Source organism: Aphelocoma coerulescens, chromosome 1A (genome assembly GCF_041296385.1).
Source record: "Aphelocoma coerulescens isolate FSJ_1873_10779 chromosome 1A, UR_Acoe_1.0, whole genome shotgun sequence".
In the NCBI taxonomy this organism is placed as follows: Eukaryota; Metazoa; Chordata; class Aves; order Passeriformes; family Corvidae; genus Aphelocoma; species Aphelocoma coerulescens.
The window spans coordinates 62,920,865-63,021,809 of NC_091014.1; the positions used below are offsets into that span (position 1 = coordinate 62,920,865).

General features: G+C 44.3%; 2 protein-coding genes across 8 annotated transcripts; both read right to left on the reverse strand.

Moving 5' to 3' along the window:
* Positions 1–337: 337 nt before the first annotated feature.
* Positions 338–75,166, reverse strand: CREB3L2 (cAMP responsive element binding protein 3 like 2). Of its 4 annotated transcripts, XR_011147988.1 has the most exons (13): positions 74,926–75,165; positions 36,160–36,376; positions 24,237–24,403; positions 22,574–22,661; positions 20,653–20,834; positions 19,853–19,999; positions 18,101–18,159; positions 16,909–16,977; positions 9,842–9,941; positions 8,798–8,924; positions 7,896–8,121; positions 6,902–7,104; positions 338–4,459 (listed from the first exon to the last, which is right to left on the reverse strand). XR_011147988.1 is itself a non-coding variant. In XM_069003144.1 (12 exons), exons 1-12 carry the CDS (start codon positions 75,031–75,033, stop codon positions 7,029–7,031), a joined length of 1,563 nt encoding a protein of 520 aa, XP_068859245.1. In that variant the 5' UTR covers positions 75,034–75,166; the 3' UTR covers positions 338–7,028. The 4 variants fall into 4 exon arrangements, 3 of the variants coding, with proteins under 3 accessions (XP_068859245.1, XP_068859244.1, XP_068859246.1); XM_069003144.1 differs by having other exon boundaries at positions 338–7,104; positions 20,653–20,831; positions 74,926–75,166; XM_069003143.1 differs by having other exon boundaries at positions 338–7,104.
* A 6,660-nt stretch (positions 75,167–81,826) lies between these two features.
* LOC138104204 (single-stranded DNA-binding protein, mitochondrial) lies at positions 81,827–100,098 on the reverse strand. Of its 4 annotated transcripts, XM_069003148.1 has the most exons (18): positions 100,035–100,092; positions 99,455–99,574; positions 99,203–99,332; positions 96,284–96,483; positions 95,696–95,744; positions 93,921–94,093; positions 93,166–93,287; positions 91,731–91,877; positions 90,867–90,968; positions 90,457–90,542; positions 89,369–89,539; positions 89,141–89,283; positions 86,612–86,648; positions 85,650–85,710; positions 84,590–84,730; positions 83,865–83,952; positions 83,254–83,342; positions 81,827–81,992 (listed from the first exon to the last, which is right to left on the reverse strand). In XM_069003148.1, exons 2-18 carry the CDS (start codon positions 99,529–99,531, stop codon positions 81,946–81,948), a joined length of 1,863 nt encoding a protein of 620 aa, XP_068859249.1. In that variant the 5' UTR covers positions 99,532–99,574; positions 100,035–100,092; the 3' UTR covers positions 81,827–81,945. The 4 variants fall into 4 exon arrangements, with proteins under 4 accessions (XP_068859249.1, XP_068859248.1, XP_068859251.1 ...); XM_069003147.1 differs by having other exon boundaries at positions 99,203–99,574; positions 100,035–100,098; XM_069003149.1 differs by lacking the exons at positions 81,827–81,992; positions 83,254–83,342; positions 83,865–83,952; ... (1 more) ...; positions 85,650–85,710; positions 86,612–86,648 and adding an exon at positions 86,926–88,220 and having other exon boundaries at positions 99,203–99,574; positions 100,035–100,098.
* Positions 100,099–100,945: the final 847 nt, after the last annotated feature.

Genomic DNA, 100,945 nt, shown 5'->3' on the forward strand with positions numbered 1-100,945 from the left:
CTGGAGCATCAGCCTTCCTGGATCCCACTTGTATGGAGAATTTACTGTTAATGGGGCTGTAGCACAGAGTTGCACTGACTATCATCATCACTATGAAATGCCCTCGGCCTGCACTTGATTTCCACCCATTACTGAGATATAATTCTCTGCTAATCTCAAAAAGGGAAGGGGCAGCCAGCTTTAGTAAAACCCCACATCATTTTTTACCTTCCTTTTCTATCACCAAATTACCAGGGTTCTGCCCTGTTGAAGATGGACACATTGCACACACTGGCACACTCGGGAAAGCCAAGGGCCCAGATTTTTTTCAATCATCAGGAAATCAAACAAGTCATACTTGCTTTTTTCTACAGAAAATATTTATTTGCAAGAAATGAAAAGCATAACATACTTCACTACATACATATTTAGGCTACAAAAGCAGGTAGTCTGTTCTCTCACAGAATCAGGCAGATGATTTAAAAAGGAAAAACAGCAATTTCTTTCCACCCAATGGACATGTTTGCAGTATAAAAATCAGGTGGGACTGCATCCAGATGACTACACTTGTACAAAAATAGACAGGCCACTGAACACAGACACAGAGTTAAACAGACATGGCAAGAGAATAGAGATATCTGCAGTCAGAAGAGGCCCCAGTGAAGTTTACCAAGGAGTTTGGAGGGGTTGCTTTTGCACTAGTATCATTGTCCCTGTCATCTTAGATAGTTTCAAATGTTTGCACAAACCTATACTGCATTCACATGAACAGAGGGAGAGGGAAAGATCAGCTTAAGTGCCCTAGGGGTGTCACAGCAGAGTGACTTAGTCACAAGGCGCTGTTCTGTATGGTCCAAGGCAATGGAATTGGCCCTGGATATGTATTTCTCTTCAAGGGAGTAACACCAGGTGATTTACCCTTGGAAGGCCTAGTGAATCTCAGGGAAACTGGGATGTACTTGCACCACCCTCTGAGAGGAAACTGCTTCCCCTGGCTGGCATTTCACTGTGCCCAAGGGGTGGTCAGGGCAGCAGTGCTCCCAGGGAAGACCCCAGAAGACCAGCTCAACAAATTGTGTTCCTTGAGCTATCAGCTCCCAGGGGCCACCTTTTAAGGCTAACTTACACCACTAGAGAAAAAAAAAAAAATTCAAAGCCATAATTCTACAGACCAAAAATGATACCAGAATATAAAATAATTATTTTTTGTACCAAGCTAGAACTGTTCTATAGAAAGGCCAGACAGTCTATGCACACAAAATGACACAGTGCAACAACATTCAGTCAACAATTAATCACAGGACAGTCTTCAGACAGCAATTCACACAACAGTTTTACGAGTGCTCGGTGATGTGGAATGTGAACAGGTTTCAGAGAGAAGTGCCTGGACTTTCTGCTGCACCAAGCCCAAAGTGCCCTGTGTGTTCAGGTAGATGCCTTTATTTAGCAACATGTATTACATTAAGAAAGCTCTGTGTTTTTGATACCTTTTGATTATTCACCATGCACACGTGCACAGATTCACACACACTCACACTCGTTCTTGCTAACTGTACAAATGAAGAAAGCAAGATGCCATTATATCAGCACCACTGGATTAAAATCTGTCATGGTAAAGTCAGATATGAGCAGAGTCCTGTTAAAAAAATTTATTACCTGCCTCTGCTTCCCCCTCTCTCTCTTCCACTCCCTTTACTATGGACTGCTAAGGTTCAAAAAGGTTTTTCCTGCTGTTTGGAGGGGAAAGTGGGATATAACATAAAGGTCAGGTAGGCAAGAACAGGACTACATAGTATTAAAAAGCAAGGGAAATAGGAATAAAGCTAAACCTAGCAGGTAACTAATGAAAGAGGCTATCACTGCTGATTTATGGAATCAAGAACTAGAAGGTTTCCCTGTGATGTGAGGAGTCCCTTCACCTGCCTTTCTTTCCCCCTTTCTGTAAGACAGGTCTACAAATCCAGCTTTCCCATGTTCTGTTCTCACCTCTTTAGTTGCAGCTCTTGGAGGAAGAATCTGGAGATTGGCTGTAGGGCAGACAAGAGACTACTGCTAATAAAGAATATTCAAACTCCATTCAGCATCAGACCCAAACAGCATCACGAATGAGTTTCCCGCATGATGCACTTTTTCCTACACAGGAATATGAGTCATATATATATATGTATATGTGTATATATATACACACCTTGGTAAAGCAGAAAAAGGCCTGACATAAAAATGAGAAAACCAAATTGCAACTTCCCTCTCAATCCTGGAGTTTCCAATGGATGCTGATCACCTAAGCAATGCAGTACTAATCCGGATCAACCTTCAACAAATTCTCTGAATGCCCAATGTCACTTTATTGGCCATGAGAAAGCTACAAGATGGATTGAATCCTTACATCTTCTTTGAAAAGACCTTACTTAACACATACATCAGTTGATTCCCCTTTGCAACCCCCAAAGCTGTTCAACTTTATCACTAGATAGTGCAAAGCAGCAACACATCATAGCACTACACTATTATTTAGGCTGGGACAACTTTTGTAGCTACAAAGTACTGACCTATCATTTCACCTTCAGAATACAAAATGTTCCCTTTTTAATTAGTGACTCGAAAAAGAAATATTTTAGTCACCAAGAGTATAAAAATACTCCATATTCCTCTGTTCTTAGCTGCGTGGGTTTTGAACAATGGCCTCTTGGCATTAGCTAGAATCTAGAGCCCAAATACTCAGTGGAAATCCCTCCCAACGTAGCAATTAGCATCATTCACTTACTTGACCTACATTCTAAAAGCGTCTAGACAGAATTCACCACTGATAGTCTGGGGGGATGGGAGTGGAGAAGTGGGTTGGTTTCTTTAGCAGGGAAAAAAGTTTTTAGATTAATTTTTGGTCTATGTTAGAAAAATCAAGAACACATTGAGATATACTGTTACACAGAGAGACGTGGAGGAAGAGGTCCCCTGTCAGTATAAATCAGACCTGCAGCCTCCAAGAGCGGTGTGTGAGAACTATGCTGGTTGTATCAGCTGGGATCTGGCCTAAGAACCTCAGCCTAATCCATTAGTCTGTGCTGCTGAAAAATATTGAATGGTACAAACGAAATGAAAGAAGTGCAGCAAAGAACTATAAACAGCCTGGGGGGAAAAGCTCCAACATTATCCACACACTGGTAACAAGGTTAGAAACATCACATGCCCTGTGCTTCACACTTTTAAATATACATATATATAAAATAATGCCCTACATTCCTTCATAGCTTATCTCCCTAGAAGCAAAGACCCAACAGATCTAGATGCTTTAAAGCTATAGGCCAAAAGGTAAGTTTACTAGTGTGTATAAAATTGTGCTGATGAGCAACATAACCTTACAGCTGAGGAATCTTAAGTTTATCACTGAAGTCCTCTACTGGAAATGGAAGTTATGTAGCACATAAAGCCTTTGCTTATCCTGTCCATACACACCCGATTCTACAGCACCAAGCCACTGATCACCAGAAAAAGCACACTAGCAGAAGGCTAAGGCTTCAAGTAATAGAGCTGAACTAACCAAAAGCACTTACTGGCATCCTCCCTGAATATGCCTTACTACTCCTGCCCTATGCCCTTAACTCAGAGCACAGAAGCTGCCTCTCCACGTGGTCTGCAGTGCATCAACACTCCCACTGAGGTCACCCCTGGATGCTGAGGCTGGCAGCACAATGGCACCTGTGCTGCCTCCTTCATCCCCTGCTAGGTACAAAACACGGGCACAAACTCCCTCTGGAGATTGCGGGGTCCTTGCCACACAACAGCCTGTGAGTAGGTGATGACAGAGGATTCCTTGGCCCCTAGCAGAGAAACCTGTTCTATTAAGGCCCCTGAAGAAAAATGATCACAAACATACCAAAGTGAAGCCAAGCTTTTCCTTATTATAAAGTAACATGTAATACAATAAATCCCCAAGCAATGAGTGTGCTAGGTCAAGAGATTCCCTAAAGGAGTACCTAAAAATAACTTACAGGATTACACAAATTAAGATTATAGCAATAGATTATCAAACACTTACAAGAAATCAGTATGGCCATACTGGCTTGGATGAACTAGTACAGAGGCCTGACCCACACCATGGGTAGTTTAAAATTCTCAGGATGAAAATATGATTATCTTCCAACCAGATTTGAACCAACATGCCCAAATTAAACAAAAAAAAGGCGAAGTTTTAATGGTGGCGAGTGCAGTAGGTTTCAGAGAGGAGGAGCCATTCTGGTTGTGCAAAATCATCTATGTTTTAAGAACTGAGAAATAATTCCACTTTGGTTTTCACACAGTGAAGTTAGCCAGCTGTGTCTGAAATGGGAGGTGATCCATTTAGCTGTCAATGGGCAGGAGCTCAGGCTGCACAGTGCAAACTGCAAGACTGGTAAGTGGTGGTGTGTTTCACACCCTGGGCCCCCTTTTGCAAAACATTTAACCACCTGGTTGCCCTCAGAGGCAGCAAAGCAAGGGTGTTCTGGAAAAAAAAAAAAAAGACCATTTAAGGAATTTTCTAAACTGTGACCTTGCCCACTTATGCTGACGAGTTGGGGTCAACCCCAGCTTTCTCCTGTCACTTTGCTGACCTCAAGTGGCTGAGCAATGCAGCCATCCCTTGTGGCACTCACCAGTGATCACTGTGAAGCCTTAAACCATTTTAAAAAAACCCGAACACAAAAGTTGTTAATGGATACTGGAATGACTCAGAGAACCCAGCAGGATCACTGTGAAGAGAAACAGACTTTATGGTGGAGACTGACCCATGCCAAGAAGGGAACTCTTGCAAAATAGACTACAACAGCATTTCTCCTCTCATTGTCACCTCAGGTAAAATAATAAGGCACTTGCATAGACAAATAGGGCATTACCTAGAAAAGCATATCTGTACACCAGAACTCAGTACTAGCTCATGGAGTCAGGCACTTGTTTCACTGTCACAGATGTGAAACACCTTCTTAAAATGGCACAGAGGGGACTGATCCACAGTCCCCTCCGATTCACCAAATTCCTTCCATTGATTTCGCTGAATTTTGAGTCAAGCCTGAGGGTGGCAAATAGGATGCCAAAGGAAGAAAGTCTAAGGAGAATGAAGAACAAGAAAGGAGCTGGTGTGACAGCTGCTGTAATAAAATACAAATACAATATTTTACAAAATAGAATAGTTGCAGGAAATATCTACTGTACATAGTAAAAAATTATTTGTAAGGCTAGGTTAGTTTTTCCCTTATTTATCAACAGGAAAAAAGTAAAAGAAAAAAAGAGCTTCAAATCACTTTTTTTTTTTAATTGACTTTTTCTGGTAAACTGTAAAGTAGCTATGCTAGCCTGCTGAATTCGGATTTTCACATTAAATCCATCCCCAATGGAGCACGAGTGCCCTTCTGTAGGAACCAGATAAAACCCTGCTCACATTCTGGACTGAGTTCAACCATGCCCCTGCAAGGACAAATTGCAAGAAGCACAGCTCAGGCAAAGGCATGACCAGGGTACTGAGAGAGAGAGAGGATGCTTGAAGGCAGTAACGATGTGGGACAAGGAGAAAACAAAGCATGGAGAAGAGTACTGGACCGGGATCAGACCTGACTGCTGCTCTTGGCTTTCCCAGTGAGCCTGGGCCAGTCACTTCACCTCCCCATGTGCTCATGTCTTTCCTCTTTCAACAGGTCTCCTGCCTACAAAATCAGCTCCTCAGACTAGAGGTTGCCTTGCCATACAGTTAATACAATATCCACCACCTCTAGGCATGAACTGGGCCTATCTGTACCCAAAGCAGTTGGTCTCAGATCACATCTCTGGAAAAGGAGGTAAGAGGAAAATAAGACACATAGCTTTATTTTAGGACAATTCAAGCTTAAGGGGAGGAAATGGGTGTTCAGTGATCTTTGAGTGTCCGATTTCAGAGTCTGCCCAGTTCACTTGCAGTGTTAGGAAAGCTCAGTTGTCTCCATTGCAACTGCCTGAACAGAATTTTTCAAAGCTAATAAATACTATTTACAACAGTAACAGGAAGATGGCAAGGAAAGGAAAACAAAATACAAGACAATAGGTATTGGGTCTAAACAAGAAATTTCATCAACCACCTAGAAGCCAATAAATTAAATCCATATGGTCCTCTCAGGAGGCACTTCTTGTTTAAGCCTTACATTGATTAAGTTTGGGGAAGGAACTGATTTAAGCTAAACAGATTAGCCTTAAGCAGACTAAAGGGCATCCATCTAAAATATTGCATAAATGTAACAAAACCTGCTTTCTAAACAGATTTAGTTGAACTAGTGTAATTCTCCCACACAGAGTGTGATAAGACAGTGACTGATCTTTGCTTAATTTCTCAAGGGTGGAAGCAGGGAAGCCTACCAGGACTGCTTTCAATGCACAGAGAAACCTACCCCGCTAAGTGATGAAGAGGCTGGAAGGGAGAAGAGAAAGAGCCAGGGGAGGACAATTCAGCAGCATCATGGACTAGCCCTCTCCTGCCTGTGCTCTGAACGCAGCAGCGTCAGGGTCCTTTCTTGTCCCTTCAGAAGCAGGCTGCACACGTGCCTCTCTATTCCCCCAAAAGGCTCAAGTGCTGTAGACCAGTAGGCACAGAGCTGTGGTGAGACTCTAAGCACCATCATACTGCATCTCCTCTCTCTCCCAATTACCTTCTCCCAAGAAACCTATCACCCACATGCTCCCATTGGTTTTGCACAATTCACCCTTCTCCAGAATGTCTTTGTGCTCAGATCAGGCTGTGTGCATGTACAGACACACACACCCACCAGTCACTGGCACACTGCTGGCATCATCTGTTATCGTAATTCAATCCTGCCCTTGCAGTATTAGACAGGAAAGGGATAAAAGCAGAGACAGGGACTGTGTGCGACGTGAGGAAGGGAGTTACAAAGACAAGAGATCCCATCTGTAGTCACAGCCTCACCAGTCAATGCAGAAGTTGAACTCCCTCTCTTTTGTACTTTGGTTCACTGAGGATGACAAGTCAGGGGAACTTTGGTTGAAAATATGTGGGAAAGAGGGAAGTCAAGAAAAAAGGCCTTTTTTTATTTTTAAGAGGTGGCATTGACTCTTCTATCTATTTCAATTATCTTCAGTGTTTCATTTCCTTCTAGTTCGGAGTTGACTCTAGGGAACAAAAAAACAAAGGTTAATGCTAATAGTAATTTTTAAAAGTACATATCCTGCTTGAATTGGCTAATGCTAAAGAGCCATTCAGTATTTGTCAGTCAGTTGAGTCTGGTAACATACTGAATTAGTCATCTCTCTGATTCTAGGCAAGCAAAGGTGCAGCAGAAAGAAGCATACGTATTTCAACCAGTGAATCGCTCTCTTTTCAGAGGCCTACAAAACTTACATTTATGCTAAAAAAAAAAATAAAACAACAACAACAAAAACAAACACCCTTACATTTATGCTGAAAGTGAGGGAACTCAGTGTAGGAACTTAAGTACTCAGGTAATTTTATATGTCTGTCTCTTGAGACTGAGTTCTGCAAACTTTCTGCAGTAATGTTTTAGTAAGATCACTGCTGTGAGAAACTCCAGCTCTTCACGCCCATACCTCATAGAAAGCCCAGTGAGTCACAATCTCACACTTCCATACAACTAGCAAAAACTTATTCCTTTGGGAAGCACACAAGTAAGTGCTTTAAAGAAGTGGGTAGGCCCAACTAACAGGCTTACAGGGGTTAGGTTTCTGGCAGAAGTACTGAGTTTGGTAGCTGTATTACTACAATTCTGCTGTAACTACTTCTCCAGAGCAACAGTGACTTTGTAGGCTCTCCTGATAAAAACCAAACTCTTACTTCATGCTTCATGGTGCCCAGCAGAGTTGAGCTGCTAGTCTAACCTCCGGCGTTCAGGCATGAACAACAGTGACAGAACACCCATGTCCCAAGCAGCCCATCCTGCACTCACCTGTGCTGCTGCAGGCCCAGCAGCACTGATTTCTCTAGCCTGGTCTCGTTGGCTATTGTGAATTGCATTATATCATCCTGCTGTGTCCCTGACACAGCTTCCAGGGACAGTGCTGTGAACTTGGAGGTGTCTGTTTGCCTGTCATTGCGATCTGCAAAGGAGATCGGGCTTGATGGCTCCTCCAGCTGGTGAGGCTCTTCATAAATTAGTAGACTCCTTGACCTCACTGCATACAAAGACAGAAGGCAAAATGAGATGAGCAACAGACAGCTCAGAGAACAGCCCTGGTCATTTCAGGAAATGGAAACTGTTAGAGCAGAGCCAAAGCTGCAAAGGCCTTTCCTTTTCACAGTGATTAACTGGCAATTTGATAGCTGAAGAAAGAAACCACAGGAATGCTCCAGGTAGGGATCAAAAAGCTCTAAATTATTCACAAAACAAGAACAAAATTAAATAATAACTTTGATAATATATTGGTTCACTATGTTATGTAATACTGTTTCCCATTCAGTCCTTGGACTCTTTGGTAACAGTGGCAAAGAAAACATCAACTGAAATAATTTGTGCATTTTAACAGTATGAACATTTGCTACTGAGTAGAAACCCTGCCACTTTTCACAGACCACTATCTTTAGTTCCACAAACAGAGGCAAAAATTCTTTAAACAGAAGTACCAAGGATGCTAGTGGGGAAAAGGTTTTGCTCATTTTTATGAAGACTGCTGCCATCAGCATAGTTTGCCAAGCTATCCTTCTTAGAAAAACGTGGGTTTATATAAAAAAATGGCCATTTAAGGAGCAGAAAAGCAATAGGTGCTTGAGAAGGGGGTTAGGAATGGGGGTGGAAAACAAGTGCTTAAGTACAACCAAGTAAAGAGCAAGACTGGAACAGCTGTCACTTACCAATGGAATCTGTGTAGGACTCTGGTGAGGAATGCTGCCTGGGCAACACCATCTTTGTAGCAGAAGGATATGGCCCATAGCTCTGAGAGAAGCTGCCAAAAACTACTGCAAAGCACAGCACCACCATCTGGCAAAGGGAGGATGCAGGAGAAGTAAGTGCACTTGACCCACATGCGCACATGAGAACTGATACTTTATCAAAACAAATCATTTGAGGCCATTCTCATCACTACACAACTAGAAAAGGCACCTATACAATAACAATTCAGTGTTTTAAAGGGCACATCTCAATGCTGGTTTCATTTTCATTTCAATGTCTGCACCATTCTGACCAGCTGCCTTATTAACTCACAAAGTTGAAAAGCAGATAAAGCTGCCATGTGTGTTTTACAGATACTGCTGAGGATTTTCAAGGTCACTTCTGCTGCTGGCCCCAGTCTTGCTTCCAAGTGACAGTGAGGCTAGACTGGGAGAACAGCTTAGGCCTTGTAAATGATTTCCATCAATTTGCAGCACTTTAGGTATAAAGGCAACTTGATAGACGAGTGTAAGGAAGGAAAAGGAAATGTTTCATTCTACTAATTTTCTTATCTTTACTACTACTGAAATAGGACAGAGGTAGATTTACAGCCTCAGTCATATTTTGATTTGGTTGAGCAAGTTTATTTTTATTGGTATCAAAAGAACCGAGCCTCAAAGATCACCCTTCATTTTCATTTTACAACCCTAGACACCATTTGCCACATATAATACTGCAGGAAATTATAAAGTAGGTTACTTGGAGGAGCATTGCTCCTTCTTTCATCACTGCAGCACCCAACCAAAAGCACAGGCCCAGTCTCCTTCAGAACTCAGTACCTTCCCGCAATCATTAATCTTCATCAGCCACAAGTCTCACCTCCCTCAAAATTGTCAAATCACGAAAAAGTAATTCCCCAGGCTGCAAATTTGCCATTGAGAGGCTTTGCAGAACAAGAGATGTGCCTTTGAGGAGTGGAAAGAGATTCTCATTCCCTTACAGTTCCCAGCTTTAGGGACACTCACCATAAGACAGGTCCCTGTTTGTGTGCTAGCTGCCTTACACGAGCGGGACACTTTGCCAGCAACCATGGCTTGGAGTCTCTGCAACTGCTGCAGAAGTGTTCTGGAAAGCAAAGACAACAGACAAGCATCACACACACTGACCTGCTTGTTGGTTAAATAGCTTTTTGTTTCAAATTCCACACATGGAAATAATACAGCATTTAGGATAAGGTAGAAATGGTTAAAGTCTTCTCCTTGAAATCACTAGCAAGGAATGTTTTTAATTTTATGAAGTTTTTACATGTATTAGCACTGGAACTTTCAAAAAGATCTTTTGCTTTTCCCTCAGCTGATGTCCCTGAACAATTGTTTCTTTAGTACTTTCAGTAAGTTCTTATAAATAAAAATTGTATTTTCAGTGTTTCTGTAAGAAATGGCACATTAACAACTGAAACTGCTCTACATGCAAGAGACCAGTTGCATGTATAACCTGACTCTGTGTCATGAATTCAGCAGGAATTTTGCCATTATTTTTAAAGATGCAAAATTGACTTTATAACTGCTCTTGTTGGTTATCAAGGTATAGGGCTACCTCCTTTTTCCAAAAACCTGCTGTTCAGTGGTTTAGAGCACATGCTGAATGACTTCTAAAGAGAAGGTCTTAAAACCAGACATAGGCACAGACCTCATTTCTCACATTCACTTATTAAATAAAACACTTTATTGCTATTTGTTAAACTGCAGAGTTGACAAAAATTGCAGATGCTGCAAGTGGATATTCTGATTGTGTCTTTCAGATGTCCCAACCATAATGACAAATGCCATGTGGATGGAGTCAACAGTCCCAGACCAGCAGAGCCTTTCTGGTTTTTTTTCTTTTTCTGCTGTAGCATCAATTACTACAGTCAGAATACAAGTAATTTAAATGGGAAATGATCTCAAAGTATGATTGATACAGGGTTTTCACAGAAGTTTTTTTAACAATCAAGGAGCGACCCAAATGCCTGTCCTTAACACAAATATAGTATAACTTTGTATCAAGATGTTAAATTTGCTGTTTGTTTCCAAGTTTACTTTTCACTTCTCCTCTAAGTTTCACAACCTACTGTGGAGGATACCCCACAGAAACTCCAGACGACAGTTTTGGAGGCTGTTACGTCAAAAGCTAAAGCAAGAGGCAAGGTCAGGATGTCAGAGAAAATAGAAGGAGTATTTTAAGACCAAACTGGCTAAAAGCTTATTGTAGGACAGACCCAGAGGTGCCTTCACAGCTCAATATACACTGGTCTGCCTATTTTCATAGATTTTTTTAATCACCAATGCTCATCGCTAATTAGGGTTTAATGAATTCAAGGACTTCAGGAATACATTCTGAAATGAGCACAAGGCATTCTCACAGCACAGATTTATCTGGGCCAGCAGATCCTTCTCAACTTATTAAGAAAGGATGTCTTGCATGCTCTTGAGAGCATGGCTTATTCTGCGGCTCAGTATTTAAAAAAGGAGAGCGATATGCCCAATTCAATCCTTTATTCAGTATTACAGAGACCACAAGCAAATTAAGAGATACAAACAGTGTCTATCACATAAATGAGACCGTCCTAATTCCCTGCTCCCTTTGGCATCTCTCCCCAGTTCCTCCTCACATCCAGTGCATGGCACAGGGTTCACCAGACCTGTGCACATCATTTCCTGGCACACAACACGTTGCACACAGTATTCCCACCCCGTGCCACCAGCTGTGTTAGACAGCAATGCCCTTTTAACCCTGAACTTTCAGTGCTATTTGGAAGACTAAATCTTTCCCCCTTTTCAGGCCTGACTCACTGGGCTCGACACAGAACAGCTCTGCAGAGTGAGGAGGAAGGAGCTCTCCTCCTCCTCAGCTCGGGGGCTGGCAGCAGCAGCAGCAGCCTTGAAATGCTGATCATTCTTGCCACTTTTTGTGGAGGCGTCAGTGAGAAAACAGCTAATGGCTGGTGAGGAAATCAACAGAGAAGAGGCAATTCTCCTCATTTTGCTCATCTCTGCCTTTTTATGCTCGATTTAAAAAACCTGTTGGGCAGAGTGGGCCCAGAGAGCTGATTACAAAACAGTCTCTTTGGAAAGTATAATTAGGCAGGTATTCTGAGGTCTCCAATACACATCCTCCACCTTATTTACCAACTATCTTCACATAAAATGTCTTTCTTCCCCAAGTCATTTATCTGTTTGAGCAGAGCTACTGTTTTCTTCTCAACAGACAAGGACTCAGTGTTTGGAGCTGACAGGATACAGGTGCATTTGCAAACTGTGAGCAAGAACCAAGGGAAGAGCAAGAAACAAGTTCGATCAGAGATGACACCAGTTTATCCTGCCACATCCAAAATGGGACACTCCTTGGTGCTTTTATTCTGTATTTGAATCTGGAATGGTGGAAGACTGGATTCTGAGGTCAAAAGATTCCCATGCAAAAGCTTGTGACTGGACAGCTGCATGGATGATCTGGACCAGAAGAGGCAAAATCTCTGCCCAGCAGAACAAGGACTTTCCTAAAATGGGATGCTCCCTCTAAATAGCAGTAGAAAGGCCACAAATGCTTTTAGTGAAATACACTGCCTATGGCTAAGTCCTAACAGGAGAAAATGCTATCCCAAGACAGCATGCTAAGGGGGTTTGCACCCACAGGGATTATTTTCACTGTGTCTGACACATTTCCCAGGGATATTCAATTAGAGGGTCACCTCCGTAGGAGGTGTGACCGTGCTTTCACGCTTTTCCCTGCCAATGGAAGCACCCCATAGGAAAGCTGTAAAGCGACTGAAGACTCCTGCACTTCCTTCCACTTACTGCCAGCAAACTTGGTCTGCCTGTGATGTCTTTTGGTGCATATTCACATATATTCATCTTCAGAAGAGGCCTCTTCACTATCAAAGTATGGACCAAGTCAAGGCTTCCCCTCTGCTCCCAGTGATACTTTGATTAAGGAGAGAAGTTTCACTACAGAACCACCTGGGAGACTTCCTCGAGTCAATATTTCTGTTTAAAACCCGGCATCGATTCAAACAAACAAAAAACCAAACAAACAAGACACCTTCTAGGGGACACCAAACACTTTGTCTTAATCAAAAGTTTTTAGAGAATTGTTCCCATTCTGTGAGGAACAAAACCTAATTCTGATGAGGAGAGAGAAAAATCATTCTGTCTTTTAACTCTACACAGATTCCTTCTCTGCCTGTCCCATTTGTAGGAAAGAGGACAAATTCCGAAGTAAGGTTTTAGGTAAAAGACCACTCAAATCCATATTTTTCGTCATTTGAATTACAAAGAAAATCTCCATCAATTTTTCATAAAAGATGTTTCAGCAGGAAAGTCAATGTCCTGCTGCTCTGGTTATTCCAGGGCTGCCAAGCTTTGTCAAATATTGTAAGGGTGGCCTGAAATTAAGTGCAAGATACCTCACTGCAGCTTAAACCTGGATCCTTTACTCCTTGAAAATGTTTTGGTAAAATGACTTTACCAGTCTCAAATAAAAAAACAGCCAAGCAAATCAGTGAAGTCTGGCAGCTTTGGTGCTGATAAACCCTTGGTGGGTCAAATTGATGTGCAACTTGATCTTTAGACAACTGGGAGTTGGAGAAACGGAAGAATATACCATTTTTATTTACAAAGTGCTGCCTTTAAGGTGCTTGTTAGTGCAGATATACACAGCTGGCTACTTGTTACTCCGTGGGAGCAACTCTGGCAGCCACTTGCATGCATTGTCCATGTGTGACACTCTCAACCACACATGCACTGGATCCTATGTCTATCATTTCTCCAGGAAAAGGGATCATCAATATACTTACAAATACAGACTCAACAAAAGTGAGAAGCAAAAGCACTTTTCAACCAATCATACCCAGCACCAGATGTTTCAAAATTGTCTTTAAGCCCAAACAGACCCAGCTCCCAGCTAAACAATGCTGGTGTCAGAGAATGTTTGCAACCCTCTGGATCACTGGAAATTTCTGCCTTTGGTCTCCGTGCCAAAATGTGAGTGGATCAAGCCTTGCTGGTGACTGGGACAACTCAGTTCAATACCCAGTGCCAGCTTCTTCTCACACCCTCTGCTTCCTAAGAGAGCAGTGTCCCACATGTTTAGATGCTACTCAAACCAATGGCTCACTTGTGGCTGTAAGGCAGAACAGATATGCATGTCATAACATGCTTCCTAAGTTTTGAGAAAACTGCCTAGGAAGGAACTTAGACAGGTTTCTTCTAAGGGACTGAGTCACACAAATTAGGAGAGGTAACATATGCTAGTGTTCTAATACTAAAGCTAACAAAAATGCTGCACTCACCCACTCAAAGTAATGAGAATTAAAAACTCTGGCATCTTGATCCCCAGTCTCCTGCCTTGTCTTTTAAGATGTGTGAATGCCAAAGGAAATGTTCCTGGATGCAATTTTTTTAACCACACTTGCACCTTTGACATTACATCTTTTCAGACCCAGATTTTCAGGCTAAGGCTGGCTTTCAAGGAATATTCTTCTAACTTTTTTTATGTTATTGAGAGTAATGAAGGAACACTTTTATCAGAAAAAAATTCTAGCATTTCCATGGTTTGGAGCCAGATTTTGAAATGCAAGCAGGGTTTCCCTTAAGTCTTAGGTATCTATCAATGCAAATGTTTATATAGAATAGCATGCTCTTAAAATCTAATTGCACATACTGAAAGGAAACTCCTGCTCAATAGTTGTATGTTTTGGAAATTGCCCTTCAGTTCCTCTCAATCCAGCTAGATTGAGAATAAACATGATATTGACTGACAGCAATACATGTTCATGAACTTTCAGGTAAGCAGCTATAGCCCAATTTTTCAACAAGGTAAAAATCCAACTTTGTCTTCATCTACACTTGAATGCATCGTTTTAACATGTAATCATAGCTCTTATTTTCCTGTTATCTTTCTTCCACTCTTACAATCATTCACAATGGAAGAACAGCTCTGATGTTTGTAGATCTACTTTTAGATAATATATTCAATAATGTCTTCATTTTTTACTGCAATGAACTCAAAGTTACAACTAAAGTTAACTAGGGCTCTACTTTGGGCATAATAAGTAAGATACATGTCTGCATAACTGTGCTAGGTACTTTGAGAAATAAAGTCCTAAATAAATTTGGGCACTGACACACCAAACTGACACTAAATAATTTTGACCACCACTGCTCCAAACTTTGATTCCTGACTGTATGTAGGAGATGGAAGTTCCAGCTACAGGATGCTGTGAAGACAAGTTCTGAAAACATGAACAGTTTCTAGACGTCATGCCAAGGTTCTGTGAAAATACCAGTGAGGAAATAAGACATTTTGAATTCACTGTAGGATGTGGATAATGTACATTAAACCAGGGCCTGGAACCATTCTCTGAATGAGACAGTAAATAGGAAAAGTGGCTTTTTGGAGTTAAGGTGAAAGCCTCATAATATGGTATGTTACAAAACTGAGGTTTGATGAAAGCAGGCACTTTAACCAATTTCCTCAGTACTTCACATGTAAGCCTTAGCACATTTTAGACTCAGTTGATATGTAAATAGCCAAAACAGCACTGCCATGAATTACAAGAATTTTTGTGCAGAAGGATGAACATCTGCTTCTCTGCAAGAGATCACAGATCAATATCAATGCTACTGCAGTGGGAAGGAAACAATGCAACTCATCCCGCATGGCCAAAGTATGAAGGATTTGGAGATAATATCACTTACTTAAAAGTTTTTAGAGCATTTAGCATGAAAGAATTAAGATAATCAAATAATAGATAAGATGCTAAAGGTCCTTTCTGAAAGGATGGACAATACCAACATAGGTGTTCTCATGAGTGCATCCTCAACAGCTCAGAGGTGAAAACAGCTGGCCAAATTTATCTTAACTGGGGAGAAAAACTCCAGGGTTGACAACATATTGTCCCCAAGTGGATAATCTACAGCTGCACCTTTTCTTAAGAGAAGTTGGCTTCAGTACCTTCTGGGACAGATTCTGGGTGAGACATCCCTACTACACACCTACAGAATAATTCCTGGTTCTTTTATGTCAAACCCTGGAGGACGATATAAGAGGCACAGAAATGGCTTGGCTCTCTTCAAGAAAGCAGCAGATGTCTTTATGCATGAGCAGTGTGTGGGAGACACTCTCAAGCAAGTCACAGTGCTACAGGGTCTGGCTTCATGAAATTAGAGATTGGATCCAGAGATCAGAAACAACACATGCCACTCAATTAGCAATACACGAGCTGCCAGATCAGCTCCAGGACCATTTTCCATGATCGTGGGTCTTATCTTCAAAACCCAGCTTCCTCCCACACTTCAGTGTCACCATCATGTTCCATGGTAATATTCCATCATCACTACAAATGCCTCTAGCTGGAAAGTGCTAAGAGTGGGCTCATCTAGTACCTACTCACTGGAACTTGCCACACTGAGCAAAAGCCAGGACTGACACTGCACTCTCAGCTAACACCCAATTAAAAAGCTTACCTATTCAACATCTTCTGCCATGTGTCCTTTGAAAAAGCCACCACTGAGTCACCCATTTCCTCAGAAATGAAGCAGCAAGAAGGTGATTTTCCTTCCAGATGAAGGAAATTCTGGGGTGTGAGATGGTTAGAAGGGTGCACAATAATTGCAATGACATCTAGTAGTGCAGAAGGAACTGATAATGACTTGAGTTTTAGCACTGTAATTTCTGGAAGTATCATATCCCAGGTTAAAGCTTCCTGGAAAAATTTCACTAAATAAAGACAACTGGGAGAGCTGGACTGTAGTTTTTTGTTTGTTTTGTATTTCTAATTACTTTCCCTTGGGTAGTGGAAGAACTCAGAGAAGAGTGCTAAAAGGTTTCTCAAGCACACCACAGGCTAGGGAGAGAGTTTAAGACATGACATCAAAACCTCCATGTTTTTTACATCCCACTGCAGTCACAGTAACTGGCGTTCCACATCTTTCTCTGACATGAAGCCCATCAGACACAGCCATTGTTCATATTTCAGTTGATCTCTTAACCTCCATATTTTCACTTTTCACTGTAATATCCTGCTACATTTTGTTTGGTGATCTCCATACCTTACCTGTTAGTGTTCTCCAGGACTTCAACCTTCTTACGCAGCTCACTGTTTTCATTTGAGCAGGTCTCAACTCTGGAGACAGCACAATGAAATATAAAAACATCGGTTATTTATTCAAGTGATTGTAAAACAAGGCAAACTTGCTTTCACTGAGAGCTCTATGATCTTGCCTAAATTCAAAGAAGCATTACACCAGTGAAGTTCAGTCATAATGTTCAATCACACTTCATAGTGTGAAACACATAGCAAAAGTTGCATTAGTTGCCTGGCAAATGCCATGCTTCTGAAATCAGATCCTCAAATTTCAAGTTTATGAGGGCTAATAAGCCAGGAGACCAAAGGCAGTGCTCAAGACTGTCCCAAGATACTACCCATTTCCACACTGTCCCTGGAAATCCCCAAACTAAAGAAAACTGTCATAACACAGCATGTAAGAGGTCCAAGTAAAATATGTGACTCCTAAGAAGACAAACAGGACCATCCTGAATAGCTTCAAGAAGAAAAAAGGGAAAAGGAAAGAGCCTTGATATCTGGTATGCATGAGGTGGAATTTCACAAGAGTAACTCTGAGGAAGCAAGACAGAGCTATAAAGAGACAAGAAAAAAATGGAAATTACATCAAGGATATCACCAAAGATGGTACAAGGGTTTTAACAGAACCATCTGGTGAATTGCATAAGAGTAATACTAGAATATTCATCTCCTGGAAGAAAGATTAATTTGGAATATAAATCACTAACTGGGGGTTTGCCTCCTGCTTGCTAAGGGAGTCGATGGGTCACACGCTATTTTCCTGAGTCCTGCTTATTTTCCCAGGCAGTCCTGACTCACCCACTTCCTATTTCTGTTTCCATCTGCACTAGAAGACAGAATATATTCACTCTGGATCCACCTTTCCCTGGACTGCCTGTCCACTAGACCAACACAGTTCCCTGAGGCAAAGGCCAATACAGCTGGTCTTGCCTAACTTAAGGTGTGAAGGGCTTGCTGGCACGTTAGTGACCTGCTGCAGGCAGGCACCATCCTGACCCCCCGACAAGCAGCTGCCAGGAGCAGGGCCTTTTCTCAGTCACTGCCACGAGATGGCAGCTGGCACTCTGTGCATGGAACCGTCCCAGCAGCCACAGCTGGATCTCTTCCCAGTCCCACAACTAGTGCTATTGGCCTGCTTGAAACAGGAAGGAGGCTGGCTTACTTTTTTTCCAGACTGTCCATGTATTCTTTCTTTTTTCTTCTACTTTCCTGGGCAGAGATCTAAGGAAAAAGGAGGAAAAACACCAAATATTTGCATAGAAAACAAAAGCATCAGAGATGAATTAATAAACTGGTAAGAAGCCCCAGTGTTATTAGATTCAAGCTTCTGTCTTGTTCTCATTTCTATTCCTGGCAAGCAAAGCACTGACTTGATCTATTTCCACATTCTGAAGCAAGACTCCTCCTCTCAGTCACATGAAAAAAGATCATCCCCTGCTAACCTTAAAAAGTAAATCAGATTCATCTGGAAAGAATATCCTAGGACAAATACTAAAAGATGATCCCAGGACAATGTCTGGCATCCGGGAGAGGAAAAGCCCATAAATGTGTTAGAAAGCAACTCTGCAGACAAGGACATGGGGTCCTGATGAACAAGCAAACATCTGTCAGCAATGCCCCTGTTGGAAAAGCAACCAATCAAATCTGGATCTGCATCAATGAGATTGTAGGTAGCAGGTCCAGAGAAGTGGTTCTTCCCCCTCTGTTCAGTGACTGCAAAAGCACAGCTGAGTACAGCAGTACAGTCCATGGCTCAGAAATAAATCCTCTGGATGTACAGAAGCAAGCCCAGAGGCAAACTACTGCTATAATAAGCATGGCAGAGCACATGACATTTCAGGAAAGGCAGAAAAAGCTGGGCTTGTTCAGATTGAAGAAGAGAAGGCCAAGGAGGGAATCCTATGGCTGTCTTCAACTATGTCGTGCAGCAAAGATGATGCCAGAGCTCTCAGAGGTGCACAGCAAAACAACAAGAGACATCAAACAGAAGTTGCAGCAAAGGAAATTCCAATTACACACTAGGGATTCTATTTATTTGTTTTTACCACAAGCATGGCCTAATATGGGAACATGGTGCCCAGAGACACAGTGGACTCATCACCCCTTGGGGCAGTAAAATGTGACTGGACAAGACCCTGAGCAACCTACTCTAAGCTGATCCTGGTTTCCAAGCCAGGGCTTTGACCAAAGGACCTCGGGATTTCTCCTCAGTATAAATGACTCTGATTCTATGTAAGTGGTACATGAAATGCACAACATCACTTCAAGAATTTTTGAAAAAACACATTAGAAGACCAAATTCCAATTTAGTATGGACAAATTTACACCTCTATCTGCAAAACCAGCAGCAGAATAGAGTAACCACAAAAGATGTGCTAAAATCCTCTAGAAAAGTAAGCTGGCCAGGTCTGAAAAAAATTGCATTCTTCCCTATCACTAGAATCTTCCCCATGTTGGAGAAAAAAAAAAAAGGCTTATAGGGCCATTTGGCAGCTTTGGTATCAACTTTAAAAGTCATTGAATTCAGTGATCAAAAGACTAGTGCACTGAAATACACAGTCATATTTTAAAACAGGAAACAGAAAAGAACACCTTCCTCACCATGCAAAGAATACAGAGGTCTTTGCCTACCATAAGGGGAGAATTGTACTGATTTTTAAATGGAGCCAAGCCACAGCAACTTGATACTCTGCCTGCTAAATACTCTATTGTTAATGGGCTCAGGTAAATACCTACACTGAGGCACGCTCACAGTGACAGACAATTTGATGGATGTGTTTAGGAACAAAGAAAAGCACTTTACTAAAAGACAACTTACAGCATTCAACAGTACCACAGACCATGACTACAGAATTCTGCAGCATTTTTTAAAACAAAGGACAAGTAGGAACTACCCAGCAAAACTAACATTTACCTTGTTTTTTATTTTCCTGCGGATTTTCTTTAGAACTTTCTCCTCTGCTTTTGTCAGGGGCAGTTTGGTAGGGATTGGGTAGCCCTCTGCTATCAGAGTCCTCTTCTCTTCTTCTGTCAGGATGAGAGGGCCAGTCCCCTGTAATTTCTTCAAGGGTCATAGAAATGAAAAAATATAAAACAGTAAGTGCACACAGTCCTAGAAGAAAAGGTTGTCAGGGAAGAGAGGCAGGTCTCCCCCTTCAGAGAGGACTAGGCCTACTAGAACAGCCCCCTGCAATTGTGAATGTGTGGAAGACATTTTAGGTAACTTCCATTCAGAGTTTGAACCTTTGGGACAGGATTCCCCCAAAACAGTGGTTCTTGGCCCAGCTCTGTACACACTGAGGCCAACAGTAAAACTGTCTTTGGCTCAAACAGGGAAAGAGATACATGAAACACCACTGAAAATCCCTCCCTAAAGATCACCACTTGCTAATGACATGGCAAGAGGACAGATGCAGATCTACCAGAGACAGGTCAACCCAGCAGGGCTGGGCCCTAAGGCAAAACACAGTCCCTGATGGGATAAAGCTAATAACACCAGTGAACCCTGTCTCAACTTAGAGGAGAGGCCCATGCTGTTCTCTGTGGGAACAAAACAGACCAGTGAGCAAGAATTACTGGATCTGCAGTTTTGACCAGACAGGAATTCATCTAAACAACAACAGAAAGTTAGCAAATCTCTGCCAAAACCAGTAACTAAAAAAGTTTAAAAAAAAGACACACAGATAAATGATGGAGAAAGCCAGCTCAACTTACATGTGGTGCAGTCAGGAGAGGGGAATTGGAGAGCACTGAAGCTGTGCGTGATGCAACCTTAGCCGTGGCCTGGAGCTGGATTGGGCTGGAAGGAGGGAGTGATCGAGCTGGGCTCTGCCCTCCTTCGGAGTCACTGCCATGGCTGCTGGGAGGGGTGGGAGGCAAATGCAGGGGATCCACTGCTAAATGGCAAGAGAGACAGAAGGTAACACAAGGGTTTAAGGCATCAATTTAAATTGCCACTACAGCCACCACCACCACAGTTTCCAAGACTAGGAATGTCTGCTTAAAAAATGCATCACGCAAAAGTGGCGACTTGGAAAAGGTTCGGAGCATGTCGGTCTCCAAACAAGGAATGAAATGCAGCAGCTATCTTTAGGTTTGACAGACAAAACAGGGCTCTGTGCATATGCTCCAGTCACTTCTACCTACACTTCAGCTCCTTCTTCAAATGTTTTGAGGTTTATGTATAATGTGAAGTACAAGTTCCCTGTTCCTGGGAAGCCACATGAACAGAGGGGCTCTGAGCCAGCATACTTTTCTCTCCAAAAACAATAGTATTTTCTAACTTTACTGTGGATTAAACAATTTGCCAGTATTTTCAAGGGAAGGGATCACATCCAAGGTGTTACATGATCAGGAAGGAGAGAAAGGCCTCCTAAGGACATAGTTTGGCACAACTGAGAAGTGACTGACAACCTAGTGACAGCAAAGGTTTCAATGCACTGATGGAGCAGGAGCAGCACAGGCAGCCACCACATGAACCTCTCTCACACTGTCTATCCAGGGCCATAAGATAAATTCAATTGCAGCCAAAAAAACCTGCTCTAGAATTGGCAGGCAAAGTGCTGCTTATGACCAAATGGGTCTGGACCAAGAGAAACGGGGCATGTCTCACCTACTCTTACTGCATGGACAATTTAGCAGATGCTCAAAACAGCCATAACTCAGTAATTTTTTTCTCTGAGCTAAGTTTACAGCAATTAAATTTTGAAGTAGGAAGATATAGGGCTAATCTGCCACATTCCTCTTCTGTTATGCTTTGCAAATTTGAGTTGAAAAGATCAAATGGGTAGTAAGGGAGGATGGGATAAAAATAGTAATAAAAAAAGCTATGAAACTCTTTTTGTTTCACATCTTAGCTCTTGCAGAAGAAGAAACATATTTGAAAAACATAAAGGCCCTTAATCCCACAAAGTGAGCAAACAAATCTACACCCTGGCTTGAGATACAGCCTCCCTTTATCCACCTGCTACATCATTTGCTTCTTCTCCTAGAGCTGCACTACCTACCTACAGAAATGAATTCACTAACAGAATATCAAGTGTTTCTAACGGAAATGCAGTTATCTGCTCAGATTTCATGCCAAATATTTGGCTCTTCCAAAGTTTTCTTGGCTTTAATTGTGTTTAGCTTTCAGAGGATGGATTGTTGCTCCTCCTACCACATTACAGTGTAGTACAAAGAGATGATGGTTGTTCTTAAAACTAATATGCTACAAACAGATTCACCTAACTTTTATTTTCATATAAGCTCACATACCGCTTTTTCATCAGAGGTTAACAGTAAAGTTTCCTATGTCTTATTTAAGTCTCCTCAAATTGACTTCTTTTCTACCCTACATAATCCTGTACTTGAAGGATTCAAGCTCCCTTCAGTACAATTATTAATATCCTACAGAGAAAAAGGGATCATTTTCTTCAAATTGAAAAAGGGGGGGGGGGGGAAACAAAGAAGCCCACATAAAAGCTCGGAGAGACTCTGGCTCTTCAATAGCCTGAGTTGAATCCCTAGAAAACAACAGCTTCAGCACCAATACTAACACAGTGAACAAGAAATCCAAATATTTAATCAAGGTGAAGTACATTTATTGTGCTTTCTGGTCATGTCTGCCTACATTTTTGTTCGGTATTTAACACACCTTCCTTAGAAGAGAGGTTCAGGAACTGATCCACTTCATGGGGCTCCAATTTAATCTCTGGAAGAACTTTCTGGGTCAGTGGTTTCATCTAGAAAAGAGAAATTAACAGCATGAAAACCTAGAGTACACATCTTAAAAATCTTAATAGAAGGACACAAGGATTACTTCTCCATAAATGGAGAGGTTTCCTCTCCTCCTGCTCTGCCACAGGCAAAGCTTTAACTGCTTCACAGTTTGCTAAACCAGGCTACAGAGAATACTGCCCTGACTACTCCCACTATGGCTTTTCTTACTACTATATTTAGCTAAAATAAAAGATTACACCTCAGAGATGACATTTCAGACTGAAAGCTAACATGTAACCCACTCAAATTACTTCTCTTAGCAACAGAGCTGCTGCTAGGATTTGCCAGACTGCATGGTCTGTTTGAGCAAGGACAGAAACACCCCTGGGAGCTGGGGAGAGCCTGTTAAAGGCCATTGTCATCTGGCAGCAAGAGCAAGGTGCCAGTCACTGAGCCTCAGATTTTGGGACCTGAGTTCCTTTCACACTGTTGAGGAGCAGGAAAAGCAGCAGTCACTGCTGACTAAAGTTTGGAAGACACCTGGCTTGCCCCATTGGCAGGGCTGCCAAGCTGTTGCCCAGAGCCTGTCTGTGTGCTACAGTCCCAGGCCTGAGGAAGCCAGTCTGGCACACCAGCAGGTTAATTGCAGCCAAAATCTCTCTCAGTAACCTGTGTAGCTAATCCATGCAATAGCAATGAGCCACCTGCAAGTCCCAATACCCTGCAAATCACGGCATCCAAGCTACAGCAGGACTACGTTCTGGGAACAGCACATTCAAACTAACAGAGAATTATGGGAAACTTGTGCTTAGCTTTTTTCAGTTTCTCATAAAATCATTTCTGTTGCACATGTTTCTGATCCACATCCAAGTGGAAATATTTCTTTTCAGCATATATCAACTCCCTCCAGCCTGGGCTGACATTGCATCCTGGGGGCTGACAACAGCCATGCTTCTTCCTCCACTGGCTGGGAACCTGGTGAGCCACCAGCTGCTGCAGTTCATTCTCCTGAGCCAAACTAAGCTCTTTAGAATGCCCACTTGCTGCTCCAGCTGTGGTCAGAAAGGCATCACAAAGCTTATGAGGCTGGTTGGTCTGGAAGAAGCAGCAGCTTGAAATGTCAAAGCTTCACAGATCTGCAAAAGTAACTTTGCAGGCACCCAGGGAAACTCTCCAGTCAATCCAAACAAGGAGTCTTATTCTGCTTAGGGGAAGGCACAGCAGCACTAAAGCAAGTTCTTATGAAAGACACCTAGCTTGTCACAGGCTTGATAAAGCAAATGGATTAGTCAGTTCAGGTGCAACTGGTTCATTAGAAACCATTCAAATATTTCTAAAAACCCAAGAGCCCCAGGCTCTGGGGCTAGCATAGAAGTTGTATATCCAGCCATTAAGAGCTGAAGATGCAGAAAAGTGTTTTGAAACACAGGCTCTTACAGCAATAGTGTGACACCAGCAAACATCAAAAACCATTAAAGCAGACTGCAGTGTGCACCCTGAACTGCCAAGCTTTGGCACCAAGAAGGCTACACTGGTATGCAGCCTTAGGAGAACTTGCAGCTAACTGTGCAGAGAGGAGAACAGAAAGTCTGCAGTACCAGGGCATCTGTCTGTAGTACAGGCTGTTCCCCCTCCAGCGACGTGGCCGTGATGGTGAGACTGACTGAGGGAGCAAGGCCTGATGTCTCACACAGCCCTGGCTCAGTCTTTATTGAAGCTGGAGTAAACTCTGTAGCCAGACACCATTCCTCATTTTCCAGGTCACCTGCCAGGGAAGGAAATTGGACACCGCATGTTTAGATCAGAGACAGAAAGGCTACAAATGAAAATAATGTCATTCCTCCTCCAGAGAAGGGAAACAAACACAGAAGACATTTTAGTCTATCAACAGAACTCTGCCCTTACTATTCAGCTCTCAGTCAATGCAGACAACCATGCCATTTCAGGGCTGTAACCTAATCCTAGCCCCAGGATACACAGAGGAGCAGCGAGGAAAGACACAGAGCGCTAATCACTGTACATTGCTGAAAGCTGCTAATGCGTAGCAGAACAAGACTAAACAAACCACTGGGTAAAGCAGCCAGGGAGGCATGTCCTAAACAAGCTAATGCCTGCTGACTCAGTTTTATTCCTCCTTCTAGAGATAGCCTTTAGCCAGACTTCTGCTGCTTCTACTGCTTGCAGTCAGCAAATAGCTCAAATGGTGAGATTATACTTTTAAGAACAAAGTATTTATCACACCCTTAACTTCATTTTTTTCCTCAAGGATTCATTTAGTAAGTGCAACAGAGAATATTCTTTGATGATTTCACAGGAGCACCAGTGCCATGGTGATCATGCTAATTTCCTCCACAGAGCCTCTGGGAAGTCACAGCACAGGATGCATATTTTAACTAACAGCAATGAAACGTGCATCACGTGTTGGCAGAATTATCCCCTAACTCCACTTACTGAAAGCTCACTAGTCAGGAGAAAGCTATGCAACCGTTTTCTAGATAAAGCTGAAAGGTTTGCCCAGCACTATCAAGAACTGGAAGAAGGTTGGCATGGTAAGTTTAGCTCCCCATTTCCATTCCATTTCCATTCACTGTTTGACTTGCTGAAAAAGGACTTATTTTCCCAGGTTTGAAGTACAATAGAGGACCAAGAACTTGGAAAGACTCAAACTTTGAAAGAATTCCACAAGGCTATTAACAACCTCTTTTAAAAATACAAAATAATCGAATGCATTTTTGGCAGTTGCAATTCTGCCTTAGAAAACTTCCTATTCCAACTGCTAGACTCTGCTCACGTAGATTCCCTCCTCTTGCAGGAGAATATCCTACACCAGGTGCACTGCATCCCAACAGCACGTGGCATGGTCCTCTGCCGCCACTGAGCAGTAGCTGTGAGAGGCATATCCATTAAACTGAGCAGCTGGAATCTGAAGGCAAATATACATAAAAGCAAAAAGAGTGCTGATCTTTCTTTCAAAGCTTTCTTATGCCTTCATACAGAGTCTTTACTGCATATACAAAATTCAAACAGAGCAAAGACAGATGCTGTAGGGCCAGTGAACAGCAACAGAGATTTGAATTAACTGTGTGCTGCACCAACATCCTGGGAGGCAGCCATGGGGCTGTGGCTGTGCCACCAGCATTCTGCAAGGCTGCACAAGACTCTTCATTCACAGCTGAGTGTATCAAGCTGCTGAGATGTCAAGAGAGTTTAGCTGCAAACAGGTAACAAAAATAAGAGTGGGCTTACAGCCTCTGTGCTGCTGTGTGTCCTTGCTGTTAGGACCACACACACAGGCACTGGGCAGAAGCTGGGTGCCTGGAAAAAGGGAGAAGAATGTACATCTCCAGTGCTACTAATTACTTTGTGGTGCGACCTAACCTCCACCACTGGCAAGGAAGGAGGTAATTTGGGTGAAGACACACCAAGGAATTAAAAGTGAAAAATACGTATCCTGTAATCAGAAACTCAAGAGCAGCAAGCCCAGCTCTGCCAGATTTAACTGCAGAGCAAGGGCTAAACACCATATTTAAGCTTCTGGAGAGCTTACTCCCAAAGCTTCCTGGGAAATGCAAAAATAGAAATACTTAGGAAAAAAAAAAAAGAGGTAGGCTTGTCTACCTCCTCAGGAGAGAGGACACTGTTCTCCTTCAACCCTCCCTGAGCCTCTCTACTCACAAACACAAAAGCACAGCTCCCTCCCAGCTTGCTGTGTGTGCATCATTCAGGTAAAACCTTTAAAGTGCTATCTGCCTGGAAATCCAGAATCCCTTGGCAAATGCAACTTGCAAATGCGTGTTTGGATAACTTGTGTCAAAACTGGCCCCATAATCATGTTGTGCAGAGCCTCCATTTGCTGCCTCTTGCACCTCTGGACCAAACTACCCCTGGAGCAGCACTGTTGTGAAGGCTATGGATAAATGAGAGCTATTAGAGAAGCCAGTTATCAGCCCTAAATTTTCTCAAATTTGTATCATCATGCAAGTAGAAGAGAAATCCAGCCATGGGTGACCAGCAAAACAGGGCATGTCCTCTAAGGCTGCACTTTATGATGTTTATCACCTCTAATCCCCAGACTCATCACGAATACTCAGCTACTCTAAGACAGCAAGATATGCTGGCCTTCGGCTGGTCATTTCACTGCTCTGGAACCCATCATTTTACTCCTCTGGAGGCCGACTTTGCTGATTAACCTGACATCCCTGCCATCACCACTTAGATCTGCATAAACTGCTCAGGGTTATTCTAGGCTTTAAGCCAGTCTAACCAGTTTGTAGGGTTACAGATGGTTTCCAGCGACAGCAACACACTGAGTTTAACACAGATAATTCTGAAAAACTGCATCTGACACTTTTTTGACACTGCCTCTTACAATCCATGGTGACAGCTGTCATTCCAGATGAACAATCCTGTGAAAGGAAGGGATGGAGGACTGGTCAAATCTCACCTTGATACTCTCCTCCCTCTACTTTTTCCAAGTCACTAGTACACATTCACTACCAGGATCAGGGAGTGTTGCACTGCAAGTTACTTTCTTTTGACACATTCTAACTTCTGAAGTCACCAACAATCTCTCCTCTGCTCCAAGGGAGCTGCTGCAAGGCTATTTCCCACTCTCCTTTCTCCTCTTCCTGAGCACATCAAGTTGACATTATCTGAAAATCATTCTTAGTTTATTCTTTTAATAGTTCCTTAGCATCTTAATCTACTCTGCCAAGCACTGTACTAGCAGAGCAGAGTGGCAGCCCTTCTCCCAAAGCCCTTGAGAACGTAGCACAAAACCAGAAAAACTTACACAAAGAGGAAAAATGGAGCAGGCTAATAGATTAGCGGTCATACAGAGAGGTATGGCACACCCTCCAAGACGAGTATTTCTGATAGAGGGTTAGAGAATCATGAGAGAGGTTTCATGGAATAATGAGAACAAGCAAGAAGGTGCATGTGAAATAATTGAAATGAAAAGGACAACAGAGGCTGGCTCAAGAGACCCCCTGGAGGAAAAGGGAGATGTCTTCTCCAAACCAAGCAAGACATACTGTAGTTAGAAAAAATGACTGGTGTCAAGAAGTTAGAGGTGTTTCTATTTATATTTGACATGATCCAGGAGTTACACATGAACATTTGAGCCAGAGTCCAAACAAAGAGGCTGAGAAAATAGTCTTCGTGATGGTACAAATTCTAGACAAATATGAAAAGGGCAACACTGCATCCTCTAAGGTAAAACAAGATACACTGCAAGTCACTCAGACAGAGAGAGAAGAAAGCCTAAATAAGAGATTTAGTTATCCAAATGGCTAAGAAAATACACATCCTAAGTATAGTCACTTTGGCTGTTAAAGATCTCTTCTCAGGCTTCAGAACAGTTCACTGTTGAACAAGTGATCCTGGCTGTCAGCTCCCTCCCCAGCTGAAATTTCCCACAAACCCCAGAACTCTATCATGCAGTGACTGTTTAGATCAGAAGCATTCGCCTTTACCTACACTTTCATAAGTCCATGAATGCTAGGCCTTTTGGCACCTGGAACATGTAATTTAGGGAGTCTACACAGTACTTAGCAAAATCCCAGCTGACACTTCTACGTGCAATGCACTGGTGCTGGTAAATTGCACATGTGAACTGAACATTCATGTTGCAAAGCACCCAGGTATTAAGAAATACTACGAATGCTTAACTCATTGTCCTTTTGCACATCATACACACCTAAAAATAGGAATGTTTTAATAATGTGACCAAACAATTTCTCTACAGAACCCATGCTTTATCCAACAAGCAGAATGCATGATGCTTCACGAATTGAGGAGATATTCTATGCTTTGTTGTTTGCCCTGTTGCATGGACAGCCTCACCTCTCCTTTACCAAATACAATTCAAATTTTGCTCCCACAGGGTGTCATGGGTTTAATTCCCTCCTAGCGAAACGCTCCACAACCTGAATTCATTTCCACAGTGGAGCTGAAAATTCAAGTGAGATGGAGAGATTAAGGCCAAAAAGTAGCCAGCAATTTAAAATGGCCAACTGGAGACAACTGGAATTGGATTTTTCAGATGATTTAGCCCTGTTATTACACTTGCTCAAAATACAGTGTGCATCGAGCTTTCAGGTTGGGCTGTGAGCATCTACCACTGCTGCAAGTTAAAGATCAGTGTTTTAACTCAGGCATCCAAAAAACCCATTCATCACAGCCACCCAGGGTTTGTGACACATGTACCTAAGATCTCCTGTGTCCAAGACTAAAATTACATCTCTTCAGAAAGCTTTTGTGTGCTTATTCTGTCATCAAGCTTGTGCCTCTTCTCCTGCAGACTTGTTCAGTGTGCATCTTCCACTGCATACCTCATACACAAGGTCAAAAATGCTTACTTCAACAGTAGTTTTTCTAATATCAGAGTTCCCAGAAAGTTTTGCTTTCCTTTCTTTATTTCTATCCAACTAATTCTTCAATCTTGTCCAACACACCACCTCCTTTCCTGTGAAAATGTAAATCTTCTCCAACATTGACTAATTTCACCCTTTCTGCCAGATGTACAGAGAAACAGAACTTACCAAATAACTAAAATGGTGTCCCTTACTTCCCACATTCTTTTCAGAACTCTTCATTAAACAGAGACATTTATTGCTGGATAATTAAGTTGCATGTGCATTTACTGTGCATTTTTAAATAAATGAGAGATGCACTCTGCATCTCGCCCTCACTCCTCTCAAGTACAGAGAATGCAAGTACCCAGAAAAACAACATGGGTTTCACATTTTTTTCCCCTGCAGTAAAAAGTGAGATAGCACCACTATGTAAACAACCCACATGAAGGTGTATCACTGAACCTAATCTTTAAGGGGAACAAAAGCCCATACCACCATTGCAGATCTCCATCAGAGAAAACAGATGCATGCACTGAATGTCATTTCAAACCAGTGTGCAAATAAGATGTTTAGAATCATCAAGGCATATCCTTATCTGTATCACCAGAATGAAGAGGCAGCTTTTGTCTCCTCATTAAAGTTCACTGTTCAAGCAGATAAAATAACAGATAAAACAGATAAAATAACTTAAGAGAAAAACAAAACTGAAAAGTTAAGGAGATCACAGCAGATTATCAGTCAAAGTGCTCTGCACAGGTATCAGAAGAGCCATCTCTGAACAGAGTAATGCAGGAAATTCCCTAATGAGTCAAAGTGCTCACCAGCCAAGTGTATTTAAATAACCTCCCTCTTCAGCTGTGTTACAGATTTGAACAACAGGGCTTCAGCTAATTCTTTTTGGTGCATAACAGACATTACACTGTTACCATGAACCACAGGGCTTGGAGGCACAGCCCACCTGGCTTCTGTACAGCTGTGACATGTATGACCATCTGCAGCCTCAGGCTCAGCTCACCACATGGTAACTATACATTTTGATAATGTGCTTAAACTTGTACCAAGGACCCATGTTTGCAAAGCTGGCCTTTCGATAAACATTCAGTCCTTACCTGAATCTTCCCTCTGAGGGCATTTTCTCTCCACATGGAGCAGTAGGATTCAGGGGTGCTCACTAGCTCTCCACCACCACAGAAGTACAGCTGTCAACTGGGAGCCAGCTAACTGCAAGGGGAAAGCACCTCTAGGAAGAGGCTCACTAGTTGTTTGTGGGGACAATGATTACTTGATCTGTCAGAGAAGCACCTCACCGTGAACCCAAAAGGGCCTCTGCTGATGCACAGATTTTGGGCACGCTGCTGGACATGCCACTTGTCCAGGGAAGGAAGCTCAGTGCCCCAGCTTTGCAGTTTGAGCCTTTCCAGTCTCCCAAAGGCAAGTTGGAACCTTTCTGGAGAAATAACTGCTTCCTTCTCTTTCCTCTGGGTTCAGACGGTTCTCAGTGCCCAGCTCTGGCCTCACATAACACTCCCTGTCAGACATAAGCCCTGTTTATTATGCCTGAAATGCTGAACTCCAACGCCACTACCTCTGCCTCTCTTTGCTTTGGGAGGTGAGAGCCCACATTCATGGACAAACAGTTCCTCTTACAGATTTTCCAGATGGCATTTCCCCCTCCCAGTGCGCACACACACTCCCACCGCAAATAATGAAACCGAAGCCCTCAGAACTGCTGCAACAAAAGAGATACTGTTTGACTATCAAACATTGGGGTCCTTTTTAAAGTTCCAGGAGAGAAAATTAAATAAAGGGGCAAAGATGAGCAGCAGTGACACACAGTAATCCCAATGCATAGCAGAAATAGCTGTTTTCATAACTAATGACCATCATTCATATCAACACCCCCTCTTTGACCGGTGTGGAGTCCAAGAAAAACCCACAGGTCATTTGTATCACTATCAAAGTTACTAAGATAGAAACAAACACACATCCACATATACATGGGAGACAGGAACAGACTGAGATGGTAGCTGGATTTACAGCCTTAAAGTTGAATACCATTAATGTCCTATATAAGATTATGGTTTTTTTCTTTTAAGGTATGAGAAAGTTATCCACAGAAGCACTGTGGTCAAATAAAACAGTTCTTTCTCTCAGGTCTGAATTTTTCTCTTCACACCCCACACAGATGCTGTGAAGGCAGATCTGTATTATGGCTTCAACACACATGAAATGGACTTGATGCTCACAGTGCATAACTAAATGAGCACAAGCTGTCAATGCAACACTACAGAAAAAAATGGTCTCACAAACAGCAGCACTGGAAGTGGGAGGAGTATTCCCATAATATGCATCATGAGGGAAACTATTCCTGGGTAATCAGTTCCTTTAGTCACTTGACAAAGAGTTTGGAAAAGAAACTGCAAATGTCCCTATATTGAGAAAGGCATGGCAACAGCTGAAGGTCCAGAAGATTCCACCTAGGGGGAAACACCAAGGAAGTGCAGTTCATTTAGACTGTATCCCAGCAGAAATCAAGAGGGAACTTAATCATGGCCTACAAACACCTAGAGAAAGAGGTTTCAGAGAGCAGATGTCTCTTTAAAAGGAATAAAGGCTATAATGAGATCTCATCTATGTAGAACTGGAAGCAAAAGGAGGCCAGACTGCAAATAAAGCTGACAATTATTAACAGTAACCGTAAGTAAATGCCCACCTCTAAATCAAAACTAACATCTTTCAGACATGCTGCTGCTCAACTAGGAGTTACAGGGTTGATGGAGAGTGACCTATTGAGATTGTGGATCTTGGACATATAAAAGTTCAAAAGTCTTCTCATACTTTGGTATGAATTTAGTTTTTCTCATACAAAACAATGCTTTCAGGCATTTGGTGAGACTCTTGGGGTGTCCTGTGCAAGGCCAGGAACTGGACTTGATGATCCTGACGAGTCCCTTCCAACCTAGCATGTACTATGAGTTTAAAACTGTATATGGTGACAAGAATCAGCTGCTACCTTTCCACATAAAAATCACTCAAATACAGGCCATTCCCACTAAATGGCTTTCTCCTCATTTTCTAAATAAACACACAAAAGAAAAAACTGACATAGAAAAAAAGTTGCAGGAATGTGCTCTCAAAAATTATCAGTATGGCTTTGACAGCAACTTTTGAAAGCACAAGTGAATTTCTTTGTTCATTTCTGTTTTCTTTAAAGTCAGGGCAGAGGAGATTCCAGTTTTCATTGTTCACAGTGCATTGATTCACTATCTGGAGAAAAGACAAAAGCAAGACGTACCTCTCTATATATAGGCTATATAAAAAAATAAAACTAGGGTATGTAATATAACCTACTATAAATAATAAAACTCCTATGACTTACACATGGATACACATGTATATTATATGTGTGCATACATATGGTTACATACAAAATCTATGAAGACCAGCTTGAGCCTCAAGCCCAGAGATGCCTCTATGCAGAGACAGCACATGACACTGCTTGTGAACTCCATACCTAAGCAAGGGGTTTTGTGCCCCCAGCCCTGCCTGAGATGAGGGCTGGATTTATTGTTGAGGGGTTACTTGCACCGGAGAAGTGGGAGCCATGTTTTTTGGGGTTTTGTTTGGTTCATTTGGGTTTCTTATTTGTGTTTTTCTCTTTCAAACCATGTAGGGAGATGGACTTGAAGTTTAAAAGCTGAAAAAGAAAATTCAAGTTTTAAAAGCACATTACAGAAAAACATAACCTCAGCAGTAAAAAACCCAGTAACAATACAGGTTACAGTCTGGGGCCAGCCCCAGTTTTGGCACAGCCAGGAGTAAAATAGAAACACACCATTTCAGCAATCAGTCTGTCAAACCTTCAGCCAAGACAAGTCTCTTCAAATCCAAAAGTAACTTCAAAGCATTCCTGAGCAGGAAAGCACCAACAGGAGGGGCAGGTGGGGACCCAGACTAGTCTCAAAAGCAGAGCCCTCCAGGGACTGGGGAAGGAATGCACCCGGCCACCTGGGCACAATCTGAGGAGACACAGCATACAAGTGACTGGTCAGCTGTCCACTGTCTCTGCCCTGCCAGGCTCACAAAGTAAAAAACACCAGAAAAATCAAACATACACCCACCATGAAACACCCCCAGCACCTGAGCTGATCTCAGAGGACGAAGAGCCCCACAGAGATGCTGCAGGCTCTGCCTTCACATTCCTGCTTACACACCAGCCCCTCAGTATTACCTGTACTCAGCTGTCACCTATGCATCTCACATGTCCAAAACACGGGACAGCCACTATCCCAAAGTCTGTGCCTACAGCTAACAAGATCAATGGGAGGGGAGGGAAGGAGCCTACACTGACATCTCAAGTCACAAGGGGGATAACCATAGTGCCTGCTGAAACTTGGGTCTTGCCTTGCTCCTGGCTGTCTGACCCACAGCCCTCCCTTGCTAAAAGGCTGCAGAGACTGGAAAACTGAAGACGAACCTGCACCGACCGTAACAGAAAATTAGGCTTCTTTCCCCATTTCTTTACAACTGTCAGAAGTGAATCTGTGCCCCAAAAGGCTGCGATGCACAGCAAGAGATCTCCCTTATCCATCAGCCATATGCTCAGTCTGCCCTCCCACCTTCTTCATGTCCTTTCAAGAGCATTTTCCACTCCACAGCTACCCACTGTCCTTCTCCACAGCCACTCTACAGTTGTTTCAAAAACCCCAGGGCTCAAAACTAGAAAGCAGAAACCTGGTGGGCGAGAGCTGGCAGTGCAGCTGGTGTGGAGAGCTGGTACACAGAACACAGCCTCCTTTTTTGTGCTGCAGCCTGAAGCCTTCCCCAGGCCATATGCCTTATTCACCAGTTCATGCAAACAAAATTGATCAGCCAGCTGCAATCAGGCAGGTCAAGCCTATAAATCCCTCTCCCTCTAGTATCTTTAAAGTTTATGCAAAACTGAACCTATGAATAGATTCTCATCATGGAGAGAAACCAAATAACTAAATGCCAGATGTCTTGTACACATGTGCTTTAAAACTGACACCTTCAGAGACCCCACACTAGCAACAGGCTGCAAGTATTCAAGAAAGTTATTCTGTACAAAGTTGAGGAAATGGCCTCAATGCAGTGAAGTCAGAAGAGTAAGTGGAGAAAACCAGTTTGGACTTTGATTTTCGGGACACTTAAATGTGTTCTCACATTGAACTTAACGGGACTTCTCGGAAAAGTTAAACCCAGGCTTATGAGTTTTGTAGGTTTTACAGTTCTAGCTCCTTTTAGAAAAACTTTATATAAGATTTACAATTACAGGAGTAGGTCAATTCAGCAGTTGCAGAAATTACGGTAATGGCCAGGCAGTGGCCAGCAAGAAACAGCTCACAGGAGAAGTTACTCGTTCCCTGGCAGGAGTGGGCATGAAAATGGAGTCAGAGCAACCAATCGCTCCACCATAATGGCTGAGAGGAAACATTAAACAACATTTTCAATGAGGTTGTGGGAGACTTGGGAAAAAACAAAAGACAGAAATAGACACTGAATGGCTTAAACCTGTCTTGAAGATCGTGTGCTGAACAAAGCTGGCCTTTTTCTCAGCCTCCATACAACTCTTCAAAAACCACTACAGAATCATGAAGCCTTGCCATGGAAAAAAGCATGAAAACACCACAGCTGTAAGAGCTCACCAATCTGCCCAGTGGGGTGGGTATTTGGAGAATGTAAATTTTTTGGACATTCTATATGTGTCTCTCGGCCTCTGCCACTCCACAAAACCACTCTCAGTTCCTCAGCAGCAGAGAGATGGAGGTGGAGGTCCATGTGCTCCAGCACATGGAGCTCCACCTCCATATCCTATACTTTCTGGTCCCCAAAAGGACACTGGTGCTCCCAGTATCTGTCCTCTTACTCCACCAAGGGAACTGGCCTTCATCAGAGTTGTCAGGAGCACTGTGCACCTTCACTATCTAATAAGAGATGCTTTCAACTGCCAGTGCCAAACCCTGCAGTACTGCCATCCACAAAATCCTCTTTTCCTGCTCTCACAGATTCAAGGAATGAAAAATCATCAGGGTGATGCCTTTGAACATCTATCAGACAGCCACGTTCACTCTAATACTGCAATTTCCTTAAGTATTTCTCTGAGTTTCACTGTTTTGAAGTCAACAGGTGAGGAAAGGTTTTGGGCATGATTCTGGGGTTAAGATTAAATAAAATCCCAAATAAAAAGAACAACTCCTCCTCCTCCTCTCTTATGAAACACTCTGCAGAGTGAGCATAAGATGAAATGTTTTCCATTCATTTTCTATTTTTAAACCCACTTGTTAATGTTTCTTGGCTTTTTAAAACATCATTTGACTACAGCTCTATTACAGTGGTCTCAGCAGTATGAATTTCTTCAGGAATTTTCCCCAAAGGAAACTCCCCTCACTTTTAGCCTAGTTTGAAGCTTCTCCCTATTAACTTCCAGAAAAGCTTGGTTTCTCATGTTCCTTCTTTTTTTCCCTGCAACAATTAATATCTCCTGTATGTGTTAATTTAAAAATATTCACATACAACAGCTAGGAAATATAAAAATGGAAGACTTTTTGCAGGTGATGTTTCCCAATCATTTCCAAAACCCCTGTCCCACACTGAAAATCCTTCTCACAGGTTTTATTAGTTGTCCTCTTGTAAAATCTCTAACAGATTTCATTTTGTTCCAACAGAGCACTTGGCAACTACAGAACTGTCAGCCTTTGAAGACCTGTCTGGTGGATCTTCACAAACAGCTTAGCTTGTCAGTGCTTAGCCACAAGCACTAATCTCTCTCCCTTTTATTGTAATGCAGCTTAACACTCCACTGCTTTGTACTGTAAAGCTAATGGTGAAGACATAAACTAATTATTAGGAGTTAAAGTCTGACATTGCAATTATTCCTTATAGTTTCCAGATATTCATGGTCTTGCTCCTCCAACAACTGCTTCACACCAGAACAAGCAGCTTGGATCTCTTCCTCCCACCATTCTTGCCTTTCCCCTTTTTCCCCTCCAGATGTTTATAACTGCTGAATTACAGATAACTGTTAAAAATGCTATGGGTTTTCATCATTTTCTATGCATCACCATTTTCCACAGCTACAGTTCCACCAGGAACATTTCATTACTGCATCATCACAACAAATGGACATGGGCTCAGCGTGTTGTACCTTCATTAAAGTTGTCATCAGTCGAAATGTGGGTCAAGGGAGACTGAGGTCGAGAGTCCCCACAGAGGGAATAGCTGTGTTCTGCCTGAATGAGGGGCGCTGGGGACGCCGGAGACAGTTCCACTTCCATTATTTCATTCTTCTCAGACAAGAAGGGATCATTCAAGAGCTGGCCTAGGACATCAGGTGAAAATTCATCCAGGAACTCTGTGAAGTGCTGTGGAGACAAAAAGGCAGGGGAAAGTTTATCTCCTTGCCTGTCTGTCATGCCAACCATGGGAGAGAACAGATCAGAACAATTCTATATGTGCACTGGTCATCCGTGCCAGTCAGCAGCAGGATCTATCAGCCCTAACAACCTCCTTGTCCAATCACTACTTCAAGCTGAAGAGCTACAGCTAGAACAAAAGTCCTCTCAGAGGCATACATTACAACAGAAGAGCCTGTCATTAAACTGCAACAAAAATGGGAAATGGAAGCATGGTACTCATGTCCTGAAGCAGCCCCCTCCTGCCACACCAAAGGTACACACTACAGCGCGACACCAAAAATGGGAAAGCATATTTTTCCCAGACAGAGTGAAAGATCCTGCAGGAGCTATCACCTGAACATTTTGTGTGTGGAATAGAATATAGGGGGTTAATGTTCACTGTAGCACAGAACAAAAATGAAACACATTCCAGCACAAACTTTGACACCACACATGACTATTTTAGCTGTGCAGAACATTCTGTGTGCTCCAGGAAAACGAGTCCATGCGCATCCGCAGCCAAGCAATTAAGACGCTTGCTATGAAATGGGTTTCCTGACTGATTTATGTATCTATTTTAGAAGTAGCACTCTAACTAGAGCCCATGCCCAGCTTCTAGGCCCCAGAGCTAAAGCTCCTGACAGCCAGTACTAATAACCACTTTGTCTATTGCACTGAATTCATTACAACAGCAGCACATTAGATCTGTATGTAGCAGAGTAACTTCATGTTTGTTTATTATTCAAAATGAGCACAAACCAAACCTTGCAATCTATTTCCTCCAGACCCCAGTGCAGTTCCCATCAAGCCAAAAACTTTGTCTCATCTTGTTTCCAATGTCAGAAAACTGTATCTTTAACAGATGAAAAATCTGCACTGCAGCAAATCATTTCCGTACATCTCATTAACACAAAGAATTCTATTTTTGTATAAAAATACTTGCACAGTGAATTGTAATGAGATTTTCTGAACAATGAGGCATTGTCTACCATCTTATATAGGAATCTTTGTCGGCTGAGGCATGATGCTATAAAAGTCTAGGTTTGATTTGTTTTGTTTTTGCAAGCAGAATTGATCTTGGCTCTTCATCTTGCTCTCTCCTGCAGAAACAAACACTGAAATTCAAGATTCAGCTTCCTGTACGCTAAATTAAGAATTAAACAAGTCAATATTGTATAAACCCACAAGGGAAGCGGTGTGCTCACACCCTCATGCACTCACATTTCACAATTCCAGCAGCACCTGTGGCCTTGAAGCCTCATGCTGAAAACCCTGAGCACAGCCGGCTCTCACAAAGTTCCTTGGATGTTCAAGCACCTCTTCCAAATGCTAACTGTGCCTTTTTTCTAAATCAGTAAGTCTTGAGTCAATTCTGACTCTGAGGAAAAGAAAATATTGACTGAATACAAGGCCATAAACAGAGAACCACAGTTGCTGTGCTGGAATAACAAGCTAGCTCAAGAAAAGCCTTTACAAATGGCAACAAAGATTTGTAGTCTCATATTTACTTACTGTAAATGATAACGCTAATAAACAAACTCTTAGAGGACTCTGCAAGAGGGTCATGACCACCTTAGAAAGCCTCATTTATTTTAATTTTGATACCCAAGGACTCACTAGCACTTCACAACCAGGTGCTTCCCAGCAAGGATAGAAATATAAACTACAACACCCCACTATGCAAAGAAGAAAGAAAAAGGATGCACAAGAGTAGCTGAACAGCCTGGGGCATCAATAAAAACACTGAGTAAAACAAGGTAGGCAGCCATTCATGTGTAAACAAGGGACAGAAATACTTCCCAGCCATGAAAGAAGTCAAGGATGAACCTATAAAAAAGCAGTGCCTTTCTTAGGGACAATGTTTTTCCCTCCAGTCTACACATTTCTTTTCATTTGGAGTAATGGCAAGAGTCAATTATATTTGTTTACATATTTTCCTAAAGCTGGAGCATTTCTTTCTTTCCAATGCTTGCATGCATTACTCTGACTGATAAGTAGCAGATGCTGAAATATGGCTGCTACAATATTTGTACCATGGTTTCTACTTGGAGCTACTTTACTACCAGCATCATCCAATTTCAGGATGTCATCCTTGAAAATATCATACCTACAAATTGACTTAGTCTGACACTACTTAGATGTTATAACTAAACTGAAAGAAACATGGCCACAGGCTACTCAGCTGTTTTTGGCAAATTCACAAATAAAGACGTTTATCAGCCTTCTGTCTATCACTGTTTTGATATGGAATAAAAGCTTATCAAATGCTATTTTCCATTTGACTGAAGTTAAGTCCATCAGATTTTTTTTTTTCCTTTCTGAATGGGGAATTTTCCTAAAACCACTTCAGAAAAAGCAAAGAAGGAAACAAACATTCAACTTCAGAAAACCAGAGAGAAAGAGAACCTTGGGGTGGGGAAGGATGTTCAACATGTTTGTCAATATTTGTGCTTTCTCCTTTTCACATGCCGCTGCAAAGCAGCAAGCTGTGAGCAAGAAAAGAATATGCATTTATAACAGAATTGTCTGCTAGCAAATAAATGGTTGGTTTCTAAAGTGATTTTCTAGTTTCATTATAATTCTCAAGTTTAGTTTTAATGTTCTGTGATATAATGTTGAACACTGGTTAATAGAGAAACCTAGAACAACTGCCACAGGTCAGGCTCTGCAGCTACTGAACTCACCAAACAGACAATTTTAGGGACCTGGACTTCTCATTCTGTGATTATAAAAATCACAGACTCCTTGATTTACAGGAATCTTTCATATGTTATACACTTCTCTACTACAGTGAATGCTTAAAGCTAGATCACCTTTTGTCCTTAATAAAACAATTGTCTCATTGAAAGTGGCTCCATTTGCTTAGAGAACTAAAGAAGAAAAGGCATTTGAGCAGCAGCTAAAGCAGAAACCATCCGGGGGCAGTCAGGCCTCCAGCTCTGCAAAATCTCCACCTACACCTAAGCTGCTCCTTCTGTCTTTTCAAAGCACGTTCTCCCATTGCCAACGACCCCCCCCCACCTCATCCTCCCCTCTCTGCTTCCACATGTACCTCAGCGGTCACCAGCCACTTCCATAGCTGGAAAGCCCCAAAATAACCCTCAATTTTGACACAGCAGCAACTACCCCTGCAGCCAGGAACAGGAAAGGGCAATTTGGGAAGGAAACTGAGACTTCTACCCTTAGAACCTGTATATATATTTGCTTGCAAAAGAAAGAAATTCTTTGTCTATGGCTTTCAGCTGGGCATCTTTCACCCAGAGAGATCACCTTTACAAAAATTTTAAAAAGAGAGGAAAAAGCACTTGCACTGAGAATCTGCCTTTTTTTCTTCTTTTCCCTTTTTGTTGTTAATACCTCTGTAGACAGCTCAGCTGCCAGTTTCCTGCTATCCTCACACCCCACTGGCAGCCCCAGCACTAATTGCAGACATGTGTTGGTACAAGGAGTCTGTTTGAATTATTAAACTATTCTCACCACATAGCAAAGAGCTGTGTTCAGCTGCGATTTTAACCTCTGGAAAAAGTCAGGGATTTAGGACAGATGTTACCTTATCTTCCACCTCCCCTTCCCCCAGAACCCTGAAAAGACAAACAAAACAGCAGCACTCCTGTTTACACACAGAAAGTAAACTGCAGCCCCGTGGAGTTTCAGCACTCATCTGGCTGGACATTGGCTCATGCCTTTATCCTGGGTGTTTTTGGGGAATACAAACACCTCCAGACATCACGTTGCAGTAAGCAAACAGAGGAAAGCTCTCACATCCGGGTGCACAGGGGATTTTTGGACAGCTCTTCGAAAGTAGTATTTGGCTGCAGACCAGCTGTGCCGCGGGCTGCAGCTCTCCACAGCATCTGCCTGTTCCTGCCACACAAAGGCCCTTTTCTCCAACTGCCTCGGGGACCAGGGCTTTTTTTCCCTCTTGTTTGATCAAATGAAGATCTGTGAAGTAAAACACTCAGGTTTTGCTAGGTGCATGGCAGTGCTGGCTTCTTCACCAGCTGACCTGAAGCCAGATGAGAGCAGCACTACCCCAGTTTGAAGATAAGACACTACCATGCCTAAAAATGAAAGTCGTCTTCAGAAAATTGACCTTCTAAGAACCCATTAAAAAAGAAATGCAGAGAAGTCAAGAGTCCCAAATGGCACTTCACAATTATATTTATATTTTTTAAACAAGCAGCAGGCCTTGCAGAGCCTGGAAAGTGCACTGCATCAGCTGCCAGTCCCACACACGGATTGCAGCAGCAGAATCCCACCTTCTCCAGAGGAGAGCTGCAGTGACAGCACCCTGGCACCCTGCAAAACAAACCCTGCTCTCCCAGCAGACCAGGGCAAGGCAGCCATGCAATGTGATTGGGTTATAACCACCCACAAATATTCCAGGCATTACCCTCCTGGGAGTTAGTGGCTCCCTCCTGGCTCACCCTGAAGTTTCCCCACCCTGGAGGGATCAGTCACCCCTCCACAGGAGGAACTGTCAGGTACACAATAGGCACTCATGGGATAAAAAAATATCCCACCATCCACCTGTAGGTACAAAACAGCCTGGGTTTTATGTCTTTATTCTACTGTAAAATCCTTCAATGTCTATTCAGTAACTGTACTGAAATTCCCTCATTTGTGGGAGAATATGAAGAGTAATCCAAAACTGGTATTTGAAACCAGCAAAGAGATCCACTGTAAGAGCAGACACGATTGTTTGCAGTCTCACACCACCATTTACTCATTTTAAGCACCAAAAAAAAAGTGGTCAGATTAAAAAAAATCCTCTAAGTGAATAACATACAGGTTGTGTCACCAGCAAAACAAATGCCAGGAAATGCAGAGCCAATAGATTTTACATGGTAATTAAATCTGCACATCTTCCCAGCTTGCTCAGGTTACACAGTTGGAAATGCTGAAGTTCATGCTGAGCAAATCTCATAATCCCCCCCATTATGTACACATGTATGCACACACTTCCATTGCAAACACTCAAACATTCCACCCCACAACCAGCAAAGAAGACATGCATTTATTTTTAACTAATCAGGGGGATTTTTCAAGAACCATGCTTACTCCTTTGCCTTTCCATCTTCCAAAATATTCTTTCACTTTCCTCTTTAACAACCCCCATCAAAAAAAGTATTTTGTATTTAAAAAGATAACTAAAACCTAAGTGAAACTCTTTAATAGACAGGACTAAATATGGGTTAAAAGAAAGAAAAACAAAAGACAAAGAAAGAAAGAAGCTCTTGTGCAGTCGAGGCAAGGGTGAGAAACAACCCTCAAGATCAGTCTTTTAAGTCCACTGCCTGCGAGCAGAGAAAAGGATGCTATTGCTCATTCCTAGCCCAAGTCTCTTGGGAGTCATGCAAAATAGGAAAATCCTTCTCACATTCCCCTGCCCTTCCCCCAGTGCATAGCTCTTGGATCTAGCCTAACTTTTCAATAGGCTGGGTACATGTTTTGCTATTTCCCACCCTCTCCCCAAAAAGCCAAAGCCAGAGGAGTGAGTCACTGGGGCCAGAGCAGTGAGTCAGTGAGCTGGAAGCCCTTCAGAAAGGCTCCCCCCGCTCTGAGTCCCTGACTGAGACCTCAAAGTACATTATTAATTCTGGGTTGCAAGTTACCATTTGGAATATGCTCTCAGGTCAGATGTAGCTGTTCTTTTGTCTCAGCTCTTCCCCACCCACTCCTCCATCCTTTTTTTTCTTTTTTTGCCAGCTTGAGCAGCACAACCACAGAACACTAAACCTCTCCATGACTTGTCCCCATGTCCTTCCCCTAACCCAGTGAGCAGCAGGGTCACAATTCTTTACCCCCAGCAACTGCAGAAGCTGCAAGACAGGCCTGACTGACCCATCTGCATCTCAGGAGCCTCCAAGCCACCAAGAGCAGGGGCAAGCCTCTCCCTGCCACCTTCAGCTAGTAGTGTGGTGCACAGTACACAAGGAGGGGAGCTCAGCTTCCAAAACTTAGTCACTGGGGTCTCCAATGACTTTTAGCACCCACACAAGACACCTGAAGAGACCAGTTATGTGTTAAAAGCTACATAGTGAAGACAAGTATGTTTGGTTGGTTTGTTTGGGGCTTTTTTTGCCCCAGCTATGCTCCAGGAATGCAGTGCCAGGGATAAAGACTTGCTGTGAGATAATAATAATTTGCTTGGTTACACCCCAGGTACACCTCCAGGGTCTACGGAAGGAACTTGCATTTACTGCAAGTTTTACATCAAACTAGTGTCTTCTGTGTAACTCACAGTGTTAAGCAAAAAAATAAACAGTGAAGAAAGTTTTACAGTTCAACAGTGGGCATATTTAGGGTCTTGTTCGCTGCCTGAGAGCTCGGCAGCAGGGACAGCACATTTTGTTGCTGCACAGCAGGTTCATCTTACAGCCACTTTTTAAAGAATATGGCTGCTCCAGTTCCCTCCTGACAGGAGATAGATCTTAACAATATAGGAGAGTTTTACACCGTTTGGGCACACTACACTTGGCTTCATTTAACATCTTCCCTCAACATAGCAATGGGAGGGCATGAAAGCAAAGAAAATTAATCTCAAGCCTCATGTAACAGCATCCCTTGTTGATGAGTACAGATGAGCCCTTTGTAAAGGGCAGCCAGCACAATTCCTGTATTTTAAACAAAATCTACTTGCATGCATTTTAGAGATCACAGAATATCTCAAGTTGGAAAGAACCCATAAAGATCAAGTCCAACTCCCATCTGACTTTAGAGATATAACAGGAAGGAGGAAAAGATAACCACTGAAATACTGCTGTTGTTCAGCCATCCTACATGGACACAAAGGATGGCTAGCACCATGTAGTTCAGGAATGGTTCCTTAGAACAGAGATGCTGTAACCTGCCCTGCAGGCCAGTGACAGCTCACTCATCTGCTCACCCTGCAAGGTCTGGTGCAGCTCCCACAGGTTTAGCAGCACTTGAAGTTCCCAGCTCCTGTCCACAGGCATGACCTCCCAGAAATATAACCCTGCCAGTGGGCACACTGTTAGGAGACCTCAGAAAAATCATAACTTCACATCTAAGTTCCCATTACTGCAGAGGGTCTCCTGCAGAACACAGATGCTTTCCAGCCCAGCTGTTTCATGTTTAAAGTGTTCTCAACAGCCTCCTCCCTGAGGACCAAATTAATATCTATCAAAGGAGGATCTTTCAGTAGTCTGACTGCTATAGGTAGGAAACAACTTCTGCTCTATCAGCAGTGCTTGCTAGTCCTGACTGACAGGACACTTGACATTTAAAATAAAAATCCTTATTTTCTTCTTCAACAGTGTTTCTTCTTTAATGGTAGCAAAGTTTAAATGGCAGGGTTCCAGCTTGAAGGAGCCATCGTTCTTTCTTTTTCCTAGCACTGGCTGCAAACCTACACACCACCCATCAAAATCCTGCTCTTTAATTAAAGCTGTCTGTTATTACAAAACAAGTAAGACTTTATGATCAGTATTGGCAGCTTAAAGAGAGATTGGGCATTTTATATCACAAAAGAGTTAGTAGGCTTTGTTTTACAGATTTATAGTACTGAGTGTGGGGGGTGTTCTGCTGCCTTGTTTGTTTGTTTTTAAGAATAGAAGCATGAACCTGAGGCTTGAAAAGATGCAAATTTAAGCTCCTCAGTGTTTATTTAGGCACTCTTCAGTTTGAAGAGTCAGACTATCAATTGCCTAAATGCAGACACCCCAAGTTGATTATCGAAAATATGATTCAGCTTTTATAAAAACTGCCAAAAATTCATGCACTGAATGGTTGAAATTGCAGATGTGTGTATAGTTTTAAAAATAAAAAACACACCATGCACATATAACCCTTTCTTGAACTCAAGAAACAGGTGCTTGAGAACAGTGGAGGGAGAAAAAAAAAATGGAGTGCCTTTGTGAAACAAATGTAAAGAAATCCACAAGTCATATTGCCTGGAGGATGAACTGCCCAGCCTGATGCAGAACTTGATCAAGGATCAGCAGCCTTTGGCTAGCAATGACCTTAGCTGCCACAGGGTTTAGACCCTGCCCAGCAGAATTTCTGTCTCGATCACACAGATATCTACTATCAGGGCAGAAGGAGAACAGCACTGGCAGGACTTTGTGTTCAGTGCTGCTGTCACTGAGGGTTACACATTAAGTACCGTGCACTAAAAAAGCTGGTCGTGTGTCAAATACTACTCCAGTGTGTGATCTCACCAGACAGTGAAACAAACAACCTTTCCAAACAAGTCTTCTACCCTGCTTTCAGTAGAAACATCCTGGGGTTTGATCTGGCGTACCTCTCATCCTTCCCATAAGCTTGCACTAAGCCCAGACACCATGGATGCATACAGAGCTAGTACTTTGTCAACAGCAGGTATCACCACAGATTTCCTATCCCTGACTGTCAAAACGTTTCCAGCTTACAACTTTGTAGCAAGTTTCATGTCAAACCTGCTACTGGCCCAGCAAGCTAATGAGCAGCAGTGTGACAGCACTTGATGGTGACAACACTGGGGAAGAACATCCCCACCTTGTACCTGAAACAGAACATGGTTTTTGAAGCCATGACACTGGAGCTGCTTCAGATGAGCCAGCCCTACCAAACCCATCCCACAGCAAAAAGGCTTGCATTTTGAAGCCACCCCAAGTGGTCCTCTGTACCATGAGAGATGGATACTTCCAGACACCCACGTTGGACTTGTACAGCCTTAACTCTGCAGAAATTCACACAGGAACCCACAGAAATGGTTTTGGCACCTCATTTTGTATGGAGCAGTACTTCCATCAGCACTGGTACTCTGGGACCCTTCCTCTGAGGAAAGACGCATTTCATTTTATGTCAAAACAAGGGTGAGGGTGGGTCACTTGGTTTTGACTCGTGTCAAAGGCAGACAAAGTTTGTTTTGAAGCCATGCTGAAAGCTGCAGAAAGGCAAAAAGGAGACAGGATATGAACAAGATCAAATAAATATACAATTACAAGCACATGTAGCATGCATCTAGACAAATTGTTTTAAGACACCCCATACTTGAGAGCTGCTGTTCCACTTCCTATGACAAGCCTTTTGTCACAGCGCCAGTAAACATTACTTCACTCAGCTTTATAAAAATAAATAAATAAACAATGAGTGGTACTGGACTAAGGTTCAGGACCCAAAATAGCAGTAGATGGAAACACCTGTATCCTAAGACCAGGTTTTAAACAAAAACAAACTTGTGAGCTTGTATCTCCCCTCTGCATCCTTCCAGAGATGCAGGGACTTGTGGAACAGGTTATCTAGCAAGAGGTATGGTGGCTCTCTCTCCTCATGAGTCCTGGGAATACAGGGGAGACTCTCAAACCAGTGTTGCCATCATTTGCCTGTGAACTGATCTTTCAGCTTCTTTTTTTAGCCCTCTCCCACTCAGAGCACCCCTCTCCTTCATCTCTACCTCCTCTCTGTACCTTCCATTTCCAGGCCTTTGCTCCCAAGCAGGTGAAAGAGAGGCCAAGCTACTCATCCCCTTGCAGGACATAAAGAAGATCAGCAGAACTGGGAATGAAGCCGCAACCTGTGGGCAAAGACTCTGGAGGAGCAGAGCCAGAAAAGCAAGGGAGCAGAAGGGAAACAACAGGAGGAGGCAAAGTCACAGCACCTGGAAAGGGATAAAATAAACCAGTGACAGATAAGCAGCATATTAAGATTGTGCAAGAACTTCCTCCATCCCCAGCTGTGCATTTTTGCCAAGTGTCACTGACTTTTGTGAATTGCCATTTAAATCTCGGCACATTACAGTGCTCACCCTCACAACAGCTCTGGACTTTCTCTCATTTGTTCCTCCCCACCTGAAACACACAACCACTTCCATCTCACCATGGCAGGTGAAGAGAAAACCACACAGGGAACACAAACGTGCTTGCCATGGGAACATGAATATTATATATCTGGGCTAGTGGGAGAAAGGAAAAATTACCAAGAATTAACATAAATCAGAATCTAGAAAACAAGAAAGAGTTAATAGAAAATACAATTCAGAGGGAGAAGGAGTGCTTCTGAGTTTTTCAGGATCCAGAGGAATGTTAATTATAGATCAGGCCATTGCTTGGCTGCAGTTATTGGGGGGAGAAAAAAGAAGATCAAAATGTTTAATTGAATATTCCTGGGAGGGGGCGGTTCTGAATTACTGCTTTTTATATAAGAACAGATGATACAGCCATCCCACAGGATGCTAATGAAATGACTTTTATCCCAACAATAATGGAAGAGAATATAAAACAGCTACTCAAAGTTGGCCATTTTAATTAGTAGAACTAGAAAACTTCCATCTATAAAGTCTAAACAGAGCTTCTAAGGAGCTCTTGAAACTATTTTCAGTAGGAGACAATACTGATGGACTGTAAAAGATAATATGAAAATATTTAAGTGTAAACAAGGCAATCAAAGTAACATCAAGTTAACCTACCATTTATTTATGATGAAGGGAAGCAATGGAAAAGGGAAGAGAGTAGTTAAGAGTCCAGGAACTTCCAAAAGAATGAGAAATCTAATTTATGTTTATAATTCCACAATAACTGATAACCTAGTTTCTCAAATTTTATCTCTTTCTGAAATAATATTACAAGCTTAATACCCCTTAAGGCAATTGACTTGGTGCTATACAAAACAAAGCCGGAGCAAGATGAAGTCAAGAGGCCTCATTCAGTGTGACAAGGAAATCAGAAATCTCCATATGTGAAACAAAAATGAGCTGATCATGCCACACATTTTCAGTGGGTTCCCATAGGGATCAGTTCTTGGCCCCAGACTCTAATATTTTATCAGTGACCTGAGAGGAAAAGCCACCACCACTGAAGGTTGCAGATAATGCAATATCAGCAGGGGCAGTGAGTAACAAAAAGGTCAGGTCACAAAACCAAAACACAGAGAACTCGGTAAGCAGCCATAAACAAGAGACATGTCTTAAGTAAAGCTGAAGGTCAAAAAAAAAAAAAAAAAAAAGTATCTTATGGTGCAAACCAAAAGGCTCCAAGTCACACTTGGGCGACTGACAATCAGAAACCAAGGCCCCAGGACTCTGGGAGAGACATGGCTGAAGAAACCCCTGTGGGACAGGTACCACAAGCACTGGGTCCTGGGGACAAAATACTGCAGATGTGTGCTCATACTCCAAATGCAGGAGACACCTGCTGAAGTTCAGGTTGAGCCCCTCAGCCAGTGCTGGGGTTTCACACAGTTCCAGGAGCAGTCAAGCACTGGGGACTCTTGCATGGCCATCCCACACTGTAGGGCCAGCACCCAAAGAACAGCAGGGAGGTACTGCAGAAATTTTGCCTTTTTTATCTGTTTAGGACTTCTTTGGTTTGTACTTGTTTCCTAAATGAGGCTTCATATTTAAAAGAAGTGTCCCTATAAAGCTCAACCCCCAGCTACAGCTTTGTACTGCAGCCTCATGCCAATCACACAAGCTGCTGCATAAGTCTGTGCTCCCTGCAAAACCCAGAGCACATGAGTTTGAGGACTTCAGAAGACAGAGAGGTGTGAAGCACACATTTCTCCATGCTCATGGTGGATGCAGCTGCTACTGGCCACAGCCAGGCTCCCCTCCTACACCACCAAATTTCAAGAAAAAGGAAGTTGAACAACTGGAGAAAGTTCAGAGAATCACAAGAATCACTACAGAAAGGGAAATCTTGCCTCAAAATAAAAGCAAAGGAGAAAAGAAGAAACCAATGTATTTAGCTTATCAAAGAGGAAACAAATGCAGAACATTAATGTTCTTAAGTAATGAAACAGGGAATAAGACTCAAGAGGATGGCAGTAATGAGTATTTTGCGCCAAACCACTACACTCTACCAGCTTGCAGCTAAGTTTTCAAGCTGGAGCCAGATCCACTCATTGCGGTTCACATTATTAAAAAAGGGGAGAACAATCAATCGTGAAGGAACAGTGCGAATTCTTTGACCCAAGCCATTCTTAACTGAAGACTAGAGACCGCCCTAAAAAGATATGCAGGAATTCAAACAGGAAACAATCTGGGGAAGTTTTATAGCCCTTCATTTACATAAGGCTAAAATAATTCATCATAATTGTTTCCTTTGGCCTTCTGGCAGCAAAACAAGGCTGTTTACTTGAAAGGCAGCGTGCTCTGGAGAAACTGATGCAAACCCAGAGCTGGGAAACTTGCTGATACGGCTTTGCATTCCTGTATTGCAGATAACTTGATATCCTTATCAGGAAGGCAGCTGGGGAACACAGTTCAAGAACCCAGGTTTAAGACCAAAGGTTGTTCGTGTTAGACACAACTGCCCCGCTCACAAGCCCGCTCCAAACAGTGCTCGGCAAACTTCAAGTGGCCGGCACATCCCACAACATTAGTCCACTGAAAGCCTTTTCCCTTGTTTGTTTTTAAGGCTGGGTTCTCCAGCTCTGCTGCACAAGTGAGTCAGCTTTCCTCCCCACACCAGAAGGCTGGTGAGGGCACTAGCTGGGAGATAGAGCCCCTACCACTTGCCATCACTCCAAGAGCCACACCTCAACAGCAAGCTGGGAGAGGGTCTCAGAGGAAAGATTTGGCAAGCTTGCGTTGGACTTCAGGGTTTCTCTATCAAAGAGACTGAAAACACAAACACACACTCATGCAAACTATCCCCTGTCTTTCTGAAACTGATTTGTTCCTCAGGATCGGAGGGGCAGCTGCATCTGCAGCCACAGCATGAGCAAATGCCTGTGACAAACTGCAAGGACTCACAAGCACAGAGCACTGTGATCATTTTCAGAGTCCACATTTAATTTCCACATCCAATAGATGGTCAATTTCAGTGGTGATGGGAGACTCCCCATGAGGCCAAGTGAGAGGAATGCTGAGGTGCATGAGGAAATTAAAAGGGAGCTTCCATGTGAAGGCATTTGCTTCAAAAGAAGTCATTTAGTAGTTGCTCATTTCAAAGTCTCTTTTAAGTCTTCTAGTTAGTAAAGCTCCATGTGTCTGGGCATCTCTTTCAGGACCAATCATCCTTTCCAAGTGCCAAGTTTGCAGCAGCAGAAGGCTGGCCGTAGCAGAGAAATCAAAGGCAAGTAACTTTACTCTTGCTTTAAATCTGACAAAGAGCATAAACACAAGCATGCAATGTGCAACCCTGTTCAAACACACAGAGAGAGGTTACTTGTGTTCTTATTTTACATTAGAAACAAGCTTTTTTTTAAAAAAAGTTTTTAAAGCTTTTTTAGTTTGATAAAGAAAAGCTTTAAAAGCAACCAGCTGACAGAATGGAAGGAGAGGGAGCATTTAAGGAAAGCAGGAGCTTCATCCAGTTTTAAAGATTAATTACAAGATTAACGCCAGCAGGCGATGTGAGTTGCTGGCACTGAAGCAGAAGGTGCTCCAGCCAGCACACACTCACGCAGCCCTGTGCAGCATCTTCCCCGTCCACATCTCCCAAATGCTAATGCACAAACAAAGCCGCTTTCACTTGCAGCACTGAAATTTAATTAACTGGATACACCGAGCAAGCGAGTGAGCTGTGCAACGTGGAAGATGCCTCTCCCAAGACTGCTGAAAGAGCCTGCCAGCATCCTGGGGACAGCGACGGCGCAGGGAAGGATATATCAGACATTGCATAAGCAAAGGCACACGTCATTGCTCATTCCCGCTATCCCGGCCAGGGCTAGCTCAGACCCCTGCCAGCCACGGCCAAGATCTACTCCAGCTATTCAGAGGCGGCTGGGTGCCTGAATGGGGGAGAAAGGAGGGGAGACCTGGCCTGGGGGTGTGCCTGGGGAAGGACATGGGACCTGTCCCAGCACCCAGCCAGTACCTCCAGGGGCCCCTTGGCTCCTGCTTGTGCAACCATTACCCCACAGCTTAGAAGCAGGGGGAGTAGGTTGGGAAATGTGGTTTTTCCAGACTTTATCAACACATTTTCCTTCTTCTAAGGAAAGAAATATGGCCTGGTGGTTAGAGGGCTGGGCAGGAGCTGCTGTCCCACACTGCCTGGGCCTCTCATCCCCTGAGGCAAAGGCACCCTTTGCCTCTTCGTTCCACACACCCAAGGGCAGTACGAAGCGATACTCTCCAGTCACAAGGGAGGGATCTCAAGGATAGTGGTAGGGGAGATTGCATCACATTCAATGCCAAAATTATCAGGATCATAAGAAAACCAGAGACAGCTGGGACACAGAGAAAGCCCCTTGTTGCAGGGCACAGCACTGGACACTGCACCAAGGCCAGGAGTGAGAGACACACATGCAAGCACTTGGAACTGTTTAGGTTGGAAAATACCTTTAAGATCATCAAGTCCAACCCAGCATTGCCAAGTCCAACACTGAACCTTGTCTTCAAGAGCCACATCTGCATATCTTTTAAAAATCCCTGGGGATGGTGACTCAACCCCTTCCCTAGACAGCTTGTTCCAATGCCCGACAACCTTGTTAGTAAAGAAAATTTTCCTGTTTTCCAATCTAAAACCTCTTCTAGGGAAACTTGAGGCCATTTTTTCTTGTCCTACTGCTTGTCACTTGGGACAAGAGACCCACCCCACATTGCTATGACCTCCTTTCAGATAGCTGTACAGAGAGCAAGAAGGTCAACCCTGAGCCCCCTTTTCTCTAGACTAAACAACCCCAGCTTCCTCAGCAGTTCCTCATAAGATCTGTGCTCCAGATCCTTCACCACCTCCACTGCCTATCTCTGGACTTGCTCCAGCACCTCAATGTCTTTCCTGTCGTGAGGACAAACACTGGATTCAAGATGCCACCTCAACAATGCCACATACAGTACTTCAGGCTCTGAGGGCTATCCAGACGTAAAGTGCAAGCTCAGGAGCTCAGAAATCAAAATCTGTATTCAAATTTCAGGTGCTGTGATTTCTTCCATGCAGCCTGTAAGCCACCTGTGGTGCATGGCCACACAAGACCCCACTTCCAGGCACCAATCCAGCACAGCCCCCTGCATTACACATAGAGCACCCAAAGGGAGGAAAACTCTCCCACAGCTAAATGAGTCTGTTTGGCTCTAGGGAAACACAGGTACAGAGCCAGAAAAGTAATCAGGGGAACCTTGTACTGCTTATCAGCAATGTGTAAACTCCAGAGCCAGCTAGGACTATATATACATAGATATATATACATGTGTATGTGTGCTTGTGTGTTTGTGTGTATTAAATATAGATCATTTTTTTAACACCACACCGTTGGCTGCATTACATTTTGGATGAGCATCTGCTACAGACCATCTGGACTGGGAGGGAGGGAGACCAAAATGCTATGGGACTTTTGAGGAATTTGAAACTTGCAACGGATTTTACACCAAAAACTGTTGCATAAGGGACACTGACAAATGTGTGTATCAGGAAGGTTCTTTAACTAAGACAAGGAAAAAAAAGAAAGAGAAGTGATCCTAAAACTGCTGCTTCCTGTGGGGGTTGGAGCTGGCTACTGACGACAGTACTGACTTCACAGCACTTAAATTCAGCATCATGAAATGGAACCAAACCAAGTTGTCAGGACATGCATCAGTGTGCCAGAAGATCAAGTGCTGAACTGATGTTGCCCCAATGAACTGAAAGTGGTACCTGACGTCCAGTGGGTTAGCACAGAGTATCTGACGCTTCCATCAAAAAATAAAAGCACATCAAAGCCACACAAGTTCTTATTCATTAAATTAACACACAAGAACAAATGGTTCCTGTGTAAGCATTCCGACCCTTCTGACCATGAGAGCTTCACATTCGTAATGTTTATGTGTAGACAGAATGTCAACCACTTCCCTGGGCAGACTGTTCCAATATTTCACAACCTCTTCCACAAAACTATTTTTCATATTATCTTACCTAAACCTAACCTGATACAATGTCAGGCCATTTCCTATTGGTTGTTACCTGGAAGAAGAGACTGACCCAACCTCCTTTCAGGTAGCTATAGAGAACAGTAAGGTCTCCCCTGAGACTCCTTTTCTCTAAGCTAAACAACCCAGCAACCTCAGCCACTCCTCAGAAGATTTGTACTCCAGACCCTTCAGCAGCTTCTGTTCTCCAGAGACGAGAGCAAAGTTTTACAAACTAGAAGATTTTATAAATCAAGGCTCACAATAATCACATCTTATGCAATAATAATACAAAGACTCAGACATGCCAAAACTAAAACCAAGAGTTTTTCGGAATTTCTGAGCATGCTCCTCTCTGTGCCTCTATTTTTACGGTTTTTTAAATTTTCTCTGGTTGCAAGAGCTGCAAAGTCTAACAAAGGAGACTAAAGAACACGAAATAAGTTCAAGTTTGCAGAGTCCGCAAACTTCCTCAGAGAAGTGTTGAGTGTGCAAAAACAGCAAGGGATTTAAAATCACTGCTCTGTTCTACCAACAAGTTGTGGTTCCAGATGGCTTTGGAAGATCTGGTCTTCAGCAAGTCAGAATGAGCATGGCTGGCACTAATGCCAAAGGAGAAGAACTCGGTATTTCAGTAATTCTGTAAGCTGAATTGTACCTGTCTTGTAACAGTAGCAAGTACACATACACTGGGAACTCAACCATAGGACAGTAGAGAGAAATAGCTCCTCTTTTGGAAAGAGCAGCTGTCCCTCTTTTCCCCACTCAGTCATCTTTGTTTTTCCAATAATGCAATAAAAAATATCTAGTAACATATCAAAAGGTCCAATAGGGAATAATTTTGTAAAAGGAACACACTAGACCGTTTTACAGAAAGATGTAATAGTTTCTTTCCATGAAAGGCTTCTGTTACACAAGCCTCCAGTCTGAGCTCTATGGGGACAGCCAGGCACACCCAGAAAAGCCTGCAAGCAGATGGAGATAATAGAAATTTAAATGGACCATCCAGCTTTTAGCATAACCACCGCATGTGCTATTCTACAAGCTGCCAGGTGAGTGGGATGGGGGCAAGGAGTAGAAGAGATCATCAATCTCCCCATCCTGCCTACAGCACTACAATCTCTGCTGCATGTAGCTGCAGTTAGACTTACTCCCCTTATGACAGGATTTGTTAAACCAGTCAGGAAAGGTCAGGACAGAACATGGAAATAGATTTAAACCAGATTCCCACGCTAATAGCAATTCAAACTGCATATTCCCTAAATAAAATGTAAATATTAAATAAAAGCAGTGACAATCTGATATGCTTTTAAAGGTTTAGTGCTCTAGTCATTCTTATTTAAGCAGATGATTTGTCTGATTCTGATGTAAATCCATTCTTAAAAGTTCAAGCACTAAACAGGGATACATGCTGAGAATCAGCCTTTTTTGATGTATAGAAATTTGTATTCCTGGCTTTTCTGTCAATAAGATAGAGGCCATACACACAGAGCTGCACCTGCAGGAGCAACAGCTGGACAGGACTTTTCACACCACATCACGGTATTACTAGGCAATGCATTGTATTATCAGACAACACCACTACTCTGCACCTCCAAGAAGGGCAACTGGGCCAATAAGTAAATGGGCTACAGACCCAGCCAAGGGCTGTGAAATCTCCCACTGACAAGGGATGTCCATGCATGTATTCAGGTGTTCTCCTGGGACACTCTGAAGTTGGTGTTCTGTATAGGGAAAACATCCAGCACCTAAGGAGGACTAAAGAGAGGGTCCCTGCCAGGACTTAAAAGAATCTGAACACAGACCTTCTAAAGCCTTCAGTGATGAGATGAGCATGAAGAAGACACAGAGACACAACTGGAGAGCAAAACAGGAATGTGCACAGCTCCCCATCTTGCATTTTAACACTCAAATTCCCATGGCAGTGGCTCTTTCCTTCCTAAAAACAAGAGCACACTTGTGAAACTGGTGCAGGAACACCGCAGGCAAGCTTCCTGTGCTGATATATGGTGGCACAAGAGCACACTTGTGACCCTATGAGGAGAAGAACCCCAGGGATGTTGGGGAAAGGGACAATATTTCACCAAGAACACCCCAGGTGTTTTTTGTGTAAGATACCTATCTAGCCCCAGGATACCTGAACCCTTCAGAGACTGCCCAAAAACTCAGACAAACAAGTTCTAGAAAAAAATCCAGAAAAACAGCCCTGGTTTAAGATAACATTGTGCTACCTGCAGGACCATCACTCTCATGATGGCAGGAGCAGGCCCTCACCCCTGTCACTTCTCAGGAAGGGACAAGGTGCACAACTGGCCTTCCTGGGCAGGGTTAAGCTAAAACACTGGTGTGTAAGGCCCAGGCACCACTTCCCACGACAGTCCCCAGCAGAAACACGAGAGGGACAACTGGAGGCAGCAGCATGGAAAAGCAACACTGCGCAAAGAAAGACCAAGTATATACCCAGAGCAGCTTCAGGCCTGCTTCAGCCCAAAGCACAAACACAGAGTTGTTGTCCTTGGAAAGAAGTGAGAGCATCCCCACCAACATCCCAGCCATGCTCTCACATTTTATATTTAACTACCAGTACCCCATGTGTTAACCCCTCCCTGGATTTACATCATCCCTTTGGCAGAATAAAACCACACAGATTCAGTGGGGTTTGGTTAAAAGTTATGCACACATGCAAGGCTCAATGGTCCCAGGGTCTCAAAAGCCTGACTGTTGCCGCTGACCCCTGCCCCTTCCCCTCCAGATCCAAAGGAAACACAGAGACATTTGTTGTGAAACCGTTCCACCACAGGCACACAGAGTGGGGACTGTGCAGGCAGGGTGGAAAGCAGAGGTGGGCTCCCCGCTGGAGGGGAGCTGTGCTCCATCTGCCTTTCAGATGGATTTCTGAGGCTCTTTCTTCCTTCAGCACAGCTTGTCCAAGGCACATAAACAGAGAAAGTGAGACATTTCTGAGCAGAGGCAGAAGCAGTTTCATCGCCCTGTGGAGAAAGAGCAGTAACTCCCGCCTCTCCCCCATCCACGCCCCAGCAGAGTCCCTGCCGAGGCCGGGGCTGGCAGGGATCCAGCCCACCCCGATACCGCGCCAGGAGCCTGCAGCTGCAGGAATGTCTAGGAGCGGGCGCATGCAGCTTTTTTTAATTGCATGCCTCTGCTTCCACCGTCTAAGACTGCCCTGCCTGGGTACATTTTAGGTTCGGCTTCTTTTTTGTCTTTCTTATTTCTTTCCCAAGTTCTACTTTTAAGTGGATGGGGAAGAGGAGGGGCAAGAGGAGCAATTATAAGGCAGCCTATTGTGATGGCATGCTCCTCTGCCTATTCTTAGACTTTGAAGGGACACTCTCTGGACTAAATAACCACAGTCTTGTCCTACCCTCATTTTTGGGTAACACTTGGGTTTTTTCAAACTCTGAGGAACTATTTTTCTTTGTTGATAGTGGTGAAGGAAGCATGGATCTCAGACAACACAAACCAGTGCGAACAAAGCTGAAGGAACACATTTCAGAAAACCTTGACGTGCCTGAAAACCCAGCATGCAGGAAGGAGTGTTATAACAATATCAAGCTATGAAACATACTTTGGCAACCTATCTTTAACAGCTCAAGAGTCCAAATGCTGTTCATATCCAATGGATGAGAGCACATCTTGAAAACTGAGCAAGTCCTGGCAAAGTCACATGCAAACTACTCGGCTATGCCAGCTCTGTCATTAAAACTCAGACTGAGCACAACAAAGAGGCACGTTCCAACTGCAAGACTGAATTTGAAGCCATCACACCAGACTGCAAATGCAAAAGGAGTTCATAAATATGCAATTTCTTACAGTCTGACCTTCCATCCTATCTGTTTCACCAAAAGGTGCGGTTCAGCCTCTTTTCAGCATCCCACAGCATCAGTAGACCACGCAAAAGGCCACCACCAAGAAAATCCTAGTATTGCTGTGTCACTGGAATCCTGAGACAAAACTGTTTAACAGGCATACCTTGCAGAGACATGTGGCCTTCTGCCAGAAACTTTTGGTTTATTCCTCATATTCAACAGAAGGCACCATGCTTCCCAGAGATCACCGTTCTCCCAGAGTGAGCAGCTTCACTCCACATCTGATGTTCCAACCCAGTTCCACAAAGATGAATTTGTGGATTATTCAAGCTAAGAGAGACCACCTTGGCAGAGCAGCATGAGGGAGGTACTCCAGGTTCAGTTATGCCAGCAGCTCTAAAAGGGCCAGCCAGAACACCTAGCCAGTTGTTCATTTGTTGCTCTCCCTCTCACGGGTGATTTCAGCTTTATTTCTACCTGTTTGGTCGATCAGGACTGACCTCACTTAAGAGGTCAGCAAGGTTCCACAACTTTGGAACAACAGCAGCCCAAGCACTCAGCCCTTCACAACTCAAGCTCTCACAGCAAAATTAGGATTTTTTTTTTCTCTCCACCTCTCAGAACTGCATTGTTTACAGCAGCAGCTCACCTCACAGCCTATTTCTTCTTGGAAACATAAGAGAATGTAGAAGTATGTAAGTAATTCAGTGTTTTTATGCATAATCTTACAATGACATGATGAAAAATCATGCACTCTTCCCGTATCATCTGGTGTAAGTCTTTGCAAAATGAGACATTATGATGTAGGTTGTTTAGGCTGCTTCATCTAAATCACACTGTCTTGCACAGAGCACTGCTCCCTTTACAGGTATTACGAATGACAGAATCTGTGATTTAATTGCAACAATTAGACCATTCTGGCTGAGGTCAGGTGCACAGAACTTCACTGAAGTGAAAAATGCACTTCCATGAAAAATTAATAAAAAATAAAACCTTTATTCTAACAGCAGATCTTTGCCAACAATATGGGCAACTCTTCATTTTCTATAATTACTCCATAAAACACAGTGAGGTATGTTAGCATCTATTTTCCAGATAAGGTAATGCAAGAAGTGACCTCCTCAAAATAGAGCAACATTTGGCATTGAAAATGCAACAAAAACTTGAGTACTCCTGTAAGGGACCTGCAAATCTACCTATCCTCATATGTATAAGTCTGGAAAAGAGATACTCTGTCTTCAGCCTCAGGAAGAACCAAAACTGCTAGAGACAACAGACATCTTTAAGGGTTCCCCCAAAGAATGAATTCTTCTTAAATTCATGGAATTTGAGTTCTCTTAAAGACTTCACAAAATTTCTTTGTGAAGATGCACTTTAAAGTCCAATTTCACTAAATTGTCGTTGCATGATCATAGGACAGGAAAAAAAGCAGATGGATTTGGACATCTTGTCCAAGCTTGCACTGCGTAGCTGTACTATCTCCAAGGTGAACAGCTCTTCTCTAGAGAAGAACATGTGGTTTGTGTGGCTCTCTATCCTTATGAGCTCATGGATTAGCCTGAAATATCTCAGGCTACAGTGCATCCTGACCAGGACATACTGTCTCTTATAATATTGCAACAACAAAATTTAAGCGCCAAGTAGGATTTTACAGGCTACTCTCCCCAACCCTGAGTTCCCTGATGGCTGGAGGTGTCAGAGTTACCATAAATCAGCATAATCCTGCAGGCTATACTGACAGGACTGCCACTGCAAGCTCTGGGAGGGCACTAGCAACACTGCTTCCTCCTAAACCGCTGCACACTTTTGTTAGAGCACACAGACAGGACTATTCAGCCCTTCCTACTGAAGGGAACATCTGCTTCTGGCATATAATGTTCCCAAATCCCACCAAAAAAGATTACTCTAGGTGGCCAAGTACTTCATGACGGCAGCAGATCAGCCTCAAACTGGGCAATCTACTCATCTCTGGGCCATCTGCCATCCACCAGACACAAAGTACCTGACTTTGTTTCTTACTACAGAACAATCTGGACATGCTTTAGCAATTGAAAAATAAAATTCAGCTGAGGTTCTTTTGGCCTGACCACTGCAGTGGGGTTTTTTTTCCTGGTCTTCCATATATAGTTGTGACAGCAGCAGTAAAACATTTGCTCAGCCGCCCTCCCGTAGCTGAGTCTGTACCCACCCACACCACAGATGTACTCAGAGGGACAAACCTCTCCCTCCCTATTTACACGGCATGACAAGCCTGGGATGTGGCTTGCTGCAGCAGCGCTGGTGCTCCAGTCCTCCCACAAGTACCAAATCCCTGTCTCCTGTGCAAGACAGCACCTGTGCAATGTCTAAGGAACAGGACAAGCCATGTGGATGGCATCTCAGATTCCAGAGCTGTACATTTCCCATGTTGCTCAAGATCATGGCAGGATCAGAGCTGGCTGGCAACAATCAAAAACTCATAACAGGAATTATTTCATTTTTATAAACAGTTATCAAGTCACATTTTAAGCACTGCATATACAAGAGTAGATTTCAAAATACTTCACACTTCCACGTTTTCTTCTTCATATATGCTTCCATCTAGCAAAATCCCATCGCATTAATGAGCAAGATCTTTACCTTCCTTATGGTTATGCATAATCATAACTAAGCAAAACATGCACCTTCCACTTAAATTCCTTTAAGTTATTTAAGCTACATTATTTAAACATTATTTTGCTAAGTGCCACATTCTGATATATTCTGCTTTGGATGGTACACTCCCACTCTTTTCCCAAAATACAGAAACTGTCTCCAAATACTGCACACCTCCAACAAAAACAACACACCAGTGGACAGAGACAGTTTTTTGCTAAGGCTGAGTACGCTCCTTCCCATGTTGAAGAGGGAATCAAATTTGGATCATCTGAGGTTTGCATCACTTCCTGGTAAAGGCACATTCTGTCTTCTTTTTTTTCCCTGTCTTTAAATCTCCTTTAAACCCCTCTAAGCCTAGTCAGAATCCAAACCAAAGTGGCTGAGCCAGCTTGCACTACACTTTATCAGTCAGCCTTTGACCAAAGCAAGCAGTGCAGACTTCCCAGAGGTGCCTCAGACCGGCAGCCCAGCTTTCCACAGCGGCATCGATACACACAGCTGCATGATGTCTGCCAGGGAAAGATAAAAAAGCACAGTCTGCAGATAAAAATTCTGCTGCTAAGTCACAGGTTCATCATGTATATACCAGAAATAGGGAATAAGAGGAACCCAGCCTCCCTTTGTGATAACTCTTGCTTTAAGTAAGATTACAGCCAGTTTCTGCTTTCTTAAATCTCTTCCTGGTCAGTCCAACTAGTCTTTAATAAAGTTTTACTCTAACAGAGCTCCTCGCTATTTTTCCTCCCAAAATCTGTCAAACTGGCTGTTGTCCAGTCCATGCCCTGTCCCTTAGTCTGAATCCCCTGAAGAGCTCTCCAAAGCTTAATTTGGAAAGGGAAGAGGTTCTCCTACTAAAACATACTCAGCAGGAGTTATTTGGTTTGGGTCAGATACACAAAAACCTAACAATGAGAGCTCCACAAGACCACCAGCACCTACCAGCAAGGTAAGGAGCAGAAGTGACACCTTCCTACACTGTATGGTTTCTAGGACAGGATTTGGCTGAAAGAGCACACATTTCTCAGCTCTTCTACTTCTCTCTGCCCCCTCCCTGGATCGCCTCAACAGATCCCTCTGGCTATACCCTTTCTCAATAAAATAATGGAAACCCTTTTTACTCCCAGTAGTGTTACACTTGTGCCCTTTCATATGAGCCTGTCCACCAGTGTGAGAAACTGTGCACTAGACTGTAATGGAGAAGACCTAAATGAGGCAGAGCTGTTCCTCACGTAAAACTACGAAAGAATTACATTTTATAATGGTTTTTTTTCCTCCCTGTCACAGAGGGATGGAAAAACTCTCTCCTTCCTTCCAACCTTATTCTCTTGTTTGGTTTTCAAAGGAACACCACAAGGATACAAAGACTATTTGCTAAAAAGGAGACTCTGAGAAGTTAACAGTGATCTTGAGCATTTGAATATACCGTCTGCAGTTACACTGACCATAAGATCCTAGAGTTCCCTGCTCACTCCCTAAGTGGGGAACATCCCTGTTTGGCTTGGCTCAGTTTCCTGAAGCGCTGCGTCACTAACTGGAAACAGGCGAGTTTGCAGGGAGATTCCAAGAAGCCCAAAGGACGATGCAACCACGGGCACCACTCCTCAAACCAAATCAGGAATAAATACAGGATGCTGAAGGAAAAAGGTCTTTGCTTGGTCCCTGGCTAAGCTAACAAAACAGGGTTTAAGTGTCTCTGTGTTGCAAATAACCACAGTGAGGAACCTGAATGTGCTGGTTACATTAATTGTGCCCTTGTACTTCAGAGAAATCCCTGACAATCTGTTTAGAGACAAGAAAAAACCAGGACAGCTACCTCCTCCCTGCTGCTATGAGACAGCACCAGGCCATGTGTAACCTCAGGGCTACTTCTACACCAGGCACTGATCTCCCCCCCGAAGCCCGGAGGGAGATCAGTGCCTGTGTGGGTACAGTTCCAGTCCAAGATGTGTCAAGTATCCCTGCTTAATGCAAGAGCTCTGAAGCAAAGCATAACACGGGCACATTTCAGATTGTCACAGCACTGCCTCAAAGCTCACAGACAGTGCAGCATCTACCAGTAACTGAGCTGGTCAAGGAGCTGTTTCCCAGCACCAGCACAGCCTTTTCTCTTTGGTACACAGTGCAGACCACTGAAGCCACAGCCTGGGCTGCACACAATTCATTACATTTCCTTACCCCATCTGCCTCCACACTTCTTCACACCCCTACTTGGTCCACGTTTTTCTCAGGCATTTTGCTCACTCACTTCATATCATCTCCACAGAACTTTGACTCCCGTTTTTCCCTGTTGCTTGACTAAACTGATGGAATGAAGCCTGCCTGGCTCAAACATCAGACCTCTTGTAGAGGATCTAAGCAGGAGTGTGAATTGAGGTTTTTGGAACACCTACTGGAAAGTGCCTTACAAGGGTTCAATTAAGAGAGGATATGTAATTCAAGAGAGACTCCTCAAAAGCCTTCTGGCAGTACTCTGAAAAGTCAGGCATGTCTTGTCCTATGGCTCCACTGCCACAGGTCACCTTTGCACAGCAGAATGACGAAGGCAGTCACAGGAGGAGAACTTGCTCCACAAATTAACCGGTGCCGAATGACCAGCATTGCTCATTTATTCCATCCTCAGACAGGCTCCGGAGGTGACTCCCAGCAGCACGTAGCTTCAGCCTCTCCTGGTGGAGCCTGACCTGCCTGACAGGATCACCAGGCTGAGGAGCTTCATTGCTCGCCATCCGTTCTGCAGGAGGCACTCCATGCTGAGCAGGTCAGGAAGGGGCCGCTTCACGAGTGCAGCAGCACCCCCCACACACCATCACCTCACAGGCGCACTGGGACTTCATGCCACAAGGAGAAGCAACACTGCTTTAGAGAAGCTGGGCACATTCCTGCTCATTGCTGTGTTTCCAATACAGCTTTTGGACACTTTCAAACCACATCTGCTGTCCACACTACACTTGAATAAAATATTTTTGCTTCTAGCATATTCCAGAGAAAAAGCAAAACAGCATTACCACTACAAAAGGTTATGCCATACCGTGGAAGCAGTTTAAGGCAGCATCTTCTGTCTGCCAGCTACCTAAATGCAGGAACACCAAGGGAGAAAAATTACTTGCCCTCCCCAAATGTCCCAGGCACTCTTCTCCTCCTGTTTCAATTTGCATGTCAAAATTAAAGACTATTTCCCTGTAAGCTATGAGGAGACTGATGCTGGATCACATAGAGACCTCCAGGCTTGTTAAAATGCTGCAGAAGTTCTGGACAGGCCTTAATAAAGTAAGGTTAAGCTTCCTCCAGCTGATGGTGTAGAAATGTACAGGCTTGTAGTGTGATGCACAGAGGCAGATGGACAAGAACAATCTTCCATTGTTAAACACCGGGGTAAAAGGTACCATTAGTACAACTGGAACCATATCCACCACCACCTTCCATGAATTATACCTTTAAAATGAAAGCTACAAACTTTGCTTTTTTATCTGTATATTTATCCCATCTTCTCACACATTCCCTTTTTCCTCATGCTTCACCCTAACTGTTTTGCTTTCTTCTTTTCCACTGCCTTTCACTTGCCAGGGTTGAAGACCCTTGGCCCACTGACACCAATCACATGTGTTTTACCCAGTCTATCCCAGACAGAGGCTCAGAGAATACAAGGCCACCTTTGGTACTCAACTTCAAGAGGGAATATACATAAAGGTGGCCTTGTATTTTGGGACTAATGCCTTTTTTCTACCAGAATTCTTATCCTTCCCCCCCTGCTTGTACATTTTCCTCCTTTATATGTGCCAAGAGGTGTCACGATAAACACAAGCAGTTCAAAAACAGCTTGAAGCAATTAAAGCATTTATTTAAACTTCACTGAAATCAACAGTTTAGGAAAATGACCAAATGCTGTGATGCATGTGATGTATGTTATGCCTTGAAGTATCCAGAGAGTCAACAGGCCCAGCAATAAAGTTTTATAGCATTTCAAGCTAGAAAGGACTATGAAACCTTCCTAATCTTCCCTGTCCTAACCCACCATTTCCATGAGGTACTCTTATACAGGATCTGATAATTTGTTGAAATATAACTGCCAGAAGAGAACATGGGTGTGCCTCAAAGATTGAGGAATGAGCATTTTTTTTTTAACTCAAGTATATTTTAGCACTTTTTTTGTAATGCTTTCCAAGTTCTGATTTCCAATATGTATTCACCTGTCCCATAGGTAGATACAGTTTTTTGTTCCTAGTCACATAACTTTGCTTCCAGATCATGGATGAAAACCTGGAAAAGCCTCTTGTCTGGTACCATTTTGCAGAACTCAATAAATCTATCCTCTGACACCAATTCTCTGTTAGCAACTGCTTTGAGTCAACCCTTTAATTTCATACACTTTGTGGTACAACCTTTCAACCAATACAGTAAAATAAAAAGCCAATTGCTTGCAAAATGTCTCCATTTACTATCAATTTTTTTTCATCTCAAAGAAGGAAACCATGTTTGTCTGACTATATCTGCTTTCCATTAAATTCTACCTGCCAGGGTTAAATCATATCTGTATTATTGCACTCTGTAACTGTGGAATCCTAAAAGATTCCCAAGAATTTTTACATATGTTTGGTACCAGGATCTCCAGTGTATAATTTTAATTTCCTCCCCTTTAGTCTATTGACTATTTTCAGGTATTTCCTCATGATGTCATGACCCAAAAAAATCAGTGTCAATAAGCCAAACATTTCCTCTGGGACCTTCCAGCCTATCCAGATTTCCAGTTATCTAGATTTATTGGTTCCAAGATGTTCTGTAACCCGATTACTGACAGTGGTTAATTTTCATGAGACACCATTTAGAGAAGTCCCCTTGCTACCCTTACACTTGCCAAAATTGTGTTTTCCCCTTGGATATTCTTTGCTGATCATCACCAGCTTCTCTTACCTTCACACTGATTCTTTTTTACCCTTCACTAACTTGTAAGCATTGGATCAGGCAAAAAGAGAAAAGATATTTGCAGAGGACACTAGCTGTATAAAAAAGGCTCAATCTTAAGTGACATAATCCCCTTCATGATAATTTTAATCTAAGCACAAAGCTCTGAAGGGATCTTGCTGCAAGTACAGAAATATTCATTATCTGTGTGTTACGAGAACCACAGCTGAAACCAAAATTTTCACAGACACTCTATTCTGGTACATTACTGAAAATGACATTACATACATCACATGAAACTGAGAAAGATGCCTCAAGAATAGTAATGTGAGCTCAACATAAACTGTTCTGATCACACCACTTCCTCAAACTCCTCCAAACACCTGCCCACCTTCAAAGCAATACACATTTAATGTTTGTAATCATTTCTCACAAACCTGCTACTTCAACCACTTACTTTTGCTGCTTTTCTTGGCATTCTCCCAAATTAGCCTCTCTTTCAGATACCCAGGTGTCAAGAACTGAAAGGTCCTCAGCCAAACTGTGACATACTGACACCTGCAAGACCCAGGGTTTTAAGAATCTCCCCAAAACATGCTTTCCAACACCTTAATCACAGCAATGGGAACGGCACCATTAATTGGCCATCCCCAGTCACAACCCTGGCTCCTTCGACACCCAGACTTTACAGCTTTCTGCACTCATTAACTGCTTCAAAAGCCTCTTCAGCAATGCAAGTTTCTGCAGATTCATTTCTTGCTTATAATTCCAAGTTCCCTTTTCCCCCTCAGATGCCTGAGCATTTGAAACAAAAGCAAATGAGACCAGAAGTTCCTCAGAGCTCCAGTGACTCCATCCCAGCTACCACACCATGTAATGTCCCTCCTGAGCACTGAAGCCACATCTTAAAACCAAGTAGGGTTTTTTCCCATCCCCAACTAAGCTGTCCCAAGCAAGGTTCTTTTTCATTAAAGCTAAAAAAGATGTTCTGGATACAAAATGCCTTTCAACTTTTTAGAAAAGTAATCAAGACTTTAGCTGCACAATTCTGAAAGTCAGTGACATTTTTTGTGTCCATCTTGATCTTGCAGAGGTGTTTGTAGTTGAGGAAAAAAACACCAACATAAATTAAGTTCATCTTTTCCCTGTGGTTTTTCTAACATATTTCTAGCAACCCAACAGACAAAGAATGGCAATAGGGAAGCATTCCCAAGCCATAGAGCAGACTCCCTGAAGCACTCTTCTGATGGAAATTTAGCTGAAATTTTGCTCTGAATTAGTACAACCAAGTGAAAAGTCACAAGTCACCCTGGGCAAGTACAAAATACTACTTTTTCTCTTTCAGTCCTTCTGGCAAGCGACAGCATCCACTGAAAGCCAGGAGGAGCAAACAAGCTGAACTGAAAAAGAACTGCAAAAGCACTAAGGCTCGAAGAAGAGACAAATTTTGCATCCTGAAAGCCCATGCCTTAAAAATAGTGCCAAAGCTCATTCCTGGCATGCCTGTTTCTGCAGGCAGTCACACCTGAGCGGTGCCTTCCAGCAGCCGGCGGAGTGAGCCAGCTGGGGATCCCGAGGGAGCAGCACCCACGCACATCTGGAGCCCTCCTGCAGCTGCCAGCCCTTGCCCTCTCCCAGTGAGCCCCTTCAGGAGTGCTGTGAGGGAAGGGGTCAGCCAGACATGCAGGCATCCATCTGGAGAGGCACGGAGGAAATGCTTCCCAGTGAGAGGAAGGGCAGATGGCTCACAGCCAACCATGAAGCTGGACATCCCCACAGAGCCCTCAGTCCCTGTAGCACTTCACCAGGGAGCACGCAAGGCATTAGAGCCACATGTAGGCAGGATCATCTTGCTTTCCTTTTCCTTTTCTTAAAAAAACCCTTCTGCTTGATGCCTGTTTTCTAAAAAATACATCTTACCAGCCTGCCTGAAACCCCACACCAGTCCCAGGCCTGAGTCACACACCCAGCTGTGCAGGGGGGAGGCACAGAGGAGGAGGGGAAGGGAGCTGCAGCACCAAGGAGCTCAAACAAGACATACCATCAGTGCTGATGACGAGGCCAGTTACACCCATGATGAGAAAGACAGATGTTTTGCAGAAAGTCAGCCGCTGCCTCATAGTAGGAGTTATGAAAGTGGAGAGTTCAGACATCATATTTTCCCTCAGTCTTCATCCTTTGCTAGCCAGGACAGATTCCAGAAAGCCAGGTGTCTGGCTGCAAAAAATACTGCAGTCTTAGTTCTAAGTCTTGGCTCCTCCTGAAGGCATCACCGTGTCCGTAATACCACAAGCTTTCTAAGGCAACCCTGCCGTCACTGCTTTGGCAGCGAGAAAATCCGGGGGAGAAGATCAGTTCTCTGCTGCTCCTGAGTTTTGGTTCTACACATACACAAATCTCTCTTGTGGGTACCAGAGGCTCCATAAATGAGAACACATGTCTTCAGATAACCCCCACAAAATCAAAACACGGCAGGCGGATTACTGAAGCCAACAAAAGAACCTAGAGAAGACTGGGACAAAAAGCAGCCTTAGGATAAGCATTCTCTTGTGCACAAAATTTGCTGTTGAGATGAAGGAAGAGAAATCTGCTTGGTATTCAAGTATTGAATTTGGGGGAGTTTGGGGATTGGAGGTTTTTTTGTTGAGTGGTTTTCAAGTTTTAGGTCTAGAAAACCTTCTCCATGCTACTCCTGTGAGCTACCCCATGAGGTGGTCTCTTCCCACACCCACAGGTTACCCACAAAAGGAAATAACACAGGTATGAGGTAGCACAGACAAACAAGTCTGCTGCCCAGCAGTGCCCTATCTAAATCTGAGCAGGTCAGTGCCTTGAGTCCAGACTGCTGTGAAAGGAACGACAGCACAGCGCCAACTGGAATGGGGCTCAGGTTGTCTCTAGCTCAGCTTTCTGCCCAAACAGGGCCAGCACTAACCGAAGACCAGTTCACTCAGGGCTTTATCCAGTCAGGTCCTAAAAACTTCTAAGGAAGGAGGTGGTGCAGTCTCCCAGGGCAGCTCTCTCTCCAGTGCTCAGTTATCCTCACCATGAAGCCCTTTTTCCTTACCAGACTGAACCTCTCTCACTTCTGCTGATGTCCATTTCCTCTCACCCTCCTGTCATGCTGTGGTGTAAAGAGCCTGACTCTTTTTCCAGTCTTTTTGACAGACCTTCACATCATAGCATCCGAACTTTGGAGAAGAGAAATTAAACTGGGTACTCCAAATCTCAGCAATTGAAAGATGCTTTTCTTGCTTCACAAGCCACCATGTGCTTCAAAGAATTCTGCCACAGCTGAGGACTCTGCTCACATCCAAAGTTAGGGGCAGCACTCAACACCTCTGGTGCAGATCAAGGGCAAATGACTTTCTTCCTGTCTACTGGAGATCAGCCCATCTCACCCCAAAAAGCACACTCCTTACCTCTGCAGGCAACTTCAGCTGCAACAAGAGCTCGGAGATGAGCGCTGTAGGGTCACCAAACAGCCAGGGCTTGTCCCAGCAGAGCTGCAGGACAGCAGTGAGCCCAGCTCCAGGTGAGCCACTGAAGCCAATCAGGAACTACAGGGGAGAAGCCTCCACCAGCACCAACTCACTTCTGCCCTGCATTGCTGCTCAGGACAATTCCAATTTGGCAAGGAAGGAGGCCTGAAGCTCCTTAAGACACCCAAAGCTCCCTAAGAGGTTATCAGAGCAGCCTGGTCTCTGTTTCTCACCCCATATGACTGACAAATTGCATGAAAGGACAAAGCCAGCCCCGGCACAGCTGCAGAGGAATGTTTGTCTTCGGCAAAGAGCAGAGAGATGAAGTGGGTATCACGTTATTCCATTAAATTTTTGCCTGTCGCAACAGCAGAGCTAGATCACATACAGAAAATTGAAAGCCAGTTAGCAGCAGATGAAAAAAAAAAAAAAAGGGTAGTTGTTTCCAAGACACAGAGAAGGCACAGAGAGGTTACTGGCAGTATTCAGCTCTGCATTTGGATGGATGGCACCTATGGGGACAGCTCTAGCCATTAAGGTCTATTCCATTTAACCACACTTTATTTTTTCACATTGCCTTCTCCACTTCCCTACCCACCCTCTGGAGAATTATTTGGTTGAGTATTTGTACCCTTCCTGCACACATTTAGCACTGATCCAACTCAACCCAGTGACTTTCTTTTCTGCAGTTGTGATCTGTGTTTGACACCTCACAGACAGAAAGAATGAGGAAAAAGTCCCTGCTCTGAAAAGTTCAGCATCTCAGGCTGAATGTCCACCTCAGCTACGCCTCGTTAAACCCCACCATTTTTCACCTGTCTTCTTTACTGCCTATTACTCACTTCAGTGAGGTGAAAGGGCAACATATTTGCCAGCAAAATTGTGGCCCTAAGCCAAGCTTATTCTTTGCATGCCATTCCTTTCACTTTTATGAAAGAAAAGTAATTTAGCATCCAAGACAGCCTCCACTTTTCACCAGCACTTGACATCATGGAGGGGTGGTAGGACCATGGACCATGGACCAATCCAACATCAGTGCTTCCTTGAATATCAGGTCTGCCTATTTTTCTGCTACAGATCCACATCCTTCTCAAACAACCCTTTTTCCTGTTTATCCTTGAACAAATACGTGTTCCAGGCAAACCCTGTTCTTTTCCAAATAATTGTCTACTGGTGTCAAATAAATATGCACATGCACACATCAGGCTTACATCTAAGCACAACTCATAAATCTACTCTGACTATTCCCACTGCACATTCCTTTAGCTCAAAATGCAGTTCCACTGCCCCTTCCCCAGCCAAATATTCCTATCTGCTCTTTCATGTCAGCATCAATACCTGGGCTGCTACAGGGCAAGCTGTGTCAAGGAACTGATATCCCTGAAAGCTACTTTCTGGCAAAAAAAAAGGTAATTTTAAAACTGGATGAGCTCCCAGCCAGCTGCCACAACAGCCTGTGGTTACATCCAGGTGCAGAACTGCACTGTCAGGTCTTGTCACCCACAAAAAACACAGCCAAAAGGCATCTCCATGATTCAGAGAGAGATGAATAGGGAGCAACAGCATGAAAAAAATGTACCCTCCTGAAAACATAGACAAAGAGCTCTACTGTGAGAGCACCCCTAAGGGACCCACCAGGAACCTATTCCTCTTGGAAAAAGCAAGCTGCCCTAGGGAATTCAAGAGGAGTTAAAGGGGGGACCTTGTAAGCTCAGCAGCCAATGCAGCCTGTGACAAACGCCACTGAGGCAGGTCAGACACTCCATATCTGACAGCAATTTCACCCATCAGTAATTGCTAACGTCTCACCCACAAAATTATCCTTCTCCAAAAGTGAGAGAAGCAGCCCAAGACACAGGATACAGATGATGGATGCTTAAACCAAGTATTACAAAGTGACTGGAAAACAGCTTTTGGGAATGCAAGGAGGAAGGTGTACAAACAGCAGTAAGGACAGCACGGCCTGATAACCAACATTTGGATACAACACAAAAAAGCAGCACCTATCTACAAGCGCAAGGCCAGCAAGAAAACTTCCCTTGTCAGAGGTGGGGGCTACTTTCAAAGGACAGTGTCTTCAAAGCAACAGCCAAGCATCTCGGAGGGACCTTGTTAGCTGAGGGACCCAGAGAAAATGAGCCCACAGTGACAGAGCTCCCAGCTCTGTGGAGGGAGAAGTAGCCAGCGCGGCACAGCACACACTGGCCTCCTCTATAGACACAGACAATCCTAAAAAGTGAGACTGCTTTAATAAAAACTGGTCCCCATCCCAAGATAGGGGAAACTCACTTAGTCCCAGCTAAGAAGGGACTCTTCACATTACAAACAAAGACCTGCAAAGAGCACAAGTTCCCACCAGCCCTGTAGATAAGTTGAACAACTCCAGACACAGGAAAGCCCTGTCTGGTAACACCATAAGTGAAATTCCTTTACCCCCACTATCGTGCACAACCTGCTCCATGCGTAAGGGCTGGCTTTCCAAAGGAAACATTTACAGAGGACAGTGCACATCAGTCACGTCCATTAGGAAAAAGAATAAAGAATGGGTTTGTACATTAAATGCTGGCTCATTCCTATCTACCACGCTTCGAAGTCAGTCCCAGGACAGACTAACATTTTTTCCAGCTCCTGTCTTCACTGCAGATCAAGCATTTCACTATACAGTTACAGCCAGCAACTCAATACCCCCATTTTTCTAATTTTAACTGCCAGGAAACAGCAGGGTAAAGTTTCAAAGTCCCCTACTTGTGTTTATCTCAGCTTTTAGAGGAACTGTAGATCAGTTAGACCCATTACAAATATGTGACATGTCTCTTGGCAAACTGGAATAGTTTTCTTATTTCAATTTGGGAAGAAAATGAGGAGGAGAAATGGTTTTCAGTGCAAGGTACCGCATACAACTAATTTTGCTGTTCAGCAGTTGTGATGTTGACTTTTTTATTGATATGGAAAGTCATTGACAAAATTTAACACTACTGCTTTGTATGAGATCTGTATACAACTATTTAAAAATCTAACTTTCCCATTTCCCCTCTTTACTGCAATTTTGGAAAAACCTTTGCAAGTACTGACTGTACAAACATTTTACATAAAGTCAGCTGCAGCTGTGTAGAGAAGAAAGAATGAGGAATTTCAGCTTTATGGTTTGTGGGCAACAGACCAAACCCCATGTGCAAATAAATGAAGTAGCTCTCCCCCTACCAAAATGAAACAAAAGTTGGATCCAACTATATTGACACCAGAGAGCTACATGCAGCCACCACACCATAAGATACAGCCAGCTCCACATCCATACCCGCCGCAGTAACCGCAGCTTTCAGTTAAATACACACAGATTGTAAAAATCCAACACTGTCATCCATTTAAAATAACGACTGCCGTACTCCAAAAGCTCAAGGCACTCCCTGGCAGCTCATCCAGAGGCAGCTTTCCTGCAGAAGTCATTAGAAACACAAAGTAACAGCAACCATCGTTTTTGCGGCAGAGGAAATGAGTCACCCGGCAAGCGCCGGTGAGGTTCAGAGGTTTGTAATGGGGAGGAAAGAAGGCCAGCTCAGAGTTTCCCGAGCTCATCTTAGATGACAATCACAACCCTGAGCATTAACATTCACCTTTGGTTTTGCTTTCACAGGGAGACAGAAACTTGGTAGCTGGGGCCTGGGAAGCGTCCTCCTCTCATGCCAACCTACATTACACCCTTGTCCCAGGGTTGAGTTGGGTTGAGCTGATGCCCAAAGCATCGCCAGCAACATGGAAACAGGATCACAGGGCTCAAACACCACTCAGACAACAGCAGCAGCAATGTGACAGTTCACTAATTTCAATTTCTTCATGAGTTCCAAGTTCCAATAGTCAGGCTCTTTCGCAAATAAACCATTTGGGCTACTTAGCATTTTTAGTCATCTTCCAGTTAACCACTCGTACAGACATCCAGGCCATGACATCTAGGAATTTAGTCCTAAATATCTAAACCAGTTGCTGTCCCCATGTACCTGTAGGGCAGCTGCAGTTCTACATCTGCCATGCCAAGATCACATCCATGCCTACATTCGGCTGCATTTTGCTACCATCTGGAAACAGCAGCCAATGTGTTAAAATAGCCATGAAAATGGAGGGGAAAAATAAAACTGCCTCCTCAGTATTACATAAAGAGGTTTTAAATGCCAAAGGCTCCTAAGAACCATCTGCCTTTCAGCCCCCATCCAGCAATGGGACAGGTAGTTGGCATTTCACAGCATGTTTGTCAGACTCATCCATCTGCACCAGATCTGGCACTTGTCACAGAAAACACAGTCCCAGCTGGGCCATGTCCAACCGCAGATCAATTCCAGCACAGTCCCACGGCCGCCAGCAGAGCTCTCCCACTTCAAGCCCACCTGTGTGTTATGGAAAGTAACAGCAGCAGCAAGAAGCTGGAGGTTTTGCCACCTGGCCACGCTCCTTCTCCCCTTGGGCAGTGGCAGGTGTTGTGTTTGCCTTCTGTTTGACCACCAGGAAAGAGCAAAGAATAACAAAAATAACACTAAAAATAATAATAACAACACTGCCTTGCACAGTGCCAGCACATGGCACTACCAACACAGTCACAACAAGCTACAGCACAGATGAAGATTATATAATGCAGACATGTGACACATACCATGAACATGCCTCTAGGAAATCTTTCAGCCTTTTCTTCCATGGGAAACTAAACCACTCCAGAAAAATAACTGCTATAAAGCTATCTGGCATCCAGGTGAGGACTTTAATGAGCCACCTCAAGGACTGCTACCTGCCAATAGTAGAGCTGAGCTCCTCGAGGCCCCACTTTCTCCAGGTACAGCTGATGATATCACTGACAGCACCAGTGGAGTGAGGGAACGGCTCCTCACACAGCTCCAGGCACTGGTGAAATCATCAGCTGTTAAAGAGAAATGTAAATCCCCAGGAGGTTGGATTTCAACCCTGGTAATTAAGGCAGGCTGGAACAGTTTAAAATAGAGGTCGACTTTTTAAGTGTATGCATACTTTCACACTTGTCTGCTAGGTTCAAATCAACAAGAGCTGGGAACAGCCTTTTTGGTCGTAGAAAGGTTAAATTTTAATTTAAAATACACAAAAGGCAGTTGGCACGGAATTCTCACCCTCACCAGTCTGTACACACAGGTAGGTCTGACTGTGGAATGACATTGATTCTTCTTCCTGCTTGTGAGCTCTCCCCTCAGTCATCATCATCATCATCATCATCTTCATCATCATCTTCTCCCTCCTCCCCTTGCCAGCCCAGCTCGCGCTCCTAGGGCTGCGTGACTGTCCCAGAGACCTTTCCTAAGCCCACAGTTTCCTTGGATGCAGACCTGCACATCTAGCTGTGAAGACCAGAAGATGCAGTAGGACATGTGTTCCTTGGCTGTGAGGGTGACAGACAGCACAGGGCGCGGGCACTCCTGCAGGGGCAGCACAAGAGGGTCTCCTCATCATCCCAATCTTTTCAAAAAGACCCTGCAGTAAGTTTATAAACACAGCACAGTAACTGGGTCAAACCAGTCCTCCCAGATGGAAAGTATAACCCAGTAGAAGAACAGATGTTCCATCCAGAGAGCTTGTTTGTTTGTTTTGGGTTTTTCAAGTAATTCTATGAAGTTTTGGCCAGAGGTAAATAGAGACCTTGTGTTTCATGGTATCAAGCACAGTATTTTCCTCCACATGGCAGAGCACACTCACAAAAGAAAAAGTTCAACAGTCAGAAGTGTGGGTTTTTTTCACTTTAAAGGATGTTAATTTCATAAACATTCTTTTCTTCTTTAAAGAATGCAATATGTCGCTACACCTACTTTATAGCATTTGCTTGGGCTTTTATTTCTGAAACTTATTTCAAGAATTCCAAGAACAACCAAAAAGAGAAATTGATTTCACACTTTTTATTTGGCTTCAAGAGGGTCTCCCAAGAAATCTTAAACTCCTAAAAAGACTCAATCAAACAAGACAGCAACACAAACAAATCAATGTCAGTGTTACTGCCAACAAAGATCATCACAGCCCAAAATTTTGCAGATCCAGCTATGCCCCTTACAAAATGCTCATCATCATAGCATTTAAAGCTGAAAATCCCCAATAAAACTTGAAAACAGAAAAGGGAAAAGCATCCCATTTCCACCCACCAGACAAACAGCATGTTTTCTTTATCAATACATGCAAACTCAATTCTCAGACTCCTTGAAATAGGGCAGAAAAGACACATATCCATGCCACTGTGGCCACAAGTTCTAGCCCAAGAGTAAAATCTCCTTTGGGGCACTAATTTAAGAAGATACGAGAACACGAAGTAAGAAAACAAAAGTTAAGAGTGGCAACTCCATTCTCATCACAAGGCTCCAAACAGAGCAAGAGGAAATATGCCAGCACAGCTGTAAAATCTAAAGGGGAACACTCTCCCAAGAGCCTCTCATTTCACTCACAACATTCCTGTTGATAAAGAAAAAAAAAAAAAAAAAAAACAAAAACACAAGAAAACAGCTGTTTGAGGGAAGAGCTTTCCATTGTTAAGTGCTCCTCCTGGCTCTTTAAAAAACCCAAGCCACCATAACATGATTACTTTTCCCTGGATCTACCAGATGATACACATTGCGCAAGAAAGCCCAAGACTTTCAACGACAAAGAAGCCAAACACTGTTTAAAGACCGTCACGCGTGCAGCAGGCTTGCTTCCTGCTGGAACGAGGCTTGGAGCTTGTGAAAGACGCGATCCTGGATCAGTAAGACTAGCACTGCCACACACAACAAATAAGGTTTTCCTTGTTTGCCTTACAAGACTAACGCCAAGATCTGCATGGAGGCAGTGGCCATGGGACCACCGCTGCTCCCGTGAAGAGCTGGGTCCCTCACTCTGGGGCTGTATTTGCACATCACCCTCTTTGGTGCAAGGAAGAAACGTGGAGCACATGGCAGCCCCTGCCAAGCGCCGTCCCTCAGGCACTGCCACATCCCAGTCACCACTACCATGCTCCTCTTGGGTCTCCATCCAAGCACTGCCACATCCCAGTCACCACTACCATGCTCCTCTTGGGTCTCCATCCAAGCACTGCCACATCCCAGTCACCACCACCATGCTCCTCTTGGGTCTCCATCCAAGCACGTGCTCGACAACCACACCAAGCGTGGCTGCTCTGAGCCTCGCACCAGCAGGGGACTGGAGGACTCTTCCATGCTGCTGTCCCAAGGTGCTCCGGCACACTTCCACTTGGGATTTGCACCTATGCGGGTTTATATTCGTGTATCTCTCTGTGCTTGCGAGAAGCCTCCCGAGTAACAGCGAAACAACGGAGCAGAGATAACAAGACACATTTCTTCGGATCTGTCCGAACTGTGCGTTTTGCACAAGCCAAAATATGGGGAGTCAAGCCAAAAAATAAACAACAAAACCATCGAAACGTGTGTCACTTCCTTCCTGCTCTTGGGAAGCGGGATGGGTCTCGTCTGGCAGAAGACGCGGCCGGCGACTCCTGAGGGGTCGCCCGGGGGAAGCGGCAACGCCGAGGGCGCAGAGGGAGCCCGGGCCGGGCGGGGGGCAGCGGCGAGGGACGGAGCGGGGGCTGCGGGACCCCGGTTACCGCCAGGCTCGGAGGAGCGGGAGTTGAGACCCCCGGCGCAGAAGGGACCCCAAGGCGTGCCCCAGGACATCTCGGCCCTCGGGGGAGCAGCCGCGGAGGGGCGGCAGTCACGGCGAGGGACGCAGGGAGCACCTGTTGGCCAAAACCTGCCCGGCGCCGACCCTGGCGCCCGCGGGGACACCCCGGCCCACGGGGAGCCCGAGGAACCCTGCCACGGTCCCCGAAAGGCGGCAGCCCACGGCGGCGCCTCAGCCATCCCACCCCCGGCCTCCCGGCGCCGCCAGGAGCCGCCGCCCGCCCCCGCCGCTCCTCACCGTGCGGCTCAGCAGCGTCTCGGGGTCTGCGGGCTCGCACAGCTCGCTCAGCTTGCGGTCCCAGTGCAGCAGCGGCGGCTGCTCCCCGCCGCTCTCGCACACCTCCATGGCGGCCGCAGGCACCCCCGCCGGCCCGTCGGTCTGTCTGTCCGTCGGTCCGTCCGCCGCCCCGCTGCCGGACCCTGCCCCCGCCGCTCCCCCGCGCCGCGGAGACGCGCGCTCGCTCCCGCCCCGGCGCGTCCCCTCAGCCGGCGGCAGCGCGCGGGCGGCGGGCGGGCGGGCAGGTCACCCCCGCCAGCTGCGCGCCGCGCCCCCGCCCCGCCCCCGCCGCCCCGCCCGCCAATCGGGGGCGAGCAGCGCGGGCGGCCGCCGGGCGCGGGCCAATGGGCGCGCGGGCCCCGGGAGGCTCCGGCCGCGGAATGCGGGCGTGGCGCGCGCGGCCAATGGCGCGGCGGAGCGGCGGGCGCGTCAGCCAATGGGACAGCGACAAGACTGCGGCCGGCGCGCGGCGCCCCGCCCCGCCCCGCCCTCAGGGAGGGAACCGCGGCTGCCCCGGCCCGGCCTCGGGAGGGAACCGCGGCGGAGTCCGCACCGCGCCCGGGAGAGAGCGGGCAGGGACGGGTCAGAACGCACCTTGTGAAAACCAGAACTGCACAGCTCTGGGCAGCCGCACCGGGGACGCTGGTGTCTGTCTCAGATCGGTCCCAGAGCGCTCAGCAACCGGAAGCAAAAATAATCACAGGCAATGGGAAATTCTGCTATTTTAAGACTTGTGTTCCTGCCAAGCCGGGCCAACACTGACATTCCATTGTTCTTTTAAAAGAAGAAGCTACCAAGTCTTAAGGCTTCAAAAAGCTGGGCATTCCTCAGTGCGTCTCTGCAGCGCCCGGAGCTCAGGCGCGGCCGGGCGCTGTCGGGTCAGTTCAACACTAATGGACATTTCCAGGCTGCCTGGAGCAGGAACCATAACTGGGGGTCCTGGTGTGTCTTCTCTCTCTCGCCTAGACCTCCCTTTAGGCATCACCTCTTGTGACAGCCACTTCCATCCCCTGACGGAGCCAGCACCTGTGCAGCACGAGTGATCCAGTCCTCACTCAAGAGAGCCCAGACTAGCCCGCTGAGGAAAACAAAGCCAGAAGGAGCTCTCAGCACTCAGCAACAAAAAGAGGAAAAATAATGATGATTACACCAGGTTTGTTCCTTTAAAATTTATTAAACTGCTGGTGTTTGATTAGGAAAAAAAATAAAATGTAACAAAAGTTACACTGTGAAGGGAAAATCCCTAACTGCCCTAATCAAAGATCTTCTGCAAAGATTAGTTATTTTAAGTCATTGTAAAAGAAGTCAGTGTGAGATGTGCCTTCAGCAGCACAGAAAACATCTAAAGCCAAACCTAAAGCCAAATTACCAGTGCATGAACTGCTACCTTCTAGTTTGGCAAGCCCAACCAGAGGTACAAACTTCTTTTCTGCTGGCATTGCCAGGCACTGTTATCAAAGCCATTCCATTGTGCCAGTCCAGAGCTGCAGATTGTGAGATTTGTAAAGGTCAGTTCCTTATCCAGGAGCCTCCGTGTTTTCATTGGATGTGTTCTTCCTTTCAAAGCTTTTATGGCCTTGTGATAATCCCTTTAACAAAAGGCTCTCCATCACCCTGCTGGCTGAGATTTGTGCCTTCTAAAATCACTGCTGTGACTAGATAATTTCTTGGGGCTGGGGCACGAAATTAATGTTTTGCCCGTATGAGAAGTCTAAAGGGAAGCCCATGTTCGCCTTGTAAACCAACAAAATGAAAGCCACCTTAGAAGAAGGTGGTGCTGACTGAGTGACTGCAGCTTCCTTTGCTGAGCATGATGAGAACAAGGGGCTCCCAAGGACTGGTATTTACTGGGCTGAACTTTCTCACCCTAACACATTTCTCAGGCAGAAATATTTATTTATGTGAGAAGTTATACTTCTCACATTCCCCCTTGGGTAAAGCACTCATACAAATTTAGGCACCCTAGGTAAACGGCGTGCTGCTTTTCCCAGTGGTTTCCACTCTTCCTGCACCATATAAAGTTGTGTCCTTCTCCCCTCTGCACTTCCCCAGGAGCTCTCTCTTTATCATTGGTACTGAAGCACAGCTGCTGCTGTGGGACACACAGCTGCTGAGGATTCATAAGCATCCTGGAAGACTTCTTTGGCCACTGGAACATTTTGACACACAAAACTATCCATTTCTGGGGCTATAATATAAATATGAAACACAATACTGGTAACTAGACATTTGTAACTGGGCATCCTGCCCAGTTCCTGACGCATTATTAAAATTAGTTCGAAGCTACATGTCATTTCAGAGTTTCAACATCTCTGAAACAATTACCTGAGACTTTGTGAGGAAATGTGACCAATTTGCTTTGCATGGTGGCAACCAACAGCATACAGACCACACTGATGTGTTTGTGCTGCAGCACCAGTTCTTCTTGGGAAAGAAAATCTGTAATAGCAAGTTTCTGCTAGAGATTGGCAGCACATACAGGGTGCCAAGAAGGAAGAGACAAAAGTGGAGGAAACTAATCCTTTCCAGAGAATATTAATTATTCAGTGTGCTGATACAGCATGGGACAGCAGTCTAATATGTCACATGTTGCTGCCCACAGACCAACACTACAGCAGAAATCAGGCACTGGGGAAAGCACCACAAAACCAGCAAGAACATGATACAAACACAGCTATCCTAATTTTTTCCCACACTGCTTGGAGGATTTAAATTGTGGATTTCAATAGTTACCAGCCTGTTGAAAGTCAAGGCTGTTTCTCCATGCTTCATTACTTTCCTCTTAGAGCAGGTATAATAGTACTTTCAAGTTCCAACTCATGTAATTCTGAGAGCATTTTTGATTTCTGCTTTTGTGTAAGACCCTTTCCTCACCACAGTCTTCTGAGCTGGGTTTGAACTCACTTTGCAGCACGGGGGGAGAGTGCAAAAATTGACCAAAAATCTACAAGATAAAAGGGTGGGGAGTTATTGTCTGCACAGACAGGGAAGAGGAGAGCTCAGCTTTTGTTTACAGAGAATTCTGTCCCCTTTCTGCAAGGCCCAGAAAGCCCACACAGAAAACCTACAGAGAGAACCTAACCAGCTAAGAAAGAGGAGGCTGCTAAGGCAGAGCTCCAAACAAACACCACTTACTTAAAATATCAAAGAACAAAGCAATCAACAATACAAAGCCTGGCAAAGGAAAGGTGCTCTCTTTCTCCTTGCAGATCCGGGTTACAGCAGCCACAACTCCTGCAACCACATCATTACTCAGTTCTTGATCGGGTCAGCTGCACAAAGGTTCATTAAATATTTACAGGTGACATTTTTCTGACTTGTGACAACCAGGATCAAGATAACCATCCATTTTCTACAGCCGCTCTGTTCAAATCAGTTTGAGAAAGCAAGCAGTAAGAAAAGAACAAATAGCAACAGAGCCCACAGGATGAAAATTGCCAGGTTTCTGACCAGCTACTAATAAAAATCTTACCCCTTGAAAGCAACAGAAAACAGCCACAGTTAGAGATCTCTTCAACAAATTCAGCACCTCTTAAAGAGTGCAGGACACAAATTTCAGGACTAAGAATATACAGAATAAACCAGCAATCAATTTCTAATCACAGTAGTTACTGGAGATTTTTGTGAAATGGCCAGGTATGATAATGAGATGAATTTTTTACATGGGACTAAGCAACAAGCAGAAGAAAGAAATCTCACACACGCTGACACATTTCCCACAAGAGGATGTCTCAGGAGAAACCCTGTGAAAGTTATTTCTTTGTGTGTTGTGCAAAGAATTTACTTGCACTACCTAGTATCTGGCAATGCACTAACAAAGCAAATTCCTTGTGTAAATGAGATTTAAATCACACTGCTGTGCTGAGAAGCTTACCACTGCCAAGATAAACAGACACCAAGTCTTAGTTTGTACATTCAGACACGCTCAGCTACTTGGCAAAAAGGCTTCCACACCACAGAAATTTCAGAGTTAAAAATAGAAGGTGAGCTTGAGAATAGTAAAGTTTTCTTCCCACAATCCTGGCATTTTATTCCTTTTCTGACACATGAAAATAGTGGGATAGCCAGCCCTGAAGACAGCCTGTTACTAAACCCACATAAAATTGGTATACTGACAGAAATACAGGCTCCCTTTACCAGAACCTTCTTTGCTCTTGTCCCCAGGGGCTTCTCCAAGCTCCGAGTCAGCTTTCCTGCCTTTGCAACTCTTGCCCCTCTGCAGGGGCTTTCACCAGCCTCCCACTGGCATTGCTGGTCTTGAACTGAAGCGTGACCTGTATTTGGGAACACAGACACAGTGCCCCCAACCCCTTAGGACACAGAGGGTAACAAGAGGGACTTGATTTGAAGTATCTTCTCTTACTTCTGTTTCACAACTACTAATTTCTGCAGACAGAGCAATTTCTGCAGATTAATGAGAATTAAAGTTGAAAGCGCTCTTTGCTGTGTGACACAGGCACAGTGCCATGGTGTCTTCCTCAAACCATCCACAAAAACAGAGAAGACTGTTTCCTACACCTTACACCAGGCTGGCAGAAATAACTGAGTGCCATGGAGCTGCCTTGCAGACCAGGATAGCTCTGCCTCAGAGCTGTTCAGAAATGCTCCGAGTACTTGTTGAACATGCTGACATTTTAAAAAGAAGTCACCCGTATTTATCTTTTCCAATTATCTCCATAAATACATAAAATAAAATTCCTTGTTAAGGTCAAACACTTCTAAATATCCTGGTTGATGCAAGCAACCAGGGTTTGCCTCATCAGGTTTACACAAGATGCTAACAGACAAGCAAAAGCAGAATGCCATTTTCCAGTGGTCAGTGTGGGAAAACACTCATTGCCTAGTTTTAAACAAGGAATCACTGTATTTCACTCAGGTCATACCATTTCCATTCCATTTCCTCACAGAACAAGTACCTATCCATAAAAAAAAAAAAAAAAAACAAAACCAACCAGATGCTATAGGAATGCTGATTTCACACAGGATTTTTCTCATAACTGAAAATGACTTAGTTACAGATTAACTTTGCCCCAGAGCAGCAGAGCAGACATAAGAGATGAACACACAGCAAGCCCTTGCCACTGGTTATTTTTGCTGTAACTAAGGCAATGCAGAACCATTTGGGAAAACCTACCCTACTGCCAAGGTGTGATGAACATTCAGCACACTGCTTCCAGTGTGTGCCCAAAGTCAGTGTGTGTTGTCGTTGAAGCAGGTCAATCTTTAAAAGGGTACTAGCTACTTTAAATAGAACTGGAAGGGCAAGAATACAAAGTTCTTGAGCAAATATTTTTCCCTGCTGGCACCCAGTCCTGTATCTTGTGCTAGCTCTGCTGTCTCCACCTTGAGCCAGGAGCACAGATTAGCAGGAGCCATTCAGCAGTTGCAGAGTTCTGGCACTTCAGGCCACTCCAGGGTGGTGGTGAAGGGAATCCTTGCTGCCACTTCTGCTCCGAGTTTGGAGTAGAAAGGCAGCTCCCAGGCTCCAAAACAGACACTGCCATGAGCTCCACCACCAAAGCAGAGTACAAACAAGGTGACCACTGAATGAAAAGAAGCTCAGAACACTTGCTCAAGGCCTCCTAGCAGAAAGCTCAAGACAAACCCCAGCTTTCAGCAAACAGGGAAAATTTGTGTGGACCAAGCACAAGCTGTACTTAGATCACTGCTGTGCAAGAGCACCATCACAATTCTCCCAGCAGTACATCAGGGCCAGATTAAACCAGTAGTTAAAGGAATTAAAGTCAGGACTTCCTATTTAAAAAGACACCCCAATCTCCTGTGGATAACAACCCACTGAAGTAGCTGAGCATTTGCAGTACATCTAACACCCCAGCATGCCAGTGCCAGGGACCTGAATAATTGCTAGAGCTTTAACTTCAACCAGAAATAGCTACTGAATTGAAAGAATTGAAGTTTTTGTTAGTACAGACAGTGTTCACATAAAAAACCCCCAAAAATTCTGTAGGGGAAAGAGCTGCAGAGACTATTAAATGTGTTCTGCCTTGGGCTCAGAGAGAGATGAGATACAAAATCCCACCAGCTCTGAAGGCAGGAAATTGTCACCTCTAACATTTTTCTTTCCCTGTTCACATCATGTCATATTACAGTGGGAATTTTACTGTCTCTTCTTCATGTAGCCGAACTAAATACCTTTTCGTTGTGCAACTTCTCACCAATAATACGAAATAATTCTCACTCTGACAACAAAACGTGAAACAAGCGCCACCCCCACTCCGAGAATCCCGGCCCCGGAATGTTTTTTACGCGAGTCCCCAAAGGCACAGCCAAGGCAGTCGCTCCTCCAGCTCCTCCTGATGGCAAACCACGGGCACAGCACTCTAAGGAGGAACTGGATGGGGATGCTGATGTCACCCGACGCCAAATACCATAAAAACCAAGACCTAAGCAGGGTTTGGTGAAAGACAACACCTGGTTTGCTCAGCTGCTGGGATCAGCAGAGGGGCAGATGCAAATGCACAGGAAGCCTTCTCTGGGCCTGCGACAAATATCCAGCTCAGCACTAGTTAAGACCAATGGCTCTGCTTTAAACTTACTGTCCAACTGGCTTAGTGAAGGAAAAACAGGGAATGAGACCCATAGAACAGAGGAGGCATGTCAACAGTGAGTGAGATCAGGCTGTCAGGCTGTGCAAGACAGGACAGAGATTAAGGCAGCGAGGGACAGAAGGTTTGAAAATGGCTGAAGATGCAAAGAGTGACTCCCATTTATATATTCATCAGCTCAAGAATTCATAGAGCTGCCTGGGATACTTTTCCTTTAAGAGCAAAAAAGAAAGGAATCCAAACAATGATAACAGAGAGAAAGCACATGGGAAAACAAAACACACAGAACTACCCTCTAGGTAACAAACATTTTATTTATTTCTTAATGAAACTACAGCAATATCTGTGATTACAGAATTATGAAGCACTGAAAAACCAAAGGAATGAAATGGCCTGGATCCAAGCACTAAGGACATCACACCTTGTCTCTCACTGAGCCATCACTCAGAAAAATCACATTATCTGAAAAGAAATTTTAAAAGTTAAATCTTGAGGATTGTTTTGCCCTGTTGCAAGCCTTCACACCATGAAGACCAGCTATTTGTGTTAAAATAAGCTGCTAAGATGTGGATTTTGGAACAGAATAATAGTTCATAAAACAAAACAGTGTCCAATACAGGGTTCTTTCTCTACCTGCCCTGAAAGCAGACAATTCAAGGTGGCTACTATGAAACAAGTGTGCTAAAGCTGATGAAAAGCTGCTGAACAGTCAAAGACACTAGAAAAAATTTAAAATAATGGTTTAATTCTTTGAGTACAATCTTTATCAGTTAGAGCTTATTTCCTTTTTGTCATTTTCAGTCTGCACTACCCATGCCAACAGCCTACAGACTATAGGAAGCTCCCATTGCATCAAACCTCACAAACTTCTACAGCATCTTGAGACTGGGCCTTTTGAACAAGAAACCATTAGGAGAACACTAATTAAAAAAGAGAATTGCTTCTCCTCTCCAGTAATTTATAGCACTGCTAGCTTTTAAAGAGGCTGCAGAAACAGCCTCCAGGACTATGGCTGTTCTTTTACCTTTTTTTTTTCCCCTCCTTTCCCTCTGTCCTAGATTTTTTAGACATACTTGTATAACAGAAATGTTTGCTCTACTACCCAATTAATTTACCCCTCACTCAGAAGCAACACAGTAGCAGCTCTATCCACAATAAAGATGTAGGATGCGCAGGCTATTTAAATGCTCTGGGAAAAGTTGAGTTTCCTAGTTCTCTGTTGTTTTTATCCAAGGCACAAGTCTACTCCTCATCCATTCTGTGCTCTTCTTACCACTCCTGGCTACCAGAACAAAGTGTTTCTAAGTTCTCCATCAAGTTATCTGCACATCTTTCCGAGGTTCTTAATGGTGACATCTCCAGTCTTCAACAGGAATAAAAAAAATCTTGCAAACTCAGATAAAGCTACTAAACAAACTGTGCTTAGAAAAGGAATCTGCCTGACCTGCAGCACTACACACCAGTGTTCTTAAAACACTCAGTGTCTGCCTCCTGCACTGACTGGCATAAGCAAATGACACCAACAGTTTGCAACAGCATTCTCTCATTTTCTGTGTGTTCACAAGCAGTGCCAGAGAAAATCTACTGGTACACACTACCCATTCTCTCAAAATCCCTGAGTGTGGATGCTGAGGATGAAGACAAACCAAGCTCCAGTCCAGAGGTCCTCCACCCCCTTTCCATTTTAAAAGGGCAAGGGACACCTTGGTGCTTTGCTCCTTACCTGCTATAATTGTTGTGGCCTGTCGCCTCACATTGTTCTTATCTGTATATTCACCATAATCTATCTTCCCTTCAACAAAGATTCGAGAGCTGGAAAAAAACAAGAATTTGATTTTGGTGCTGCAGTTTTCCAACTTGTATCTAGAATCACAGAATGGTTTGGGTTGAAATGGGACCTTAAAGACTGTATAGTTCCAACCCCCTGGCCATGGGCAGGAATACCATCCACTGGATCAGGCTCCCAAAGCCCCATCCAGCCTGACTTTGAACACTTCCAGGGATGGGGTATCCACAGCTTCTCTAGGGAGCCTGCTTCAGTGCCTCACTACCCTGACAGTAAGGCATATATGTAACCTAAATTTGTGTATCTAACCTAAATTTCCCCTCTTTCACTTTGAGCCCATTCCTTGTCTTATTACTACAGTTCCTGATGAAAAGGCTGAATTCAGAATCTGATTCAGAGTACACAGGCTTTCGTATCAGTTGTTTGTAGCAGGTCTGCTACCTTGTTTTATGGCACCTGTATCTTGGTATAGCTCCTGGCCACCATAATTATTACACTAATCCATTATTAAGGCATTAAATCCTCAACCACATTTGTTATTCACTTACCCCTTCCTCACATACTGATATGTGACATCCCTGAGGCCTGGTCTGAAGACAGAGATCCTGTGCCATGTCGTCTTCTGACTGATGTCACCTAAGGAACAGAAACAACAGAGCTGGATGCCAAATCCTCTTTGTGATACAAGACACAGAAATTAGTTTCAACACATTGGTATTCTCAAATGATGAGAAGTGATTTGAAAACAGACATATACTAGCACTCCATCTCCCTCTTCACTCCAGAACATGTTTCTACTCATCTGTGTCCAAACAAAATCTTGTGCAGAAGCACAGTTCAAACCAAGTCATCACTTTTCCTGGAAGACAGTGCTCATGCTACTATTCTGTTTTCCCCATCAGACACTCCACTTTGACTAGAAGTTAGAGACTATGAGACATCTGTAGATGCAAACTGATGACAGAATCAATGAGAAAATTATCTTTTCTTTATTTACCTCATCTTAAAAGACAAGTAAGAGTACAGAACCTGCTATGCCTCTGACAAACCCCACTAGTGACAAACTGCCCACTCAACACTCTCTCCTCTCCTACCAAGGAAGGCCAACAGCAGATCTCTCATCAGTATAGGCTGCTGGGGATCAGTAAGACACACAAACGCAGCAGCATCTCTGCTGACCTCAGAGGAACTTTCCTGCACCCCAGAGATTTGCAAGCATGAGGCTGCTGGCCATGCAGCAGTGACCTGGGACGTGTTGCTCATGCGGACTCACCTCCCTGGCTCACTTCACCTTCTCCTGTCCGCCACATCTCATTGGTTGCCAGGGAAAATATGGTAACAGGATTTTTTCCTTCCACTTGCCTCATGATAGGGTCCTGTCCAACCCGACCAAGCAGCTGAACACGATTCATGGCTGAAACAAGAGACCAAACACATACAGGTGAACTTCTAATCATGGCAAGCTGCAAATCAGCAGCTTTTGTCAAGGGCCAGGATTACAACTTCCTGATCCCCCTAACCACTTTTCAAGCTCTTGTGACTTTCGGCTTTTTCAGGCCCCAGCAGGTGGTTGACTGTGTCTGTACTGTCATTATTATTACTATGATATAACCTATTTAAAAGCCAAAGGTTCTTTATTCTTTCTGTTCTTTTTCACAGATACATCCATATATCACTTGAGGCCATTTGCATTTACTTATCTTGACTTTTATTTGTTTCATAACAATAAAAACAAAATGCATAGCAGTATCTTTGAAACAAAGTTGCAATATTACACTCCATCCTCTGAATGAGAGAGCCATTTGTTTCTACACAGGTACCAGGCCTAGGCAGACACAGTTTATCCCTTCTCCATGTTCATGGATAACTGGAAGAGGTCAGGGAGGCATCCCTTGTGCACAATGAGCATGTGAAGTGAATAGTGAAGGCTGAAGTACACCTGCAGCAAATCTTGCTGGGGAGCAGCAGCCACACAAGTCCCCCAGGGACCCAGGAGTCTGAGAAACAAGCACACAAGACACCTGAAGACAGGTGTTAGAAACCATGACAACAGCAGACCCAAACCACTGCCGCAGATAAAGTACAACTACCTGCCCTTTACGGACAGTAGTCCTCATCAGGGCTTTCTTCTTTTCCCCCTAAAGTGCTGCTTGACCTCACCTTCTCCTGCAGAAGGAAGCCACTCAAGAGTCTGTGTGCTTGAAACAACACATTCTCAGTTGCTACACTGAGGAGCTACCATTCCTACCTGCTTCTCTCCTGCCCTATTTCAGATGTTCTAAAACTGAGACAAACACAAGAAGCAACTAAGTTGCATGTCAGGAGCTACTTACACCTTTCAAGTACCAATGAGGAAGCCATATCAGAGTCATGTCTTACAAACTGGCGCAGCACCTGAACAAACAGAGAAACGTGAGTTTGCACCACACAAACTATGAACAGCATTCACAAGCCTTTACACCTCATTTTTGGAACACTTGCAGAAGTTCTGCAAGTATGTTCTTTTATGTAACTAATGGGAAAACTGAGGAAAGAAATCTGTTCAGCCAAATGAAGCTAATAAGATTGTTTAAGAATGTCTGGTTAAATCAAGGTTCAAAAGTTGCCAATAAAGAAGCGTGGCCCAAAGGTATACCTCCAGCAATTACTTTTGGGACATGCGATAACTACTGTTTTTCTGTAATACATAAGTAGGAGGGGAGGTGGTTTGTAGTACTGTGGTGGTTTAGTTGTTTGAGCTTTGGTCTTTGGAATCAAACAGGTCTGATAACTCCACCAACTTTCTGCTTTACTTCAGAGATTAACCAGGTGTGCCCAAAAAGTACATCCACCCACTGGAATGAGAAGTGGATGCACTGACATCCTTCTTCCCAAGGCAAATCAAGGACGCAAACCTCTCAGTACTGTAAGTGGGGAAAAAAGTAAAGGAACTGCCTTTATGCCAGCAAATATTCCATCCTAGAAAGAGCGGGGGAAAAAAAGCCCAGGAACACTTTTGCTGGAGGTCCATGTGCCGAAACTGGGGGAAAGGCTCATTTCCCACAGCATGTGGTTCTAGGCCCGTGGGAGAGCTCCCGCTTTTCCCCCAAAAGCAGACCCAGCGCACGGCCGGAGCGGGGGCACAGCAGCCGCGGCCCCACAGCCGGCGCTGTCCGGGCGAGGGCTCCGGGGCGCTCCGGGGCTGCCGCCCTGTCCGGAGAGCCCCCGCCAGCCCCGCGGCGGGGCCAGAGCGGCTGCAGCTGCTTCTCCCCCCCGCCCCGAGTTGCGCCGCGGCCCCGGCCCCGCACGGCCCTACCTGCCACGCCGGTCGCCGCCACATGCTGCCGCCGAGCCTGCGGAGGGAAAAGCAGGGCTGAAGCAGCGCCCCAGGGAGCCCCGGGCCCAGCCCCAGCAGCCGACCCCGCGCCCCCCGCACCTCTCCCGGCGCCGCGCTGCGCCCGCAGACGGCCGGAACAGGAAAGGCACGGGCCGGAGGTTCCGGGCGGAAACGCGGCCCGGGCCCGGGGGAGACGGGCAGGAGCGGCCGGGCAGCGCCTGCAGCGGAGACCCGCCCCACGGGGGACCCAGAGCTCGCGGGGAAGGAGGAAACAAAACTCCGTCACTCCATCATCGGTTAAAAAAAAGATAAAACCTTTATTCGCACGAAACGATCTCCCAGTTAAAAGCCAGCATGTGCAACATCATAAAACAAACCAGTAAAACCTGGAAATAACCCGAGTTACCAAGTTCACGCTGTCCCTCATAACAGTGCAGCGCTCTGTCCATCCAACACGCACAAGGGACAAGGACCCCCAAAGTTACAGTTAGCGGGGAGAGGGAGGAGGGTGTATGAGATCTCAAACACGAAATACAATTAACAACGGGGCAACTCCAAAAAGCTGAAAAAGCCCTTTCTAATTGCCCTCATCTTTGCTGAAAGGCTGCAGTTCACAGGCAGGCAGCTGCACCACATGCAAGATACTGGAAGGGAAATGGGAACAGACCCAGCTACCAACACACTGCAGTTGTCTCCCCCTCCTTGAACAGAGAGTCCTTGCCGATTGACAGAAAACAAGTCAGGCATCAGGGACTAACTAGTCTGTTAAAACATACCCAGTTACAAAAGTTTTGTTGCTTAAATTTGAAAGAATGTTTTTCTTCAACACCCACTCCTAAACTCAAAGTATTTCCTTTTCTACTGTGTCCCCCCTCAGTGAAATGCCACTCCAGCTGCAGCCCAAGCCCCCCAGGACTGCTGTGTAACCAGCCTGGCTCTTGATGTGTAGCTAAAACTGGCTGCCATAGTCTCTGCCTACTTGTTCCTAGAAGGGCCCAGCTGTAGATGCTGTCTCCCTGTACAGCCACTATCACCCCTCTAAAGATATAGTCAGCAGTCAGCCCAAGTGTTAAGACCACAAAAATCACCAATAACAGGGCCCAACTCAAGAAAGAGGGAAGTGAGGAGAGAAAATGGCATCTTTTGTCATGGCAGAGTTACACTTCATCTCTAGCAAGACCAGTTACACAAGAAATTAAACAGGTAAAGGACTGAGGACAACCTTAAATCCCATGATCCAACACTTGCAAGCCAGTCATTCTTTTCTCAGCCAACATCTCATAACTAACAGGGGAACAAAAAAAAAACCAAAAACACACCACCACAATAAAAAGAAAATGACAGGGAGAGAATATGGGGCATTGATCTGTGCAGACCCTCTGCTTTCACAGGGCCATTCAGCAGTCAGAGCTCTTTGGACAACACAGAAATTCAGTAACCCAGAGTAAAGCTAAACGAGCGACAGCTCTTCCCTCCCACCAGACGCTTGCTCTTCTGCTTAGAAGAGGTTTCAGACTCTTGTAACTTGGCACTTCCTAAGGCTTGGTCCTTCATAAGGGTCTGGGCAAGGCGAGCTGCTTTAAGTTCCCTGCAGGGGGGAGACGGAAGGAAGAGGGAAGGAAGAAAACCATGTCATGCATGAATCCCCATCAGCTACAGAAGCAAACTATGAACAATCTTGCACAAGAGGGTTACTGTAATACTCCAGCAGCACTGGAAGGGAGCAAATTCTCACCCCAGAGAGTGACATGAGGATTACTGTAGCTGTCTCTAGAGTTTCTGCTTGAAAAGGTATGAGCTCTGATGATTTACCAAAAGAAAACTATGTATCGGGTCAGCAACACACTGGCACCAGTACGAGGAACCCTTCACTCAGTTTTTCTCCCATTGTTTCAGGTATTTGTGAATGGTTTAACTTAGATCAATGTCATCTCATGCAGCACAAATACCTACATAAAGGCATATACTTCTTTTCCATTGGCTTTCTTCCCTGGTACTTGCTGTTCTTCCAGAGCATTCACTCCTCTGTCTACACAGAAAACCTACTCCTCAGCTGACTACTGCACTTAGAGGGGTTGTGGGGCAGTTCTTAGATCCCAGCAGCTCTAAACACTACTGCCAACAACAGTGAGAGGGAACAGAAGAAAAAAAGGTATATGCCACCACCTGATATTTCTCTTCCTTCTGTGCTTAGACCACTATCTCAGTGCATTTTCAATTCCTCATCTACCCACTAGCTGCATTTTGCATCCCCAGTGGTTGCAGGAAGCACACAAGTTCATTGTTGTAACTCGGCCAGTTCCTCCAACCCAGAGCTGAAGCACAGCTGCCGCCTGGGCACTGCAAGTCCCTGTTACAGCCCCATCATCCTCCCAGCTCCAGGCACAGGAGCTGACTGGGTATTTCTGCACGTGCAGTCTCCCAACACTCCCACCCCTCCATTCAGAGCAGGTGACCAGCATTGTTATTGCTCACACCTTCTCCCGGTCATGCCCAAGCCAGCCCTACCTTTCCAGCATGGCAGTCTTGCATTTCTCTTCATTTAGCTGCTCCTGGAGCTGCACAGCTTTGCCATATGAAGGACGGAGAATAGGATGTTTGGTGAGAGCTGTGGCAGAAGGTCTTTGCACTGGGTCAGGATGGATCATGAGCTAGAAGGCAAAGGACTTCAGAGCTTAACACTCTTGTCACATGCCAGCTGCAAAAGCCACCATTCTGTCAAGACTACTTCCTCACCTTCAGGAGCTCTAGAAAGCAGTGCGGAAGCTTCTGGGGGATGGGTGGGATATTTCCTTTGCGGATGTGGTGCCACAGGGCCCCGTTGTGAGGCAGCGGCGCTGCACCGGCTGCCAGAGCCACCGTGAGTGCCAGGGCAAAGATGTCTGCCTTGGGCAAGTAGCAGTATTGCTGCAGGGAGAAGGAGAAAGGTGTTAGAAAAGAACATCTTGCTATACTAAACAAAGGTGAGTTGGGGTATGAGCTCAAAAAGAAACAGCCAAGCAAGTGTGTGTATATGGCACTGTGGACTTCACCACCCCAGTGAGCTGTTTTCTCCTCCTCAGGATAAAAACATTGGCAGCAGGCAGTACCACTAACCAACAGCATGTTGGCTTTCACCCACCCATGAGGAGCTTGCAGGCCACATTGGGATCACTGCAGGAGCTCCAGAGGATGGCCCAACAGATATGTACCTCCAGCCTTCACAAGGCAATAAGCTACCCATGCCCAACTCAAATGGAAGACTGCATCTGATACATTGACCTAACAGTTCCTAAATCCACTTGCAGCCCAAACAGACACTGTCACCTAAATACCTGAACTGAATAACACATCCAACCTGGTTGCTCAATACTGATTCCCTTTTCATTTGCTGGCCAGAGTGACAAAACTGCCATCAATTGGAGAGGTTTGTTGTGCCTCCCACCTCTCTCCACTACTTGTTCAGTGTTTGTTTTACAAGGCATCTGTGGGTAAATTTATTCCTCAGTAATCACATCCAGTAGTTTAATCTCAGCTGGATATGCAAATCAAATGTCTTCAAACTGATAAAGGTTTTGTCCCACTGATCCCTCAAGGGGAATCGTTGCAACAATCCAATGATAGCTACTTATGAAGTATTTACATATGAAGTATTTCCATGACAATATCCACACCACTATCATTCATGCTAAAGTGCTAATTTGGCAGATTTCACGGCCAGACCAGACAGAAGAAAGAGGAGATAAGGGGAGGAACAAGTTAGACTAAGGTCTGCTCTACAGTTGATCTCTCCCCATTTGCTCTCCCACCCTGTTCTCCCCACTGCCCTGCTCTACCAGTTGTACCTCTTGCAAAATCTCATTGGCCAAAAACCGTCTGTCTCCTTCCTCCACCTGAGGGTTTGTTATTGATGTCACATGTCCAAGGTCACCTGAGACAAAGAACAAGAAACTGAAATGTAATGAAGCAAACTGAAGTCATTCTCAAATAAAAGCCTGCATTTTATAGGCACCAAAAAAGAAATAATGAGTAAAAGAGCAAGCCTACTCCTAACTCAGAAATCTCCACTTGGAAACAGGAACACGAATTTTCCGTGACTTTTCTTAGAGGAATGAATTCTGGTAAGTAATTGGGGCATTCAGGACTATGCTATCATTTTTATGTGCAAGTCTCTTCAGCCAGCAGGATAGGGCAGTATCAAGCAGTAATGGGCAGCCCTAATCTTAAACCAGTTGTAAAGTAGGCTAAAACCTACCAATCTTATACACCACACCAGGAGAGAATTCATCTTCACTGTCACTCTCCTCCTGCCCAGTAGGGCCTGAAACTGCCAGCTTGTGACAGATGAAGATATTACCTGCAAGACAGAGAAGTTTAGCAATAGGGTGATAGCAGCAGTCAGGCTGCAGCAGCCTGACAACTTCATAAAAATCCCACCTGTCAAAGTAGTTAAGTTTTGCAGCCAGAGAAAATATGCACACACTTCCCACCCATTAGTCAGCTTTCTGCCCAGCTCACATTCAGCAACACAGCTGGCATAAAACAGTTGTATCTTGTGCATAAAATATCCTAGTGAAATCAACTTCCCCTTCCTCTGGCCTCTACGCTAGAAGCATAATCTCAGCAGGAAAAAGGAGCTCCACTCTGAGAATATTAACTACGTGAAGGGGGGCATTGCCCTGGAGGTGACCATCCTGAGCTGCAGAGAGGAAACCTTGTTGCTATTTTTGCAGGAACTTAATCCCTCAGGGTAGGTACACACTCAAAAGTCAAGCGTTGTGCAACAAGAGCAGTAAACAAGGAAGTCCTCATCTTCACCGGCAGCCCTACTTGCTCCACCAGTATGAAGGTGATTCCCATGAGCCAGGATTGCAAAGGTCATGAGACAAGAGCGAAATGCTGCCAACTATCTGAGACTACTCAATTTTAGAGCAGCAGTAGTGGCACAAATCAAAATAAAAATCAAAAAAAAACCCAGAACATCATACACAAGACAAGGGCAAGGTGCTCTTTCCTTTGAAGCATGACAATCAGTCTACTCAGAAGGATTTATTAGAGGTCCTACCCCTGAGGAATCATTAGGAAAACTCTCCACAAAGGAGGAGAGCTCTATACTTACTAGGTTTGATATCCAGGTGCACAAGGCCAGAGTTGTGGATGTATTTTAATCCCATGGAGACTTGTAGCAATATTTCCTTCAGCTCTCCTTCTGGGAAATACTGCCCAAGCTTTACATTTTCCAGCAGCACATCTTGGAGACTCCCACCTAGGGGAAAACAGCCAGTCTGAGACCTGACAAAGGTTTTATGGAACAGCATGTTTGAAATAGCTTAGCTGCCCAGAACACTTGGAGGCTTGCTAGTAACACACCCCAACCACAGCAGCTCTGTGTGCTCTAGCAAGCAAATTTAGACAAGGCTTCAGCCTTTCCACTGCCCTGGAATGCCTGGCCTGCTGCTCAACAAGGATGAACAACTGCATTTCTACCTCCAGCCTACAGCTGTACATCCTGCCAGGAGGGCTGACCTGGTAATGATGCTGGTGCTGCTGCAAGTGAACAACAGAACACTTAATTGCTTCTGCTGTGCTTAGGTGCAGAAAGCAGGTATAGGAATGGTGGAACAAGGAAATTAAGTTCCCACTAGCAGATTTTTTTACTGAAAAACATAACATGTGACACAGTTTTGTGAGTCTCCACTGAGACACTTTGGATATTGCACTACTAGAATATATCATGGCCTCTCTCCATCAGCCTACTTTTCACCACTTCTCCTTTAGTCTCAGATGTTCATCCACCAGAACACAAGCAATACCTCAATGCTGCAGTAATGAGCACCACATTTCATGGTTGCCTCCACTAGATTTGAAAGCAATATTCCAAACAGCTATCACCACTCTTCATTGAGCCCCAAGACTACAGGTGCAGTTGAAAGATAAATATTACATATTTGCCTTCAGCAACTCTGGTAGCTAAAGGTATATTTTCCAGTTTCCCTCAAGCAGTGGTATTGCCAAGGGCAAACTCAAGTAGGAGTTTACCACCCTGCCTGCAGCACCCCATTTACACTTTGCCTCATCATTTGTTCCATTTCTCCACAGCTGTCAACCCCTTTCTTCTAGTCAGAATGCAAGGTACCTTCATCTCAACCAGGCAGCCACTCTTCCAGTCATTACCCACCTCCATTAAGAAGAAGTTCTTGCCAAGATACATGGCCCTTAAGAGTTAATTGCTCTTGAGTCACCCATATCAGATGTTACCCAGACAGTCCCAGGCACAGTTCTAAGCATTGGCATAGGCAATGCTATTCCAGGCCAGCCAAAATAGAGGAACAGGTTTCAAATCCCAGAAAGAAGAGGGTATTCACTGCTTCTAAAACATAAGCACCATTCAGAGATTCATCTAAACATGATGAGCCCTGACTGGATTCTCCATGGAAATGCAGCCCCAAGGCAGTTTGCTTTCTTGCAAGCCAAAATATCCCATATTTAAGTACAAAAGAAGGCAACTTTGCCCATGCTGAGCTCTCAGCCTTGAACACTGTCCCAGCTCTTACCATTGCAGTGTTCATTCTGGATAATCATGTGATCATCTTCTGCCCAGGCCGAGTAGTAGCGCACAACATGGGGGTGGTGCCCCAGGACAGCGTGAGCATAAACCTCGCGCAGCGCCAGCTGCCTAGGGAAGCACACACAGAAAAAGCAGAGGGGACAGGCTGCCAGAGGCTGCTTGACACCAGGAGAGGAGCCCTGGTTTGCAGCCTGAAAGCCCAGAACACCTCTGTTACCCCTTTCTCTTGGGTTTTGACAGACTGGCTCTTACAGCTGCTGGAGCAAAACCTGCCCTTGCTCAAATGTACTGAGCAGCTGTTAAAGAAAATGATCACTGAGCAAGTCTTTTGTTAAAGAGGCAAAGGCAGCAGCAGCTTCAAAGACTTTGCTTTAGCATACACGACACCACAAGCTGGTCAATACAGATGTGAGTAGTGCTGGCTATGCAGCAAGGCAGGGACATACCACAGATAAACTACTTGACAGTTACTGTAAAGAAACTGTCTGGATGGACCCAAGGTGTTCAGGTATGCCATCCTCTCACTTTGCAATGCACGTGACTTCTTCCTTTCCTAGACATTTATATTAATAGTTGTATAGTGATACCTTCCCCCACTCTCCCAAATGTTACTTGGAAGTGCAACAGCAGCCAAGTTTTGCTCATGTCTCCCATCAGATACCTTTAGATCCCTGCTCCCTCCTTCCCATCACAAGAACATGCCCATCATTTCAACTGGCAGTTTCCAGCAAGCACACTCACTCATCTGAGGATCCTGCCAGAGGCCTTTTGGAGCGTTTGATGGCATAAACACATCCATCAAGGCGTTTGATGCACTTGTAGACAGAGCCAAATTCCCCCACACCAATTTTTTCTAGTTCCAGGAACTCCTTCTTGTAGCGGGAAACCATATTGCTCGCTTTCAGAGTGTATCTCTGCAAGGTCACAAAAACAGCAAACACAAATACAAGTTAAAAGACTTAATATCTGTCATGGTTTTAGAGATGTGTAACACTTGCTGTCACTGATCACCCACATTGATCCCTCTCCCATTCTGATGGTCATCCAGGCACACGTGCAGGTGTGTGAGCAGCTCTTGAAACGGCAGTTTCAATCCTTTAAATTACCTTTCACTTGTTGTGGTTTTTTCTGACTACTTACAAGCCATCTTCCCTGGGTCAGCCAAGTTGCAAGGCTGGTTGGTTGGTTTTATAAAACCAGGACTTGTTAGCCATAGAGGTAGAAATTGCAGCAAAGGAGAAATTTAGTCTAGTTGGCTGTACATGCCTAAGCTTCCTTGGGTTACTGACATCACATCCCTTCTCTTGACAACCCAGACGAGTTCCTAGACCCACAGCTGATGGAGTCAGTCAGGGATGGACAGCAAGCAACAACAATATACTGAAGTAACTGGCCTAAAGATAGGACTTGAGAAGACCTTAGATCTACTGCCTATTTTGAGCTCAGGAGAGGAGCTTGGGGTGTTGACTTCCTGTGACCCCAGCTACGCAAGAGCTGCTTTATCCTGGCAGCTGAGGTTGCCTGCAGCCAAGGCCATTCTGCATCAGTTCAGGCTCTCCGGTTCTGAAGCACCAGCTGTTGACTAATGGCAGATTAGCTGGTCTCAGTGTATTTGTTTGTATTCCCACTGATATCTCACCCAGAGACAGTTTTCCACAAAAGGTTGAAAGCTGGCAGAACAGCTGGAACATCATTATTGCTACAATAATGGCCACTAGGGATCCAGGAACTGCTGGTAGAGTGATGCCTACTGGCAGGGAAAGTGAGTAAAGAAAAGATAAGCAGTGGAGCATGAAGTGAACAAGAGTGGACTAAGTGATTTTTCTCCATTCTCCTGCATCCCTTACAGGGATAGCAGCTCATGTTGCACAGAAACCACTGCTGTCATTGCTGTACTTTATAGTATATGGCCTTACAGAGGAGGGAATAAGATTTGGTCCTCACAGGGATTAAAATGTGGCTCACATGAAACAGCAGCCCTTCCCAACAGGTTGCATTTCATAAGGCAGCTGTATTTTACACTATCTTAAAAGCTTGAGAGTAAAAATACCTCCTAGCAGACAATTTTATTTCTATATTACATACTCAATCTAATTAGCACTTGAGCAGAATAGTATTTCAGTAATTCACAAGTTACTTGAGGCTTTCTTCTAGGTAAAACAATAATTGTGGCAGCCGGATAGTGGATGTTGCCAGCAGCATATTTGCTCTGCAGGTGTAATTTTTCCATGAAGAGCATTTGCCTGCAATCCCAGTCTCCTCGGCTAGAGGGTACCATTATCCTTCTGGAAGCCTGGCTATTCACACAGTTACAAAGAACAATTCCGCCCTTTCCAAGTTTGTCATCTCAAACAAATATTAACAAAACATTCAGCTTGGAACTTTTCTGTCATAGGTATTCATCCTCTGGCATGGTGCCATGGTTTATACTCCAATAACAGAATAAATTCCATCAAACACCAAGCCTTTACAAGCATCTTATCCACTTTGTGGGAGGAAAATATACATACACTCACATTTGTAGGTAGCTCCTGTTTAATCTGGCTTCCTGGATGAGGATCATTCCTATAACAGAAGATTAGGAAAGTCTGGTGTATTATTTCAGTGCAGCAATCCAACTGGATTTGAAATTAAAACATCTTTCAAAGGAACCTCCAAATCTTGCTTCACAGCTTAATCATGTATTTTATAGAGTTAATATACAGGTTTTTAGTTGAGGTCTTAAAGACTACAGTCCCAGGTTAGGAATTCCTTGTTTCCATTTAGAAGGCCTCCACAAAGCAACTTCAGTAGTGCCCACAGAACAGAGTGGCATTGTCCAGAGGCATCATTCTCCTGGCCTCCTTATTACTGGTGAAGCTGCAGCCATAGCACTAAAGAGAGCTCTTGATCCCCCACTTCCCTTTCTCAACAAAGGCAATGATTGATTTGTATTTATATTTCTGCTACCTCTATATATCTGCTAACATTTGCTCTGCACCAATGAATACTACAGAAGTGAATGATTCATTGTTAGCAAATAAGTCCAGACACTGAACATCTCCATTACTTATCTCCTTCCAACAGTCTGATTTCAGTCTGCTGCTTAAGAGCAGCTCACTTACAGCTCTTCTCTGGCCTTCCGTTTGCCATTAGGATGGAAGAGCATTTGTCGATAGGACTCTGGTGTAAAGGGATTAATGTTGACAAGAGAAGCTTGGGAAGAGTCATCAGAGTCAGCACGAGGAGTAAGTCTCAGATGCCGGAAGCCTTTGGGTGGGACCTTTGTTGCAGATGAAGGAAAAGCTGTCTTTGATAACAGGCTCTGTATTGAGAGAAGAAAAAAAATCAAAGTGGAAGATAAACCAGGAAGTTTTTTTGTTGCTGCTATTTCAGAATAAAATTCTTGTTCTCCTGTGACCCAAGGAGAAATTAGCTGCCTTCCTTGGAGTAGCTGAATCATTAAATCCCTGTGTCCCTAGTTTAGTCCCCACAGTTTTCATTTTCCACAAAGCATTTAATTCTTTGTTAAGCCCTTTCATATTCGATTCCCTGCTCACTTGGGTGAGGCCTGCAGAGCCATTTTGGCAAGCACAGTCCTCAAGAGGAGCCAGCTGGTCCTCTTTCCCTCCCACAGAGAAGCAGAAATTGCATCATATGGTCATTAACATGGAAGACCTAGTTCTGCCAGGCATGGACTGTTGCATCAGTTTGGTCAGGACAGGTTTGTCAGGAGATGAGCTGGAACACCACCCAAGCTCCCCAGCAATAAGCAGCATTAGGATAGGGTAAGTTGGTAGAAATTTTTTGTATGGCTACTAGCAAAGCAACCAGAACCCATTTCTCCTCATGGATAAAAACCAGAATTTCAGAACTTTAAGTTCAGAAAGAACCTCCAGATCTTCTATAGTCACCTTGCCACAGAACACAGGCCACTGTGTTTCATGGACTAATTCAGAACCTTGGGCCATGGAAAGCATAGACACCAGTCTTGAGCTGAAAACAAAAATCCACTCACTCTGATTTGATTCCTTTAGTAACCGTCAGCTTTTAAAAAATGTTTGGTTCTGACTTGTTTCAGCTTCGAGAGACTGATACAAGGTCTAAAGGATTATTTAACATGGTACTTTCCTCTAGTTAAAAGCCCTTTAAGAACACAAAAGTCTCCCTGTTGAAGATCAAGGTACTCATATCTTCTCAATCCAGCAGTGGTCTCACTGTTATGCTCCTGGAGCCACATTTCCACTCACATCTGGTGGCTCTGGCGCTCATCTGTCTGCAATTTTACACATGGCTCTGCTCTCTCATCCTTCCTATCCCTTTCAAATGTCTAAGGCCAATGCTCCCAGCCTTCTCTACAAGCAGATTTAGGCCCTTTTGAGCCCATCTTTTGCAGCATGCTTGGAAAACAAGACCTTTATCCCAAGAGAGAAAGGAAAAGAAATTGTTGATTTCATGCAACTGCTGCTTATGGGCTACAACATGACAAAGTACAAGCAGCATGTTTTGAATCATCCAGCCAACATGTTGTCTACACAATGCACACCCTGAAGGCACCCTTCACTACCAGCAGCCCATCTGGTCTGGAAAAGATTTTTATAGACCTCTATCATGGTTTAACCCCAGCCAGCAACTAAGCCCTCTGCTTGTGAGCCCTCTGCTCACAACTACAATCCCTTCCCCAGTGGGATAGGGAGCAGAAACAGGGAAGAAAGGTAAAGCCTGTGGGTTGAGAAAAGAACAATTTAATGATTAAAATATAATCATTATTATCACAATTAAAGAGACAACAGAAAGAGAGAAAGAAAAATCCAAGACAGACAAGTGACTCACAATTGCTCACCACCTGCTGACTGATGTCCAGCCCATCCCTGAGCCCTAATCAGCCCCTCCTGGGTAATTTCCCTCTGTTTATATATTGAGCATGGCATTCTATGGTATGAAATCTCCTCTGGTTTGTTCCTGGCAGCTGTCCTGGCTATGGTGCCACACAGCTGCTGCTGCTTCTGCTCACTGTCAGCATGGGAAACTGAAAAGTCCTTGACTTTGGGTAAACACCACTCAGCAACAACCATGTTTCAGCAACACAGTCCTTATGTTAAGCCCACAAAACACAGTGCAGTACCAGTTACTACAGAGAAAATTAGCCAACTAGGATAATTTCTCACCTATGTTAAGGTGAGATTTAGGGTGAATTCTGATAAAGGGTCTCTGCAGGAAATTTTTGAAGTGATGCCCTTTAGACTGCTTTCCCTAAGAGAACGGCAGGCCATTCCTCAGTAAATATTGCCACACAGTCAATCATATAAGGCCAGAAGATCCTTCTCTCCACACAATCAGGTTTTTGGATGAGGACAGAAGCCAGATCCTAGCTCAGAAGCATTAAAGGACTGATCTTCTGTGTAGCACTTAAGCAAAGGAGCAAACAATCTATCAGTAGAGAAGGAGCATTGAGACAAGACCAACAGCTACGCTTCACTGCGGGTCTGGACTGCTTGGAGCCATGCACACACCAGAAGTTATCTAGGAGCAGAGAAGCTGGTGCCGAGTCTCCACCTGTGCTTACTCAAGACAAAAAGCAGTTGTATTATACTCTCTCCAAGAAGTTACACATAAAATAGGGGCTGGGATCATTCTCCCAAGAAACTAGCCCAGTAGCTAGGATGCATTTTGGGACAGTGACACAGGTGAAGAGAGGCTAACTTCCCTCCACAAGCACGCATTGGTTTGCTACCCTTTCCACAGGGGATTTGCTACCCTCAGAACAAAGCCCTGCTTTCCTCAAATTCACTAAGCAACTGTTCCACACAAGAAAAACCGTGGCACCAGACAACAAGCTGGTTGGAGATGATCCACACTTACCAAGTCACCCATCCATAACACATCCCACCCATAACACCATTTCCAACTTTCAAGACAAAACCCACTTGCACCCAGAAATGTGCTGAACAGAGCAGCAAATGCAGCTGCCCATCTCCAAGTCCCCCCCAAACAATGAGCTTCTTGAAAGGAGATACATTCATCTCCTGCAGACCTGTCATTACCTTAGGAGTGTGCGGGGTGTCACAGAGCTGCAGCTTTTTCCAGGTGATATGCAATGGTGTCTCAGGCTTACTCCAGCTCTTGCTCACAGAGGGGGAAGATTTCAGGGTGGGACTCATCCAAGCCTTTGTCCTGCTCAGGAAAATCTCACTAAGCTTTCTCTGAGGGGTTGCTGGCAGAGGACTGCTCTCTTGCCATTTCTGGAACTCTGAGCTTCTGGGGGGGCTCAAGCTCAGGGAGTCCTCCTCATTTACACTTTTGTCTTCACTGTCTTCACCACAACTGGAGAAGTCCAGTCGCTGAATGAATTCGTTGTTGTTGTCCCAGTCATCCATGTTAGCACATGAAACAGAACAGGTAGAGCTGATACTGGCCTGTTTTGTTAGAGGTACAGAGGGAGAGAAACACAGCATTATTAAATAGCTGTCTTCTAAACTATCTTCTTCCTTGCTTCATCAAGGGCATCAGTTCTGCTGACCACACTCCTCAATCCCACATATACAGACACCTTGGTCACTCACTGGTGTAATTAGAGATCATTGGTTAATGAAGAGCATCCCAGAATTACCAAGTACAAAGCCATTCAGCTACTGCTCATGTAACAACAGACTTTGTTTCTTTTTACCTTATTAGCATAATTCAGATACAACTCAGAAGCCACTGCCTTTCCCAGTAAATTTCTAAGACAACTCCTCCATCCACCCATACATCCACTAGTCTCATCACACAAGGAAACCACATCCTAAAGAATAACACACACAGCCTCCCCCCACTCTTTTCTACATTAAATTTCTCAACTAGAGGGGGGAAAGAAAAAATTCCCATGGTACATACAGCTGTAAAAGCAGAGGGTACCCCAAGGAGTCACCAGATACCCCACAGACAGCTTCTCTCCTGCCCTGGACCATTTATAACCACCCCACACCTGAGCCAATGCTAATGCAAAACATCTGGAGCTTGGCAGCACCTGTCCACAGTTGCCTGGTGGATGAGGAGTTCTCTGTGCATGTGGATTTGCTGTGCCAACAACCAACTCTGCAGGGAGCCAGAACTCCCTCTGAGTCTGAGTCATCTCCCTGCTTCTGCACGCTTGTCCCTTCTCCAGCTTCCTGCGGCCTGTAAGGGGGGTGATGTTTGCTGACAGCCAGTCTGCTCCATAATCCCACCAGGGATCCAGTCTTTGTGGGCTTTACTTTTATGAGTTAATTGTCTTGTGGTGATGGGGCCCTGTGTTTCCTTCTTTTAAGCCTAAATTTCCCTTCCTGCATTTAGATATGCGTTAGTTTGGGCAAGCATTGCAGCCTGCATGCAGAGGTCAGTAGCCTAATTTATAACATATACATTTATGAATGTATAATTTAAAGACTTCAGGAGAGAGTTAGGAGCCATACACAGGTCCCAGTATCTCAGTATAGCTTCCCATCTTGAGGTTTCAAGGGAGAGGAAGGAGAAGCTGTGTTGGTGGAGGCAGCCCCACAGGTGGGGCTGTTCTCTTGCTCCCTGGGAGCAGGTCAATGCACCTCTTTGTAAAAAACAGGAATCTTCTGAGCCTTTGGGAACCTGTGTTTCAAAGTGGGATTAGAGCAAGTTTTAACTAATTGGGAACAAGGTTACAGCAGCCTTTTTTCTTAGCCTTGAGGAGAGCTGCTAGAAGGACATGCAGAGATTGGAAGTGGCTGCAGCCCATAGGAGATGGGTGTTTGGCAGATGCAGCACCTGCTTTCCTTTGCACACATCTAGGGTAA

Coding starts and splice junctions, on each gene's coding strand:
- LOC138104204 (XM_069003147.1), bottom strand. CDS start 99,535: ATGGATGACTGGGACAACAACAACGAATTCATTCAGCGACTGGACTTC. Junction 90,969..91,730: donor GCACCTGGATATCAAACCTA/GTAAGTATAGAG, acceptor TCTGTCTTGCAG/GTAATATCTTCATCTGTCAC. Junction 85,711..86,611: donor GGCGGCGACCGGCGTGGCAG/GTAGGGCCGTGC, acceptor CTGTTTGTTCAG/GTGCTGCGCCAGTTTGTAAG.
- CREB3L2 (XM_069003143.1), bottom strand. CDS start 75,033: ATGGAGGTGTGCGAGAGCGGCGGGGAGCAGCCGCCGCTGCTGCACTGG. Junction 20,835..22,573: donor GAACCTCTCTTCTAAGGAAG/GTGTGTTAAATA, acceptor CTTGCCATTTAG/CAGTGGATCCCCTGCATTTG. Junction 20,000..20,652: donor CTCTCCTGACTGCACCACAT/GTAAGTTGAGCT, acceptor TGACCCTTGAAG/AAATTACAGGGGACTGGCCC.